The sequence below is a fragment of the Parus major genome, chromosome Z (assembly GCF_001522545.3).
Source record: "Parus major isolate Abel chromosome Z, Parus_major1.1, whole genome shotgun sequence".
In the NCBI taxonomy this organism is placed as follows: Eukaryota; Metazoa; Chordata; class Aves; order Passeriformes; family Paridae; genus Parus; species Parus major.
Window position 1 is genome coordinate 57,153,727 of NC_031799.1, and position 135,870 is coordinate 57,289,596.

Below are 135,870 nucleotides of genomic sequence, written 5' to 3' on the forward strand. Positions count from 1 at the left end.
CAGACACCACAGTCCAGAGGCGGGATGTGGGGGAGTGATGTTTTCCTTAACACACTGTGCGCTTCTTCTTCCCCCTCTCTTGCTCTCAAAGCCAGTCTTAAAGGCGCAAAACTTAATATATAACATAAACCAGACGATTGGGGATACCAGTATCATAAAGTCACCCCAGGACAACCTATTCCTAAAAAACTACATATAACAAATGGAATATAGAGAACTCTGAAAGGAGTGAAGTAATGAAAATAAGAGTAAATATAAATAACTTGTAAAACAGGAGAAGTAACCATAGCTTTCCAGTTCTTTAATTTCAATATTCTTTTGCTAGAGGTAACTTTTAATATTTTTCTAAAACAGCTTGCACAAAGACTTTAAGCGTCTGAGCTGTTACTTTCTGGTGCTTTCCATGGGACAATCAACTTGGTTCTTTATGAAATTACTTGGTGAAAGTGTTTTTTCTTGGAAATTATTCATCTCCTATCAGGACCAAGAAGCAATTTTGAGGAGATAAATTTTCTTGAATATTGGAGATTTGTGTGGTCCCCAGACAGATTCTGTCATCATTCACAGTGCTATCAGACTCAGACTTGGTATTACTGGCAAAAATAAGTTTTGTACAATAAAATTAGTACAATCACAAAGTAGTTGAAAAACAATCAGCTTTGATCACTGATCATTTGGTAAAAGCTGCTAATTGACTCTCTTTCTTTCCACTTCCTTTCTGTAGCTAAATATTTTGATATAGAGACAACACATCTCTACTGTTTCACTATATCACTTCTTAGTCTTAGACTTGATTTCCATATGTCACAGAACAGTCCAGCAATTAGTCATCATTATTTATATGTTAAGGTGTTGCATTACTTGCTATCACTCACATATTGGAAATAGAAACACTTTGAGTACTGTTTATGTTGTTAATGGGAACCAACATTTTCATTTGGTACTTTAAGAATCTGGAGTTTTCAGAAGTAATTTTCTTGATTGCCCAGATATTTTTCATAGCAGTATTTTTCTCACACTCACACATACTCACACGTCTGTCATCATGGTTTTTCTTTGTATAATTAAAAATTATACAATTGTAGAGACCGTTAGAGTAGACCTCCTCACTTAAAGCTAAGTGGGCATCTTTCTAAGTGGTTTGATCTTTCTGCCATATTCACCATGGTAGATGTTTTACCAGTGTGAGCAGGATGTATGAAGCAACAGTAGAAGCTTGTAGTTGATAGTAATCTTTGCTTCCAGTGGAATAGTGAGAATCCAAAACCTCAGAAAACTTGTGGATTCTTTCCTCACATTTTTGTCCTTTGGTGTCATCTATTCCTTCTCTCTGTTTTGCTTTTTGCTAGTGGACAGGAAATCCTTGCATAGAGAGTGGAAGCGCTTCCTGAAGTTTTTTCCTTTTTTGTCTCCAGCTGAGAGGAACTGTTGCTGCAAGACAGATTCTCTACTCATCAGCTACTCTGGGCCAGGAAATAACCATACAGACATTTGTTAGACACATGAAACAGCAGGGAAGATTTTTGAAACAGTAGATTAGTATATGAGCACCAAATAAGGATATTATTTTGTTTTACAAGTAATATTTTTCTTAATGCTTGTGCCTCATTTCTCTCTTGAGGTAGTCTATACAGAAATCCTGGAAAACAGGTATTTCAGATTCTGAGGCTGTACATAATAAAAATGTGACTTGATGGCCATTACTGCTATCAATTACCTGCTGGCCATCACACCATGCTAAACATATGAAAGATAAACAAGAGAATGCTGAAATCTTTCTGTAAAGTGTATTGGCATAGAAGACTGTGAGATGTACTTAGGGTGAAGACTTGTCTTTACTGTGTTGTCATTTTTAGTTTCAAAGTAATGCTGATTCAGAGCAGTTGTCTTAGCTTCCTGAGCTCATTAGACCTCTTTAGGACTAGTACTGAAGAGAAAAATATTTTGACATTTTTTCTTGACAAATTGTCCCTCTTTATTTTGAAGCACATTCCCCAGTTTTAGAGCTCTGCTTCCTATTTTGCCCTTTCGTCTGATTAAAAGTTCCTGCCCAGGAAGCAGTATTTAAAAGACCTGTGCTTAAGGATATTATTTAGTGGTGGAGCTGGCATTGTCAGGTGTATAGTTGGACTCAGTGATACTGTGTCGCTTCCAAACTAAATGACTCTGTAATTTTGTGATTCTAGGTTTTCATTTGGCTGCCTCCATTTTCTTTGTAAATTGGTCAAGCATCATAACTAAGGTTAATCTAAAACTCTGAATATGTATGTATTCCTCTCCTAATTCCTCTCCTCTTATCAATTAATAAGCTGAGCTTCCTGTTGTCTGAATAAACTCTAAAGCATTATACTGAGCAGCCTAGGAATTATTTGCAGGCACTAATAGTCCCATGGTATTGTGGTTTAAAGTATTAAGAGAAGCCATGTCACTGGCAACTGAAACTCCCATTGTTCTTTAACTCAGCCATGCAATTGGGTTTTGTTGAATTTTCTTTCAAAAATGCTGGTCTGTTCAATCTACTGAACAGCAATGAGAAAACTGATTTGACATGGCACTTGAACATTTGCTTGACAGTAAGCATTCAGTAATTCCACTGATTACAATTAAAGGGTTCACATGTTTAAACACATTTTAAGTGCTCCTCTGAGTGAAACATGTTTTAAAGTGATGTCACTCAGCTACCAAGAATATGACAATAGGCCTAGAGATCCTTATAATTAGACTTATTAAAACAAATTACTTAAGCCTATGATTGCCTAGGTGATGTAATTTGCCAGACTGTGTTTCTAATCTTCTTCCCTTCAGTACAATAAAATCAGCATTAGATTTCCCCAGATTTCTCATGACAGCCTTGTAATGTTTTTGGTTTTTTGTATCCACTTTTTGACTTTACAGTGTTCAGGTGCTGCCTACTTTTCTTTCTATAAAAAGCCTTAAGGAATTTAATTAACTTATTTAAATGTGCTTGTTATCTAGACTGAGCAAGGCCTCCTGCTTGTTGCCAAAACATTGGTAATCATTTAAACTTTAGTTTCCAAGTGGTTATACAGGGCATCCTACAGTTGCAGGAACAAGCAGGGACTTCAGTTAAAATAATTCATGTATGCCATGTACTACCTTTACTTGGAACTGCAATTTTTGGTGTGGGGCACTCTGTTTTTTGCTCTTTAATGTCAGCTTCGCCCTCCCCACATAACCTCAAATCCCAGGATGTCTGAAGACATTCCTTCCTCTGTGATACTTATGGAGGAAAATATAGAAGAAATAGGACATATGGCAGATTAATGGAAAAATGTAATATTTTTAAAGTCTATATATGTATTCCAGGTATGTCATAGCTATGCGTACTTCTTGAACCGAATACAATTTTCAGTGTAATACAATTCTTAGTCTTTCATATTTTTTATTTTAGGATGCTACTCAAACTGTAATAATCAGTTTGTAGAAATGTTACATACGAATGTCTATTATTTTTTATTATCTGAACAACAGTTTATTTTCAGACCACTACTTATTACAGCAACCCTTTTCATTTTCATTTAGTGATCACAGAAAAACCTTACAAAAGTCTATATCTAGTTATAAAAACATGCTACCCTTCTCAGCTACCTGCATAATTAATTTGCTGCCATTTGCTTCCTCCAGAGTGTGCTGGGCATGGCTGGAAATTGCAGAGATGAGCTCCAGAAATATCTGCTTATTTTCACTCTCTCCACTTACTTAAAAGAGGTGATGTTTTCTCTCATAACATTCTGCTTTCTTGAGGCCTCTGCAGTTGTGAAATGTGTGCAAGAGGAGAAGCACGTTGAAATTTCCCAGCCCACGAGAGTCACTTTAACAAATGGTCTCCTGGGTGTTGTCTTCTGCTTGGAAGGCTGCAAATGTCACAAGCCTGATGGGTGTTCTGATGAAATTTGATGACTGCTTCTCAGTAAATGAAATCAGGTATCGACTTGGATCATCAAATGTGATCATTGGTTCCAAGTTCATACATTTTAAAGTACCTTCACCATATAAACCTGAAATTTTGCTATTTTTTTTTTAATTAAACCTTCCTCACTGAAAAGGAATCAGAAGCTAAATAATCTAGAGAGGGAAACAAATTATTTTTTTTTCCTTACTTTAAATAAAACACCAAAAATTACAATTATGAAAACTAAGTTGTACATAGCATGTGTTAAAGTGGTTAATTAAAGGTCTTTATGTTGCTGTACCAAGAAAAGCCCACACAAACAATTAGATGTCAATCTACCTTTCCACAAAAAGTGTCTGATATACAATTTCCTATTTTCCTCTTTTCTCCCACATAGCCTTGGCTTAAGGTTGAAAGCATGCAGAGTGGGCAATTTTGTTTTGCGTTGGATGGTGACTTTCAGGTAATTTGCACACTGTAGAGTTGATTAACACATTTAACAAACACTAGCAACCAACAGAAGTTTACAATGAAGCAGTGATAGAAGCCATGTTTTGGAAATTAAGAAAGAAGCTTAATCAGGAAATTAGTCATAGTCAGAGAATTAGGAAGGAAAATTTTATGCATCAAAAGGGTTTTAAAGTTCAGGTGCTTTCAGTGTAGCTTAAAACCCCTCCTACAAAATCACAGTAAGACAAGTATCATAATGTAAATAATTAATTTGGTTGGAAAGAAAACCACTGCTAAATAATTTTAAATCACCTGGAGAAAATGATTCTTGAAATACTCTGAAAGTCACTGGAAATCTATTCTGGCCTATATAAACTCCCCAAAGTCTGATGTCTGATTAAAAGGCTTAAAAGAAAGGTTTCTTTACATAGTCAACACAGCCAGCAATAATTTGTGCAGTTTGATTCAAATTACAGTAATTTTCACAGCTCAGTTGATTTTATGTATATACAAGGATCCTGATCAAAATGGAATTTCTTTCCTATCTTTACTGGGCAATAGCTTGACTTGTTCCTTGCTTGCGCTTTTTCTCACTGTTTTACAGTGTCTGCTGCAGTTACATCTTTTTCTCTTTGTGTTTGTGTTCCTTACGTCTGCTTTCTGCATGTATTTAATTTTTGGGTTTAATTTTAAATTCCTTTTAATTTTTATTTTTTTTTTTAAAGCTGGGTTTCTTAAGGACATGTATTCCCTTGGACTGCTTCAACTTTGACGAACTTCCAGCTTCATCCCCAATACTGGCCTCTTGAAATGCACCATAACCTCCCGTTCTTTTTTTTTTTTTTTCCTTCTTAAATTTTCCTTTCTTCTTCTCATGCTTCATTTCATCATCAGATCATGTAAGCAGTCATGAGGTGGTGAAGGCTCAATTGTGCTGTTCAACCCAGGGAATTTTGTAGGACTGATTTCTTCAGAGCTGGGAGCATGAGCAAGACTGCCACGGTGTTCCACCTGACAGCGTTCACTAGGGCTGCTAGGGGGAAGCAGCAAGCACTAGGTCATTCTGGTTCCCTGATGGTTTCAAAGTGAAATCTTCTCATACCTGTCAGTGACAGCACTGGGGTCTCTCTCAAAGGCACAGAAGCTCCCCCAAAGCCTTACATGAGGGGCTTTGTCTCACTTCCCTTTCCTCCTCCACCTCCTGGACATGAGGATGGTGAAGGGCCTTGGGGGGAAGCCGTGTGAGGAGTGGCTGAGGTCACTTGGTCTGTTCAGCCTGGAGAAGAGGAGACTGAGGGGAGACCTCACTGCAGTGACAGCTTCCTTGGGAGGGGAAGAGGGGGGCAGGTGCACATCTGTTCCCTGTGGTGACAGTGACAGGATGTGATGGAATGGATGGAAGCTGACTCAGGAGAAGTTTAGATTGGATAGTAGGAAAAGTTCTTCATCCAGAGGGTGGCTGGAACGGGCTCCCCAGGGAAGTGATCACAGCACCAAAGTTCCAGAGGCATTTGGACAATGCTCTCAGGCACATGATTCTTGGGGATGGTGCTGTTCAGGGCCAGGAGCTGGGCTTGATAATCCTTGTCAGCCCCTTCCAACTCAGCATATTCTCTGATTCTGTGATAATTTCTGTCAATCCCACATCTTTATTTCCACTTTGTTTGCTAGACACCTATTCAAACTGTGTGTAATAACCCTACTGAATGGGGATCATACTTTCTAAATGTTTTGTAAGAGCTTGAAGCCACCATCAACTGAAGGGCAATTTACAGTAATTTGGTGTAGCAGTAGGGAGGAAACCTTCTCTGTGTGCAATCCATAGAGACAGGTTCTTAACAGGTCTGACTTTCATTTAAAGCAGAATACATCCTGCAGAGAAAATTCTGAACACATTAAGTATTGCTTCTGACAATTTTTTTTAAACTATATTAAACATTAGAAATGAACATTTTCCCATCAGTCTTCTAAAATCACTACTTTTTTAGAAAGAACAGATTATGATTTTCTATGAAAAAAATCATCTGTAAAACCAAAATTTTGTTTACACAGATTGTTTGGTGGAGTTGGAGACTCAGTACTCTGAACTCTCAAAAAAGGTGTAGGTTCACTTCTTACACACAGCTTTCATTGCCTTCCCATTGAAATACTTGCAGGCCTCTGAACAAAATAATCACTGACTTTTTGCATTCTGAAAATTGTAGGCTTCCTTTTTTCCCCTTTTTCCCTGTACAGTCATTATTTTGCAGGGTTGGGTAATAAGTCAAACAATCTTTATTTTTGAATCTTTGCATTAACCAACTTTTAGGGGAATATCACCCTGAATGACAAATAAACAAGACCTATTTTACTTTGAAAAAACCCTATAAATGTTCGTTTATATTTTGCCCTTTAAAATTAAAAGATTGATTTCTAGGGAAAATAAATAGAAAAAAAACAAACAACTTGTAGAAAGTTACAAACATTTCTAAAGTATCTGTAAGAACAAAAAACATAAAGAAGACCAAGATTTTACCTCACAATTTCTCTCTGAAAGAAGAATGAAAATAGCATTCTGAAGCATTTCATATGCTTTTTGGAGTGCAGAACATACATGTTGCAAAATCCTTTTCTCTTGAAAATTTCCTTGAAAACTTGTGTGCTTCCCATATTTTGTAACTCATTTTATATTGATCATGAACATTCCTCCATGCCTGGGAAACAAGACACACATTTTTCATTTCATTCTGTGAATGACCTTTCTTTCTGTTTGAGGAAAGCCAGTAAAGAACAATTACCTGGTTACCATTGCGAAGAACATCCTCTTCATTCTTCAGCACCCTGAACCTAAATCTTCTCTATGCAAAGCAGCTTTGAAGAAATAAGTGAACATTTGATTTTAGTTATACGACTATTTCAATTGCAGTATAAATTGGCTGCAATTTACTGAGCCAAAGTGAAGATATGATTTGTGAGGTAGACTTCAAAAAGACACAACAGGAATTATACCATAGTCACAGATGTTAGTAGTAAATATTTAATTAAGGAAAAAACATATTCTGCTCTCCGCCTTGTATTAAATGACCTCGCTCTAACAAGGGTACCAAACTAGCTCTGAATAAACACTAGTAGAGAAATTTCCAAACACTTAAGGAAGATACCAGTAGATAGATACAATTTTTTCTGTTATATAGTCCTGTCATAACTTTGCAAAAGCAGCAGGCTAGATGACCAGGCTATGGCAATATGAATGTGCCCAGGGACTGAAATTTGTCCCCTGCAAACGTCAAAATGATATGTAGGCCTGTAGCATCCCCAGACAACACCCTCACTGATAAACAACTCAGCTAGAAGTCAAATATATTTTCTAGTATATCTAAATTTGATACTTCCTTGAAAGTTTAATAAAATATCAATAAATAATTTAAATCTATGATTGTATCACAGTGCTTTGAAAATATGATATCTGGAACAAAACTTTCACTGGTAATTGTAGGCATAATATAAACTTCTACCAAGTTATTTCACCAGTCTGAAGCCTTAGGCGAACAGTTCTGAATCTTATGGAGGCTGAAAGATAACAATAAATATGTCACAGCACAGACATGACCTTTCTAGTAGGACATGTCCTCAATGACATCCATAGGAATAGACATAGACTGAACTATATTTCAAATATTATGACATAAACATTGCTGTCCTTATCTCTACCTGTTTTTCAGGTCATCTCTGCAGTGTGAAACCTGGTCAATTATTTGAATCAAAAAATATAACAGTCTTGCTAAAACAACCCCTTATAAAGAAAATTAACCCAAAGTCTAGCAGTCAGACATTACTAATATTTAGGTTGTTAAATGACAGATTTTTCAGTTCAAGCTCATTTCTATTTCTAGAATGCAATCTATGCAATCTAATGACTTGTTGCTCACTGTTGTTCCTTGTGTAAGTGTTACATCTGCTAATGCTAATAAATATTGCATTCACTTACAACAATAAAAGCATCTTAGTGGACTAATTTACTCTCTGTTGGGGTATTTCCAAATTGATGATTCTTACCAACATAAATGAAATTGCTACATGGCATGTGGTGTTCAGGGAGGCCTTGACAAAAATGACAGCCTGAAGTAGTGTGCCCTTTCATCATATAAGTATGTATTTAAATTTAAGATTGCAGCTCAAAGAGCTAACTAAATTAATTATTGCATCTGCAAAATTCAAGAGTTGTACCACTCTCTTTAATTTCTCTGCTACAATCACTACACAAAATTCAGCTTTGCTGGTTTTCTTGGTTCATCATGTTTTTGCATAATAAATTGTATGAAATTAATCTGCCTCTAGTTGCTAAAAACAAATTATAGCAATTTTGAAATGCACAGAAAAATCATCTATGGACAATATGGACATAGCATATAGCAAGTATATACACAGGCATTAAGGCATCAGATTTTTCAGAGAGTTGTATTTAAGTTAACAATAGTGTGTTTTGCTGTACTTCATTGTGTTGTTAGGTTGGGGTTTTTTTAAAAGTTTGCAGTCTTCTGTCATCCAAACATGGCATTCCATAAAAGTCACCAAAGAACTACACTCAGCTAGGAACTGTGGTCTGTGAAGGGTAGGTGTTCTGTGGGTCATTTCCTTTAATAATGCTTTTCTTCTTGATATCCATCCATATACAGAAGTCTTAGCTCTACACATACAAGTGCAGGAATAGCAGTCCCTTGCCTTTACTGAATTTCTGGATGCCTTCAATTGCTGAAAAAGAAGAGTTTATAAAGGTGCTTTTATCTATTGTATGAAATGCCTATGGAAAAACCTTTGAGAGTCATGACAAAGACTCTATTATATTATAATATTATATATATATAATATATATATTATATTATAATATAAGGCTATTATAGATATAATACTAATGAGTTAATAATCATATTGATTTTTTTTTCAAAAATAAAAAAGGACAGCCTTTAATTTCTAAATACCTTTCATACCTCAACAGAAAGGTTTGGACCAAGAATCCTTCTCTTGTACTTTTGTGAGAAATAATATCTGACAGGCCCAAGAAACAATCATGACCTGACATCTGAATAGGGTCTCTGAGCTTCAAGTATCCCTCTAAAATTCTTAGTTTTCTTTAACCAATCTATTGTCTGTATGACTTATTGCTATACACAGTTTAGAGCTGGCACATATTCTTCTCTATGCCATTATTTAATTATGTTTAAGGGTATATAAGCATTTATAGTTTTCCTACAATATTAACATCTTTTGGAAAGAGACCATGGAAGTCCCACAGTCTTTCTGTGTGTGAAAGTAAGTCTTCAAATTTACTGGCTTATGTGCAATGTTGATTTTTGCTGATGAATTGAAATTACCATAAATATTACCATAAGTACTACCCTAAATAAAAACCAAAAAAATCAAGACTTCAGAGATGAAAATCACGTACAAAACCAGAGAATACATTTTGCATGTGTACCTGGCTCTGCAGTTTTTTATCCTGTATTTTGGGATTTTTCCCGAGACTGCATTCCACATGCAGGGTGATGAATAATTATGAGCTATCCCTTGTATGTCTCATACCCTATATCCTTTGTCATTTGATCTAATATTTTAGAATTATATTTTTCTATACTCTTCTAATTTTGTGCCCATTTGTGCAAGCTAAGAAATTCTCAGATAAGCAGATAGAGGAAATCTGGCAATTTTGTCCATGAGAATAGTGAAAAAACCTTATCTTTAAAATTCCTTGGGGCACACATTATTTTTGCACCTATGGTTATTGGTGGCAACTGGGGTGGGATCCCATCCACTGTTGAGTTCCTGTGTAATATTGCAGTTCAAATCAAAAATTACCTAATAAAAGTAGCAGTGTGTAAGAACAACTTTCAAAGTGGATAGGTATGTTACGTAACGTAGGAATTTTCCACTAAAATGATTTTTACACTTCACTGAGGAAGTTTGACATTAGTGAGCAGAGCTCAACCTACTGTATGCATAGCAGAACTATAGCAGAGGATGTGTATGACTTGTGTTATTATCCCAACTGTTCAGCTGCAGTGCACAGAAGCCTACTCAGTGATGTTTGACTGCTGAAACAAAAAGGGGGCATGGAGAATTACCAAAGTTCTAAATTCTTAATTACAAAACCTAGAGAATTTTATTTTAAAGCAAACCTTTTACCCAGTTTTGTGTTAATTTCAATAATTTGCTAGTAAATATAAATTCACTATTTTAATGTATTATCTTTTATAAAACCTTGATAGTTATAATTCATAACTGGTTGTCCTATATATAACTTACTTGAATACCTCTGTATTTTTAGAGTTAACAGGTTGACTCAGCAGTGATTCAGCTGAATGATTCCTTTAGAACAATAATGAAAATATATATATTAGATGTTTAATGTGCTTTTTTTAATGATACATTTACACTAAAAAAACCCCAAACCACAACTATATGCTGGGGATAGATGTGTTGCACTTTATAATTTCTCCATAAAATGAAACATTGTTACTATTTGATCTCTGAGAAAAATTGTAGACAATTATTCTTTTGTAATTCTTTTCACTAGTGACATCCAGAAAAGAATGCATTGGTATCTAACTATTCACATTATAATGCTAGATTTACTGCAGAACTTCTAGAGTAGTTTAATTGTAAACATGGTTGTGATGGCTTTTCCTGGTCCTAAAATCAGAGCCAGACACAGTGAAGTGTTATGTAAAATGCAGTTACCTTTATAAAGGATCCTTTATGATGCACAACACGCAGAAATACACAATGAAAATGTGCTGAAGATGCACACCATAACATAAAGCAGGCACAACTTTATATGTTTAGTAAATTAGCATAACTGACAAGAATCCCCAGTTAGGGACACAGGTGATGAGGTAATTCCCCTTTGGTTTGACTCTTCTCTAAAACTCACCTTTTAGATACTAAACTAAACTTAGCTTATGAAGAAACATCTTGAGAAGCTGTTTTAACCTTGGTTCCCAGAGGAAGCAAGATTAGTATCGGAGGCTTTAGGAATGTGTTTTTCCTTTCTGTCTAACAGAGTAGGGGAAATTTTAGCAATGAATCTATGTGGTTATACAATAATAGGCTACAGAGCTACAAACATATATAAAAATATATAAGAAAACAAAATAGAAGAAATCAGTTTGGCATCAGTTGGACAGAATCAAATGGTGAATTACAAGATAAAACCTATGCATAATCTGTCCTCCCATGTATCTTCTTAGGAGGTTGTAGTGTAAAAATTAAAATGATACCTGAACACTTAGAAAAAAAAAAATGAAACACCAGAGGAAATGCACCAGAGGCATCCAGTACCAAAAGGACATAAGGTGAGTTCAAGCATAATTTCCTGATCACATAAAGAGGTTCCATTCCCTGTAAAATCTGCCCTTTCCCAGTCATAATGTGCTTGAGACCAAGCAGGATAAGGAACCGAATGTCTCTTCCACAATACTTGCCTGAGAAAGAGTCTAACCGGTGAAAGAATCAGAAAGCGCAGATCCTGTTAGGCCAACAGCATTGTTCTACTGTGATAAGTGTCTAATGTTCACTTGTGCCACCCGACAACATGGACTATTAGATATACATATAACATGGTTTGCTATGTTTGCAGCTGTTAAAGACAAAAGGAACCCTTTTCTTTTAACAGAAATTAAGTGAACCATATCTTTGCCAAATTTGGTGATTTTTTTAGTGTGGTTTTGGTACCTTGTTCAATACAAAGCACAGATGTGACATCTACTTTGTAGCTCAGGTCTGGATTGCTGCAATTAATGCTGTTCTGCTCTTTCTTGGAAGCACAACCTCCATTAGGAGGCTGGGAATCTCACTGATGCCAGCAGAGGGTTTTAATATCCCCTTCAGAGGAAGGCTTAGCTGAAGTGCCTAAGGAGAGAAACATGGATTTGTTTCATAACAGAAAGGATTTATAAGGATCCCTCAGGTGAAAAAGAGAGAAAAAAATGGGATAAGATGAAAGTCAGATGTCTTATAGTTACTACAAGTAGAATAATTCACTGTCCTTGAAGTGAAAAATAGTGATGTGAGATTCAGGGTATCCAAAATCCAAGTGAAACATCAGTGAACAGGTGAAACCACTGTGAACCTTATCTCCTTCAAAGAAAGAGTCCACATATGAAAGCTTTTTAACTTCCTTGAACTGAGTTTTTTACAAAAAGTGAGCAGTAGTTCTATGAAGAACAGTAGGGTATGTCCCCATGACACAGGTATAACCTTTTGAACAGGATTTATTCATGAAACACCTTGAAGCCATTCTCATTTGGGAATTAGAGCAAAACCAGTGCAAACTGTCCATCAGATCATGTCTGTCCAATAGAAGCCATTCAGTAACACCATCCAGGATGGTGTAGCAAAGACTGCAGGCTCTTTCTCACTTCTCATTCAGTCAAGGAGAGTGCTACCTGCACATTCTGCAGCGTTTCACTGGCACAGCAGAGTGAGCACCATGCCTCTGTGTTATCAGCTATGACTTGGCAGGATACAGGCATAACTTAAAGCACTTCCTCTCATCAAGTGCACCGCTAATTGAAATGCCAGTTTTTAACAATATAAGAAAAAGTCTTTGAAAAAATTTGTCAATATCTGGCTCTATCTTTATTTCTTCTCCCCTCTCAATGACAAATTAAGGACAGCAGGGATTTTTCTGCACTAAATATTTTTAATCTCCAGGTAATTTTTAAAGAAATTTTCATTATGAAGATTTTCAGACAATCTTTCTTTAGAACTGAATTTGTTATCATCCACAATGTTGTTTTTAAAGTTTTCTGAGCATAAAGTAATAGGATCAATCTCAAGACCACTTTTTCAATTACAATAAAGTAATGGTTAAGGTGTGCTAAAAGTTAGTTTAAAAATTTATTCTGAGTAAAAAATGTGCAGATTTATTTCCGTTTCTGCATACACAATACACTCTTGGAATTTATTTGTGGTGTCTGACCAGTGGTTATTTTTCAGTTAATTCAAATCAGTCCTCATCAGCTTCTACATGAACACTTACACACTTTGAATATCTATAATTGCACCAGAAATGTATCACCTGTTTACTCTACTCTGATAATTAGAGGACCAAGAAATTACTCAAATTTATCTTTTTTTCACCTTAATTGAACTACTTATTTATCTCTCCCTATATATAAAAGCATATATGTCCCCCTTACCGTGGCCTTAATGGCAAGTGTATTTCTGGTAGAAGGGATGACAGTCAAGCACCTATGTATTCACGTAACTGGTTGCAATCAGAAGAGGCAGAAAGGGCCAGGAAACAGCTGCTCATGAGTGAAAACAATGCTGAGTAAGCTCTAACTAATCACAGAGACTAGACTTTGCTTTGCTCCTTTTCCCACATCAGGAGGGAAAATCAGGGGCAAATGCAAGGATTAGTCAGTGACAGCAATTTTCAGCAATGCATGAATATCTAGAGTCCTACCAATGTACAAAAACAGTTCTGTTTGAGTGAATGGCTAAAATTATAATTAATGCCCTTTATCTATAAAGTGTAAGTGTATCTGTACACTGTAAGTGTAAAGCATGTTTTTACATCTAGAGACAGAGAATTGCTCAGTACAGCTGTTTCACACTAAAGTCTTCTGGATGAGGAAATGACCTCATACACTTCTGTTATGTTGCATTTAGGCCTCTACTATGATACTGTGGAGAAAATAAAATTAATTTCTTATGAAAATTATGCATATTTGAGGTTCAGAACCTTATCTGCCTTATGTCTACTTAAATAATTCTTAACTTCTAGTAGTTGTGGTTAATGGATGTGCTCAATTCTAGAAGCACCTGGTTAAATATCATTAACCTTCACAGCTCTTGGGTTTTCAGTCTCTGAGTGAGATACTTCTCAAACGTTCTGGAAATTTTTTTGTCTCAAGTGGGTGAAAGAACTTTTTTAGGAGTCTATAGTATCTTTATGAAACTGCTCTTTTGATATATTGAATTATTATTTGCATCCTAAGCAGCAAAAGTCTGACAGATGGAAACTTGGTTTAGTCACATCATCTGAGAACAAGGTAGTTAAGAAAAAAATGCCTTTTATTCCCCTGATATTTCAAATTTAAAAGAATAAAAATACCTAATTTTTTAATCTGTTGTCTGAGTAGAAGGTTATGGTTTGTCTCATAAATAAATGTGTGGATGAAGATTTTTGAAAAAATACATTCCAGTGACCTAATAGAGAATAAAACACTTTTTGCTCTTTCCTAGTTATTTACCCTACTAGGGTACATAGGATAATCAAAATATTATGTGCTGTAAGGATAGGAGAGGCTTAGTGTTTGTCTACATAAAAAAATTCTTTAAAGAGGATGTTTGATTAACTCAAGTTTTTCAAGGCTCCCATGCTTGTCCTTGAACCTGCTATAAGAACACAACTATCCTTTGTAATCTAAATACATGTTGGAAATCTTTGTGTTTCTCATTTGAATGCAGAGAATACTGGAGTAGAGGTAAACAGTTTCTGTAGACAGCTGAATATTTTGAGGCATTGCCATTGTGTGTGTAGAGCCTGTGGTCCAAATTTCCAGGTATTGCTGTGCAGTGCCAGCCTGTGCCCCTCAGTCTGCTGAGATGAGTCGCTGTAGGAGACAGAGCTCAGACAGTGGAGCTCATGCTTGAGGTTCAGAAGGCCACTTGAAACTTCAAGTAACAAGTAGCTGTGTACTCAAAATTATCCTTAAAAGCAGTAGAAACAAGATTTGGGGGCTTTCTTTACAAAAATAGTTGTAGATGTGACATAGTTTTGAGGAGGAAATGAAGAAGCTATGCTCTGAATTTCTTTTAAGTACAAAGATAAGCTTTAATGGCAGATTGCTAAAAGACTCCTATCACAGAGGTTCTCACCATGGAAGTGGAATAGTTATTTTCTCAGTAGAAATGACCTCAGGGAAAAAAAATGCTGAAAGATTGTTTATAACATTTAGTCTGCTGTGGAAAATGTATGTGGAATATCTTAGCACCAGTCTTGAAAGACAAGTCTTGTTGGGTATCCAGGAGGGTCTTTCTGAAGTCGGTGTGAGCTCACACATTGACTTTTAGGATAACAATCTCTCTCTAAGTCTTTCCTTTAAAAATGTTGGGGGCATTACTCTTAGCTTTACCTGGGGCTTAAATGGGCATACACTATTTAGTCTCTTTCCAGCATACAAAGCTAAAGTTTCAAATTCACTTACTTCCTTCAGGATGTTACATTTTAAAAAAGAAAAGATTGGTCCTCTGGAAATTTGGTCACGTAACTTAGAATGTAAAATATAATGACTGTTGCCTTTTTCTCTAATGACTTCTTCTTGTGTTAAGGATTTCTTTGAATTCCCTGGTGACATCAAACCAGTAACAGAACACTGGTTATGCAGCAATAGACTTCTTAAGCCTATCCTATTTTTTTCCCAATTTATTGCATGGCCTGTTGAGCACACCAAAGACTAGGCTCTTGAAAAAAACAGATCAAAGGATAATAGTAACTTCATGAGAAAGATTTTAGAAGTCATTTAGTTTATTACCCTGGTAATTTTTTTAGTAGTAGTGCTTAAGTAGTTTAAGTAGTGCTCTGTGCAACCTAAATTTAAATCCCAAGCACAGGATAACACATTCCTCTTTTACTCCTGGGATATACCTGGGATATATCCAACATCTATTTTCACTCCCATGGTCCAATGCTTTATTATATAAAGAAAAATAATAAATAAAGGGATCTCTATCTCCTAGTATTTGAAGGGAAAATTCTGCATATCACTGATATACAGAAGCATGCTAATTTGTACGAAAGTCACCTTGTGCTAGAAGTCAGCTACAGTCATCTCAGTTTCTCAAAATTAGTAGTAGTAGCATGGTATGTCCTGAGGAAGAGACACAATCCTGAATGTCATAGGCTGTGGTTTGGGCTATCTTTTCAGAGATGCTGGGGCCTTGGAGCAGCACAGGACTCTTCTCCATCCTGAATCTTGCAATTTCTGCAGTTCTCAGACCTTCTTTGAGTTTTCTGTATGTGCCTTTCCACATATTCCCTACTCTAAGCAGCTGGATACTTTCCTTTCTACTCATCCCAGACCTGAGCTCTGCTTGACTGCAGCCTTTGGAGGGGCCCAGATTGTTGGCTCACATTGCTCACAACTGGCATGAAGGGACAGAGAGAAGCAAACTACTCTGTGGACAGCTTCAGAGTTTCTAGTAAACAAGGGAAACAAAAGAAAGCTGCAAGATGCTAACCATGAGTGTTTCATACATAGGTCTGCCTGCAACTTGAGAAGTAAGTTGAAAACTGAAATGCTGAAGATGTTGTCAACGGCTAAATTTCTGAGAAGGAGGGGTCTGCATGAATGAGAGAGGATATGGAGGAGAGCAGAGGAACAGGTGACTCAGGCCTGAGCATGTGACTCAACCTGTGGGACAAGATACATGAGGGTTGAGTGTTTCCTCTTTTCTGCCTCTCTGTCGGAGCCCTGAATCCTGAACTCTTCTCTGTAGCATCTGCCAAGGAAATGACAGTGCAGAACAGAAACTTAGGTGCTTCTCAGTTTTGTTACAGCAGTACTCTTTAAAAGAGAGTGGAAGGAAAATGGTAGAGAAAGGCGCTTTTTTTAGCAGCGTGGCTGGTTCTAAACCTGCACCCTGTCTCAATAGCTGTATTATCAGACATAGATATTTCAGGATCAGCAGCTCTTTCTTATTTTGCTGTTAGATCAACTTTGTCCAAAATTCTTGTTAAACCTGTCCTTTTGTTTTTCTTTCTTATGTGCTCCATAGCTCCTATTTCCCCATAAGGGAATATCCTAGAAATAAATGCTCTGTTTCTCATACAGCCATAGTAATTCTTCTTAGTTGAAATTTGTGACTTCCTTTTCCCCTGTAAAGGAAGTGCTACTGTGCTACTCCTTTTATAATAATACTCCTAATTATAATAACCCATGGTCTTGCATGTGCACATATTTGCAATTCACCATTGCTAACAGAATAAAATTTTTAGCTGCTTAACTGCTGAGGTTCTCCTGACTTTTCAACATCCTTTACCTGCATATTATGAAGAAAAGTGTTCTTATTACAAGTAGCAAGACAAACAATTTCAGGCCTATAGTCATTTTATTTTAAGGAATTTCTTCCTCTTCTTCCAATATTTCTTGGGTTCCAGCCTAAGTCTTCCAGAACTATCCAGAAATAGCATTGCTATTTTGGAATTCATATTTTCTGCCTTCCCAGTTTTTACAGATATGTGATTTTACTAAATATATCAAAAAATTGAGACAAACATTAGACTATTTTCTTCATTGATCTGTCTCTAGAACTTTCAATAGTATTTATGTGAGAATGAAGGCCTTACTGTTTTTAAAAAGTAAACAAAATACCTTTATGCCCCATTGTCCTTTTACTCCTTGTTTTTGTGTGGTGAAGACTTGTTAGCACAGTAATTTTGTTCATTTCCCTTTCTTAGAGGTTATATGTTCTCAGAGTTTAATCTTCTTTTTATGTAGCCAAAGGTAAGTATCCTGAAGAGCTTCATGGATATTCATGAGTATTTTCTATTGGTTATGGATTTAAAAAAACTTTAAAGAAATCTTATTCTACAGTAATACCAACAGTGTGAATTGTTTTGTTTCATGAGGAATCTGCTTCTCTATAGCTGTGCTGTCCTACACATTGGTCAAGATATGGAGTCTTTAGGAATCCAGATGGGGAGTTCCAGGAGTTCCAGACATGAACAAAACAACACAAGGTTTTCATAACAAGATGGTGTCCTGGAGTGCCTTTATGATGCCTGTATACCCAATTGTCTGCTCTGTTTATGCTGGATATTGAGTTCTACACCTTTCAGACTGGTTCTGAGAGCAAAGCGTGGAGAGAGGTGTTCAGTTTGTTCTCAGAAACTGCACTCACTGCCCTGCATTCTGCTCCTGCACTGTGCTGTCTGCAGCAAGGACAGACAGTAGGACAGAGCTATCCTGTGCTTTTAGTTAGTTTTTAGCTAGCTGAGGCAGAGAAGTTCCATGGACAGTGGTTTTTCTTTTTCTTGGATCTGTTCAAACCTGCTCTGGACTGAAAACCCAGACAAACACCAGGAGCTCAAACCTGGGGTCCACCGGGGCCAGGACACAGCATTTTCCAGCGCTGGAAATCCCAGTCAAGAGATTGGGAGCCAACCAAAATCAATCAAGAGATTGAGCGAGCCAAGCTACACCACATGAAAAGGAATTTTGGGATTTGCCATCTCTTCCGAACTGTGAGAGGTTTTGTTGTTTAATATTAATTTTTCTATGTTTGTGAATACTTTGCTTGTTAAATGAACAGTTTATTTCCACTTTTCTCCAAGGAAATATTTTCCCAAACCAGCTGGGGGAGGGGCCACTTGAATTTTCTTTTTGGAGGGACCCCATTTGGAGGTTTCTTCCCAAACTTGCCCTAAACCATGACAAATGTGATATTCGATAAGATCAGTATATGAGCTGCTGTGTTGGTAGACAAGGTAAGAGTTACAGAGTTTTATAATAGGACCTTGTGGTAGTTTGTGGGCTGGTGTCATAAAAAAGGAAATACTGACTCACTAGGTCTTCAAGGTAATGCTTCAAAGCATCTCACTGAGGAAGAGTTTCAGTCTACATGTGAAAAAAAGGGGCTGTAAACACGTGGAAAAAACCTGCTAGACTATATGTGAGCACTTCAAATAGCAAGAAAACTTCTTTCTGAGATTTGTGAAATCCATGATGAAAAGTGGTGGAATGGAGTGGAAAGGTGGAAAGTGGAAGAAGGGTGGAAAGAATTATATGTAAATAGAAGTATATCCTTAAAGTAATCAGTTAAACCAGATGACACAGCCAGGGCATGGAAAACCATTTTTTATCACATATGCCCTATGAAACAGCGAATTTAAGGTGAAGAAAAATTTAAGTTAGCATGTTATTCAGCTAGACAGTGTCAGGGTTAGAAAGTGTATGGGGAAGAAGGAAAGCTGAACAAAGAGGAAAGTGTCTTAAAATCAGCTGTAGCTTGAGGAACTGTCACCTCCAGATGGCTGCACTTTATGGCCAATACTAGTCCTTTCAGGAAAGTGTCCAATGCCAAGGAATGGCCAAAGCCCTTCAGGAAAGCACAAGAACAGTTTTTAAGCCTTTAACAGGCTGCAGAGCCATCTCGCAAAAGTGAAGTTCTGAATGAGTTGATCAGCTATAAGCTTAGAAGAGCAGGTGTTGAGAAAGTATCAGTATACCTTTTAAATAAGCATCATGGTCTGTGGGACCATATAGCTCCTGTTCTTCCCTTGCATCTTTGAAGATGTGAATGGAAAAAGAAATATGTTTTTGTTTTGGTTGCTGGCATATTTTTGATATGTTCATCTTATTATGCATAAAGGTCAAGACCACATTTCTCAAATCTTCCTACAATCCCTGTATAACTGTTGAGCCATGAAGATGAGCACCATAATTTCAGCACTTAACTGCTGGGTCCTAAATTTCAGTGCTACTGTTTTCTAACCTGTGCCCTATGTTGAGCTTTAAAGGAAATTCAACTCCTATGTGGATAAAAATAATAGTGTGGTACAAGAAAAATAAAAGAAAAAGGAAAAATGTCTTTTGGTCTGGAGAGTTCTGCTTCACCATCTAGCTTCCTGCCTTCCTGAAGGGAGAGATAGGAAACTAGATACAACTGTTCCACAATTGAGTTGTTTACTGTGATAAAAAAACAGAATAGAAGCCATAGAGGTGCAATAAATTCTGTGCTGGATGCTTTGGAAAAGCTGGTAAATATCACTTTCTGCAGAGCTTAGCTTGCTTTTCAAGCACTGATTAGTCTTGAGACTACTAACTATTCCATGAGAGAGGATCAGTGGTACTGGTGACTTGGTTGCCATGGAAAGAAGAGTAACCCTGTAAGAGATGATAATGAGACATTAGAGAACAGCAAAAAATGTTTAAGCATTGTGAGAAAACTGCTAGAAGCACTAAATGAACACTTATAAGCAAAGAGACCTACTTAAAGGTGAATTATGCTGTGGGATTTGAACGGTGCCCATTTTCAGGCTACGATACTGGAAAAACAGAGACATTTCATGTACTTGAGTTAGTATTTGCCTTCGTGATACCTGCATTTACAGTATGTTGAGTGTCATAACATCCAAAGGTAAATTATCATCAGAGGGGTTAAAAAACTGTTATGAATTATCCATATGCTGAAGGAAAAATCCAGAAATTCAGTGTTCTCTATGAAAGAACTAACTGGAAACCAAGTAATTATTCTTGTCTCCAGGTGACTGTCAGTTTCCAATTAGAGAGGACAAAGTTTTAATGCAAAAATGTTTTGTTATCTCCCTAACTAGAAAAAATTAACTTTACATAGTCTACAACTACTGTTGTAAGTAGTGTGAAATGCTAATTTACTGAGAACTTCTAATAAAAAGAGATAATCTCCCCTGAGAATTCTGGAACAGAGATTAAAAGGAGCAACCGAAGCACACAATCTCAAAGCTGAAAATAGATGAAATAAAATGAGCACCACTGCTTAACTCTGGTGCAAAAGAAAAGATTGAAAAGTCTAGGATATCATCAGGGACCTAGCATTCTTTTAAGAGCCAGGAGCAAGTGTTGAAGGTGTCAAGAAGGTTGGCAGGACTATGCCTTCATCAGCCCACGTACAGACCCATCACAACCTGAAAAAGAGAATGGCATAGGGATGGCCAAGGGATCTGTGGCCACCACAACTGCACCACTGAAGAGGATGGTCCAGGCACAGCCAGGAAGCCAAGTTCAGCAGGTCAAAGTGGCCAGGGTCTGCTGGGCTGTCATGCAGCTCCCAAGCCAGGAAGGAAAACATAGTTCCATTCAATTCCATTTCACCATGGCAGAGATGACCTTGAATGCGGGCATCTAAACACTTGTGGCAGAGGGGGACAGCATTTGAGACATTGATTTTAACAGTGCCAGGCCATGAAGATGTGGTTAGTTTCCCTCAGTATAAATAACAGTCTTGTGTTAACTAATGTTAAAGGAGAAGTGTCGCCCTGAAAACTCAGCTTCTGAGCTTGCTCACATGGTTTTCTAAAGACTTTCCCAGGACAGTAACTCTAAACATAGAGATGTGTACATTCTTTCTGATACGTGTCTTGTGATGGACATCTCTCACGGCCAGTGCGGTTGGGAAAGTGTTATCCTGACCATCCAATCCCTGGCCGTGGTCAGAAACCTATAAATCCTGGGAGAAGAAATAAACTCTTCCTTTCACCACACCTCGAGCTGTGTCCGTGTGATCTATTCATCTCCAGCAGCAACAGAGAAGGCTCAAGAAAAAGGAACTGGTACAGTTACAAAATGAAAAACCATTGAAGAGGCATTTAATAAAGATGGTAGAGTTGTTTATCTCCCAATAACTTTGCACGTGCTACACATGGAACTTAAATTACTTGTAAGATTTGTTGTCTTATAAACCTCTCTTCCATTTTTGACTGCTGCTTCCGCAATCAGAAAACAGGATGGGCATGGTACCAACTCAAGTCACTCATGAATGAAAATCTGAATTAGGCATGGCATGGGACCACAATTCTGTAGAACCTGTCAAATGATGTGGCAAAGAAAATAGAACAGGCTAAATTTTGTCTTTCATTTATTAGCCAGGATAAAACTAACCCGAAGCCTGCTTATGCAAAACTGACATTTTTGTGGGAATGTGATCTACCCACAATGGTTTATACCACAGCAGGACAGTGAACTTCATGGCTGCAACTTCTTCGGGTCCAGCACTGGGACTTCAAGAGCTAAAGGCACTGCGTTCCAAGCATTGTACTGTAAATACCTTTGTTATCCATGGATTCAATGGCACCAGAATCTCATCTAGATCATTTCACTCCAACCTGATGTTCACATACTAATTTTATCCCACCTTGAAAGAGAAAATGTATTGACTTTTCTGCAAATGGGAAACGTATTTAGAAAAGGTGAAATTTTGGTTTCATGCAGTTATAAAGTGGATGGCCTCTAGTTCACTAGTACAAATTTGTTTTTAAAGAATGCATTGCTTTTGTTCTTTACTTTTATTTTAAAATGTTCTCTGAATTATATAAGATTACAAAGCTCTTTGGAACCCTTAGTCTAGAAGGATGATGCAGGATGATTTCCTGTGACCCATAAACCTAACACAACATGTTTGGTCTTTACAATGATGATTGAATCTCAGTGTGAAAAATACCTTGTATTTGAGCTACTTTTACACATTTTATACAAGCAGCAAGAAATGCAGCATGCAATACTAAAGACACCTTTCAGATGGGAGTGGAAATCTGTGCTCATAATCTAAGTAGTCTTCAAGCACAGCAGAGGCTCAGGCCCAGGAAAGACCTGTTAATTTTCATATGTCTGAAGGTAGTGAGCAGGAAATATTCTGCAGTACTAAGTTCATCTGTGCTGGCATTTATATCTCTGTGGTGGTTCATTGTCCCCTCACTTTCCAAGCAATGTGATCTGAGAAACTCTTTTTAGGCCTTGGCCTTGAAAAGAGCACCTGGGCTCAGCTCTTTCTTTCCAAGCTTATCAAAAACACTGTCTATTCCCAGGAATTGCTAACAAGCTCCTATTTCCTTATGATGAGCCTTGGAAAATATTCCTCTGGCCTGAATGGTATTACATTCCTGTTCTTACACTTTCAAAGAGAGTGCCAATCAAAATTATTGCTGCGATGAAATGTGACTAAAGCCCACTCTCTTGTGGCCGTATAAACAGTGACCCAGAATGGAGCCTTTGAGCTCCTTGTGCACAATGAGCCTCAGCCAGCCATCTCCCTCGGAGTGGGACACCTCTCAGAGCCAGCAAACCCTCAGGTTTGCTGCACCTGGAGGATCGCTGAAACTCGACATGTCCTGGGCCTCACTCCTCGAGGCTGGATCCCTTTGTCGGGAGATGGAAAAGCATCCAAAGTGAGAATTTCACTGACCTCTGAGGGAAATTTTTTGCAGGTTACCTTGCTTGCACTGCCTATTTTTGTCTGCACACATGCCCTTGTGTATATGCCACAGCAAATTTGAGAGAAATACTGCTTTCTTAGATGCTCAAGTACCTTGGATATTGAAGTAAGTTAGACCTGTAATTAAAGTTAAGTTATAGTTATAAACTTAATTAAAAGCTGTAAAGTGTTGTTCTTTTTCTAAATTGTTAAACATAAGTATAAGCTAAAGTAAGTGTTGCTAAATGTCCTCCTGTTAAGTTGCTAAGTTCAACATTGAAGTATAACTTTGGTTAAATGCTGTTAAGTGTTATTCCCCTTAGGTTGTTAAGGCTAAGCTATAAATTAAGTTCAAGTTATAAACTGTGTATCAGTTAAGCATTTTTCCTATGTTAAATTGCTAGGCTTAAGATATAAGTTAAGTTAAAGTACTGTTAAGTTTGAAAGTTATTAAGCTTTTAAGGCCTTTTATCCTTACTTGCCCTGTTTTTTGACACACCCACACCCACTGACCCACCCCTAAACACACACACCCCCACACACTCCCCCCTAAACACCTCCCCCCGCCCCCCTCCCCCTTCCCCTTAGATATTTCTCATTTAATTTCTGTTTGTTTGCCTGGATATTGTAGGTTTGTTACTTTCCCTTGTGCCTTAGCTGTCCCATAAGTAGTACAGTGATTCTTGCCAACAATCTTGTCATGCTTTGCCACTTAAATATAACATCTGACTTTTGCTCATACCCTTACTGATGATTTTTTAAGCAATCTCAAACACTCCCATTTGTAACAACATCTAAGCCTAACTCTGCATGTATGCAGTCTAGTATGGGAAAAGACAAATGTTTGAGTATCAAGTCACCTCAGTTTTAACATCTTAATGTCTGGGAGGCCTATAAGCAATTCTAAGCAATTTTTCAGCACAGACTAGAAACTGAACTGGGAAAAGATCAGCACCATTCTCTGCAAAGAGTGAATCTATACCAGACAGTGCAGATCAGGAAACTGTTTATATAGAGGTGTATGGTAAGGACCTAAGCCTTGGGCTTGTTTCCTGTTAAACTGATGAAACTCAGCATGGGGCTTGCTTTTACCTGTCTCCTAGGAGATTTGGTTCTTAAAAGGAAATAGTAGTTTCTGATAGAAATAGCAATAGTAAATTATAATCACAAAGGAAAAGAGTAGTGAGTATGCCAAAAAACAAGCAGAAACTATATATATAAGTATGGAAAAAAATGCATCTGAGTTGTTTTATTTTTTGTTTTACTTTTTCCTATGTTATTTTTTCTGTTTTGTTTTTGGTTTTTTGGGTTTTTTTTCTGCTGGGGAAGGAGATTGATTGTGACAGATTTCAAAGTTAAAGGGTATATATGTTCAAAGAAAAATATATATGTCTATCTTATTTGCATGTAGAAATCCTTTCCCTGCAAGCTTACAGGTGTCTGACTCTTTTTGGCGTGTATTTCCACAGGTATTCTATGTCTGACCAAGAAAACAGGCTCTCAGTGGTGCTGAGACTCTACATAATCCATGAAATCTGTAGAAAGTTATGGAAAAATTCCCCAGTAATTTGCTCTCTGCAACCACAATCTACATTCGGCACTTGAAGAAAAAACAAAACCAAAACCAAACTAAAATACAGAAACAACAACATCAAAACAACACTAAAAAAATCTCTGGCTCTTATCTGTCTCCTTTTTTTAAAAGCATAGGTTAAGGGAGGAAAAAGTAATTTTTAAATGTTTGTTTTCTTCAGACTTTTCATGCTATATTCAACTTTGCTTTATCTGCATGTTGAACAAACTTTATCAGTAGTTTTAATTCTAGATTTTGTCTATTTGTCTTGCCTTTTTAAGAAAGTTTTGGGACTAATTAAAGTGAGGAAAGGTAATGCTTTGATGCAGTAGAGAGATAATATTTTATTTAGTTCTGTAGCCACTCAATTAGCCTTAGATTGCAATAAAGGTTCTCAGAATGAGTTTGAGTAGACTAACAAATGTGTTCAGCAATATTAAAAATCATGATAATTTTCTAGTTGCTGTCTTGGCCTTTTGGGGGATTTGTTTTATGAATCTTATCTTGCATTTCAGAATTTCTATGTGGTTGAAATGTGCAGCCTCAAAAAATCCCCATGACTACTTGGAAACACATTCTAGAAGCTAATTTTTTAACTACGATGGTTTGTGCTAGGAGCAATGCCAAAGACTCTTGCTCTGTAATCACTGTGATGCCTTAAAAACACCTGCAGAGTAACTCTTGCTTATCAAAGAACAATAACTAGAAGGCAGCCATGGTCAATACAGCATTTGGAAGAGCTGATGAAAAACCGGAGGAAAGGTAGATTCAGTTCATTTTTGCAGTAGTGTGGTGGGGCTTTTTAGAGCAATTTGCTGAGAAGGCAGGTCAGTTGGGGCAGAGTATGGAAGTAGATGAGACGGTTTCGTTAAAGGAAAATGGATATGATGGTATGGGAAAGGATACAGAAACTATCAAACTAAGGACAGCTTTTAATAGCAGTGGATAAAGTGCAGTAGTGACAGACCTCAGACTCCAGTGCTGCTGACGGCTGGATTCCTGTCTATATAAATCATACTTTGAAAACAGAATCTTGCCCAAAAGATGAAAAATTCAAAATATATGACAGAATCAGATTGCAACATATGCACTGTTTAAACTACTACAATCCTAACCACTGTTTTTTTTCTGGAATGCAAGTGTGAGTGGCATGTAGACAACTCACTGTTTATACATAAAGAGCTGCGTTGTTCGAAAATTTATCATTGCATGGCAAGAATTTATGTTCCTGATGGAAATTAGAGTAAAATAGAAGGTTTAATTTGAAAGATGAGATAGCTCAGAGTAGCTGCATTTATATGCCAGTAACTTGCAGAAAATTTGTGTATTATAAAATACAGTGCCACATTTTTAATAAGCAAAAAACCGAAATGTTTCCTATGGAAAGTTTTTTGCTACATAGTTCACATGCTAAAATGATGTGATATTATGTATTCGTAAAGATTTTTTTGAGATTGTTTAAATAAATAATTCCCAGGATCTTAATACAGCTGTTGGGTGAAAGAACAGAAATGAGGGTTTTCTATTCCTCCTATTCAGCAAAAAAATTATTTCTTCATATCACAACTAAAGGGCAAAGAATCTGTGTCCCAGAAAAGATTTGATTTTTTTCTTTTGCTATATGAAAGTGAACAGCAAAGCAGCAAATGTCTGATCTAAATCAACAGCACTTGGAAAGTGCTCCAGATTAGCCTAACCCTCCTTCCTAGACAAACCTCAAAAGCTGAAGAAATGAAACGTCCCCAAACTGGAACTTAATTCACTCGAACAATTGCAAGCATTTCTCAGAGAGTGTTTTCAGAGATTTCTGACATGTTCTGAAAACAGAACAGAAATTCCAATAATTTGATGCCTAGGGGCTGCAGTGCAGCAGAGCTAAACAAATATGTAAGGAGTACTCCTTCCCTGAAGCAGATATAATTTGTTAATTATCCTCCAATATGTCCTGGTTTCTGCTTTTTTAGCACCCCTGGGATCCCACGCAGACTTCACGGATGATTGGCATGCAGTTTTACAGGGTGAGTGAGAAGATATATATGCTCTTCATGGATTTCCCCACCTGCCACCCCCACACAAACATGAACAAATTCTGAAGGAATCCATCAGGCTTTCCTGAGTTCTGCCCCTAGTACACTGTCTTAGCCTTGTGAAAAAAAATAGGCAAGGAAGGCAGGAGAGCAGCTGCTCAAGACATTCTGGGGTGGGCATCCCTGAAATAAAGCAGAAAAACAATTGCAGAAGTGGTAGACTCATATATCCTCCAGATAAGTTTGTGATACTAATATTTGATGCACCTCTGGTCCAAAAGTTGTTTCATTTTTAAGACAATTTTTGTCACTGACCAGTCACTGACAAAGGCAGGCAGAGGGAAATGTGTATCTGAATGATGGCTCAAGCAGTGAACAAGGAGCAACACCCTGAGCTTTAATGGATCTCCTGAGCCAAGGGGTGAGTGGTGCTCCAGGAGTCATCACACAGCTCTTTCTCACAACAAAATTGTTAACACAGGGAATTTCACCCCAGCATGTGCTGTGGCAGAGCCAACCAGAGACACAGGCAATTAAGAAGCAGTAGAAGATTGCAGTACCCCCTCCTCACAGGGCCCTGGCATACTACAGCATTTAAAAAAACCCTTTGTCTCAGTTAGTTTTTAAATTTATATAGCTACAGGTTCATAATTTCATGGGTTCTCTTTTATAATCATCTTTCCACGAACTGGACTTTGGACTATGGACCAGGAAAACATACTGCAAATAGCAATGTATCAGCCAGACTATCAAAGTTGAATTCTTTCAAATGTTCAGTTAGAAGCAAGCAGAAAAAACATGTGCTATGAAATCACATTGTCAACAGAACATTACAACTGCAGAAAGTATTAGAAATGGAAAACTCTTAACCTTGTCTTTGCTGACTGCCTTGATCCCAGTGTAACATGCCACCAGTGGAGATCTGTGATTCCCTGTCCCCATTCCTCTTGAGTCTGTTCTCTAGTTCCAAAAATGAATGTGGCAGCCACACAATCTTCCTCTGAAACCTTCCCTTTCATACCTCCTTCTGGCACTACTTATTCTAGCAAACCAAACAACAGAAAGGGATGAAACAGAGCAGCTGCAGTGATGGGGGTGGAGGCTTTATGGGTATATGTGAAAGAGGCAACACTTTCCCTTGGCCCTAGTGCTGTATATCATATTAACTCAGTATGGTACATGTGAGTTTGAGACACCCACATTGGCAGAAAAGTGCAATATTGTGAGAACTGAGTGTGAAATGCTGTGAATTGTTGGGGTGAGACATCTTGTAAATGGAGAAAACACCTCTTAAATTATGCTCATAGGATCTTGACAGTTCCCAAGGGTGAACTCCAATCTTTCCATTTCCTCTCTCCTCCCCTCTCTTTTCAACCTCGTGTAGTACCAAAATGACCAAGAAAGTAGAAAGCTCAGAGTTTAGAAGCATACCACACTCACTCCTCTGAGTTTGTAGGGATGAACTCAGATTTGACTTGAACTAGTAAAAAAAAAAATTAAAAAATCCCTCTTTTCCTTTACAAATGTGCTACCTATATTATTTGATTGTGATTTTTTTTAGCTTTGGGTTCTGTGGTGAAACAAGTCTGGATTCTGACAGACCTGTCTAAACGACATCTTCCCATAAATCCACCCAGGAGCAGATGCAGCTCTCATGTTGGTGACCCTGCCTTGTCCTGTCGTATCTTGTGACAAATGACAGGTGCAAGACTGCCAGCATGGGTGTAGACAGCAGGCCAACCTCTTCTCTGAGGAGTTCTGCAGGTCTAGTTGGTTGCCCTCCTTCTGGATGGAGGGACAAAAAGGCTGGGGAGTTTATGAGAGATGCAGGAAGAGAGCTATGCACCCTCCAAGTGTTTCTGTGCCATCCTCTGCAATCACGAGCTGCAGTTTTAGTTATGAGGTGGAAAAGTGTAAAGGATTAGTGCTAGAGTCATGGAGGCTGTGCAGGCCTACAGCAGTTTGTTCATATTCCTTTAAATGTTATCCTCTTGAACACACCAAATTGCCAATTTGCCCTACCCAAACACAGCTAAACTCAATTTTACAGATTTGTAAACCCACAATTTTAGAGATTTTTACATAAAATTTGTGCAGCACTTTTATGCTCACATGATAATTTTTTTGCTGTGCAAAAATTTGTTGTTTGGGCTAGAAATGGCTTTATTCTTCTGGATTTATTTATTTTTTTTTTTAAATAGGTTATGCAGCTGCACTTGCTCTAGATGTGCCAGTAGTTACAGAAGAGAGAAGTTGTGTCAGATATGCTAGCTACTGTTCAGAATGCAACAGCTGCTCTTGGGTGGCTCTTCCTGAGAGCTGGGTGCATCGTATCTCTGAGGATGTCTTATTAAGGAGTTCTGACCTCCTTTTCTCATTTCTCCAGTTTAGATTTTCAACACTGTTTTATAAAAATGAATTTCTTGCCAGTACTATAATTTAAAAAAAATTGTTAATCACATATCTGAAAACTTCTGAAAAGTAATGTGTGCTGTGATTCTGTGTGAATCTTTTGTGACAGGAATGAGAAAAAAAAAATAAAAAAAAGCTCAGAATCTGGCAATCCTTTTGCCATGTTAATAGTTTCCTGTTTTCAACTCATTGAGGAAAAGCAACATTTGGGGAATTTCTTGACTTTGTTCTCTGTAGCAGAGAGAATGGAATACAAGGTGGTTTAACTTTCATTGTAAGCAACACTAGATTTTTAAAAATAGATCAAGTGTTGTCTCCCTGATAGTTACTGAGTTGGCTGTTTCAGACCCTTACCAGTGAGAGGGATGCTATCAGTGCTTGAAAGTCTGGTGGGTTAGCAAGAAATCAAGAGATAAATGGGGTCTCTGACCCAGAAAGTTTTAAAAATTCCTCTGACCGTTGTATCAAGAGAATCTGCTCTTGAGCTTGGAAAAAGCTCTCTGTGTGGAGCTGGCAGTTTAAAGACACTGAAGCTGAACTCCTCAGGCACAGCTGCTCATTACAGGCTATTTTGTTTCACTGTCTTGCCTCCAATATAGTTCAAGTTTCATGGTGATTTCAACAAGCCCTTACAAACAGCTGCTGCATTTTAACAGAAGACTCCTGCTTTCTTATGCTGCTGAGCTTTCCCTCAGAGCAACTGACAGAATGGCTAATTAAAAAAAAACAACACAACATGGTGTTTCATCATTTCATTTTCAGAACATGAATTTGGGACCAGTCTAAGATAATTGAACTTCCTCCTATGACACTGGGATTGACAGTATTTATAGCAATCTAATTTAAGTTTTCCCTTCCCCAAATGGATATGCTGTTAATGCTATGTTTAAAGAAGTACTTGAATCTCCCACCAGGCTTAGTTTTCTAGTCCAGAAGACTGTTGTAAGTGGTTTACAGGAAGCTATTGGAAGACAACCTTGTGCTCTCAATAATAAATCTGCTCATGTTCAACTGCTCATGGAATTTCAGTCTATTGGCAGAAATTAATGTGTGCTGCAGGACTGTGGATTTGTGAAGCCAAAAGTTATTTTTAGGCGCTTCTCGAGGCTATGATCTGAGTAGCAGGAAAAGTTATTGGACTTTATGATTATGAACATCCCCTCACTATTCATGTCTCCCTCCACCCTCCCCAAATTTCATTAAAAAAGAGTTAGGCTTCCTGGGTATAGGTGTTTTCTGATTCTATGTTTGTGTTCTCAATCCTTTCATTGTGCACAACACAAACCTTGCCTGTAGGTAAAAGAAAAGATAAAACAATACTTGGTCAACAGGATTTCCTATCATAGATAGAAGACAGTTCAGAATATGGTCATGTTATCTGCATTTTGTTAAAGAGCCTCTTCATCTCCCTTCTCTTTTCAACAGCTCTCTTCCTTCCAGCTGTGACCATACTTTCAGAAAAATAAGTCATGTTGACATTTGATGACCTCAATCATAAAACAGGAGATTTTCATGGACTTGTCACAAACCTATAAAAGACCTTCTAGATGGTAAAACAAAATAATTCCAGATTGTTCAGCATTTTGTGTGCAAAAAGACATAATTTTATTTAAGAAATTAAATCTTTTCAACTCCACAGTTTTCTGACCGAAAGTAGCAGTCATGATGTTTTATTCAATTTTCTTGAGTGCTTCCACATTTACAAAGGAGAGTGAAATGGCTGCTATCAATGGTTTAATGATATCTAGCAAAATCTCAATACTCTAGAAAATTTCCACTAACTGTCCAGCCAGATGGTCCTTAATTCTACTTTTGTGGCTTTTGAGGGAAAGGATGCTGAGAGCTGAAGCCAAAACAAAACTTAGAGGTTTTCTCTAAGCTTCATGACATGGCCAAAGGTAAAGGATCAAGATATATTATTCACTCCTGAGATCTGCTATTTAGTTGGTTGTTGCGGCCTGCAACTTCAGGATCTTGTCCAGGGAAGCAACAGGATTCTGGGGACCAGCATCAAACACCAACGAGACGGGCTCTCGTTCATGAAACCATTTATTCAGCATGGGAACAAAGTCAGGTCCAGAACAGAGAGCCCCGAACAGAGGCACAGCAGGGGTTTTTGAAGGACAGAACCCCCGAGGGTCCCCACCTTTGAGGGTGGAGCTCAGGGTCAGGAACCATCAGAAACACAGCAAGGGAGAACCCCCCAGGGACTGAAACCCAATCAGAGCACCTGGGCAGTCCTTCACAAGGGGTTTGGGGTGGGACAATGTAACTCTTTGTCTCCCCTGAGGCCGCTGCCACAGTTGGTTTCTTTGTTTTTGGTGTGAAGGCTTCAGCTTAGATCAGTAGTTCAGGCAGTTCACCCGTGTGGAAGCCATTATGTTCACTACTTAGTAATAATAGTAATATAATAGTAGAACTATTATGTACTACTAGTGTTGATTAGGTAATCCCAGCACCAGAATCTGTGTCACTAACAGGGGTATCTACTGAAATCCCACATCTGTAGAGAACTGCTGCATCTACCGGTGAAGATGCAGATCATTCCAGAAACACTGCTATCATCCCAGACAACAAAATCCAGATACATTCTTCATTTGTCCCTCCCATACACCCAGTTATTGTTGGGCACGTGATTGTAAGGGACACACAATATTCCTGCAGGCTGTTGAACACTCTCTTTATGACAACAATAAGTCTAAACCAAAGCCCTTATTTGCATCAGCCTCTGATCAGATCTTTAAAGCAGCAAGATAAAATTGCATGGGGCTGAGACTATATTTCTGCTTTGTGCTAAGGAAGAATAGACTCAGTATGTGTTTCCTACTCCAGCTGCCTGCTGCAAAGCTGTGAAAGGCTTATCACTTCACAAGGATCCTCCACTATTTAGTGGTACTGGGAAAAAAAAAGGTCTAGTTTATGCCAGAAGACAGTTCCCAAAGGAACTCACTGCCAATGCAGTCAGAAATGAATTTTTATTCCAGTGTAATCATGGCAAGAAATATAATTGCTCAAAAAGTTTAGACTGACTTATTTGTTTAGGAAGATAGAATAGCATTCAGTAATAAGTATATATTTTAAAATATGTAATCTTTGCTCCTGCATAAGAAATACAATATTTCTGACCCATACTTTTTGAAGTGCAGTTTCAAAATCGTAGTGCTATGATGAATCCCTTTTGGTTTTACTCTCCTCCTTTTCCCTACCTCCTCCTTCTCCAGGGCCTCATGTCTGAAAGCACTCAGTTACCTTTTTCTTCATAATCTCATGTAGGACTCACAGAGAAAATGGAAGATCTCCTTAAAAATTGTGGTCTATATCTTTTCTGATGCAGAGTTTAGGAACTGAAAACACAATGTAGTTAATTTTAAATAGGATTCAGTTAAATTTAAAACTAGTTTTTGGTTGAATTCATACAATTTTGAAGAAAGTCTGGAATACCATATTCTGTACTGGTGTCAGGTGCTAAAAACTCAGCACAAGCTGAGTGTTTCCAGAGCTTTGTGATACTGGCTAAAGCTGCCTGTGACACCAATATACCAGGGGCTAGGAGGCCACAAGAGAAACAAGCACAGTTCCATGTTTTGTTTGCCATCACTGGATCTTCACATTAATTCTTGGTTGTAGTCAGCCTTGCATCGTGCTCTCCAGCTCCCAAAGTTACGCTTCAAAAGAGAAGTAGAGGACTGCTATTTACAAGGGAGACTGCAGTTGATGTTTATTTTGCAGTATGATATTTGAATTTGCTTTGCAATAGGACACTTAACATTCTTACTTAGTATGTCCTTAATATGGACTACATATTTTCCTTTTACCATTAACATATTTCAAAAAAAGAACAATTCTACAACACAAATGGAGTTGATTATACGATCTTGACTTTCAATCACATTTGAGAGAAACTCCATTTCACCATCAGAGAATACAATAATTATAGCAGAACTATTTATTTTCATGTCTAATTTCACCTTATCACTAAGGTCTGATTTTTTCCTTTTATTTTCTCTTACTCCTCAGTCAAGTGTTTCTCTCCAAGATTCACTGAAATGACTAGAAGAATTGCTGATCTTTCCCCTTCTTGCAACTAATCTTGGGAGCAGACAGAAGAAAACTCCCATTTCAGGAGATCTTGCAAAAGGATGTCTGTCTTTCTTATCAGTTTTAGTACTAAGCAACCCTGCCTCTTGCAGCGCTGGATGTTCTGGATTTGTTCTGCAGAAAAAAATAACAACAAACCACTATCCACCCTATCTCTTCTAATCTTCTTTACTACATCTCTATGAAATGAGATGCATACATTGCCTCAAGTAAAACGTAACACATTTAAGAGATTGGAGACTCAGGATCTGCAAAAACAGTAGCAGATGATGCAATTACAGTTCAGTTTTAGTTTTTTAGAGGGTGCAGCCAATTATGTTGAAGTTGAAGCTGATCAAATTGGACAATAGTATTTTTGTTTGCACTACTGGCAGCAATTTCACCTGTTCACAAAATGTAGATAATAATTAGTTTAAACAGGCAGTATGTTCAGAATTCAGGAAGGTGTGCTGTTGTTTAGATATGAAAAGCACTTTACAAATATTACAATGTGTTAAGTATCAGGAAATTTGATAAAAGCTAATGCCTTCTCCAAGCTCTAAAACTAAGCTGGTTATTTCTGGTATATGGATTTTGGAGCTATATCTGGAGTCTTTTAAGGCCAACATAAGGAAGTCAGTACTTCTTCTCAAACTTACACCAAGAAATGTGTGACCACAGAACTGTGTACAAAGACTAATACTAAGTCCTGCTAACAACATTAAAACTTTAAAGTTGATTTACTAGGTTTAGGAAAATTAGGGTGCTCTATATATTCACCAATAATTTGATTTATGTATTGTCATCTCTCTACAATTATTTTTCACACAGCATCATCCAGTCAAATTTATATTTTTTTCAATCCGTGCCAAATAAAATCTGGACAGGTGTTCAGGTTTAATGAACTGTACTGTTTAGTAAAAGCTCTTGTGGAAAGAAAGTCCTAAAGAGGAAATTTGATAACTGATGTGCCAAAGTAATATTTAAGAGTTTTATTTCCAGTGAAGAAATAATGCTAACTGCTTTTTGGGAGAAAAATTTTGGTCTGTTTTAGTTCTTGCATATATGAATGTAATGTACATCCTATGGAATGGAGTACATTTTGTGACTAAAAACTGTGGACTTTGCAAAATAGTAAGTCATGGGCATGACTGCCAAGATATGCACAAAAGGTTGAGAATTATTAGTAATATCTGTACCCTCCATTTTTTATTTATGTGTATGTAATAAAATATCTGAATACATAGTTATTGAAGACAAATTGATTGAATATAAGTATCTAGGACTGAATTACTATGGTGTGGCCTTTCTTCTCCTATGAAAGCACAAATTTGGGGTATCTGGTAGAGCAGAGAATAGGAGGAAGGACTTAAAATCTTTGACTTCATTGTTGTCAGGTTAAAGACAACGACATTATTTATATCCCCTTACTAGCCTTCATGTCTTCTGTGATTCTGTGATCTCTAGGCAGGGTGGGTTGAGGTGTCATACCATACCAGTGAACATATACACACTGAAAAACAGAATGGATAGCTAATATCACATTATACAGAGAAGAAATCAATGCATCATGGTAAATGTGGGCTGAGAGGAAAAAGCATGATTCTTTATACTCACATAAACAAATGTTGGTTTGCTTCTGTATTTATGTGTCTAGCTAAAAATTGTACGAATAAAATTAATATACTGACATAGCAACCTTTTTTAACTGAAAAAACCCAATCCCCTCAAAAAACCCCCAAAACAACTAAAAAAACCCAATCTCCCACCCCCCAAAAAAACTAAACCCAAAACCAATCCAAAATGCCTCCCCAAACCCCAAAACAAACAAACAAAAAATAACAAGAAAGAAAGGCAGGAACTGTCATGACAAAAGCTCTGGTTATGTGAGAGTTGTGCACTTCCTTGTTTATCCTGTGTGACCCTGAATGCCAAGGCTATGTGTCAAGGATTTGCAGGCAATGTGTCTGAAAGGTTATGTCTTTTTGAAATATGATATGCAGATTCCACATGCTTAGCAGAGAGCTACCAAGAGATTGCTGGGAGAAATACTGGTAGAGCAGCAGGTGGCCTATGGGCTTAAGCGTCCATTCTAGATTGAAACCTTGAAATTCCATGATAGTTTCATGTGGCAAACTTGGTGGATGGGTTTCCCCCATGCTTTTAAACTTGTATAGACTGAAATGCATTTGAGTGAGAGTAGGAATTGTCTCACTATGTTCAGTGACACCCTAAACACAAGACAACCTCAATCTTTTCTAAGCAGAATAAACTTTTTATGCCTTCTTGTCATTACAGATCATCCACAATACTAGAAATAAAGAAAACAGAGAAGAGTGTATTCCACCTACTGATTTCAAGAGCCTGTTGCTTTATTATGCTGCTTTCTGTTTAATTCTCTGGTAGATGTCACATAGCTTGAGGCAAAGTGATCAAGGGTAGCTGCAAAGATGAACATAGTTGTGTAAACAAATGTGATTTTGTACGCCTCTAACAAAATTCAGAGAAGTACTCTTCTGTTACTGAAGTGAAGGAAAAGAACTAATAATGTATAAATACCTTACATTAAGTAAAGCAAGAATACTTTAAGGGAAAAAAACTAAGTTGTACTTAAATATCAGACTGCAAAACCATAGAACTTGATAGGGCAACTGGTGAAACTGCCCATGTTTAATTCTGGCTCCTTATGGGGTTAATCTCCAAAGTGCAGACTGATCCCATTATTTCTGGAATTTTTTTTTTTTTGTTCATTCTTTCTGTTAGAGAAGAACTTTTAAAGTAATTATATTTTTGCTTCCTCATTTAAAAATGCTGTAGGCTTTTTTTTTTTAAATCTCACCTTTTCTTTCCCACAAAATCACACTGGGGACAGGAAGAAACCAGGACTAACTTCACAAGAGGTAGGTATTTAACAGTGACATTAACTCTCAAACTGTGTCTAGCACTTGCATCATGGACCTGCTCTCAGTCGAGTTGGCTTTCAAAACCCACCAAAAACAGCTTCATGTTTTTTTGGTAATGTTACACTTGCCCAGTGTTGCCTGATTGCCAAAGACCCGACTGACTCACAGAGGTAGAAGCTAAGCACCAAACTGCCCAGGGTTCTTTCCAGACAATAAAACAAGAAAGAGGCTGTAGGAAAGAATGTACTTACTACTTTCTACAGAGATCTGAGCCCAGTTTTCCTGCTTTCTCAGGGAGAGCATCCTGTCTCTGAAATAATGAAGTTGATGAATGAGGTAGCTATTACAGCATGTTCCTGGAAAGGAGCAGGAGAAGAAGTCTACTTGCTGGTGGTTGCTCTAAGTATCTTTATATTTCAATCCTCTGAGGACACAGAGAAAACTAGGCAGCTAAACCTTCCAGAAATGAAAAGTATTTTTTTCCTATGAATGTCATTGCTACCCTGCTTTGGGGTTAATTCAAATGTTCCTCCCCCCTCACCTGCCTGAAAATAAAAGGAAATGTCTATTTACAGGTGTGGGTAATGTACATCCATCCCTGATGGGTTAAAAATCAAATCTCAGTGAAAAGAGTTGGTTTTCCTATAAATTACTTTAGATAAATAACTTCATTGTTGTCAGAGACTTCCATATGAGAGTTATCTAGCAGAAATACCAGGGCTTACAACATAAACAATTTATTTCTATCAAGACTTTCTGACAGTCATCTTTGAAGTAATTTGGAACATGCAGGGAAAATTCTGGCTCTGTATAAGTGAATTAAACAGAGTCATGGGAAAATGTTTCTTCATTCGCAAAAATCAAATCACCACACTCTTGGCTGGGCTCATTTGTGCAGCTGCTTTGTATCCAGCAGTGTTGCTCAGCCTTTTGCATTTGTCTTGCACCCAGCTGAACTGAGCCAGAACTGTTCAAAAAACTGTGAAACTTGAGAAGTATGAGGTGTGCTACTCTGTAGCTCCTTGCAGGGCAAATTGCATGAGTCACCGGGGTTGAACTTCATATCCTGAATTCTGCATTCAAATACCACCAATGAGTTTCTGGCTGTTTCATATATATGTGAAAAATATTTTCTCCAAGTATCTTTTTGTTTTGTTTTTGTTTTTATTTGTTTGTTTGTTTGTTTGGTGTTGTTTTTGGTGTAGTCCTTTTTGAATATTGTATACTACAGCTGCAGATCTGTGAGCAGAAAGCTGATGGGGAAGTAGAGGTTCACATGACTGAAATGCAGGCAACAAAGAGATGCCCTCATACTGCTACCAGACACCAGGCTCTGTTGCACTGTCTGCAGATATGGTCTATTTCCTCTCCATGGACAATGTGGGCACAGCCTTCAAAGGAGAACTCAGATGTATCCATAGCTCGCTAATAGAGGGGCTGAAGATCAAACCCTCTCTGTCCTATTTTTCCCTCTCTGAAATCCATTGCAAAAATTATTTGAAAAGCCTACTTGCTTTTTGCCCATCTCTCTTCTGTTTCCCTTCAACTGAAAAGAGTATCTGCAATTCTGGAAATGCATATATTCATGCTGTTGTATTACAGTAATTGCTTCAAATTGAAAATAAGTACAGCTGAATTACTAAATGCATTTTAAAGGCTGGATAAAACAGGGTAGAAAGGCAGGAAATATAACCCTGAATATATAAGTTCTGTAAAAGCAATCTATTTCTTATGTACAATTTTTGTATTCATTTTTATGCGCCTGATAACTAAAGAAATATGACCTAAATTCCTACCACTGTGCTTTCAACAACTGAATAGCTTCTTCTGTGTGTAGATTGTAACTAAAAAGTCTGAAAGGAAGGAATCTCTTCCAGCTCTTCTTCCATTATTTTTCAAAGAAGCTTGGGAAATCATGAATAACCTTTTTCTCTGCAGACCTGAGTGGGGGTGATGTCCTGAGCTCAGTGGAAGGTGTTGCAGTATGGCTGACCAGGTGAATTCAATGGGCATAGATGTTTTCTGTCATGTCTGTGGAACTGGCTGGGCAGCAGTGCCAGCTGAGCAGCCACAAGTCAGTGCAGGGGTGCTGAGTTCTGCAGCAAAACATGCTTTCAAACATATTGAAACCACCAGAATTGTGATGTGTTTGATTCACCATAACTAGCCACACTGGCTGAAAGCTCTGTTTCAAAGACAGCTAGTGAAACTAGGTGGTTTGCTGACACATTTCAGCCTTGGGAATGTTTTCTGAACTTGCATGGTTCGGAGTCAACCTAGAAGTCTTTTGTCTCATAATTATGCAGCACAGGTGAGACTGAACTCCAGCCAGCACAGTCTGAGTTGACACCTCTTCTTGTGCCATTTTTTTTTCTCTATTTTTAATTTTTTTTAAAAAATTAGATCTAATGTTTAACTACTGAGAAGCCAAGATTCCAAATCTCATTGCCATGCCAGAACACTTTTCTAGGGTTTACTCCCCTTGAATCCTGATAACTGATGCTGGTGGAGTATGGTTGGTTTCTAGGATGAAAACAGGTCTGAAAGAGCCACGCTGAGTGGCACAGCATCATCCTTGCCCACAGTGGAGAAGCAGACCCTGTGCTTTTTTAGCAGCGGTAGCATAGCCTGTCACAGCAAGTGACATCACGTTTCACATATGATAAGAACATTTTTCTATTAGACCACTTAAGAAACAGAAGAATGTAGTGAAACAATGTGGGAGGAAGAATAGAGGTTACAGGCTGCTGCCCTATTGAGAGGCCATGGCCACCCGCAGGTGAGGTGTTGCCCTCTCCTCTCTCCAGTAACAGGCACAGGGCCAGTGGCCTCTCAAGTGCCCCAGGGCCACCTCCTTTCAGATCAGTCTGGGCAGTTTCATGCCACAGATGCTGACAGAGGCAACCACATTTCCCAGTGCCCAGCAGCTGCTGTAGGAATAAGCACAGAGCAGAGGGTTATTAGGGTGCCATACTGTTTGAAACTGCCGGTTATGTTAAAGAGTGGTTCCAAGATAGATTTCATGCTCTCCTACATGCATGTCATGTTCATGTAATTAACATTCTAAGTCCTCCATCAGGAAAACCGATCTGACACATATAATTTTGAGTAGATTTGTGGTACTGAGCACAAGCACAGTGATATTTTGTAAATTCCAAACTATTCCTGAGATACCTTTTTTGTTTGATTTTTGCTTGAAACCACTTGAAACCTCATCTCTTGCAATTTATATAAGCCTATGGAGGCTAGGGGCCTTTCTTTCCAAAGAATAGTCTAGCACAATCTAGCACAATCTTTCAGATAGCATAGTCTTTCAGATCTTCTCTACATTTCTGTTAGAGTTTGAAGTTCTTTGTTAAAAAAAATCCTGCTTTATTTCTGTGTGATGATCAGCCTTCATATTACTCCCATTTTGAGAACTTCCCATATAAGGTGATAAGCTGGTATTAAACACATACAGTGTGTCCCTATAATTCACTGTCAGGAGATATAATTGCACAGTCTTTTACATTTCATTGATCCCCATGAACTTCATATCTGGAGCGAGGCTTCACTTAAACCTTTTCTAAGCTCTGAAGCCTTTAGCTGGTCAATTTGTCTACTTGAACGTTGTCGTGGTTTAAAACCAATAACTAAGAAAATTACTTATTTCTTGCTGTGAGATATGGATTAGAATAAGGGCAAAACAGGCATAAAACTTAAAAGGAATAAAGAAAGTTTATTGACAAACAACAAGAATAAGAACACCAGAATAAACTTCTAGAAAAACCTTTTCATCCCTTATCTATTTACTATTTTCTCGTTCACATGACAACAGAGACAAAAACTTTGGAACTTTGGTGGTTAAAACAGTCTTAATTCTTGCTACAGTCTTTTTACTTGTCTTTGTAGAGAAACAGAAGTTTCTTCCTGTTAATTTATGGAGTTTTTCACACGAAAACTATTTTTTGTTATAGTTTTCCATTGCTCTGGTATCAGCTGCTCAGAGCTGCTGTTATCAGAGCCCACCCCTCCCATTTTCACATCACTCTGAGATGTGTATGGGTCATGATTCGAGGGATAGCATTTTTTAAGGATGAGTATTCAAAGGTAAAAAAAAAAGTCTTCTTCATCTGTTTCTGTGAGCTTCACTAGACAACAGTTTTCTCATTGCCTTTTAAGGCTTCAAATTTCCCAGCACTTCACTATACCATAATTACTCAAGTTTACACTTTGAATACTTTATTCTTCCCTGCATACTTATCATGAATTAAAGGAGTTTTTTCCAGGACTTCATTGTCCATCTCTATAGTTTAACAGAAAGACATTTCAGCTAAATTAAAGCATCTTCTTAATTCTCTACCTTTCTTGAAGTTTCTTTTCTTTCTTGTCACTGGTAGTTTATAAAGTCTCTTTTCATGTTGATCATTCTCCTTTTCTCTCTCTAGATAAAAAAGTTAATCCGCAAGTCTCATCTGGGTAATGAAAGAGTTAAAATCTTGCCTAGGCTGTTGTAGGTAGTTCTGTGGCCTCGGCTGGTGCAGGAACTGGAGCCGTCTGTGATGGAGAGTTCCTCATGGCTGCTCTGGAAAGTGTGGTCACCGTCTCTGCTTGCTGCAGGCTCAGAGCCCCTCTCCTTCTTCACTCGGCAGTTTCTGGTGAATTCCATCACGGCAAAACCTGCAGCCAAGCCAGGAACCGGCCCGGCCCAGACAGGGCTCGGGACAAGCCCCCCGCAGGCCCCATCTCCCAGCCGGGAGATGCAGCAGGCCCGGCCTGGCCCCCGCCCGGCCGCATGGCCGGACAAAAAACCAAAAGCCCGAACCCCGCCAACCTTCAACCCCAAGAAAAAAAGAAGAACTCAGAGAGCTCTGGTTTTACACTTTAAGGTAAGGTTCACAAGTTGATCCCACTTTTCAATGGCCTAAACTGCTGTCAATTCTTGGAAATGACTGATAATTAGTCAGGAAGAAGAACTCCCATCAGCCATCAGCACTTCTAACTTCCCCTCTTTCCTCAGCTTTGCTTTAAAGGTAAAGCTACCCCATGACAAACGTTTAACTCCGTTATTATTCCTGGTAATGATGATGGTTGGTCATTTATCTGGACTGGAGAAGCTTTTTTGTTCAGAGACCTACTTTGCTGTAATCCACATAGGAGAATATGCATGTCCTCTTTAGACTCAAGGTACTTTGAAATTCAGGTTAAAAAGGGAACAGTAGGTCAGAATGGGCATAGTCTTAAAGCAGAAGCTTTTAATCTAAGTAAAAGCTTGTAGCTCGCTTCATGTATAATTGAAAACAGTATAGATTCTCCTAAATATTTGAAGATATTAATGGGTTTAAGTGAATCTGAATGAAAGGGAAGTCAGCACAAAGCTTCAGTTCTCCATCTGATTTTGTTGCCATGTTAGTTTGCAACAGTTAAAGAGTGTGGCTTATGTTTTTCTTTCACTGACACTGTGCTGTATACCCTTCCATGTGCAGAAAAGCTTTGCAATCCTGTGCAGGGGAATCTTCATATAAAAGCCTGAGAATTGTGTATCTAATAGATCTTCAGCAGTATCACTGTAACAAAGTCTAATACATGGCAGTATGGTGATGCTAATTCTGGTAACTGGCTCCATTTTAGGATGTCTACATACCCTAGCCCAGACCATGCTGCACCTGCTCCAACCATGTGCTGTACTGTCCAGCTGCAAGCAATTCTTGGCAGGGAATCGAGTGTCTACATTGGGCTTGATGCTGTGCTAAGCCATAAGTCTTGAGCAGAGTTGCAAAAATTAACACAATGCTCCTCTCCTACTTATTATGATCATCTTGCACACTGGGCTTCTCTTGAGAGACGGGACTTACTTGGTCAGTGCTGTGCTAACTCCCTCTATAGTGAGAGAAACCTGTTCTTTCTGGAGTGTACAAAATCCTGTGGTTTCTGGACCAAAGCTGATGTGCAATGAGGCACTTAAGCAAGTCAGAGCTAATCCTATGCACACCTGACTGCAAACCATCTTCTAAGTGTCTCTTTTTCTTTATTCTCTCAGTCATGGAGAGAGATTAAGATTTTACTGATACCCCTTAAAAGGTTCAGAATATAAAGGCTAATATACATTATAGCTTAGTTTTCTCTGAATTTGTGCCAACAGATATAGGACCACATTTGTAAGCCCTAATTGACAGATGGAGGTTAATTTTACTATGCTCATATAAGGTTCTGTGTACATAAATTTCCACACAAATAAATGGTTGGCTTTGGGTGCATGTAAGCTCCACCTCATAACTGTTCAGGTATGGAAGTGCTCTTCCCGGGCTAGGGCTGGCTCAGACCTGGGTAGCTAAGAGCGCTGGCTAAAATTTGTGTCCATTTCTACCTGAGCGTTTAGATATACTGATGCAGAGGTGGAATTCTGAAAATGACACACAGAAGTGTTTGTTCCTTCATACCTTCCCCTCTATTTCATTGCTTGTCAGCCCTTAATAATTATTTTGTCACCCCTTAATAATTATTAATAAAAGGGCAAAAAGAATTTAAGGACTTTGATTTAAAATAAAGAATGGATGTGAACAAGAAATTTGGAAGATGGAGAGAACACACTTATTAAGGTACACAAAAACCTTCTGTGTTAACCTGTGGACAAATGAGTAAGAATTTTTCATAACTAATAGTTAAGGAAAAAAAAAAATTCAAACAATTTTAATTTTTAGTATTTGTAAGGGTTACAGATTTTATTCTGAATTTTAGACACATTGAACACCTTTTATTCTTTTATGCTTAGATATGCTCTTAATGTGCATATCAATTTGAATGTTTACATATGATATGACATGGAAAGAGTCTTACAATTTGTAAAACAGTATGCTTATCACTTATCTTTGCTCTAATGATGACAGTGATTCCAACTCAGTCTGGGGAGCCGTAGTTTTGAAATAGCTCACAAGGTATGGACCTCCAGAAGGCATTTAGAGCTCCTAAGCTGATGCCAAACTTTCAGATAGTAAATCGTTCCATATTAGATACATCCTTATGGAGCAGCAGGAGGTAAAGAAAAGCTGAGTTGCACAAGTCTGTCTGGAAAGACGTGCAGGCTTAAAATACGTAATGATTTACAGAATCAAGAATTGCAGAGCATTTGCAAGCGTAAAACATATGAATCCATTATTCTGATTCTGCAAAAAACCTAAACGTAAGCAAAAAGTACTAGTTAAATCAATGCATTTAATTTTAAGCATAGTGAACAGGCCTATTTGTGATCTTACATTTCAGTCCTTCCGAGCAAGGTACCTTTGCTCAGTGTCTTGGCAACTAGACTCCCAAGAAACACAAATGGAATCAGTGTCTGGAATGTAGCGAAAAGGTTTAATAGCAACTGAAAGCAGAATTTTCCTACTGGTGAAACTAAGGCAAGAGGTGCATGAAGATTTACAATTGTAATATGGTAAATATGGTAAAGACTCCTTGTCATTTGTAAACAATGATTCCAAGAGAAGTCTACATTTAAATATACAGTTTCCACAATCTGTCATAACGATATGTTTTCCTTTTAGTGATCATATATGTTGACAATGATGGAGCTAAAGTTTTGGAACTAAAATATCATTTGTGGAATTCGTGGTACTACAAAAGTCAGACAAGGGAAGACTAAAAGGAGTTTAGTGTCTGGAGTAAGAAAATCAAACCAAGAGTGCTTTGTGCTCCCCTGAATAAAAGTTTATATCTGTCCTTTTATGTAATATATCCCCATGCAGCACCTTAGTGCTGAAATCAGATAGTACAAGAAAAAATCATATGTGCTGAAAATGCAGATAAAGAATCTGTAGTGAGCTTGAAGGTAAATTAAGATGTAGAACTGGAGTATTACATGGTGACATCATTTTTTTTTGTTTGTTTTAAAAAAAAGAAAGGAATCCAAAATAATTTGGCAGGTTGTTACAAAATGCTACTGATGGAAATAATCCTGATGCATCTCACCATTGCATAAAGCTGTGGCAATAATATTAAGTTCAGGCTTCTGAGTCCTACTGAGTAAAAGAAATGGAGAGGTCAAAGATTGACAGCTGCTCTTTCATATCAGAAATAGCCAGCTCAATACTTATAGCTGGATCTTAATTAAAATTGACATATTGACAAGAATTTTCAAAGTGGAGCTACAGATCTTTAAAAACCCAGTTGTGCAAAAAATGGGTGTTATACACATATTAAAAAGATGTAAACAATGAAAGAGCTAGTTCAAGCTGACAGGAGAAAAAGGAATGTATTCAAGCTACAGAAAGTGTATTTCACATTCAATGTCAAGAGAAGTATTCTAAACTAAATGCAAAAAAGGAGAAAAAAAAGAATTCTTAAACTTGACTATTAAATTCCAATATTACTAATCACTACTGGCCTTATGACCACTCACAATCTCATCTAGTTAAGGACTGCACTAGAAAAGTATTAGGACTTTATAATATCCATCTTTTCCTTTGGAAATTAACTCCATAAAAACAAATGCAGAACTGCAAATACATTGCATACTGCTTGTTATTTCCAGTCACAAAATACCACAGACTGTAAATAAGGCACGCCAAAGGCATGCAACTGTCCTGCTCCAGGGGGAAAAATACTGCAAAGTCACCATCTTTCTCAAGGACATAAAAAGTTGGAGAAATTCTTGACCTTCTAATATGCATGCAGTACCTCTGGATGTCACTTATACATTCATCATTTATACATTCGTAACACCAGAAAAGGAAGATCCTTTAATTTGAATAGGCCTGAAGTGTCTGCTGATTTTCAGATTATGTATTTGGTTTGGGGAATTCTGGTTGCTGGAAAGAACAGTTCTTCTGTCTTGCCCAGAAGGGCTCTGCCCTGACTTCTTGCATTACTCTTTCCTGCCTGTCCTTGCTGACCAGAAGTCACAGTGTTTCATGGAGCAATGTGCATTTCCTTCAACGAGCAAGTTGGTTACCTCTAGGCAGACATAGCATTAGAAACAGTCAGCCATGTCTACTTGTTTAGCTACAGATATCACCCTTGTCTGTAAACTGGGGGAGAGGCAGACTGGACTGGCATATTTCGTAAATAGCAAGTACTAAAAAATGTCTCATAAAGTCAAATAATTTCCTGTTTATAACTAGGAATTGTGAATGCAAGTTGCATGTACTGAACATTTAAACTTACCTAGTTTTGCTACTCCAGAGCATAAACCAGGAGAAATGTCAGTCAAAACCTTTTCACCAGTGCCTACTGGTGACTATGCTTTGTGATTTGTTTGTGGTTTTGGTTTTTTTTTTCTTTTTTTTTTTTTTTTTTTTTTTTTTCTTTAATAAAGTAGGAGACCTTATTTTTATGCATGAAAATAAAGTACTATAGATACCCTACTATTGTAACTCCAGTCTACAGCTGGCTTTTTACAGGAGATTTTGGAAATATTGCTAGTGTTTTGCTAAGCTTGACTGCATAGCAGGAACCATGGGGATTGCCCAAACATAACGTATACAGAACATTGTGCTGCCATCATATAACTGTGTACACTGTAAGTCTGTGTGTCAGTCATTCACTCCAGAAACACAAAGAAAGGAGTGGAGAAAGTAGCAACCTAAAACTTTCAAAACCCAAATAGCATTATTAGGAGACTTCTGGGTGAAAGTGGTGCTTTTGATCTGGACAAACTTACCTGGCATTCTTATGAGACTCTGAATAAGTAAACAGGACTTTGCCTGTGCTTTTTGCATGCCAGTAGCTTTATGAATAGTCAGTTTAAAAGATCATTGCCATGGGCATTGCATAAATAATTCTATATACATAAATACATATGTATATATATATTATCTATGTGTGTTTGTGTGTGTACCAATGCACGTTAAATAAAAGCCCTAACAATATTTTAAAAACCCACAGCTTACTCTGAGACTTATTTTCTAGGACATATTTTGAATTAATCACTTCAGAAATTAAAGCTGTCAGTGACCTTTTAAAATGACTATGCATATACAGCACACTGTTAGATTAATATTGGTTTTTTTCCCCCTCCACTGCAAGCAAAGTTTAGACAGCTTTCATACTGAGAAATAATTATTAAGCTTCAATTTAGTTTCTTAAAAGTTCGTAATTAGTTCTTTTGATTGTGATCTTTTTTTTGGTTGTTAGGTCAAAATAATCAGGTAACTATGTGCAGAAATTAACGTACTTGTTATATTAGATTATGTATTGTAGTAGTAAAGCTTGTTTGAAGTGCATGAATAAAAAGTGAAATTACAGGAAGAACAATCTAATATAGCAATACTAGGTGCATTCACTGTGCATCTGAGAGGAGGAGGGGGGAAAAAAGAAGAGTTTTCACTCATTTTGGCCTAAAATGTGTTCAGGTTTCCAGGATTCTGATATCAGAACCCAGATAACGCTGGCTAGAACCATAGGGCTTTACAATAAAAGCTAAAATATTGACCATATGATGGCAAAAAGTCTTTATTTTGCGGTTAACTTATTCTCTTCTAGCTACTCTCTGATGAAGTTGGTGGTGCTGTGGAGGATGATCTCCTTCTTCTTGACAAAGATCGTGATCGTTCAGCACTGTAGGCAACATGCTTATCGTAATTTTGTATCTGAGCCTCGAGGAATTCCCTCTGTTGCTGGCTGATTGTCTGGCTAATCAGCCCGGGAAGAGCTTGAATGCTACCAATTAAAGTTTCCAGTTTAGTTTCCAGAGTAACAATTCTCTTCTCAAAATCTTCACTTCGTTCATTTAAGTCAGAAATCATGTCATACATGATGTTTTGAGTCTGAAAGTAGAAGGATTTAAGTAAAGGTTTAGAGAGACCTTACAAGTATTGTAACAAGTACATTACAATTACAGTAGACTAAAATTTATATTAGATTTCTTGAGCAGAAATGTAATGCCTTTTAGTACCACTTTACACATCAAAGTCACAATCAATTAAAGACCAGACTTTTTTTTGAAATTTGGGTGCTTGGGGGTGCTCCAGGCTAACCTTTTTGAACAGTCAGTGTAAGCTACCAGGGAACTGAAGGCTGTACTTATGTACTCCATCCTTAACTGTTCTTGATTCTGGTTTTAAATATCTTCACTCTTCTAAGAAAAGCAGAAACATTGTTCTCTAGCTTGCTGCTTAAACTGAGTGGATTTTCTTGAATTGGCAGTAAGATGAGTTGAGTGGATTGTTTTTCTAAAGTAGTGCAAGGAGTAAAAACTGTAAAACAATTGCATGCTTTTCTACTTTTGCACTCTCCAATCTATCTGGCCTGTACAAAACACTGTTTAATTACAGCAAATATATAGAATATACTTTAAAATGACACAATACCCAGTAAAAATGAAATCTGAAACGTGTAATTTCATGGAGACTTAGAATTGGTTAAAAATAATTGCTGAATGTCTGCCTATTATAAACTGAGGCTTCAGATTATTTAAACTAGAGTTAAAACTGGATGTAATTTTTCTACTGTAGCCAGTAGAAAAACTGGCTGAAATTTATGAACCATCCAAAGGAAAGGAAAATTAATTGAATGACTGCCTGAACTGTAAACCACTTCAGTATCAGGTGTGTTATAAACCATTGCTCCGCCTCCTGTTTCACGATGCTAGCATAAGCCTTGAAAGTGAAGTAGTCTGCACAAAACAGTACATTAAAAGACCTTATTAGTTGCAGAAGCATTAGAGTGAATTGCATTTTCACCAGAAGTTACCAGGTGGTTCTGTGAAGCAAGAGGGGAATGAACAGTGTAGAGTTTAATGTTTGCTTTGATGCACTTGAAATTGAGGAGGATTTTGAGGTAAATGAAGAGGTGTACAAGAAACCCTTAGGAAGAGCCCATTAATGCTTCTACTGTAGCCTCAAATTAAGCTCACAGTAACTGTTAAGTATTATGATCTAATGAGAAATCCAAAATGCTACCAGTCAGACCTCTATCTTTCTAGTTATTATATATTTATGAAAAATTCTGGCAACAATAAGCAAGCAGCTCATAACTGAATAGCCTCAACTCAAATTGTTAAAAGAAGATTTTCAAAGCCTTATGATATACTGGTAAAGTAGGCAGCTATTATTCATTATAAAACTTAAATAAATGCAGCTCTAAATTGACTTGTCCAAAGTTACTGCTGCATAAGACAACAGGACCAGGAAAGCAGAACATCTAACTTCAGTCTAGACGCTATTTACTATGGTCCATCATGGCGCAATCACTATCACCACATGGAAAATCTTCTTACTACACAGCACTACACCACTACAGCCCACTCACAGTTCAGCATTTACCACGACCACCGCAGTCACCTCAGGAGCTCTCAGGATCAGCCTCTCAATTGTGAAGTCTTTTTCAAATGTACAGAAAAATAAATAAATATGGCACACTCAAACTTTCATCAGGATGTTTCCTTCAGTAGTTGCTACCACAAAACACAAACGTATTTTCATTTGCTACAAATAACAACCTTGTTAACAATATTTGCACATATAATGCATAACATTCTCACTTAAAAACTCCTGAAACAACAGTAAATGCCTACTAACCTTTGCCAGGTCCACCAAAGTGTTGGCTTGATCATTCAGTTTCCTTTGTTCCATTTTTACACTTCTTAATCTACAAAGTGGAATTTTAAGTCAGATTTTTTTTTTTTTTTGTATGACATCATACTAGGATTTCTAGAGAGCATGCACAAAACTTACGAGAGCAAATAACTGCATGGACAATGCCTTGACTACTTTGTGTAGAGTCAGAATCGGTCATGTGCCTGCTACAATGAGAAGCATGCTTCTTCAACACCGCAAAAAAGGAAAGAGCAGGGAAATGTGATGTCCTTGAGAATACCATTTGCCATGGTCAAAGTTGAATTCAAAAAGGAAGATAACAATTTATCCAGACTACATGAAAGAAAGCCAAAACATTCCCCAAAGCCTCAGTATCGTGACAAGTAGATATAGGAAGAAACATAGAACAACAGCTTTTTGTCATTATTGTTGTAGTAATCAAGAATCTTCCCATGCCTACATGACTAGATACAGGTATTAGCCCTGTTCTGTCGGAAATGGATTGGGTTAGCAGGTGTTGGAACCTGATGAACATACAGTGATAAGTGAGTTTCTCCTTACTTTAAAAAGAACTTCCATCTGTCCAGCAGCTAAATAACCAACATGCTTGCCAATACGTTTGGTTTTCTTAGATAATTTGTGTATCTAAATATGATTACATTTCAAATTTACATCATTCATTTTCAAAGCACTATTTAAACTACAGCATTGGAAAACTATGATAGGAACAGCAAGGGTACATGTTTTTCTTTGACAAATACCTATCTGCATTATTGTTGGTTATGCACATTTTTTGCAAGATGTATGACCCTTCTTATATATTCCCTGAGACAAACCCCATGTTTTCCAGATTAACTACTAGAGGAGTGGTTTGTAGATTTGACTTTCACAAAAAGACAATTTCTTCCTGAAGTATGATTCATTTGTTCAAAATCTCATAACAGATGCATACTTGGACTTTCAATGACTTTTCTGGCTGTTCTAGAGCAGGAAATGGGGTTTTGATACCAAGGTATCAATTTATAAACAATGTGTCATAAGATACTTCAGTCTACCAGAGTGCCACGGGCCAACCAAAATAACAATTTGGTTAGCTGTGCAATAGAATCAAGTTTGGCAGCATTTTGTGATAGGTGGGCTGCTAGTCCCCATTTCTCAGTGATGGTATTAGAAAGCCAGTTTAAAGAAAACCTTAACAAAGGTATTCCCAAACCAGAAAGTTTCTTTCATCTCTTTAGCTCACAAGCATTTCCTTTCATATCTAGGCTAACAGGTATGAGAAAGTAAGTTGTAGAGAGTGAAATGTCATTTAAAAATATCTTTAAAATTTAATTGGAAATAGCTCTGTTAAGGTAGAAATGAACTGATCATATAAAACTGGCATTTCAGGAGCTTGTTACTGAAATGTCATATGGTCTTCTTCCCCTGGAAGCCTCTTTCAGAACACAACATAAACGAAGACTGTAGGAGTGGTGTTTTCAGAAGCTACAAGGTGGAGTTTTTTTAAAGCAAAGAATATGAAGGAATCTCCAAGGTACAGAATTATATCATCACAGTGTCAGAACAGAATAATTATTCAAAGGAAATGATTTCACTGGAGAATGACAGCTCCAGTGTTTTGGTGACCACTCTCTCAAATAATTTGCAGAATTATGTGCTTTCTCCTTTTTTTTTAAGATTCATTGACTCATCTGTTTGACAATCAGTATTTTAAATTTAAAATTCCAGGAAGTTCATTATTATTGTAGTAGTACAAGTACCATTTGACACCAACATGATAATTCTTCACGGTAACCAACCCAACACCTACCACAGGCTGTAAGAATGTACAGATATGGCAAGTCTTTAGCTGCAGCAGCCGGATTTAAAGGAAACCAACAGACTTTCATAGTATAATTCATTAAGATAAAATTTGGATTTTATGAACTTCACTTATCACAAAAAAAGATCATGATTCTGGATCACGTTTCCATGGCAGCAATCAGACCACTGAAGTTCACAAATAAAAATTCTATATTCTGCATGCAGACAGTGGTAAATTCTGCAAGTTTAGAAAGGAACAGCTTATACAACTTACTTCCGAGCTCTATTTTCATTTTGTTGAAAAAAAGACAAAACAAAAGAAAACAAAGTGTAAAATATACTAAAACAACCAAATGGGCACAGTGGGCTCGATTCAGCAGGTAGAAACTCCTAAGGAGTTGCAACTTTTGATCAGTAGCTGCCTCAGAAGGAGTCTAACTCACTTGCATTTGTGATAAAGAATGTGCAATATCTTCAAGCCTTACCATTAACTATTCGCTGTAGATTCTCTTATTTATACAATACATAGCATGCCTTTATATGATTTCACCTTCATCTTCTCTAGTGTGCATGAGAAACAGAACACCCAGACCAGCTGAACACATTTTAGAGCTGCGACCATGACTGCTGTCATGATCTAGTCTGGTTTATTTTATAAAACTGGCCCTGAAATGCCACTCTTTTTATTTTTGTCTCCAATGAAATGGTTTGAAGGTGAAGGAGGGGGACCGAACAAAACTCGAGACTACGGAAAGGTATCCATAAGTCACTTGAGAAAAAGGGCAAAGATGCAAAGGGATGAAAAATTAATTTGCATCCATCAATTCAGCTACAGGAAGAAAGAAAAGTGGTAGTGCAATGTTTTCATCCATGGTGCATTCTTCAGTATATTGAAAGAATTATCATTTGTTTGTTTTCCTGAACACAAAAGTTTTGGACCTGCAGTGCAAAGTGGTAAAAGATAAAGAGAAATGATTAAGATAGCTGTGCAATCTAGATGACACAAATAGAAAAAAATTACTGATGCCACCTTCTTCACCCCACCTGATTAATTAATTTTTAAGAGAGGGGCAGAACACACTTTATATCCTGGAAAGTTCTTCTGAGCTCAAGTGATATAAAAAGCTGGAGATCGAGCCTGCTGTGCTTTTTAGATTCTTTTCTGAACATATGTGCTCATACACACACAGACACACGAACACACACACACAAAATAAATAGTAAAGTTAAAATGTTAATGTTAACCTTTACAATCAAGGATTCAAGTCCAGCAAGGATGCACATGACATGCCATCCTGTCCCCAGACCCCCTGCCACTCCCCTCCACCTCCCAATCCTTTAAGGTAAGCAGGATGGCCAAACTGCTATATAAAAATATACCTTTTATATACACATAAAAACACCTTAACTTCTGTTGTCTTTTTACTCCTCAAAGTGTTTCCACAATGACACAGTAACATTTTATCTTGAAAGTTTGCTAAGTGTAATACAGTAATCAAGGCTTACAGAATATTTCTTAGCTTAAGCTTAGCTACCTACTGCTTTAAAACATTGCTATGAGAGAGAGAATGATTGTTAGTCTAAATTTACTAATAGGAAATGAGTAAACCCAGCCTTTCCTTCCTGTCTCTCCTGCAAGACACTACATAGACATTCTTTTCATCATGGATGCTTCCCTCACATCTCTTCAGTGGTTGTCTCAGGTATAGACCTTCACTCAAAAGTTTTGAAACCATCAGTTTGAAATTAAACTTAATTTATCTACATTTTCCTTGTAACTCATGGGAACTATATTCATCAGCTGTACAAATGGCTCCCTCAGGATGGCTGGGGATAAGAAATAGAACAGACAAGAAGATCCTGACTATTCCTCAAAAGAATTCTGGTTCCTGAGGACAAAACTCTGGGGTTTTTCCTCCCATGGCATTCAAGGAATAGTAACCATTGTGCAATTCTGCTCATTTGGATGTGTTTTATGACAAATACATATTGTAAATTTTAGATAAACACTTGTAGTTTGGTAATACCATGGCACAGCTTAATCCTACTACCAGTTTTAGGTCTCAGGCTTGTTTTCGAACCATCAAGTAAAGGGGAAGAACTCACTTGAATAATGCCAGAGGTGTACAATGGACTCAACTATTGGCACACACTCCCATTTTCTAGAACAGATGGCAGGGGTCATAGCTGACATACCAACATTTGATCTTGTGCACTGAGAATATACAGTGGAAAGAGACAACTAAATGCTGGTGGGCCATGAAATGATATTTGATGAATATTCTTTTCATTAAACACTACATACATACTGTCTTCTGTCACATCATTCTGATTTTAAAATATTAAAGCATCTAATACAAAGAATTATTTTTTTTTAAATTTCCTTCTTCTATTGTAGCTTGCATCTTTCTACCTGGAAGCAAATGCATAAAAACAAAAGATAGTCTCAGTGGCAAAAAACAAAAAAAGTCTTAGACAATTCAAGAAGCGTGAGAAACTTCTGAAAAACATCAACCAGTTTATATGGAATAAACTGCTAGCATACCTTTTTATTTTACTGTAAACATGTAATACAGTAAAACCTTTGTCTTACTCTGAAAGAAAATCAACCTCCAGATTCTATCTTCTATGAAGGGAAGGGAATAGTGGGGGGAGACGAGGGAGGGGGCAGGATGGGACTAAGAGTGACTGAGAGAGAAGGAAACTAACAGCAAAAACACCTTGAGAGGAAAAACAAAGCAAAATAGTACTTACTGATGAATAGCTTGCAAGAATTTGCGTTGATGTTTCCTTACTTTTGCATGGTCAATTTTTTTAACCAGCTTTGTGTTTTTATAAATTAACCATGTTTCCCTGAGTACATTGGCCGCTGCATTTTTCACCTGTTTAATAAAAGAAAAACACCAGGCTGACAAAACTAGTATTATGTTATGTTTTCACTTTTCTGTTATTAACTATTCCTAAAGCTTTTGAAATGCTGTCTTAACTGTGGGAAGTGGGTACCTCATGAAGCTGCAGCACAGAGAAGATAGCAACAACAGGATTAAGGGGACTGCAGAGCAGTTTCCTTTTAACACAGATGTGATGTTTGGATCAAAACTTTCTGCATCCAGAATAATTTTTCCTCTTCAAAAAGTTGGAACTCTTTGGTGTTTATGGCAATATAAATTACAGTGAAAAAATACTAATGCATTATCTGTATGTTAATTAGGGGTATTCAATAGGACCATAACATTTCTTTCTTTCTTGTTCTATGGTTAGCATTACTAAGTTCTTTAAGCAATTTAAGTCTTTTAAACTTCCAGAGCTGTTTGAACACTTTTTCCCTTTAATTTTTTTTCTTTTTTTTTTTTTAATAACATTCTCCAAGAAGATGAAAAAAATATGTTGTCAATTAATGTGGGCAAAGTTCTATTTAAAAAGTACTTTGACTTTTTTTAAATGAGGCTTTACATAAAATGTGAAGTTAAAAGTACCTACAGTTCTCTTACTAAACCCTAAAAAATTTTCAAGAACGCTTAAAAACATATAAATAATTTGAATGCAATGTTGATTAATGGCTGAATGACTAGGTTACTTAGAAAGAAAAATTGTTGTAATTATTCATCTTTATTTTCTCTCCCTCCAGCTTTACATCATGCAGTGTCAGAGCTAAGTAAATGGCTAAGATTGTTGGAGATTGGATTGGCTAAGTGTTGGAGAACCTTGTCCTTTTTTCATTGAAAACACAGCCATGATTTAGCGACCTCCTCACAATCCCTAAGTAGCATTTCCACAAGGTATGACTATCTTCAGGCTGTGAGGAAAGCTCCTCAGCATCTGCAGGATTTGTGATTTGATTTGCATCTCGGATTTGTTTGCTTGATTCACTTTTCACGTGTTTTGAGTTTCAGGAGTCTGAAGCTATGAAAGCACCACGTGGATAAAATATTAGGCTAACATTGAGATTTATATGAAGAAAGGATGAACAAAATAAACTTCAAGAGGCATAAATAAAGACCAGACTCAAAATCTGGCCAATCTCTGAGGCACATTTTGGGCTCAGCTGTCAGATACCCCTAGAAAAGTACCTGCATTAGGAAGGGACAAATTGTTTTCTGTGGTCTAGTATCAACAAGACCTTAACTGACCACAATAGGAATGTAAATCAACAAGCTCAGAAAGATACCTTGTCAGACACCCTTTATACCTATATAAGAACTGTCTTCTCACTCATCTTTAGTCTTTCCTCATTGTGACTCCTTAGAGGAGATACAGGCTGTTAGTGGTGAGCAGCACAGAAATGAGAGCCAGCATAGCCAGGGCAGTGTTCTGAGAAACACAGCACGTGGGGGTAAGACAGGGCTCTCTGCAGCACAGGACCTGTGGCAGTTCAGACTGCACGGGCAGCCAGCCTCCTCCTGACCTGGAGCAGAACTACTGTCTCCATCTCGGGCACTGATATCCCTCTGCACCCTCAGTAAGGAGAAACTCTGCTGAGTTCCCATTGTGATTACAAGGACCTTCGTCTCCACATCGGTTCTTTCCAATAACAAAGACTAAACAAGTTGAGTGGACTGTACAGCTACTACTCATTTTCTTGTTCCCTCAACACTGACCTGTTTGTTTCTGCAAAGGATTTCTATTGCCTTGGTTGCTGCGTTTTCTTTAGTTTAAAGTATTTCTACAAATACCAATGATTTCGATTTTGTAAAAAAAAATAGTCTCTTCTAAAAATAATATCTACAAACATCTTTCAGGGTCCTTCAGTACTGTGTGCTGTTAAATAAAACATTGTGTATGAAAAGCAGTTGGAAAGACTGCCTCACTCACAAATCCTGAATATGTTGTTTACTTAAGAATATCTCTCATAGCTTGAAATTTTTGTTTTTATCTATCATTTAACCTATTTTAGCTACAAAAAGTTTTCATAACTTATACAAAAGCTTTTGGTTTAATACAATAGCCTAGTTTCACAGCATTTAACTGCTGTAAAACTAGACTATTAACTAATTAACACCAAATGCCTTCCAGTTACAAGGACCCTCTATACAATATTCAAATCTTTAAAGTTTGCTGACAACTTGCAGCTGCCCTCAATTTAGAGAACTCAAGGCATTAAATTTCTAATCTTGCAAAATAACACCCATGATAAAGTTCAACAAGGGTACCAAGCAGGAGACTACTTAAAAGCAAACGCAGAAGTAAATTAATATACAGTATTCCTTTTCAGATGTGAATATAAAGTGTGACTTACTCTTTTAGTTAGCTGGGTGTCCATCATGAAATTATGCACATGTTTTTCAGCTTTGGTAAGTTCTAACTTCCTTGCCACCACAGCTACCACCAGTGCAGTGCACCCAGCACCCTGAAAACAATAAAACAAACCCCCAAGATGTTACTACTGCATTTTGCTGAGTTTTTAGACGAAATTTCTCCTTTCCTGTAGAAGTATGGCAGGCATCAGGTGGTTCATCCCAGGTAAACACAGTGAACATGCTACAGCTATTTCATTTCAGAGTATTATGAAAAGTCATCATTTACGGGCTGGTAAACTGTCAAGGCACCAAAATAATTAGTGAATGGCATCATTTAAATATTATGCTCATTTTTTTCCTTCAGGTGTTGAAAATTTGAACACATACCATTTATAATGAATAAACAAAGGGGTTTATAAAAACAACTTTTTAAGCCAAGAATGTTAGTTACAGAGTACCCTGTTCGTAAAAATTTTCTCAAGGTTACAGAAATTGCTGAAGAAGAAATAAGATTGATTAGTATTTAGCACATGCACACAAAAAAGAAAAGTTTCTTAAGATTTTCTGTAGGGCCTAAAAATAATAGTAACATTAATATTTGTTCACTTTAGTATATTTACCTATTGTTCTGAATCTGTCAGTGATCTTTTCCTATATTATTTCTGCTTATCTTATTACCATATAAAATAGAACACATACACAGGACCATGCCTTCAAAACTTGGATGGAGAAAACACCAATTTTCCAATATCACAATATCTAATTTGTGCTGTAGATACGTAAGCACATGCATGTATATACATGAGCATGCAAGTGCACAACTGGCTAAGTCCAGAAGGTGCCTGCCTCTTGGGAATGACAGTGCCTTTATCAGCATCACAAATTTACATGTTTCTTTAAGGGGCAGGTGAAGCAGAAAGGAGGCTAAAATGAGACAGATAATAAGCAGAGTCAATTATACACATCTAGAGGTATAATTTCCTTTAAATTATTTATAAATTCTGCTACCTTAATACTTCGTTTTAACAAACAAATTTTTACAGGTCCTTTATAAAAAAGTATAAATATCTCATTAAATACATGAGGCTACGTTTAACTTGCAGGTTCATTCCAATGTAGTTCTTATGGCACTTGCGTCAGTTCCTCTCAAAAATAAAACAATCTCTCATTGTTTCTCATTGAAGCTTAATACATTTTCTTTCAGAGAGCTTTCTTCTATTAATTCTGTATTTCTTCCATAAATTTATTCTCTATGCCCTTTATCTGTAACTGCCTTACCCTCTCCAGAAAATTTAATAAAATTTTCAAAATACAAAATCCATCAATAAACACATAGAGACTGCAAAACAAATTAACTCACTGGAAACCCCTTTTCCACGTTTCCTTAAAAATCTGGATCTTGTCTCTCTGTGTACTTACTGAAGCACACAATGAATTCTGTGAAAGACTTCAATTAATAATTTCTCCATTTCCCTGGTAAATTGTTCCAAGAAACCCATCCAATTCCTCTCAAGCACCTCATTTTCTGCAATAAGTTCTCATCTTCCATCCTCAACAGTTCTCAGCATTCTTTCAGATGAGTCCCTCATAATTTTGCTGCATTTTCTGCTTCTTTCCTGTCCTCAATACGAAGCCTTTCCCATTCTCTATTCTTCTATTGTCCAGTCTTTGATGATGGAAGTTCATGGGAATTTTCTTGAAGTTTTGCTCTCGCCATGAATCAAAATGGTGCTAAAAGTTCTTATACTTTTCCAGACCCCATTAACAGTTAAAAAAGAAGAATACAGCCCACACAGCTTAAGGCTAAGCACTTCAGAAGCCCATGAGCCTTCTAAAAAGAGCACAAGGCAGAAGATGCTCTAACATGTCCTATCTCCCCAGAAAACAGAAAAAATGCTCTTTAGGTCTTCTTCCTGTCAAGGGAAATGCTAATATGCAGAAGACTTCTCTGTAGGCAAATAAATTACCCCATATAATAGCAAGGAAATGAAGATAAAAGCAGACACTTTTTGGTTCAGTATGTCAGGAAAACCAGAGCCAGATGTTGATTTAATGACATAACCGGAGTTCTGCCTGCTCACAGCAAGAAATCTAGGATGGAAATGAGCTTATTAATATAGACCCCACTGGCACAAAACACCTGTTTAAGCCAATTTACTGGGGGAGAGAAATACTAGAAGCTCTTTCCCAATACCCCTCAAAAAGGCTAGAGGAATGGTGGCAGTGAAAAGAGTTTGGTCTGAGGCAAAATCATTCCAGCTTTGTGATTAAGTCCTTTGCTTTTTCCATGTGGCACATCAGCGGTAAGGGCCAAATGCTGTCATAAGAGGGAGTTTAATGTCTCATATAAAATATACTGCCTGCAGCATTGCAATACTGTCACTGGCAAGCTGTGACAACCACCTCTATGGTGTGTATGTACAGCTATCCTCCTCATCTCCCGAACAGCTTATTGTGATGGAAAGGTACTCTAGATCCAGTTTAAACCTCTTGGTTTTGTGGTATATGATGGGATCTCAGGACATGAACATCAGCTCTTTTAGTATTTCTACAGAAGTAGGAAGTATTATACTACCTGCATGTTTACATTTCACACTACTATGAAGGGGAAAAAAAAAATCGCTCATAGCAGCTTAAGACATAGACTAAAATTCCACTTAAACTATAAGAAACAAATTAATATTTTATGTTGTAGCAACCTGTAGTATTACATGGCTCCCCTAGAGAGCTCAACATCCTTAAAAGTACTAATAAAGTGAGACTGATTCAAAATTACAGAAATTAAATGGAAGCAATATAGTTACTTAAAAAAATGGTGGTGTTGTGTCTCTGATGCTTGCCATGTCATCATCAAATATGCTGATTCACAGAAAAATCAGTAGGTCAGCTTATATTCCCAGTTTGTTATACCAATACTACGTAATGCATCAGCTACTTGCTTATTAAAATTACCCAAACTAAGTAAAAGTACTAATAATTATTTCAACTGCAGGAGGCGTTTTCTGGAGAATAAAATTCTACCAAGTCTTATGTTTGATTACTGCATTTTGTAACTTTCAACATCATTATTTTTATCTAGTTTTGAAGTAAATAATAAATCATTGCTCCAAGCTCTTGTTCAGGAGAATTATATGTAAGATGAAGAAAATGAAAAAGGCAGGAATTTTCAGGTAACAAAGCACATATCAATTCTATCTGGAATTCACACTCCTTAATCAGCTGCCTGGCCATCTCCTGCATTACAGAGCTCTTGCAGTGTGTTTTGGCTTGCTAAGCAGCCTGATTTTAAGGGCACTTAGGACAGAAATTATTACAACACATGCAGTGTAAGCAAATTGATAAGCCAAGGCTAAGGTCTGACTACATTGTTCATTTGCTCCACTTAGTGGAAACAGGTAATAACAGAATTAATCATCCATTAATTTGATGGTGTTCAAGTACACTATGATCAAGCATTTGCCAGCAACCACCCATTTTAAAAGCTGATGTACCTGAATTCTTCTCTTTTCCTGAAACCATGTACAAGCTCAATGAATGAAATTATCTAGTAAAGCATGAGAAGCCCCTAAAGATCACAGATTTAAGAACAGGCAAGATTAGGTGATGAGCTGAGCAATGCCTATTTCCTGTTTGCAAGGATCAGAAGATGAATTTCATCCAGAATGCACAGTATTTCTTGCTTGATATGAAGTGTAGCATATTAGCCTACAGTAAAAGTAAGAAGTCTGAAAATAAACATATCCACAGTCTTTCAGCTGAGCAAATCAACAAACTCTGGACTTCACAGTGGCATCAGATCTCTGATGCTGATGTAGAATTAGCATTTATGAGCAGTACAACCTTTAGCATTAGGCTCACAACCATTTACACAGGACAGAACTCACTTTGATTGACAATCTATTTAGCTGTTATCCCTTATGTAAACAATTTGATGTGACTGCAAGCAACTTAAGGACATTCTTTGTATCTTTAATTCTAAATATGCTGTTCCTGTTAAGGACAAAGAACGACACCTAAAGTTCAAATGCTCGGGCAGGCACACAACAGTCTGTGAAAGCCATTCTCCTCTCTAGTCCTCTTTGATGCCTAGAAAGTGAGTTTCTTTGATAGAAATGTAAGTGGAAGTGTATGTTGGCATTTTACTCATATATGGTTAGGCAGTTGTTAAACACTAGTAGGATTATCATTTTCTCTGTTACATAAGCCTAAATGATGATTGATACTCCTTAAAAAAGTTGAATGGAAGGATGGATTAAATTCAGGAGGGGAAAAATTATGTCATCAGGCATTGATGTCAAGCCTGTGCTATTTGAAAAGGGAAAAAGAAGAAAGATGAAATTAAGTGTATTTTAAATTATACTTTAAATTTAGCAACTGAACAAAATTTTTAAACATGACCCTCAGAAAAAAGAATGACTATTACTTCGTGATGTCTTTGACTTTACTTTCAGGTATCAAAAATTGCAACTTTCCCTATCTTCTGCAAAGTCCCTCCTCTTGGCACTTAGTTCTGAATTATTGCAAGCCTCCTTTCAGCTGCTTTAACAAAGCAAACTATGTCTTAGACACCTCAGAGACTGCTGCAAAGGTTATTTTCTTTGCCTGTCATTCTTAGAATGTTATTCTGCTCTGTGTTGATGTAATCCCTTCTCTATAGCATCATATACAGAACATTTGCCCTCAGTCGCAATATTTTGTGACTCCTCATGGATTTCAGCTCCAATAAGCTCTTTCAGACAAGATCCTTTGCATCATCTATTTACTTAGTAAAAGCTCCCTAGAAACATATAAATCTAATATATAGTTTTATTTTAAAACTTTCTCCTTCTTTGTTTAGGCTTTTACTTACTACAAAGCCTAGCAAAACCAGTGAAGGTACGACAGACTCTGGTAAGCCAAGATCACTTGTTCTGATCCTACATAATTCCTCCTTGTTTTCCATTCTAATTGCTCTATGGGAATGGAAAACTCTTCAGTAATTTAGACTATATATTTCTATTTTCTTTATACAGTACTGGTATCAACAGGATCAGGAGTCCTGAAGGGCTACAGGAATATACATCAAAATTAATAAAGGTGGTAGGTCTGTATTACCCAGTTTTAGTGTGCATATCATATCAGACCTGACTTTGCCTTTTTCTTTCTGGTCAAAGTTATTCATCAATATACTCACTACATACCAGCTGAGATGCCTTTTGCAGTACAATCACAATCCTCTGTCCTCTTCGCTTATGCAATCCAAACTGAGCTTTCTGCTGGTATCAGCAGAATCACCATAGCAAAGCTGACTAACCAAAAGTTACTACAGAGAGTTTTACATTAGAGTAAACTACAGCTGACACAGCCATGGCAGCTGCAGGGAAAAAGCTGGTGTTTTCCACAGCACACAATGAAAATGTGGCTATGGAATCTGGATCAAGACCATGCCTTCACTACTGCTCACGGGTGCTAAGACTGAAGGTTCACAGCACTGCAAACAGTGATTGCCAAACTGAAGGGCTCAGACTTTAAGTGCAATCCAGCATGCACATCTAACGTTCTCATCCAAGACCCAGTTTTACTGATAGCCAGAGAAATGCTTTCAAATCCTCAACCAAGGGTTTATCTAAGGCAAATAAAGCCTGGCTCTGGCTGCTTTTTTTTTTCCAGTTAGAACTGAAAGCAGCATTTGGTCATTAGAGAAACCCTGTAGTCCTCTAAGTAGATGCCTCTGGCATTGTCACTTGGTCCTTTTTTTTTGATAAGGTTTTCAAATACCTTTACAAGACAACAGTGAATTGAGTTGCTCCTGCAACCACCCAGAAGGTGTTACTGGTGAGAAGGGAAGCAACACTATGTATCAATGTCTCTGTTGAAAGTCACCTGGCATCTCTGGTTTACTGGACTGAAAGTGAAGTGCCATCTTTAGTGGTGTAGATGTCACAAAAATGTCCTGCTATACTTGCCTGTAGCTGAAAGGAGGCAGTTGCCACATTTCTCGCTCACTTCCCTTGGGATCCACTGAGGGAGAGAGAAGGTGCGCTTTGCAGACATATGGTTCTGGTGGGAAATTTAGCTCTGCACCAGAAAAGGCACAACATTCCTCCTGCTGCTCTGCATAAAATGAAAATCCTGTAAGAATTTAAACAGGAATTTTGTTCATTTGGCTGTCTCAAAGGTGGACATACATGACCACCAGGGAAAGGGGAAAAAAATTTTAAAAAAATGTTGCTCGAAGTGAAAAAAAAAAATCTCCAAAACAAGACAGAAAGAGGCTAGGGAAATGATGCTGTATAAATGTGGGTTTGCATTTGTCACTGTTTACAGGGAGAGATGCATAACCTTGAAAGACTGAAATTAAATAAGATGAGTAACAGGACAACAACTGTGGTATCTCAGCCAAAAGGGTGATCTAAAATAGCTTTGTATTATTCATACTTTCATGTATTCAATATTTGCCTGTCTACTATTGTCTTCATTGGAGTTTGTCTGCATCACATCTAGAATTTTACTGCAACATTTAAACTTCTGACATATATAAGAGCAGATGAGCAGGTTTGTTTGCTTTTAATTAGCCCATAATGTTTTTAGCAATGTTGCAAAAAAAATTATGAAGGCCATTAAATGCTATATATAAATGTGAAATTGATTAAATACTGTCACACGTAAGAATCAGTAGTCCTAAGTGAGGGTGAGGTAAATTTCTTGAGAAATGAAAGCTGGGTACTAGGAGAGACACCTGGGAAAGCACAGGGCATAATGATTTATTACATGAAGACAATGTCTCTTCTACAGGGAAACCTATAAAAGACTGTAGTGTTAACTGAGAAAAGCCTGACAATTGAATATGCCCTGGTGACTGGGTTTCTGGAAAACCTTTAGTAGTCATAACAGCTAAAACAACCCCGGACAGTTTATCCCAAAATGCATAGAAAACTTTTTGCTGGACAAGGTTTGAAGTCCAATTTCATTAAATGAGCAAGCTTAACAGCCTATAAGGCTGATGGGAAATATCACTTTAATAATTCAGGATGAAAGCTACCAGTGATGTTCTTGTTCTTCACCTGTGTTGTAAATACAAACGTTTCATGAGAATATGTGTAAAAGTATGTGAAAACTGCTGTATTAGCAGTATTCTGTAAGGTTATTGAAATTACAAATGAAATTACATTTTCTCAGAACAAAGAAGTTTTGCTGCAGCAGTCATCATCTCCAGTCACACCTACGTAAACAACGACAGCATGAGACAACGGCTTTGAATTTACTGAAATGCATCCATAACTAGATGTAAGTGGGAAACAGTTACTGTGTCCTCTGACACTTCAAACCTGCACTACTAGTACAAACTAAAGACCTTCTGAAGAAACTTTTTTCTCTTAATTTTTCTAGTTTTGAAAATGGAGTTAGTCACATAGAGTCAAACATCTGCCATTCTCATACCTTTCAGACTGGTGTCCTCTCAAGCATTACTTAAGGGATCATGTTTTGAAGCTTCTCAATTTGTTTTCGATAATTTAGGACTCTTTACTTCAGCTACAAATTTTGTTCCAACAAGCCACAGACATAAAATAATCCCAAACTGCCTTTATTCCCTACAGAAGTTTCCCTTTTTGCAATTTGTTGTGTTGCAACAACAATAGTAGAGGAGCTGGAAAATTTCACAGCGGCCCAACTTTTAAAAGCTTTGTCCCTAAGAATGCAGGCATCATTAACTGTCTTCTCCATATGAAATTTCTGCTCAATACATTGTCTACTTAGGTTGTATTATGCTAGAAGGAACAAACATGATCTTTTCTAAATCCTGACATCACTTATGTTTATTACTGAATTATCAGAATCAACTGAATGATATTCTAGCATATATCTGAGACATGGACACGAGATTATATCAATTCACACGAAAAGCTTTTCATATTTTCTGTACTCCCAGAGAAGTAAAAACTGAGTAGTGTTCTAGATGTTTGAAATATACTCTTACCCATGGAACTATTGACCACAGTGCTCTAAATAGACTTGATTGTACCTTTTCAGATTTTAGAGTGTAATTCAAAGTACATTTCTGTATTTTATAAATGGTTATGTTTCTCCGACACACTACACAATTAAACAGAAGTTTTTATAAAATCACACAATGTTTTAGACATTATTATGCACAATAATTTGTTTTATCTTTTTTGTATTATCCATATGAATTATCCATTATTTATGTATTATCCATATGTATTATCCATTATTTATGTATTATCCATTAAGTTCTATAAAATAATTTTCATATTTGATTAAATCTGATGTTTACCTTATTTTTCTCTTTTTCAGGATTCATCCCCGAAGACATGCAGACAATGTTAATTATGCAGTTAGAATCTACTTGTTCTTCACCTCTTTTTCTTACAATCTAGCAACTATTAAATTTCAAAAATAATACAGTTCGGATTTTGATACCAACAAAAAATAAGACAGTTAGAAACTGCCACTCTAAGTGCCATGTTCCTCTTTTAGTCAGTTCTCTGTATTTGTTGGTTAAGTCCAGGCTGCCTACAATTATCATTTCCACAAACATCACAATTAAGCCTCAGATGAAGAGTCCTTTGTTCTTACAACAGAAACACCACATCCTCACCACTTTGTTAGTGATTCATAGGAAAGAAACTGTGATTGTTTAGAAAAAAATGCAGACATCCAAAGGACATTAAAACCTTCAGCATGAGAAGATTTAAAAGATCTTATTAATTTTTGATTCACCATTGGAACTAATAAAAACTATTGTCCCTAAAGCCAGATTGTACACAACGACTGCACTGCAACCACTCTAATAAGAATACTTCACCTCCATGAGCAGTCTTCAAATACCATAGCTAAAAGATGCCACTTAAAATTTTTTGTAAGGAAGAACTCTAATCTTGTCCACAGCTATTGTATACATTTAAGAAACTTACCATATTTATTTGTTTTTTTTCAAAGGCCTACCAATCTCTTTGAGATTCAACAAGAGAAGCAATTATAATGTAATTTCCACATTAGCAAGGCAGACACTTTGAAATAACATCTATTTCATTTAAAGCAAACTTCATCAAGCTATACACAACCAACTGCATCCTGTGACAGGACAATTGCAATTCATCCATTTTATTTGTAGCAACGTAGGTTTGGCCAACATGTCTGCTTCTAATTGTTGGTGGGTGGCTTTGCAGGAAGATTCTGCATCATAAACTTTGCATCATACAAAAAATGTACCACCTCACTACATAACACTGGATCTAAAAGGAAAAATGTCCTTAAAACTTGTAACAGGTCCTTGAATTTGCAGTCAGAAGAATTGATGGCCATTTTTTATCTTGTGTAACTGCAAAAGCATTCAAAGGTTTGAAAAAAGTCCATAGTTATGCACCTTTCCCCACCTTCTCACACTGCTTCTTATCAACTTCTACTCACCTTTAAATTTTTGCTAACTACAGTATTCTCCTCACAAAGCAAGGAAAATTTTGCAAACCACTCCAAGGCCCTAGCTACAAAAAGTCATTAAGAAAGAGGAAGCACCACCTACACAAGCAGTTCTGCTTAGAAACCATACAAGGAAAGGGTTCCACCTGTAGCTGAGGTCACCTTGCTGATGAGCATCTGAGAGATCTGCTTGGGTGGGCATCCTCAGTAGGCAGAAAACACATGCAAATACAGTACACCAACAAGCTGCATGGCATGGTGAAGCTGCCATAGGTCTCCCTATTTCCTCTCCATCCTGTTCTGAGAATGGCAGCTGTACGTGTATCCATCCATCACACTCTTGCAGACCTACCTAAGGTATACAGGGGGCACAGGATATGTTTGCTATTGATTTACAGTCCACTTGGACCACAGTCTACTACTGCTGCCTAGTAAAGTCTCATTGGAAAAATGACACTTAAAGATCGCTAATTGAGTTGAAGCATCCAGTTCAGTTTCACTTGCTTGACTTTAAAACATCTCTGCACTGATCCCTCTTTTAGCACGCTGTATTTTTATGAAAGTTTCATATGTTTAAGTGCATTACAAGATCAAAATGTAAATTGTTCAAATTTTTCATTGTTTGCCTTTTTTGTTCAGGTTTTTTTGGGGGAATTTTTTTTTGTTTTTTAGTTTCTTTTTCTCAATTTCTCTAACACATTTATCAAATGTCTTTTCTATCTCACTCCCAACAATTCTCAAGGCATTTTTCCTCTTGTTATAACCTGAACATGTGTAAAGATTTTCCCATCTCCCACCAGTGTGCATCTGTAGAGTTTAAAAGATGTCACTTGACACCAGTGACCAAGGCAGCATTTGTTCCAATTTCAATCACCACCACAACTCGGTGCCACCCCCAGACTGCACAAAGTCCACTCCCCAGGCTGGAGTACAAGGCAGAGTTCAGCCTGAGCACTCCCATTTCCACTGCAGTTCCTGAGGCAGAAGTGGGAGAATAAACAGGCACCAGGGCTCTTCCTTCATAGGGATCAAGACACAAAAAGAGGTTACCTTGGGCCACCAGTTCCACAAAGCCAATAAACATACACCCTTCAGTGGTTTATGTAACTACTCTTGTATTCACAGGTATTTCTATTTATTCCCCCTTCCATCCTTTTTAATATGGACCCTACCCAAAAGTGAACACTCAGTGGCATTCGGCATTGATCACACTAATCCAATGCATTTGCTGCTTCAGATGATAGAGAATTACACTTTACCTGTTAAAATTAAATAATACACTTTTATTTTACTACATCCATTCAACAATTACCCTTTTGTGTCTTTTAATTAGATCATCAATTGCTCCCATTGAAAAAAAAATCACTCGGTCTGTTCTTTTAGGATTTTATATTTTCCACAACAAACATTAATTAGTTACTGTACAAATTTCAGAAGAGTAACTGATTTTAAAGAATGATATTCAAGACCTGTAAGCTTTTTGGTATTGCAGGTTAGGCTAGAACAGAGTTCATTATTATATTTACTGTGCCACACTTCATAAGTCTCAGGTCCTTTATAAAAACGAAACAAAACAAAACACAAGCCCCAAAAAACCCAGATTAATTCCAACATCTGACTTTTTCTCATTACTCCATGTTGTTTTTTTTCTCAAAGATTACTTTGATGCAATTAATGGTGAGGCTTTCACTACTGTTTTACCTATCATAACACAGCAACTACCTGGCTTGTTTTTTTGTTAAGAATGCTTTCTGTCTCTGAAGATGTTTACCCCAAATTCATTATCATGACATCCTGATTGGAGCTTTTGTTCTTCCAGAGCAACTACAGAACTTATAATCACTAAAAAAAAACCCAATCAGAGACATGAAGGTGTCATCCATATATTTTACAAGGCTACTAGTTGTAAAAAAGAGATGCCAATGTATGAAAATGGTAAGCATAAATCCACACTTGAGTTTTTCACAGAAGCAGTGGAAGTCGCTTTATACGAGGGTTCTGTCCTCATTCTGCAATCCCTGCACTTCAAGGTGACAACACTGCTTCTCCATCCCTTTTCTTAGTGAATTTATGACTACATTTCATTCTCTCCGGCATCACTATCCAACACAGAAAAAAGTAAAGGCAAACACCCCAGAAGATGGCAGATTTGAGCTCAGCCAACAGCTTTTAAAAAAGCTCTCTGAGCCATTCCTCTGCTTTTAGCCTGTACCTTTCAACTCCACTGCAAACCCTGTATTTAAGGAGATATACATTTCCCACATTTGCAAAATATACTGGAAGTCTTTATCAATCTGTATCAATAAAGGTCCATAAACTGAAACCTATCAGGTTTCTTTAGAATTATTTTTTTTAAGCATTTAAAAAAAATCCTAAAACATTAAAAAAAAACCTCAACCTTTTATACTCCCTGGACATAAAATATACACTTAGTATAAATATTCTATCAACCTGTCTGCTCAAAAGGGGCAATGCTTTGATACCATTTGGTTTCAGCTGTAATCCCAATAAAGCTGTTTTAACAGAGACAGATATTGGAACTGCATTACTTATAATCAATGGCAGAAATTCAGAAGCAATTTTGTATTGTATTGTTGCATACAGTACATATATGACAATCATTCAGCCATTCTCATTCACAGGGACATTTACACAGAAGCTGATACAAATAAGAGAGGCAGAGTCCAGAACTTGTTTACATGTAACTTACTGCAGATATGCGTAAATTTTCCCAGCATTACATTGCCTTACTCCCTGCCCAACTTTGGCCAAATAGTTCAGTACAAAAAATGAAAACTAGACGTCAAATACACTTAATAAATATATATTGAGCATGCATGACCTAACAATTGCTGCATTGTACCAATGGTAGCAAAAGCTCTTACTATGCAAATTGCACAACGTAATTCCACTTAAGGCAATGGACTGCTATGAATAATATGTTATTAGACTTGTAAGAAACAGAGTAGAAAATTATGATCAAACAAAAGCCTTTTAAGAGTTTAGCCACCATTATGTCTCTTTGTGATTAATTTTAAGAAACAAAAGTCAGAACTGAAGATCCATTATTAGCACTGGTCCAATTACAGATGCCCAAATATGATCAAGATGATATGCTATCTTAACATGTAATGAAAGACTTCAATGAGATTTCTGAAGCTATGAATTACGTCAGGGTGCAATTTGTTTCTCTGTATTTCATTACACTGCTACTAAATTTTTGCCTAAAGAAGAAAAGTCCATTTCATTACCAGGAATGAATGACCATGGGAATGGTCTGATTAAGTATACACTATACAAGACAGCAGATAAATATTTATTTATGACTAGCAAAAGTTTTGGGCTTAATTTCAAATTAATTAACAGCAAATGTAATCTCATATCCAATTAAAAAAATCACTCACCATGATTCCAGTAAGTAAACAGACCCCTTTTCCACAGTATGTATTTGGTACCATATCCCCATATCCAATGGATAGAAAAGTTATAGAAATCAACCACATTGCTCCAAGGAAGTTGCTAGTAACATCCTGTTGGTCATGGTATCTGAAAAGAAGAAGAAAATTTCTTTATCATGAAAACATTTGTTAAACTACGTGCTCTCAGAAAAAAAATTCATTAACTGGTCATACAACCATTTTTGTATACAATCTCATTTTAAAAGCACCTGTAAGGAATTAAATATAACTCAAATACAATTACATCAACATTAATGAATCAGAAGGTATAAAAATAGCACCAGTAGTAGAAATGGTTCATAATTCAATACTTGGTTATTATAGTAAAGTAGCAGAAATCATTTTGTTTTCAAAAGAATCTCTTCACCAGGGGTACAAGTCCTGGTAATACTCTGCAGTAGCAGGACACCAGTCTACCATAGTTGCTGCTGTTTGAGGCAAATATGAGAATCAGAAAAGGTTGTGTGCACAACTAGACAGAAGAGTACACCTTCATCTCCTTGTCCTAAATGTAAGTCTATGATCAGAAATCCAATCCTGACCTAACACATAAATGCTGACTTAGACAACCTATGTTCTTCCATCTCCTACAAGTTCAACTTAAATAAAAAGGTATGCCATTGTATTTCTCACCATCAAAAGATGTTTACCTTAAATATAGCAAAAACTCACTTTAGTGTTAAGTCAACTATTACGTGAAATTTCATGATGTGCTATTTGTTGACTTAGTTTCAATATTATAGTAGAATATGTTAATTTTTCCCTTCCAAAAACTCCCAAACTCAGATTAATAATGTTGTCTTCATATGACATATATACCTAATAGAAGGTGAAAATGCATTTTAGGTTTTAAAACCTGTTGTCACCACTCACTCTGTGGTGGGAAAAAAAGATGTTTAATAGCTTAAAGTAGGTGGAATTTTGCTCCCTGAACAGATCAGCTCTGCCATAGAGATTATCTGCAGCAGCCACTGCAGACTCAAGGTTGCAATCACCCCTGCAGCTGCTGTGAAGCCTCAGGTTAACTAAACGCTGTTAGATTCCCCAAGGGTATTATTTTAGCCAGTCCCTAAATCCATGTCTCACAAGGGGTCACAGAGGGCCACTTATTTAATTAGTTCACAAATCCGTAAACAACCTGCTTCCCACAACTGAAATAACTGCTTCTGTTTCCTTTCTTTCCGGACCTCATCTCCGTGACAGACCGAGAATGCAGAGCAAACCCACAGGCACTCAGGAAATTCCCTATTCTCACACTTGTGAGATATTCACCATAAATGTCTGCAAAACACTATTTTCCACTATGCTCTTGATGATTACAGCAACATGAAAGCTCTTTGACTGCCAGAGACCACAGCAATCACTCCAATCAAGTCTGTTTCACACTTTGCCTGTATTTTCCTCTCTCCTGGTGTCAGTGGTGTCTCTCACATACTTTATGCAATTTTTGTGTTTTGCCTAGAACAAAACCTAGAACAATGTACTAAAAGCCCACATTTGGAGGTCCTAAGGACATGAAAAATGATAAGCACAACAGCAAAAAGAGTTAAAAAAAAGAACAGCAGACTAACTCATGACCACAGAGATAAATAGATATATGTGCATATAGCAAAACACAATTTGACATTGTTTTTTTTTTTCTGGACTGCACTAAACATTATGGATTTTAGCCTCCACTTAACAAACATAGCAAGTAGCAACTGTGAAATATATGGATGCAGCTGTCCCATGAAGGAGGCAAGAACAAAACCTGTGTACCTATCATGCTAATCCCTACAGAGTACCAAGTAAGAGATATGGTCCATAGGGTCTGGATAAACTTCACAGAAGGGTACTAAAGACACGAAGGTACTAAAGGTACTAAGTATTTTTGTAAAGGTAGTAAGGTATTAAGGCCTTCTAAGATTAGCAAATCAGGTAAATATGAATAAATGTTCACATAAATATTTATAATACATTTCTTTAATGCCTGTCTTTGGATTTTGAACCTGATCATTTCCACGCTTCATATGTCTGAAAACAGAAGATTCAAAGACAACTCACTAAGTTCCAGAAATAAATAACCCATAAGGAATGTCAAAACTACTTTCTTTAGCCTTGAATGACAATGGGAAACAGATAAAGGGAGCCTTTATGCGCTTATCCTCCTTTACCCACATCAGAAAACATACAAGCCAACCTACTCATAGATTCTTTAGAAAACGTGACATAAATATTAAAAAGCACACCAGAAGTTTTTCAAGTTTCATTGGAGACATGGAGACAATTAAGTTTCCCTAGATGAACTATTCATTAAAGCCATCTACATTAATATTTGTTAGTACAATTCAAGGACCTGTTTAAATGCTTCCATCTTGTTCCTCAAACCTCCTGAATTTCCTACTTGGAGTATTTCATCTAGTTATGATTTTAAGGCTATAGCTCAGCAATCAAATGCTGCATGCTTAACATAAAAATCATCACCAGTACTTATGAATGAATTCAATGTGACTAAGAAACAAAGGCTATTTCATGTCCTCCCTATTGCTGCAACTTCTCAAGCACAGTAAAGCAATACAAATTACCTGATTTACCTAATTTAATATTAAAAAAAAAAAAAAACCAACAGAAAAACTTTGTCTTTTGCAACTGTACATGGAAAGCTGAAGGGCTGCCTTTTCAAGCTAAAAATCTGTAAGTAAAATTATGGCAATATAAGAAGGTATCACACTCATGATAATACTATCATTTCTTTGCCGTATTTTTAAGAAGCTGGTTTAATCTTGTCTCATATTTCTCTTGCAACCTCACTTAAGATTTTTGAATCTCTGTAATCAGCAGTTCTGGTAGATGTCTACATGCTTTGGATATTTGTAAGATTACAGTTGTGTCAGCACTGATTTTCAAGTACTTTACTAAGTCACTAGACACCACTTTCACCTGGGACTCAATCCTGAGCCAGCAAAACCAGGACAGTCTTCTGCTACCCTGTGTCCACAATCAGGTAAAAAAAATATTACATCTGTATCAAAGCAGGAAAAGCAGTATCTTAAGAAAGGAGTACTGCAGAATCTTACTTGTACAGTCAGGGAAATGGCTAAAAATAAATACTACAGGAATTTTAATTGCTTTTTTTTAAGAAGGGGGAAAGAAATCTACCCACTGCCCTTAGACTTGCTTTCAAAGTTATCCCAGCATCAGACTCAACTTCTCCATTTATGCAGGGAATAGTGAAATGGAAACAGCGTTAAACTTTATCATGTTTTTCTATAAATTCAACTCTAAGGTGTGGCACCAGAAGTCACCAGAAGACCTCATAAAAACCATTCCTACAACTGTATCTCTCATTTCACTATTGAGCTGGAGAGCCTTTGGATTTCAGTGGACATATAGAGAGAAGACATTATAGAGAGAAGAAAAGCCAACCACACCAGAACTGGAGCAGAGCTGTCTCACTCTCTGTCAGTCATCATAAGCCACTATAAACATCTCCTCATTCCAGCTGGACTGTGAAAGACAGCTTGGATGTAACACATTCCAGTATTCAACTGTAGTTTTCCTAAAGTATCCATTCACTCTATATTTGAGACTTCTGAAATCTAACAGGAAAACACTTTACCGTGAAAAGCTAGGAACCCTGAAAGCTCAGAATTAAAGAAAAGGAAATTAAGATTTCCTTTCAGTGATCAGTTTCACACAAAGCAAAATCTTGACATTACCCACCAAATTTCAAAATGGAAGATTTTTTGTCATTAATTTTTATTTATATAAAGACTTTTAATTTTATACATATTTTTATTTTTTTGAAATTAGTCACAACAAATATATTCATGTAAATATTTAAAGCCTATTATTCTTAATAAAAATTTGCATAAGAAAGATAGTGAATAACTTGAATATAAGAACTAGTATTTAACTGTATTAAAACCGCCCTTATATAGAGTTTGAATTTCGTGATTACACCCAGGCTCACACAGCCACAGAATAAGGGGTCATTTAGAAAAGCTACGTATTCCTGCAGTGTACAAAAATCATTGGCTGAAGTCACACAGGCGTAAGAATTATTTATCACACTTCTTTCCTAATAAGGGATATGTCAGCAGGCAGGCAGTGCTGCAGCTGGAACACACTATTCACCAGGCAATCATCATCCTGTGAAACACCACTATGCAGTTCTCACCAATCAGCATATATAAGTCTTGACACCACTCTACTTTAAACCGAAAATAGCTAAATGATTATATTTGTGAAAAAATAGCATGGCTCAATTCCTTCTCAAGCCAAACTGAGTGAGGGTTTTACAACTCATCTCAGATAAATATAAATATATTCCTCAGGCAACAATACTGCAGTGGCTTTGTTTGTCAAAAAAATATTTTAAATTCTTTATCAAGCAGTAGTCTCTTTCTTCTGGTTTCACGGCTTTCATGTTGGTACCATGATTTTCAGTACTGCTTCTCTTCCCTGTTTGTAAGCGATGAAGTTCCATTAAATTGGTAGAACATCTGCTTTTTAGCTGCACATAATTATCACACATTCATATCTGTACATCTAAGACACACTCATCATAAAAACAGATTAGTAAGAAGTAATCTAGTATAACATTAAGCTTGACTGCTGGTGCATTAATTCACACTCAGCAGTTTCAATTCAGTTACTCTTGCCTCCATGAACAACCTCTGATAACTCTGCTATCTTTGGTTTTGCCTTCTTGAACAAATCAAGGAAAGAACTAAAAATGATTGAAAAGGTGACCATTTCTGTAGTGAAGAAAATAGCCTGCTTTTACCATAATCATGAAGAAAGTTCTGGCAATGGCAATTCAGGCTGTTTTTTCTTATCAAACCTTAAAATCTTTTAGACTTAACATTAACAGCTGGAAACAGGCTTATCCCATTAAATCAGAAACTTGTCAAGGCTCTGTTGAGAAACTGATTGATCTAACTATCAGAGCTATTAGAGCTCCCCCACAGTATCAGACCATTCAGTTATGGACTGCCTTTTTAGTCTTAGTTAGATGGTTAGTACTGGCAGCATTTTATCTGTGAAGATAACAGAGGCATCTCTGTATTCCTTCTCCCTTCCCTCCTGTTCAAAAGAAAGGAAAGAAGAAATCCATAATGGCACATGGAAGGAACAGTGGGGCTGATTCCAAATCTGATGAAGTCAATGGAAGAAATTTTGCCTGCCTTGATGGGCTTAGGATTAGAAGGGCAGCTTGGAAAAAATATACGCTGCTCCTTATTTTTTTTTCTAACACATCTGTTTATGTCTCCCAAACATTTACGAAGAGAAGCGAAAATGTTCTGGTCACAATAACTGCTTAATGGAAGTACAAAACACCACAACAAATGCCCTCATTTCAAAGACTGACTCACAACAGTAGCAGTTGTGAACTCAATCAAAAGTAATGGGTAAGAGTCAGCTCACTGGATTGCTTCTACCACAGCCAAATATTGTTCATGGTTTTTCTGATAAAAGCATTTTCAGGGTATTTACAGGAAGCTAATAAAACAAAGAATTGTGAAGTATTCTATGTAATTGACATAAGTTATTATGCCAGGTAAGATGAATGAAAAATATAATCTAAAAGAAAACAAAAGGACATAGCAGAGAAAAATGAACACAAAATCAAATGGGTGAGATAGTATGCTTTAAGAAAGTTTATCATTACTTTTTAACTTAAATGATGGTTTAAATATAAGGGTGAAGACATAAAATTACCCCTAGCTGCTGTCGAATACCCACCCATCAATGCTTGGCAACAGATAACCCACAAGTAAAAAAATACGGATTAATTGGCATTTTTACTAAGGGTGCCTAGATTTTATTTGTCCTTCACTGGTGGAGGCCTTGTCTTCAATGGTGCTGTAGAGAGATGATTCTGTGCTAAATCAGTATACCTGCCTGCAGCTGTAGCAGATAGGAAGGTTTTCCATCTTTCCAAGAAAAGCCATGATATTACAAGCAAAAAGGCTGCTGAAGCTCCTTAAAAGTACCTTTCTTTTTTCTTTTCTTTTCGTTTTTTTTTTTTAAACATGCTCTTAATAATGGTGTTAAGTATGTTAAGGAGAATCTGTTGAATCAATTCTGTAAGTATTATGAAATTGGGAAAGCTTTAAATTTGTGATAGACAGCAATCCAGTAGAAATAAGATAGGAGAGCTCAGTATCAATGTATTAAAAAGTAATCCTGCAAGTGAAGTGTTACTGCTCCAGAAGATCTTGACTATGTGAAAATAATAATCCCTTATCAAAGTTTTCAGAGTTTAAGTAAAATTTTTTCTTGCCTCAATTAAGAAACACACCCACCTCTCCTCAAGCCCCAGTTTTGGTACTCATCCCCCAGTACAGGCATATTCATACTCCCACTGTGTTCTTTTCAGCAGCTTCAAGCTATTTTGTTCCTGCAGTGGCATAACTGAAGTTGTGACTTGTTGTGACTCAGCAGAATTATGAATATTCTTAAAGCTCTTGGAAAGCTGTACAAAAAGTCCTAAACAAACTCTTAACTCCTAGAGACCCAAATAAGCTTTGCCTACGGTTGTGTTTTTTAAACATATAATCTGTTTTGAAAAACAATCAGGTTCACTGTGCCTAAACATGGCTCATTTTAATAAAGTTAAATGTGCACAACAGAACAGAGAGTAAAGCATGTAGGAATACCTTTGTGTCTCTCAGAGGGGAAAGCTGGGATTAACAGTAGCAGCTGTCACAAAGGTTCCGTGACCAATTCTTCTCATTTCAAAAAACTTACATTAATTATTCTTTGTACAAAATTCTGCTCAATCTTAAGTATTTGGAATAACATTTTATTATACTCAGATCATCTTCCTTCAAAAAGATCTATCTTCATCATGTTGTAGAGCAGGGTCAGGAATTCAGCTTTCCTCAGCTTAGTTTCTTAACATTTGCTAATATTCTGTCACCAATAAAGAGTTGCATGTTTCAAAGGAGTGCCTTGAGATTTTAAAAACTCATATCTGTAGCCTTTCCAGTTCCTATACACACACCCAGACTCTGCAGAGTATGCTTCATATGAATTAGCATATGAAGCATATGCAGAAGCATGCCTCATATAGCTCAAGCTTTATGAGGCAAAATCAGGCTGTAATGGATGGTATTAATTGCTGGATCAGGAGTAGCAATCAGCACCGAAACAGTATGGTATGAACAAGTATCGTTATTTATGGACTTTGGCACATGTATTACAATGTGTTCCACAATTCCATGATTGTATGTCACGTTTTGGTCCTCACAAAAAACACCCCAGTATTTTTCCCAGTGCAGAGCACAACTGGTCACAGCATAAAATACCTTACTGGCATAGCATTTTTTGCCTCTTCTTTTTGAAAGTGAAATATCGTGTTTTAATTTTTCATAGCTCTCTGACAAGCTCTTTGGATGAAGTTTTTTTGTTACAGCTGATGATTATTTTGGTGGCCTTCACCTTCTGAGCTCTCAGCTCCCAACTTCACAGTTTGATTAGCCAGTATGCCCAAAGTTCTGGCTAGAGCCCAATGAACTTAAGGTCCTCTATAATGACATGAATATTTAAAAATAATTCTCTTAAATTAGACATAACAAAATTGCATTAAGACCAAAATACTTCATTTTGTCAAAAACAGTGGCGTATCCCAAAGAAGCAAAATAGCCTCTTAAATGAATCAATATCCAAACATGAAGTAACATGGAAAAAATTCTTAGTGAACAAGCAATACATCAGACGTTCTACAAAGCACTGGAAAAATAAGTAGTTGATACCCTTTTGTTACTTTAGCAGCTTAATAAGGAGTGCACTGCCCATGGGGAGTGAACTCGTTGTCAGGCTCTTCTTAAGCACAAAGCTGATTTACATCAGCATCTTCATCTTACTGTTCTACCTGTTAGGGTACAGGCTGTAAAAGTATCTAAGGATATGTTTTTGAAGATACTTGAATTTAAAATTAAATTAAAAAATGAGTCTTTAATCCAGTGGAGAGATATACTATCTGAAAAGCTTAAGACAGAGCATGAAAAAAGGAATATGTCTGTAGAAATCCTTGACAAGTCACACTTTGAGTAAACATTAACTCTGCTTTGAAAGCAAAATTCAACAAGTAATCCAGAAAGAACAGTGACTGCAAACACACTGAATATTAGAAATAAATCAGAAACATCCCAGAGCAGCTCCTTCTGTAGCTCTGTGTATCATCTTTATCAGAAGTTGTTCTGTAAAATAAGCTACTGTAAGTATGCAGTTAATGTGATAGTAAAATATATTAAAATGAAAGGAAACTGAAGTGACATAAGCAAGTTTGAGCAAAAATTCCCATTTTTCAGTACCTTTTAATCCAATTTTTAAATATATGCATGCATATCTCCTTACAGCCATACTTTTTACATAATCCAATCATTAATTAGTCAAAATTTGTGAACACAATAAGAACGAATTCTATTTTTAAAGCTTGCTTTTTAAAGTTTTTGAGGTCCACAAAAACACTGGCTAAAGTTGTTTATGATAGAAATATGAATCATTAAAAATCAAAGAGTTTCTTAATGAGCTCTACTGTGAATCATTCATTATATTCACTGGCAACTAATTCTAATCTTTCTAAAATTTTCCCTTATCTTGCATTTTGCATTTTCTCTGGAGATACCCTGTTACTATTTTATACCTAAAGTCCTCTCAGAAGAAGGAGAGATTTTTTTTTTTTAATTGAGATTATCAGAATCAACTGATATCTAAAGATTCTGAATTAGTTTGATGAAGAAAAACTTTAGAAATAGAAGTTTTAGAAAGTAGAAATAGAATTAATCACTCCAGACAGTAGAAATAGAATTAATCACTCCAGACTTTAAATGAAACATACTTTTTTTTTCTTTTTTGTTTCTGACATAAAACAGCAGAAGTAGGTAAAAGTTAGCATTTTATGGGGGGAGAAAACAGCAGAAGGTGAAATTGTATATCAAAGATTATGGTAAATTCTTCGAAAAGACTTTCTGACAATGGAGCACTCTGAAGGCATTGTTCTCTACTGGAACTAATTTATCATCACAAAATTTACTAGTTCTGTAGCTGATGTATTGCCTTATTTAAGAAGGAATGAAGTATAAGCTCATGATCATAAAGCCTGCTGGTTTGGGATATTTTTGTCCAAATTTCATTAGTATATCAACAATTTTACCAACATATGCAAGTTCTCTAACATAATGGACACTGGGAACAGATGATTGAAATGAAATGAAAATGTAAATAAAAATAAAATGAAAATAAAAATGAAATTAAAATAAAAAAGAAATAAAATAAAAAGAAATAAAATAAAAATAAATAATAAAATAATATAAAATATAATAATAATAAAAATAAAATAATAAAGTAAAGTAGAGTAGAGTAGAGTAGAGTAGAGTAAAGTAAAGTAAAGTAAAGTAAAGTAAAATAAAATATTCATGCCTATTCCCTTTCCTTTAGAACAGAAAAACAGAATACTGGATTTATCAAAATGTATGTTCTGGATAATCTGGAGAATAAAACTGGTTCAAATAAGACAGCACCTTACAAGTAAACATTTTTAAAAATAGACAGAATTTACTTAGTTTGGATCAGAGCAGAAGCCTGCAGACAGTGCAAGTTTCATTGAGTTCCTCAGAATTGGGGACACTCTGTATCAGGAACACTGCTGCAGATGTTTGTTTAACTTAAATCAGCCAAATTGAACTTATTGTTGATTATATTTTAATTTCTTTTATAAAAAGGACTGACTGTATTTACAGTTTAGCTTCTGTAAGTCATTGCTTGAAACTAAACAGATTTTAATGAATATTTCTACAGACAATTCCAAACCCAAAGTCTGTGTACCTTTGAGAGTCACCTGAAGGTTGTACCAGATCTCACTAATAGTTCATTAGTGAAGTACGGGGGACTACAATTAATGTTCTGAAACATAAAGTATAAAAACATAACTATGGATTACTGTGTGGGAAAAGAAACAAAAAAAGCACTTGTAACAAATATTTTCCACTTACTTTTTATGTATGAAACTTCAGCATGAGATTGTCAATATTTAAGGAAAAAACCCCCTTGGCTCTCCCTTTTGAAATGTTGTTCTCTTCGTCAAACCAATCAGAAGGCTAGGAAAATACTCTGGAGTAAATTTTTGTGATTAACATAGGGATGTTCATTTACAGGGATTGAGGGAGGTTATCTACACAGAAAACATTCTTGTGACTCCGTTACCGTATGCCTCACAGCAGAGTGAGTTTACACGGCCCAGACACGGAAAGGACTTCTCCAACGAGGTCCTCAAAGTAAATGCAAGTTGAGAGAATAACATAATTTCAGATAGGCTAGGAAAATGAAATAGAGCTACACGTAGTACTTTACTCTGGCGATGGTAATAAAGGAACATCATCCTCATTTGCTTATACAGACCTCTGCAGTGTCACATTTGACGACAGATGTGTTGCCCACCTAAATGCAACCAAAAAGAAAAGGCTTCACCATAATATGTCAAATAGGCTAGATGCAATTATGGTTTCTTTACTTTATTTTAGGCCATGACATGCCACCAAATTCTGTCATACTATCAGAGTATAGAGATTATATGAAGTCTGAACCTTGTACTTTTTTCACACCTTTTGTCATTAAAAAGAGCAAAATCCGACCTTTTTCTTGTCAGGCAAAAAAAGGTTGTATATTCAGTTTGCTTGCCATTTGCTTTCAGGACAGAATAACTTTTGTAGGGATCATTCTCATTTTAATGACAAACATTTACCAAAAATAAAGGATCTTGTATAATTTTCTCTATAGACTATGAACATGACAGAATATTTTCTACAGATATGTTGTTTCTTCTTTTACCAAAACCATTGTGTTGCCTGATATCTTGGCCTTCATTCAAGACTTTCTTACTGCATTTTAACTGCTTTCAATGAAGTACTGAAGGAAGAATGCAATTCTGTGCTCTGAAGGAACTTGAGCAGATGACATATGCAGAAAAAAACACCACATATTTTTGCTCTGTTTTTAATGGAGGGGAGTACTCTAGACAATGTGGCAACAGAACTTACCTTCTGCACTATCTACACTTGAATCACGTGTCTTAAAGTCTGTATGTAGAACATGTTGGAAGAGTCCTTTAGTAAACCAGGAGTTATTTAATGCCTATTGTTTACACCATTTACACCATTCTATGGGAATCATACAGTAAATATGTGAGTTATCTGTGTGACTTTCATGCTTCAACTCAGTTCCTTGGTCAAGATTTATACAGGCAAGCACATAATCAGGAGTCATGCTTAAGTGAGAATGTACTCAATGGGAACATTCAGCTTTGGGACTGCTGGCTGTAACTATACTGGTTTGCTAGGAAAACTAGATTTAATTTTAACTGTTACTAATTATTCATCTTTCAGAGTGTGGAATGCTTCATGAAGGCTGTCAACATAAACTAGCATTAAATTGTAATAACAAGCTGGCAGATAAAGTGTTAAACAAACTTGAAATCTAATTTACAGTGCTCTCTTAGCCCTAGAGATGAGATGAGTTTGCTGATGGGACAAATACAGAGGAAGTGTAATATGTACAAGCAAGTCTAGTTCTAGCAAGAATGGTGCCCTGAGGGAGCTATTAAGCCTCCTCCATTCATTTGTTTGACTTGCAAGACTTTACAAATACAAGAAAAACTAAATTCCGTTAAAAAAAAATCACAAGCATTTTTAAAATCTCCAAATGTGATGGGAGAGCTATAACTTTTCTGGTATTTTAACTGTTTCAGCTGTCCTGCTTCATAAAAAGTATCTGAAATTATAATTTGAACATCACAAAAAGGAGTAAAAAGAGACTATTTATTTGGAAGTCTTTTACCCCCTCATTTTAAATGAGTAATGAAAACTTTCTTTCAGGTCAAAGACACTATAATGCATTAGCAAAAGTCCATGGCATTAAAGAATAAACAGGTCTGAGATCTCAGCATATTTGGTTTGGAAAAGAAAAACTACACACTGAACTGTAGATGTTTGTCTCATTTGCTTAGAGTATGGGCCATGTCATACCTAAGCTGTATCTCTGAAGTTACAATACTTTCATGTTAAAAAAATATGAACAAGCATATGAGACAGATAGACGGATAGACAGATAGACAGATAGATAGGTAGATGTACACATAGAAAAATTTTCCTGTAAGAATTAAACTACATTTAAGTGTTACCTTTCAGAGGACTCAAAAAATGATATGATTAAAAGAAATTTTATCTTTCATGCTTAAAAGAAAAACCCCTTGATTTTCTCTAGATTGCATCCTTTGAGTTCCAAAAAATCAGTTGTGGCTCCCTTAAAGGGGGAGAGGGAAAATAATTCCAACTATATGGATTAAAGACATTGGAATATACATGAGATGCAGAGTCTTTCTTTTCCATGATGTACAGCTTCAGTCAATTTTTTCTCAAGATTCTGGAATCCTGACTGGAGAAGTACATGTGGAGCTGTGGTACAGCTACAAGGACTTCAGCAAGGAATGGCTTATGTATTCTGAATATCTTTCCCAAAAGCATGAGAAATAAAAATGTAAGCAGACAGAATTAACAACGTTTCCTCTATTTTCATACCTCTCACCTGGTTTCTCAGACTGAGTATATCTAGATTGCATCTCTACCTGTACAATAATTTGAAGCAATGTAAAACATCAGCACTGCAATCACACTTGAGTAGAATCCTTTTCCCGCCAAGTTCAAATAAATTTTGTTATTCAAAACAGGGACATCACATCAAGCAGTAACAGTAAACATAATTCTGTGCATGACATAGACACAAAGAGCTTAAATTACTTTGGTCAAGGTCACAACAGAATTGTAGGTTGAATTCTCTAGCTCATGCTATTTTCAATAAACAGAACACCTTCTTTGTCAGTAAATAATGCAGTTTACCACTAAGAAACAAATGTACTGTTTGTTTCTTTTGTGACTTTACTATTTAATTGTATATATTTAGCATATTTTTGTTGATATACTAAAACCTTCACTCCAGTGCTCTGTACTACTAAAAATGCTACTGCTGCTTACCAAAATTAAGAGTGCTAGGGCTGATCCTACTAAAACCATGCTAACATTATTGTAGTCTAAATTTTTATTTTCCTTTTAAAAAAAATGAAAATAAACAGGATATGTAATTCCTGGTACAGATTGTTGTGTCTCCTGTAGATACTAGATCAGGACACAGCATCTGCTTCTTGGCCTATTAGCTGTGCTAGAAGTGATTTTTCTAAAAATCAAGAGAAATCATACTCCACAGCAGCAGGAATACAATCACTGAAGGACAACAGTATCCTGCTGAGGCACACTGACTGCGTTAGCAGGTCTTCTACCTCCAAGCACACAAGGAACAAGGAAGGCAACTGATGTGATCTACCTGTCAGGAGAAAATACCACTCTAAAGCAGTATTATTAAGAATTATCATGCAGCTTTTTTTTTTTTTTTTTTTTTTTTAAATCCTTGTAGGCTTGGGAAAGGAAGAAAATTAGTGCAGAAGGTATTACTGAGAGCTGACAAATATCAAGGTGTTCAATTAACTAAATGGAAAATATAATTTGCCTTTGAACACCTTGGAAAGAATCTACTGCAAAAGACTGCAATTTAACATCAAAGTTTAAACAGTCACGGTTACAATTTTAGAAGCTCATTAGTCTGAAGGTGTATCATGATTTTCTGAAGAGATGAATGATTAAAAACAGAGTTAAAAATGAAATGACATTTGGGCATGAATACTTGATCTGAAATCTCTGTTCAGTTTTAGGGAATGCTGTATCTCTGATTTCAAACTGTGAGAAGCTTCAACAATTACATCCACTGCATTCTTTTTAGTAAAAAATAATAAGAGATCATCTTTAACTCAAGGAATCAGAACATCAAGTATCTCCTTTATGAAATGCAGTGAAAAGATACATTGTTTTTTTAGAAGGCTATTACTTAATGACAAGATTTTGCAAAGTTGTTTTCCAAATATACTATTGCCTGCCCAAAAAATGCAGTGTCTAGCTCCTGAAATGACACTAAGGTCATATACATATTCTGGACAATTCTCAGGTCAAGCCAATTAAACTAGAGTGTCTACAAAGTGTTAAATTCAGGTAATTCAATAACAACAAAGAATGCAGTGACCGAAGAACAAGGAATAAAGATTAATGTCATCCTTCTGTAGCAAGCCTGGAGCTTGATGGCTGCACTTCCAGACAGCACGTGCTCCAGAGGACACTCCACATTCTCCAACCCCACTGCAAGCCCAGCAGTTGGTGAGGCATGTGTTACAAACCCATGGCCAAGTTTCTCCCTCTGGTGTACTGTAGACAACTGCTGAATTCAAAACAAAGTAACTGACCCTGCTGGCACGACTGATTATGACCAAAATACCTTCCATGCTCTGCCGTACTTTTTGCCAGAGCTGACCACAGGAACAGATTCTCTCCTTTAGAACTCATGTCCTACATCCACCCTGGATGTACCAGAGAGGTGACAGCCAAAAAAAAAAGAAAACATGCTCAGCCAAAATCCTCTTCTCCCCTCCAGCTGTACTAAGTCACAATGGGACTAAAATATTATTTCTTCCTTCTACATAAAATTCTTCAATTTAACTTTTATACAGCAGCTGAGGAAACAATGTATCTTCACTCTCTGATGCTTTGTTTCATGAAGAAAAATATCCAGACCATATAGGACAGCTAAAACACAGACTGGCTCATGGTTCTTTCTGTAAATAAGACAAGATACTCCTGCTAGGTGTCTCTTGTGTCTATTAGAAAGATAATAGATTTACAGATAATGATCAGGCAGTGGTTAACATCTTAAAAAAAAAATGACACTTTCATATCACAAAACTGTTAACTCCTAAATAATTTATCGAGAGTTGTTCAATCACCACCCCTTCCTGAACATGAATCTTTCATGGCAGAAGTTAACAACTTAGGAGATAACCAGGTTACAGGTTAAACCGTATAGGTTTTGACACCTGAGTCCCAAACCTTTAATGTTTTTTAGTCACATTTCTGTTTAACTGTGCAATTACTAGAAGCTCATTACTTTAAAACCTTGTCCTTTGTATCTTTTCTAGTGTGCTGCTGGGTGTTTCCTATGAAAGAAACACCCGACCAAAGATAAAAGGAGTTAAAGATAAAAGAAATAGAATCAAAGTTCAGCTGCTGTGCTCAAGCAGCAAGTCCTAAGTGTTTCATCATATTCTAAAATGGATATGCACATGGTAGCAATGACTGGGGTAATAATCACTAATTTTTTGCTTTAGCTAAAAGGAACTATATCTGCTCTTGAGAGGTATGGTCTATAACTCAAGGATTCAAGGTCATTCCCAATGTGGAAAGGTAAAGTCCTAAAGAAAATAAATAAATAAATAAATAAAATAGAGGGCCTGTCAAGCTTGTTGGCTTCACTGAAGGCTGGGAGGATCACCCATCCACGACTGGAGAAATCATATCTGGATAAACACCATAGGAGCATGCCAAGAGGAGGGAATACAGCATCACAAAGGGAGCTGTGGAGAATAAACCTTTACTGCCTAGCTCATTTCTCCATGGCCAGCAAAAGCTCTTTTGGTGTCTTACTGGGCTAGTCAGTGTCCTAATGTTTATTCTACTAGTCCACTAAATTCCAGCTAAAGATTTAGGATATTTTACTTACTATTTTTAATTTTAATATTTTACTTAATGTTTTTACTTTTACTAGTAAGTAAAAGTTGTAGGGTCTCTTTGCACCTGTTGGAGAAGCTTCAATAACCTGCTGCAAAAGAGGGATCACAGCACTATAGGCAAGAAAACTGAAGAACAGGTCCAGTAAGTGAAAACCCTTGGATTGCAGTACTGCTTGTGGAAAAACAAAGTTTTAGCACTCCTGCCTTATAGAAAAGCCTGATCTTTGAAAAATTAAGCTCAACTGATCAAAAATTTATCCAGTCCTACACAGAATTTTCAAGTCCCATGTTTTTAAATCTTTCTGTCTCACACTCCAAAACTGCCTACAACTCAAGATATTTTTAATGCAGCCAGTCTAATGAGACAAAACCAATGCTATGGACCTACATTTGTATCTACTCAAGTTTATAAGTATTAAGTTGTCTTTAACATGAACAATGGCCTAATTTACAATGTCAGCAAACAAAATAAGCACGGGTGAACAATGTTTCATTGCACTCCCAAGCCTGGGAAACACAATCTTGAAGTCTGGCATATCCCCAATATGAATCCCATTCACTTCATGTTGAGTGAATACTTTTTCTACACTTTCATCTGACCATGTTTATCATAGAAGACTACATTAACACTAATATTAATAAAAATCTTCTGTTCAGCAGTTAAAGATTTAATAATTATTGTTTATGCTTTAGAATAGGTTTTATTGTTTTAAAGACAGCATACACTGTTTTTTACTGATATTTTCATATTTTAAGTAGTCCTTTGCAAGTCAAAGTTATTTGTAAATATTTAATGAATTCATTGTTTTTAAAAAAATTATTAAATAATTAATAATTTTTTAAAAAACAATAACCCACTAACAAAAAATAACCCACTAACAAAATTGCAAAACATTGCAAAACTGATTTTCAGGCCTTTATATAATTCCTGATACTTAAGTTTGTACCCAAGGCTCATGCCAACAATTTGACATGACTTGCATGATTACACAGGCAGATGCAGTCATTTCAGCCCCATCATCAAAGGTCTTTAAGCTAATGCAAGCCCGCTGGCTTCCACAGATTCTGCACCAGGTTTCAAACCAGGTTGCAGTCCCACAGCACTGACACCCTCTATTTCTGTGTGTTCTTATCCTATTTAGGTACCTGCTAATCTTGAACATTTGGAGCACTTTTTACCTTCATTGCACCTTCCCAGTGGTTAGGGACTGGTCTCTTTTGCTGTCAAGCTTGGCAACAGAAGATACACTTAAGCCCTGTGTCACAAGCAGCGTACACGAAGTGCAGTACAGAGATCATGTTCAGTGCCAGGCTGTTCCAATGCAGCCTGAGGTGAGACTGCAGCACAGCGCTGAGCAAGGGGCCCGCACACCTGGCAGGAGCACAGCTTCACTGACCTTACCAGATCTGCAGGTCCCACCACCAAACAGACACAAACATGCATTTTCCTCTGCAAGTGAGACCATAGAAGCTCTTACCTCAGCCTAACAGGGAAAACCAGTTAGCAGGGAGTAATTCCTGCCTGGGCAGTGTTCTTAGCACAAGCAGTCAGCACAGTCAGCATTCGTCAAAACTGAACAGTTTGGCTTAAACTGCTCTATCAACACATGAAGGCATCATCTTCATCTGAACACCGCTAGCCTTCAGAAGGGTTTAGCTCCCTTTTCTCCTCACTAGAAATTACTACATTTATTAGTACTGCAGTATTATATGTGTAAGTGCTATTCTTGGACACCACTGTGCTGAGCAGTGTGCAAACACAGCTCAAAGACAACCCCTGACTCAGAAGTTTGCAACCTAAACAATCCAAGATACTTGCCCAACTCACACTGCATTGATGCCTTCAATACTCAATTAATGTACTTCAATTCAGTGAACCACTCTTGTGGAAAGCCACAGGAATTTTGTCAGCGGATTTCATTCATCACAGAACAAGGCTTAAAAAGCAATACTGGATATCAATCTGGTTTAGAGAAAAAATTACTGCAAGTAGACTCATCTTATATTTCCTCAATCAGAAATGTTCTAGATTGATCAGCCCGAGCTCTGATCTAGCATAATATCACTATTTTGGGGAACACAAGTGTAAATGATGACACACACCAATACTTACTACTTCTAAGTGATGTTGCAAATCACTGTCTCCAGAACAGCTGTAGTAAAAGCCATAGCTGATTTTGAAGGTTTTAAGGAAAAAAACCCAGAAGCTATCCAAGCAAGAAAAATCTGCTATTGAGACAACAAATTAAAAGGGCAAAATCACAGAAAAGGAAAATAAATATAAATTACTGGAAAAGAACCTCCTCATGTGTCCTGCCATAAAACCACTAATTCCCCTGAACTGCACAATTCCAAAACACTATTTATATTCTCATATTGACCTCATAAATCTGAATTTTAGGACTGAACTGTAAATTTCCAATAGAAGCCATTCTTCAATATCTAAGGCTAGAGTTCAGTTGTTATATTGGAAGCTTATTCAAAGTGAAGCTATAACCATGCTCTATACTTCTCACTTTGTCCAAGAAGCAAAAGAAAACAAGTAGAAAAGCTTAAATTCACACTTCAGGGTGCACTTTTTGAAGATATTAAACTATTGGAGCAACAAATTCTATTTTGAAGTGACAAGACATTGATTTTTGCTTCAGTATGGTCCTATTTTATAAGGATTGCTTTTGGTGTACTATGGCAAATAGTTTTTACTCATTTTGAAGCAAAATATTCTGAATAGTTTAAAATGCTGGCCAAAAGAGGGAGGAAAAATTCAATTATCACATCTAAATATATGAGGATCAGAATATGTAACTTCGGATCCAGTAATGAAACAATGATAAAAAAAGAATCCATAAATTGCTTTCTTATTTGAAATAATTTGGAGAGCATACAACCATTCTTGCTGATCAGAGACTCTTGTCTTAATTATGTTTTATAGATCCAAGATTAATTAAAAAAAAAACCCTTTTTGTCCTTGAAAGCAGGTAAGTACTGCCCTGTATTTTCATTCTTTTCACACTTTCCTGTTAGAGTAATAGTTTTCACTTTGCTCACCATTTTTTAACTATACATGAGCTTTTCCACTTCATTCTATTCTACAACTGATATACATTCAAGTCCATTGAAAATAAAAGGGAATTTAACCTAAGAAAAGTTTTCTTGTTCTAGTTAATCTGAAAGTCAGGTACTTTTTCCTTTTATTAAGCAAGTAGATTTTTTTTTTCTTGTTTTTAAACTTTTTGTCTTTTGCTGTCCCTTCCTCAAAGTGGGGTCTGCTATTTTTGTTCTACAGAAGTACTGATCTCCTTTGGCTTGATACATTTTTGTGAAGGAATGACTACACCCAGTGAAACTTCATCAGTTATTGCTACTTTCCGTATTTATAAGGATAATTCTAATAACTTGAACAAACTGAAGAGTATTCTTACTTAATTCCCAAAGTTCTTTTGCTGAGAATATGCAAACGGCATTTTCAAAGGGAAGGAAAATATGAATTTAAAAGAACAGCAAACTCTACATGCACTAGAACAGGTGCACCTGCTTCCCCCTTTAAATATACATAACTGTTTTGTTTTCAAGCAGCAAAAGAACATATTATTTAGCTATTAATCCTTTTGAATGCACCTAGAAAAGGAATACTTCATTTAGATCAATGTCTCTTTTTTTGGATCTGGGTTATGCATGTCAGACATTCACCAATGTACGTCTGTGAATAGATTCCCTTGTTGCCTTCATTGTATGATAAAATAATGGATCTGATGGTCTGTTTATAAATTTCGCAGCAAAAATGCAATTGGTTGCATGTGATTTTAGTTATTAATTGCTTTGAGATGTGAATGTTATAAAACAGTAACCTAATACTTAAAGTTATGCTACACTCAGTGTGAAAAACCAGGAATTAAGACTACTAGGCAGAGAACCATTCATTCACAGTACAGGTGCAAGGATGATGACAGGTCATCATTGCTTATTGTTGTTTTGAATATTTAACATTTAACGTTTGCCACCACTGAAGAAACATGACTACCAGGAGCACATTCTAGTTCCAGTGAGATGTGAGCCAAGGGAAGGTAAAGAACCATGATAAACAGCCAGCACTGTCCATACACAAACACTATTTAATCTGTTGACAGTCATGAGACTGAAAAAAATAAAAATCATATGTCATTGCTTCTGACCTTCTGAGCCTAAAAATAGTCTAAAAATTAAGTATACAGGCTTGGTTTGTTGTTGGCAGATTTGTTTCCTTGTTTGTTGGGGTTTTTTTTTGGGGGGGGGTTGATTGCTTTTTTTTAAACTAAGAACAAGAATATTCACACTGGCACTGCAGAGAAAGCAAAAAACAATTTCCATTAAAAGGTGGCCTTGTAAATATGCATGCAATGTACAACATCAGATAAGGTCTTCAAGACAAGCAAAGAACTGAAATACATACTGAGAGGAAATTAGATAGCTAAGAAACATTTTTTCCTTCATGAATTACAACTGAAAGTGTCAGTGTATCCACTAGCTTGTATCAAATGAATCCTTAACATTTGCCTCCCAGTTGTCATGTGGGAGCTGCTTACTGGAAACTTTGTAATGGTATCATATTTCTCAGAAATAAGACAGACATTTATTTGTAGAAAACATGAATGAGAAGAAAGCAGAAAAAGATTTCACCATCACACACAGATGGGATTTTGCATATGTGTGTGGTTTTTGTTTGAGTTTGTTTCTGCTAAAGCAAGGAAAGAATACAGAGCAGAAACTGACAAAAGGAAGAAATGCTGACTAAAACAAACTGCTCAAACTGAACTGAATTCATTGCCAGAAGTTAGAGACGAACAAATAGAACAACAAAGAGTGCCAAAAGTGTTCTCTCTGCGGAAGAAGAAAATCCAGTTCTGTTCTCAGTTCTCCTCTGCAAATCCATAGAAATGCCAGGCATATGATGTGATCTGGACATACAACAGCACAGTGTGGGCATTTGTAGTTCATACTGCTTGGTACATGGGCACATTATATCCATGTGTGTATTCAGAAGACAATATTGTCTCTTCCTTTCCCAAAAACAAACCAAAGCAAACCAGATCATGAAGAGTGACTGCCTTCCACACAACCTAGAAAAGCAGCCCACTTCTCACAGAAGAGTAGAAGCAAACTTGCCAGATTCTTCAATAACTTACTGTTAAACATAGTCACTTTCTTTTTCCTGAGAAACCAAACTATTATAACTGATATAAACAACTGATATCCATTCACAAATCTATTCTCAGTAACAACATATGTATGGGAAACTGCAAAAATTAATCTGCTTGTAGGGTTCATAATTCAGATATGAAAGTAACATACTCATAAGTGTTCTAGATCATGTGCCTCAGAGATGTTATAAACACAAAAATCTTTTCAGACCTAATAAAAAAATTAGATTTTTATTATGAAGCTTACAGATGACAAACAGCAATATATACTGCTACTGTCAATGAGAAAGCAGATGTTGAAACCTATGCAATGCAATCTTCCCATCAAAACAGACATTATGTATATAGCAACACTTCATGCTTTCCCCACCTCACCTCCCAAATTCCCTCATCTAGATTACTCTGCAGCCCCAGCAGTCCATTTATACTCAGCTGGCTGTCCACCACCATTTTCTGTACCACATTTTGTCCTCATACATGACCTTAAACTGCAATCATGGAAAATACCTTTCTCACCAACCCAAAGTGTCACTTGCTATAATTAGCATTCTGGGAGCTAACTATACAGTCATTAAGGCAGTGAGAAAGACACATGTCCTGCCTTAGTTCAGTGTGTATCAAGTGATCAGTCAGATGCCCATTAATGCAGTGAAGCCTTTATTCAGACAGTCAACTTGCCCGGCTCAACCCATGACCTGTCTCCACAGGTTATCTTTCAAGAGATGGATAATGATGCTCTTTCATGTTGCCTTCCTCACTATAAAATGTGAGGCGTCCAATCTCCCTTCCTATTCCCAGGATCATCTGCAACAATAAAAACCTAACTTTGAATAGAGAAACAATCTGAACTTGAACAGGCTGTCATTCAGCAGCAACAGCTCTTGCTGAGCACACATAATTATACAATAAAGGACACAGCCTCCTGTGACTTCTCACTGAGAACATGGAACAGAATGAGAATCTTTCCTATCTGCTCCAAAATCTTTATATTTTAATTTATTATATCTTACCACCATCATCTTGGTTCCAATTTGGATGATCATTTAAATGATTTAAAACACCAAAGAAATACTGCTAATGCTAACTTTTATGTAATGCTACTATGTAACAGAATTAGAGCCTGCAAAGTGCTAGAGTCCTGCAAAGAAACAGTCAACACCATCAAATTTTTTAAAATATAAATCACCCCAAAACAAACCAAAGCTATGAGGCTGCTGCCTAATTCCTAATTTCTGTTTGATGTATCAAAGTTCATCATGTTTTCATCTATAGTGTCAAGTGGAATAGAAAACACTCCTACTGACAGAATTTATTTTCAGGATCATTTTATGTACATAAAATAGTCTAAAAAAAAATAAAAAATTCCCCTGAGTTAAAACTAAGAAAAAAATCAACAGCAGTTGGGAAAAAATGTACCTTATTTGTGCAAACTAAACTTTCAACACCTAAGCAATACAAAGCCATAAAGACCTTGGGAGACATCTTTTGAGGACTATGATTTTTACACAGAACAGAAATTATTCGGTGGCCATATTTGTCCTTTCTCATGATAAATGACTAATGTATCTGCCTCCAACTATGCAAAAAAGGGATCTTTAACTTGAGAAGGCAGAATATTAAGAGCATTACAATGCATGGGGTTTTGAGGTTTTCTTCTGAGAACTTTTTCTTAGCACATACTTCTACATTGGCTATGGATCGAAATGGTTTTGATGGGCTGACTAGTAACTGGAATCAGCATCATTTGTTTGGCAAAATACTGACATATTCCTACAAGGGAAAGCTGGGGACAAAACCCAGAAAACTGGCTGTGCAACTAGCATGAATGCCATAAGTATCTAATTCCAAAATCCAAAAGGTATTCCTTTTCATATTTCTGAAACATAAAATTAACTTTTTTCCTTTTTTAAAATATGAATCTTGGACTGAGATCCAGCAACAGAAGACAATTATGCTAGAGATACATTAGCCTAGCACTCCTATATTTATCTTGCTCTTAGTTGCATTGTGTTGTGTTTCAGCTTTAGAGGACTCTGTGGCTATTCAGCCTACTGGCCACACTACTACAGTCAATTCAAGGACAGCAACTGCAAATTTAAATGTGGGAAATCCATTACTAACTTAGCAGAGAGTTGAAGAAAATTCATCTTATGGCAACCCTGACTTCAGTGTACCTAACCAAATAATCTTCCCAGGACAACAGTGATGAAGAGGTGTGTCACTTTCTATACATAAATAAGCAAAGTAAGAAAATCAAAACTTTGTCAGAGTGTGGTCTTCACTCCCCCGGACTGGAAAATGGGTGAGGTGGTCTTTATTTCTTTTATTTTTAGTATTACTTATACATTATACATTCTTATCTGGCAATCTGTATAACAAATAAATATGTTTTAAACACATGTATCAGACAGTAGCAAATATCTTTCAGTAATCTTCACTGAGTAGTACCAGATTATTTTGAATGCATGTGTATAAAAAAAGTTAATAAAAAATTATTATTTCACCACTGTCATCATCACCATCGTCATCACCATCATCAACCAGATACATGTAATGATGATAGCAATGGATGCTGAAGTTATTCAGAGCCACTTCACAACCAACAGTTTGAGAAATGCCTGACTAGATACTCAAAAATTCCTCAGCAGCAATTGTATTGAAAGAAAACTGGTGGGAAGAGAAGTGAAGAATATGAGATCAAGAGGAGAGAGTTTGAAGAAGTCAGTTACATCTGAAATAAGAACATGGTAATGAAAATACAGCTACTATAAATTGAGTAAAAATCTAGGGTACTCCTCCACTGCCACTATGGGGAATAGTCTGAAACTGTAATATGTCATTCTTAGCACAGTATTTTCAGAATATTCTTAAACTATTAGTCTAGCTGTAATATACGGAAACGATATTGATGCAAAGCAATTTTAACAATAAAACTACAAAAACATGATTTCTACAGTCATTTTACAGGACTGGATATTTTTCCTTATACAAGTTGAAAAGAAAGGAATGCAAGGAGAAACTTTAAAAAGCATAATGGTGTTCGATTTAACTGCTGACTTGAATCATCTAGCTGTCACAAGTAACTCCCCTAAATTCATTCTAAAATGAACAGACATGGAAAGGAATAAGAAAAACGAAATGGTCAACAAACAGTGGGAGAAATGCCTTAAATATGTTGATGATTTTCCAGCTTAAGGAAGGAAAAACCACTTCCAGAATCTAAGAGCTGTCCGAGGCATTAAATCTTTTATAGAGAATTATTCTAATTGTCTTCTTAGAGTTAACCTATCTCATATCCCTGAGCAATCCTATCCAATTAGAAGCCCATTTATTTTTTTTTTTGTTAAAGCTGTATTTGAGAAATTAAATTTCAAGTTGTCAGCATGGATAACCATTTATTCTGCACCTACACTGAAGTCTGTGGTAAAGGGAGGCTGGAAAACCGGCTGAAATTAAAAGTCTGACTCTCAAATGCACTTCTGATTTTCACTGGAAAAAAGAAAGAGTTATATGACTGTAAGTGCTCCTTCTGCTCCCTTTTACAGATCTTGCCAACTCCTCGACTGCATTTTGCATTCTATTTTTTTTTTTCAGCACAATAAAACTCAAATTACACATCCTCCACTCATTTTCACTGGCTATTTTTTTCTACCTTATCTTCACTACATTTATCTTACAAAGAAAATAAATGAAAATTGGTGTAAATGCAGGATATTAACAACTGCTCTTAAAGGCATTTTGTAGTATTTGTCCACTGTGTTAAATATATCTACACACTGAAATCAAATTGTAGTGCTACAGTAAACAGTAGGGCGCAGATCTCTTTGCAGAAGTCCTTCAGATTGAGAGGCCAATCACCTGACAAGGTCTGTCACAGAATACAGACCAAGCAGCACTCAAATTATCAAGGACTAGGGAGCCCCATTCTAACAAAAGTCTAAGAGACAAAACAGGAGTGAAAAATAGAAAGACAAATAGAAAGAACTGAACAAAAAAACAACCTTACCTTTCACAAGCTCGGACAGTCCATGCAGCAATTATCCATAATGAGATACTAAATACCAACAGTACAGTTCCTGGACATATTGTCATTAGAGTCTTCATAACAAAACGGGTATTGAAGTTTATCTTATTTAATGCTCCAATGCTTCTAGATGAGGCATCAGTGAAAAGTTTGCTATGCAAAAGCATAACTCTGGCAATAAGATATAGTCTTAAGAACATTGGTATAGATAAAATAATATCCACATCAGCTGTTGTTGTGGATGGAGCGTAAGAAAAGGCGAGCCGGGCTGTCCATGTGAATGTATAATTCCCAGGTATGGGATGTATAGCACACACCAGTATTTCCAAGCAGATAAAGAAAATACGCTCATAAGTCATGGCTATTCTCCAGTCATCTGCTCCATTGTCCACCATGAACAACTGAAATAATAAAATATAAGGTTAACTTTAGTACATGATTAAAAAAATTGTTATAATTCTATTTTAAATTACCATCGTTTTCTATGCTGCCAAGGATGACTAAATAACAACAAAACAAAAAAAGCCATCTCAGAAAACAACATTATTACATCACCATGGAAGAAAACATAACTCTAGCCAAGACAAAAAGAATTTTTTAATATACTGTTTTTAAAACTGCACATGAAACTGATTTTTCATTCATTATTAACCAAGAATTCCTCATTTTTTTATTTTTAATTGTAATATTTTATTCAAAAAAAAGTTTGGACCCATTAAGCCTTGTCCATTGAAAATCAATCTTTAAGTTTATAAAATTGAGAAGTATTTAACTTCTTTCTGAATAGAGAAGTAAATTAAAAATTAAAAGTATTTCTTAAGATTACTGTTAAGCTTCAGCCAAGGTGTTATTATAGCTTCTGTAGGAGTATCCAAGCTTTCTTCAAGGCATCAATACTGATCAATGTAAGATATAAAAATACATGAGAAAGTGCACAAAGACTCAAGATGATATCTCACGGTGAAAATGAGAAAAATAATAGCCACCAAATATCAGAATAGCCCAGGCAGCCAGCTGATGTCCACTAGCAGCTGAAAATTAAATGCACATGTTGGCTGCTGTACAATCAAGGCCTTCAGCTTGTCACCCAGGAACAAAGGTATTAAAACATTTCAAACTGTTTAGCAAATTATGCCTGATGATTTAATAAATAGCTAATCAAGCAGTACTTGTCACTAGTTGAGAGCAGAGATATGCAAGACCTTGCAAACATGCTTTTTTAAAGAGGAACAAAACCCATATGCACAAAGAAGATACAATTTCAGACAGAAGACCTTCCCATCACTTCAACTATAGTTTGAACCTAAACAAGGCTGTTCAGTAAACAGGTAAGAGATAAAAAATAAACTTTTACAGAATTTTTAAAATTAGATTATTCAAAAATAATGGGTGAGAAGGTAAAGTACATCATGCATTCCCTAATGTAAGAAAGGTATTTTCAGCATACTAAACACTATATACACACCAAAAACCCATTCATCTGCACTGCTCTTTGCCCCTTTCCTTCTTTTATGTTTATATATACAAACTTGATTTCCCTCTATGTGTTTTTTAGTGATCAAAAAACCACCCTACATCCTCTTCACAATATCTTCAGTTTGTCTTTCATAAAAGAGCTCTTCTGAAACTGTTTAGAGAAGTGATAATCACAAATTAACTTCACTGTAGTTGAACTGATATTAAAAGAATAAAGTTAACCACAGTAAGGAACACAACAAACCAAAATAAATTTCTGTCTTCGTGGACCTGCTTTTTATCCTTTATGTTCTTTCCCTCCATCTTATTACACCGGGTGCTGGTGACGAAGTTTTGGCTCTAGGGATGGCTGCAGGGATGGTGTCAGCAAGAAGCGGTCAGGGTTGCTCTGCAATGTACCCACTGCAGACACAGCTCAGTTCACCAGTAAAGCAGGTGGTGATTCAGTAAAAGCATAGTTAAGACAGGGCAAAACATGGCCCAGGCAGTGAGGGGTAAGAGGAAAAAAAAGTGCGAAAGAACACTGGAAATTCTAAGGTCAGAGAAGGAGGAAGAGGGAGGAGGCGCTCCAGGCACAGAACAGAGAGGAACCCATGGAGAGGAAGGACCATAATAAAGGAAGCAACTCCCTGAATCCCATGGAGGTGATCACTCCAGAGCAAGCTGGATATTTGTTGAAGAAATGCTCGCTTGCGGAGAGCTAACACAGCAGCAGATTCTCCTTAGAAGAATTAATGCACACCTAAGTCCCATGTTGGAGCAGATTTACCCCGAAGGGCTGCAGACCATGGAGAGGACCCACATGGAAGCACAAAAAGTGTGAGGAGAAAGGAGTAACTGGGAGGAATGTTGTGGCAGACTGCCATTCCCCATGCCCCCTGCAGCACTCATGCAGGAGTTGGGAATGAAGAAGTTGAGCCTGAGGACAGGAGGGTAGGGCAGTATATTGACTGCCATCCTATTATTTTAAATGTCAATAAAGTAGATTAATTTTCTTCAAGTTGCGCCTGTTTTGCCAGTGCCAGTAACTGGCAAGGGATCTCCCCCATCTTTATTTCAACTCACAAACTTTTTCATCTTATTTTCTCTCCTTGTGCTGTTGAAGAGGGAGAGCAGAAGCATGGCTGGGTGGGGGTCTGGCAGCTGGTCAAGATCAATTCACCATGTTTGCATATAGTTCTTATCTCTATTGCAATGTTATTGAAGACATACAAATTGAGTCATACAAAGTCATTGAATGAAGGGGAATAAACACTTGTGAATTCAATGTATACACCATGAGCACAGACAGTTTCTTTTACCTATGAGTCCCTCTGCAACCTACAGATACTAGATGTATGAATTGATACTGGAAGGCCAATTTATGTCTGTCTGTATGTCTGTCTTACCAAAACAGTGCAGATTTGGACTTAGCAAATGCACTATTTGGTATGAAGGGCCAAACTTTCAAAGTACTGTAAATGCTGTCAGATCATAGAAGTGCTACATCAGTTATGAAGAAATCTAGACATTTAGAACACTTAGAACATGGATTAATAGTAACCAGCGTGACTGAAAGAAAGTATAGATAATATCAGATCTCTTGAATGCTGTGTGGGTTTACAAAGAAAGGAATAAATTTACAATAGTTTTAATATTTCAATTGTAAGATACATATCAAATACATGTCAAAATGGCAGTGCTACAAAGTTTCAAAATCTGCTGAAAAAAGCAATGGTCTTTTCTCCTCCCTTTTTACATATGCTTTTCATAGATTTCAAAAAGAATTCTATATTCTATATTATAATTATTCTATAATTGAAAGTCAATTCAAGAAAAATTATACCTTCAATACTGATTCAATTTAAAAGATGAGAACAGAAGAATGTTGAGTTAAACACGGGCATTAAAATTTGATCTTGTCATTTTCATAACAGATAATGTTATTTAATGACTGAATATTTTAAACAAGTTGAGACGTCATTATGGAATACATACTTGATGACATAGTCACTGTCAGTATAAGAAATCCTAACAAACAACATAAGAAATCCTAACATGCATCATAGAGAGAAATTTCTCTGCAATTCTCAGTGGAATGGGTTATGCTTATGGATACAGAAGATCCTTCTCAACCGCCCTTATTAACCTTAGCTATTTCTTCTATGAAAACTAATATTTTAAAGCAATAATATCCTAAGCTGTCACATAATGATACTTAGGAGGTAAAAAAATGAAAGGCAGAAATTACCAGAAGTTACAAAGACACAGATCTAGTAAAAACATTTGTTTTTCTAACAATATTAACATTTCAGAATCACATTTATGACAACGACCTCATTGCAGTCCTTTGCCTAGGTTTAAATCTGTATATCATACCATATCTATACATGGATATGTATATCACCATATCCATGATGGATATCAAATGCTCCAGAACACAAACAGGCCTCGACCACATGCTGTGAATAACAATTAAATTTGGACATAAAAAATCACACAGAAATTAGTAGAGGATTTGATGTACATTTTATATACTTGCAATTATGCAATCTACTAAATGCAAGCTTCACTTCTAATTTGGAAGACACGGAAGTATTGGTGCATGCCTGTGTGCTTGGCATTTCCACTCCAGAAAGTAATGAACATAAATGAAGGGAGAAGAGAAAGGACAGATGAACAGTGCAATTCAAAGTGCACACTCTTGGCTGATTTCAGTCAATCTGGCTGTAACAACCACGTATTAATTTCGAGATACTAATCCTCATCTGAATGGAGAATTACGATACCAATAAAAAGAGAATGTAATAAAAGAGTGAAAACACCTTCCTGTAATTTGAGTCCTGCACTTCACAAAGAAGGACAAACTTCAGTCAAGGTCACATATGTTATGCCTATTCATAATTTTCAAATTTTTTGTAATTATTCAGAGTTAAAATTTAATGCAAGAACTTAATCAGTGTACTGCACGTTTATACAAGCACAGAGCTCTCATATACTTTTACTACGTCTCCATTTTGTGTGTAAAATTCTGAAATTATTTTCACCTGGAATTAAATAATGTATTTCTAGCATGTTGTATGTATTCACATACAATGTAAGACATACAATCAAATCTTTAAATTCAAATAAACTTGATATTTGTAATTCTTCACTTTAAAAGCATAAAAATAAATATGATGGATATGTATATAGATAGGTATGCATATATTTACATAACACTTGTGTGTTACAAAGTTACATTCATATAACACCAGAAGAAAAAAAACAGAAAGTCATTCTAAACAGACAGATTGCACACAATGGGAAATTGGATCAGAGACTCCCTGAAGGAGAGAAACAAAAGGAGAGAAGTTAATTTTCTAAATGTAGGTGATTGCAAAGAAAAAATAAACTAGTCATGTTTTAAAAATACCTTTACCGGCAAAAGAACAATTCTGAGAACTGTATCACTATTCTGCTGTACTGTGGGGATATATTAATACAGGTGTAAAAGGGAAGCAATAAACAGTGATAAAGTGGCATTAGCTGTAGTGCTGGAAGCATTCCTTGGAGAAAAGAAATCAACTTTACTTACAAGCAAATTGTTGCAATTGTTTAATTTAAGAACCCAAATTAAATACTGGAGTCACTTAAATCTTACAAAAGAACTGACAGAACAATGATTTAGAGTAGCAAAATATAGGGTCTGGGACTGACAACTTAGCAGATTTTTTTTATTTTACCAATATTTTTCTGTAGTGTGTAGTATACAAAATATAATTCACACAATCAAAAAAAGAAAAACATTATGGTAGACGAAGAAGATACTCTTTTTGTCTGACTACTCCAAAAAGCCAAATTACTGCCCCACAGCACCTCATTAAGTAAAAATTATTTAAAATAATTTTCAAGTTGTGATGGGAGATTGATATCTTAAGCCTTTAGCACAGTTGCCTCTAACCAGAGATGGAAATTACTTTCTTACATCATTGGAAGGCATGTAATCAAATGGTGTGTAAGTTACCCAAATGCCTATTGACCTTGGAGAGCCTACAGGAGTTCCTGGAAGTTGCTGTACTCCTCATCCTAAGCACAATGCCCCTGATCAGATATGTTAGTGGGTTTAACACATACATGAGGCATCAAACTGCTTCTGCAAATACAAAGCACTGAAGGCAAATAACATGTTTTTCCACAAAATGACATGAGGGATTTGCTATCTTATATTTGCCAGAATGTTTCCCACATCCAGAATTAAAACCAAACTACCTAGTAGGTCACTAGAAATTGATCCACAAGGTCTAGCTATCCACCAAATAAAACATGCTTAGTTCATTCAAATGAGGAAGCCAGACTGCTCTGTTACTTATACATGTACATGTGCATACACACACATATTCCCCTCCCGACTGCAAACATCCCAATTTAAACAGAAGATTTTAAAAGTCTGGTACTTAGTTTCAGCACAAGTATTATTATTTGCATAGCAGTATTAAATTTGACGTCTCTGTGTAAAATTAGTTTTCTATAATGATTAATATTTTGCTATTAATAAAGCATGTATGTAAAGCAAACTTCATGTTCATGTGTCCTGGTGGCTAAACAGGCCCAAAATACTTCTCTCAAATACTGCATAATGTTATCAGTTTGGGAAGGGATGTGGAAAAGAGGCTCAGGACATTTATAGTCTTTGTGACTTTTCTTTTCAGAAATGCAGTACCAAAAATTTTACATAAAAATACCTCTGCACAGTACATCTTGGTTACTCTGACAGGTCACAAGTAACCACAGCCGTTTCAAAAAACAAATGTGCATTAAACAATGTTTTTACCAGGTTTGTGTCTTTTGTTTAATATCTATTCCTCAGATCATTACTAAAATTGAAGATTTTTTGGAAAGAAAGTAACTTAGAATCAATGGGTTTAACATAGGGTTAAATTCTGCATCAGCACACACAGCTGAATTCCACCTACCCTTATTTCCCTTCTGGTTTAACCCACATGCTGACAGTATTCTTTTTAGCTTTCTCTCTCTAAAGATATTCAGAAGCATTCCTCTATATTCTTAAATGGTACTGTACAGATTTTCAGCTGTACTCTTCATCCCAAACTGTAAAATAGCTCGACACCCCCTCCTCCCCCTCAACAGCCTACAATACCAACAGACCATTATAGCTCTAGCAATTGCTGGGATGTACAAAATTTCTTTTCATATGGGTCACTCCACGTACATATATGTGATTTAGGCACCCAAAGAAGACACTCCTGATAATGCCACAATTTTCTATGCAGGTAATAGTATTAAGAATAGAAATCCAAGCACTATAAAATAATAAAAAAGTAGAAAACACATTCCAAGATACCAGGATTCTTTCCCAATGATAAAGAGAAAAACCCCCTGAGAAAAGCATAATTATGGATGGAGCTAAGAAGTCATCAAGAGCTTATAAATAAATTTTAAAAAATCAAAGTAGTTAGATAATGAGCTTACTATTAATAATAGATTGTAGATAAAATTAATAGAAAACCATTTTTTTAACTTTCATTATTAAACAGATATTTCACAAGAAAATTTCTGAGTATAATTCTGTTTGAAATCTTGCTGGAACAATCACAGCTGAGTTTCCACAGATCTGTAATCAACAGAGAGATATTTAGTTAAATTAATTTTTATGAACCTTTGAACAAATAATGCCTCCATAAATAAAAGTCCACCACTCAGGGTGACTATATTCATTTGAGCTATTCAGCAGAATAAGCCACTATGTGACTCAATTGAATTGACTGAAACAGAAGTTTCTACTTGTCAATGTCTATGAAAGGTATTCCTTCATTTTAACAATATTCTTAATTTAATGGCTATTTCATTATGTCAACGTTTCAGATCCTACCCCTTGTGCTGCTTAAAACTATCAAAATAAGCTCCTTAAGTTACCACACGTAGAAGGCTTCCATCCAGCATCAGAAGTTTACAAAAACTCTTGTGCCTGGCTTTGGCAATCAGTAATGTCCTCCAGGCAGATACAGAAGCAGCATGATTTAACAAAGCTCTGAGCATCACCGAAGTGCAAGAATAATAACAGAGAAGGAACAAAACTGGGGGAGTGGCTGATACCCCTGAAGGCTGTGCTGCCATTCAGTCAGACCTTGATAGGCTGGAGAGCTGGCTAGAGGAAGTTAATGAGGCAAGTGTAGGGTGTTGCACCTGGGGAGGAATGACCCCAGTTACCAGCACAGGTCGAGGGCTGACCTAGTGGAGAGCAGCTCCATAGAGAAGGATCTGGGAGTCTCGGTGGATGAGAAGCTGACCATGAGCTGGCAGTGATACTCACCCATTGTCATTTAAATAAAAATGTAATTCCTTGTGGGCAGGAGGGTCAGCAGTGTTGTGGGGTGCATAGTGTGGCCAGCAAGTTGACAGGGAGGTGATCCTGCCCCTCTAAGCAGTCCTAGGGAGGCCACATCTGGAGTGCTGTGTCCAGTTCTAGGCCCCTCAGTACAACAGAGACAAGCAGCTACTGGAGAAGGTCCAGAGGAGGCCAAAAAGTGCTGAGGGGTCTGGAGCATCTCTAAGGACTGAGCAATGTTATTTGGACATAGCCAAACCCTTAAGAAACCTACCAGTAACCTAACCTAGCCACATCACACCTTGTTCTGAGCTTCCATCAGCTGCCAACCTGCACTGCCCTGTGATTTTGCTGGCATGCTCTGGTGCACTCTCCCTGCTGAAAGAGTGCACAAAAACTGTGCCAGCTTTTTTACAACTAAAAGGGAAAGTTGCAAAGTAAATGGATTGCTTAGGTCTACTTTCACAAATATAAAAAAATGACCACACTGAACAAATAACCATGCTAATAAAATAATCTCTAACAACAAAAATACTCTTCAAAAATTTCTTCTGGTCTTTTAGGACTGTTTTAACTACTACACTGAACTTGGTAGTAAGAGGATGGAAACAGTGATAATCAAAGTATGGGGTGATTTTAGCTTTGCACTGGAGCAGCAGTTCCAAAACTTTGTATATGAAGAACACAGCGTGTCGTCCTACAAACTAACTGCTATTTGCAGAACTAAGTTTTAGAATGTATGTATCAAGAAACATAGTTTCTGTGCTAGTCTGTGCTGTTTCTTCTCCATTTTGAGTACCTGAGAAATAAAGTAATTCTAATTCTACATTCTTGCAGATGCAAAAGTCACTGGGAAGAAATCTACATTTCAACCTATTTATGTTATTAATTTTAAATAATTATTTTACAATTCTTCATTTAGGATTTGTTTTTCTTAATTCAGTATGAAAAATAATTTGTTCTACGGATCACTGCACGAAGAAAATACCAGCTCCCAAATCCTCTGCCATCTGCCACTGTGAGAGAAGCCTCACTCTCTTCAGGGATGATCAGCTTCATTACTACTAGTAAAACTGAAACCAATGAAAAAAAAAAAGGATGTATTTCCTGAAGAAACTGGCAGTATTTTTGCAGAGGAGACAGAAGTTAAAGGAAGAAAACACTGAATCTGAGGCTAAATAAGATGACCTAACTCTTTCACTTTGGCAAAGGAGCACGACAGTGACTCTAAAACAGGAAATTGTTTTTTTGGAAATAATGGGTATCAACACATCATAAAGACAAGGATCTGTCTTCTCATTTCATCCTCTAGTGTTTACTTAGTACATAAATAGCTCAGGTATGTGAGAAAGTTTGAATGCTGGGGGTTTTTAAACTGATTACATTTTTATTTAAATGACAATGGGTGAGTATCACAGCAATCATGAAGTCCCTGTAAGTGTTTTTACTATCCTGGAAACACAGTTTAACCCACAACTTCATTCAAATGCGTGTTCAAAACAGCTACAAATATAGAAATATAAAATCCAAGTATTGTCCTAAAGCGTGACTACTAAAATAAGGGAAAGTATATTGTTTAAAAGGAAAAGCAGAATGGCGTTAAAAGTACTTGTGTATTTAAAATTCCTAATATAGTTACACACTAACTCCAAGTGTTTAGAGGCATTTGGTCTTTTGCAAATGTCTATGTAATTCATCCTGGCAAGTAAAATTTTGAGAGGGAGCAATAAAAAGGTATGTACTTAATATCTTTTCCTCTTGAAAGCCTAAAGTGGGCTTCTGGATAAACCATATAGCAGCTGAAGTCTTCAAATTGCTTCAAAGATCAACTTAAAATACCTTTATGTAGGAAAGTTTTCAGCATCAGTTTAAATAAACATAGGCACAAGTTTCTTTACAGGTATCTACTTGTATTTCTTAATAGGTAAAATACTGTTATACTTGACTGCTGTTAATTGAGTGCCCCTGCTTCCTCAGAGAAAACAACTGCCTTAGCCTACTTCTTAGTACACAAAGTGTTTTTTTGCTGCCCAATAATTATTTGAATGTTATAGCTTCATCAAATCTGTCTGGTTTATAGAAGCACTCAGGTAAAAGATGTTCTGTTCTCAAAGCAACTTGTTTTTTTAATATCTCTGAAAACCAAATACATCAAACATGTTTGCATGTTATTAACTGATTGCAGTTATTGTCCACAATTTAAACATAAAATTGCTGTTCAAAATGTTTCAGAAAGCTTTATTTTCACAGCCCTTATGCTCAATGGGACATACCAGAGCAGCAAAAATTACGTCCAGCAGTTAGCACAGCAGCCACAACATAAATACAAAAGGCACAGGTGAAATGCAAGGACTATTAATTTTGGATTAGCTGACATCTCTAGTCACAAGCTGTATATAAAACAAAACTCTGTCCCCTCTTTTCCTTCCCACTGCCAAATGACGGGGGAGAAGAATGGCCTGCCAGCTGACAGCCAGTCTGTTAAAATTCACATCTGACTCCACTGCATCCCATGCTGTTGCTGGGAGATAGACAAATGTCTATTCATATATGGCTGTTGATAAAGAGAACCAAACATTTTCCTATCTAACAACTGAATTTGAAAATCAGGCTGGCCATGGGCAGTCTTATATCAATATCTTTTTGAAACATTGTGAAATTAAACGGCCTTAAAACTACACTGAAACAGAATTGGCAATACAGGTCTAGCACTTGTCTATGATACCACATAAAGTTTTAATTATTCTAAACTATCATATTGCAAAAATTACAACAGAATGCAAATTATTTGCTTTATCATTAAGGCTAATCTTGAATAAGGGCAAAAGAATGGGGTTGTCTTACTCTGCACCCACCTTACCCAAGACACAATTCAGATAAGGATCATGTTCTGTAGCAGCTGCCATAGGCTACCTTTTCTGTTATACTTGAATTTGGATGGATGGGAATCTCTGCTGTATCAGCCCAAGTCTTATGTAGAGCCCAAGAAAAATTCATGGGTAGTATACTACAAGGGAATTTTCAAAAAAAAGCTAGTACAATCTAGCTATAGTAGCTGCTGAATTCTATTGCTACTGCAGAGAAATGGCCAAGGGGAAGTGGGTTAAGAGAACATTAGCTTATTCATAAATTAGTGTCTGTTCAAGAGTTTTCAAATCCTCCTGAAAAAATATTTTAATGATAACAAAGGTATTGAGGATCAAATCATTAACACATAATAAGGATGCTCTAAAGTGAGATGCTTTAAAGATCACACTAATTTAGATACTCCCAAATACAGATCCTCTTCTGAAGTCAACTGTGCGTGACTGGTATAAAATGGTAACTAATACTGTATCAGAAACACGAGAATAATTTTGATGAAAATGTCATTAAACTTAGATGCCATTAATGAATGCTCAGGATCATTATTTTCTAATACTTTTTATTATTTCTTAAGGTAGGAGCTAATTTATTTTGTGCTGTCAAGCCACACCTGGACATTCAGTCTTCTCCATGTTCCCAGACTGAATTCAGATTTCTCATGTATGTGGACTTTATTTGTATTTATTTATTTACATTGTGGATGCAATGATGCAGACTTAATCAAAGTTATGGTGCCATTTTTAATTAAATTAAATTTAAATTAAATTAAATTTATTCTCTGGCTGCAACAGATTATATTCTTAAAAGTGTAGCAAATGTCACAAAACAAGAAATACCATTCACCAACTAGAATGAATCTTTGCTTTGTTAAGTGATTGAAAATGAAGCATTGCTTCATAATGTATTACTCTAGTGAAAGACAGTACCATAAGAGGTCAGTTATAGGGCAGGTGTGAATGTGTACACTTGTAGTAATGCCACAGAACTTACAGAGCTATGAAAGATGGAATAAAAACTTTTAATAGGAATAAAATGCTTCATAAATAATAGTATCTCATTAGAACATATTGTGGACCACTGCATTAATTTTATACTGCAGTTTTGGGGACTGCAAAAAGCCTGCTGAAGTAGGCATATAATTCTTGAAAATTATAGGCATAGATGGATGGCAATTACAATGTCTTATTTACATGACAAATGACTGATCTGAGCAAGACTAAAAGATAGGCAAGCCTGAGCTTCAAGCCTAGCTTGAAGCCATTCCCAGATTACTTCCACAGCACTTGAACTCTTAGTCTCAGTGCTTCCTTTCATCAAAAAAAATCCTTTATGTGTAAAAAAGAAAAAAAAAAGAAAAAAAAAAGAAATGAATTGTGGAATTGTCCAGGTAGTTGTTGTTTACAATTATATAATTTTACAATATAAATATTTGCTATAAAAGGTTTTCCTTTTTTTCAGACTATTTTACACCTACTCATTAAACCACAGAACTGATGTATAACTGTTTATGGAAGACACACAGTTATATTATTTTTTGCAGAATACAGATAAGAAAGATCACAAAGCTCTTTAGCCACAGGTGAAAATAAAATCTATAGATATGAGCCCATGTATATTTATTTATCAATTATTTTTTTATTTCAAATATACCCTTTTAAAAGCATGGGTTTTGAAGACAAACTATAGAGTTACACCTATACCTATTACACCATACCTATATAACAGAGACTCTTACCTCTCTGTTATTGACTTTCATGGCTCCTGCAGCTCTCAGTAACTTTGTGATTGTATTCAATTAGAAGTCCATAAACAGTTCTGTTGGTCAGACATCTAACAGAGAACCCCGTTCTCCCCTATACATCAAGATAACTCTATAGTATCAGTATAGATAAAAGTTTAGAATCTGCCACTTTGACACAAGGTTTTGTTTAATATGTTTCTGTAGGGAAAATAAAAACAAACCCAGAGCACACTCTTAACAGGACGAAGAGCATGACTTTATGTTTTAAAGTTATTTGAGGCTTAGCCTTTTGCTTTACTTGATATGGAACACAAAAGAGTCTTTCCATCCATCATGAAAAAATTTAGAATTTCCTCAAAAGGAATTTAATTCCAAAAGATCAATCTGTCTCCAACAAAAAACAAGATAAGGAAGCACCTTAGAAGATACATACATTGCTCTTCATAACCCATTCCTCTGACTCCTTCACGGAATGTATACCAATCACACCCTTTTATAAACTGTCAATATAAAACTGTCCTTAGTAACTACTGTTTTCACACAGATGAAGGGCACAATTGCAGGGACAATTCAAGCAGGAAGAAGTGAATGAATCAGTAAGTTACAAATGTGTGATACTCTGCAACTAAGAAAATATTTAGGCATGATATTTACTGAACACTTTTGCTGGCAAAACCTGGGCTCAGACACACCAGTTTAAAATATAAAATGTTCATATTTGACTGCAGCCTTTATAAAATGATTATTTCTAAGCTGTAAAGTGTGTTCTCATGGCAATTTCATTTGATCTTCTGACAGATGAATGAAGAAATTTCTTAATGTGGCTTTCATTAAAATAATGGGACAAGGTCAATTTACACAATTAAATCAAAAATACATTGTGATATTTCTCTGTGAAGAATAATCACACTAAGGGATCTATATTTGTGAATATCTAAATTAACTGGATCTTTAAAGCATTTCAATTTAGAGCACTCATTATGTGTTAAGGATTTGATCCTCAACTATTTCACTATGTATTTCTCATATCACATCTATTGAACAGAAGTTTTTCCATTCATGTTTTTCAATGTAATGTCGTTCAAGTTATCAAAAAAAAGGCATAACAAAAATTAAATTATATTTGTGTGTGTACATGTTATCATGATATGCAACTTTTTTCTTTTCCATAGAACAAAGATTGTGAAAACTTCCTCACAAAATTCCTGAAAACTTCTAAAAACCCTACAAATTCCAGAAACATCCCACAAAATTCCTGAAAACTTCATAGTTTATTCTCAGTTAATAAAATTAATTTTTTTACAGTGATCAATATTTCCAGCATACCTGAAGGCTAGTTACAAGACCAATTACAGCCTCCTCTCTTAGTAGTAATTTACATCTTAAAGGAGCTTCATAGGCTCAGAGCAGTATTTTGTCCTCTGCTAAGGGAAGGTGACAACTTTCATCAATGGTGAAAACAGCTGATTGAAAGAGAACCTTTTAATTCTCCAAAGTCTTAAACAGCAGCCATTCCTGTTCTGATCTTCACTCAAAACAGATGTCAAATACATCTCAATACAAACTCAAAAGCCCAAGATACTACATTTAGTAGATCACATACAAACCAGAACCAAAACAAACAAAAGCATTAATGTACACTCGTCAGTTCTGGCACACTTTCACTTATAATCAGGTGAAAAAGAGCTGCAGTCAAGTACCTGATGGAATTTCCTAATTTGAAGGTACCACAGTTGAAAGATCTGACATGTACAATAGTTTCACATTAAGATGGATATGCAGAATGCCTCTAACACTGCAGACAAGAGTATGTGTTCATTTCAGCTAAGCTACACAATTTACACAAATCTAGAATCTGATCTCTGGTTACAAACGTTCTCTATGATCTCTCTCCTCCACCAGGGGCAATGACATAACTTCTCATACCTTACAACGCATTGCTATGTCTTGAAAAACTTCTAACAGCCTCATTAAAAAGTGGTCACAAAAACACCAGACATAAATAGATAACTCTAAATATGGCCAGACCAATCACTCAGTGACACTGACCACCAGTTACCACCTCCTTCTACTATGTAATAAAGCCTGATGGAAATGGAGGCATAATATATGTTTAATTTTATTGCCCCTTCCAAGGCTGATCATCATTAAAGGATTTTTGAGTCTGCCTTCCATGCCATATGCATTGCACTGCTGTATTTCAGAGACAATGGCCACCTGCAGTGTTTGCTGCATCAACAGGATCTGCACAATCAAAAATGTACTGAACAGAATTGAAACTGTTTTCATAAAAATACTCTACACTGTTAACTTGACAGATATGCTGTTAATTTGTCAAATACAGTGTCCTTGGATTCCTGTGTGATTTTCTCCTGTTCATTACAGAAGGGAAATGTGTATTAAATTTAATTGGTAGAGGGGAATTTTTGAATCTGCACATGAAGTTACCATATCCTTGATCAACTGCCACACAATGAGTTTTGCTGTTGCTTGACTCAAAATCTGTTAGAATAATTAGAAAAAAATCACTAATTCTCAAGAGATTTCAGGTCAGCCTAAATAACACTCTGAGTTTATTTCTTGATTTTCAACAGTTCTTCATCAGACTTGCTCTCTGTGCTCTCTGTCTAACTCATTAATTTCTTAAGCTGAAGATTTAGTCTCTATGAGCAATTCCTGATGCTTCAATACACTAAAGCAAAGACAATCTGAACTCCACATGAAGTGAAAAGATTGCCAGCAAGCCAATAAAATGCACATGTACCACTCCAGTGAAGGCAAAATGATGACATGGATAGAAACAACTAAATAACAGATAAATAAAAAATAAGTAAGTTGGTCTGTAGAATAAGTATTACTTATGATAAGAAACTGTAAGGGAGCTTAACTGCTCACAAGCACACAATTTTTAACACAAAACTTTCCACCAATGCCAGTAAAATAATGAAACTCCCATAAACTGTGTTTATTATCATTGTGCATTATGGGATGTATTTTCACAATAAACAGGTATTATATATTTGCTACCACTCTTTCCTGCTACCTGATAATGCTTGTTCCATTTTTTCAAGTTTTCGGGCACAGGGAAAAGGAGATTCTTGATTCTTCAGCAAGATATTTGGGCTCTTGGCTGTGGTAATTTTAAAGAAAGGTAACGAAGACTGAAAATGTTTCATTCTAAATTTATGAGGAGCATGTTATTTTGCCACATGTTATTTTCCCACCACTTCAGAACCATTGGGATTGATGGTACTTTTTCCCTGCAGCAGTGTGAGGCTCTGCTATGCATGCAACAGCTTAACCTTAACCTTAACCTTGGTGTTTGCAAGCCTTTCCACAGGTGTTCTATCAAAATATGAACTAGCAATACATTTTAAAAGTAGTTAAAAACCTCAGCTGATACACACTCTCTCACACACATACACACATGATTTCTATGTGCATTAACAATTACCAACAACTTTCGTGTTTCTGCAGGAATGACAGCATCTGTATCAGGGAAAAGGAAAAGAGGCTCAGATGCTGTCCAAGACTGCCCAGGTTATCAATACTCAGGTTACTATTATTCAGGACAGGCAGTATGTTTATTTACAGAAAGGATACATTAAGCAATCCAGCATTAAAGAAGCCTTCCAGTGGATATATTTTTCCACTGACCGCCATCTCTCAAAGAATATTAGACTGTGGTGGAATGCCCACCAAAGCACATTAAAGACCTCTGAATGGCAGTCTCACAGAATCTTTTTGCTCTTAGCAGTACAAGAAAGCATCAGTAGCAGTTCAGGGTGCAGGTAAAAAGAATTTATACCTCTAACCATACTAGAGATTGGCAGAGAGGTCCATTTTTAAATAAAGCTTTACTATGTAAACTGCCACTTAAAACCTTCTTAAATTCCATTTTACTTATGGATCGAATTACACTGAAGAAATGTGGAATAGAACAGTAAGTTCTAAAGAATACAATTTCAATTATGTTACATATTGCCTCTGCTTTAATTATGTAAAATAGTATTAAGTAACAAACTGTTTATGCATGAAGTGAATAATTAATACATCAAAAATTATTATGGTAAGTGGGTAATGCTGTCTTTTTAGCTCTTCCCTCCTTCAACTCTTTAAACTCTCAACTGGAGTAACAGTCAGAGAAATACCTGCTCTTGGCTGGGATAATGATGAATTACATTTTTCCCATTGATCTTTCAAACACAAAGCACTTGTTCTGAAGAACTGAATCAACAACCACACAGGCCTGGAGAGACAGCAATGTATATTTCATTATCTCCCAAGTGTAATGTTTTTAGTAGTGTTACAGGCATGGCAAACATGGAATAAAAAGTGAACACACATTTTAGGCTTATCACTAGCCTCAACTCCAACTCTGTTACTGTTGTTCATTAGGATTTTTTTTGAGAAGAGGGAAGGATTGAAGAAAACTTGCTTGCAATTTTTATCTTCTTTTCTGGAAATGATAAAGTAAGCTACAAATTAACATTTGAACCCAACCATTTTCAACTGAATTTCATTGTATTCTTAACAGTAACTCACATTTATTAAAATTCATAACAGCTCACATTTTTACTCCTAGAGTCATACAGAATAAATAATACAGTGCCATTACTGAAAACGTATTTGTGGAACATATTTGAACAGTATTTCACAAAGACTACCCAGCATCCCTACAGCTAGCCGTGTCTAAACACTGCAGTTGGTCTGCCAGGTGCAGAGCTATGCGTAAGCTCTTGGGGAGCCCCGGACAAAGCTGCGCAGGTACCAGGTTTCGATGGCCCGGCGGGATGCGCCGCCCGAGCCGGGCGCTCCGCGCGGAGCTGTCCGCGGTGCTGAACCACCCTGCCCCAGGCACCGCAGCTCCCCGCCGCACACCCACCGCGGTCCGACCGCGGGAAAAGACCAAAAGAAAACTCATTTGTCTGACGCAGCTGCATCACTTCTCGGCTTGGAAAGAATCTTGGCAAACCTTTATAAACTTCCCTTCCAACTCCCTTAAAAAAAGCAGCAAGTCTGGGATAGGCAAACTCTAGAGACTGGTTTGACTGGCTGACTGTTTTCAAAATAAAACATACAAGCAGTGTCACTTCAATAGAAGACTAAAGCCACCTGCTATATAGCATGCTAGGCACTGTTCCGTGGACATCCTTGCAGCATGGCTGTTTGATCTTCCTACCAATAAATCAAGGTCAAAGACTACTGAAAAGAATGAAAAAGCTGATTTCTACTCACCAGCATTTTAGGTCATGGGGAGTTTCTCAGTCAGTATTCATCCTGCCATCAGTAATAATTACTAAACTGTCAGCTCCTTATTTCCCAACATTTTTTTGCCTCATGCTTTGTTGAAAAATCTACTTATGCTTAGGTTGGTTTGCTCCCACCAGAGTGTGAAAAGCACCACAGATGCAAGCTGAATACAGACACCTTCTTCTGCTCTATGGAACAAATTTCCCTCTCAATGAATTCCTGCTTATTTAAACTATAACAAATATTTAAGTATGTTTCAGATATTAATCAGAAAAGAATGTTTCAACAGGAAAAGGACTGACAAATATCTGGTGCAAAAAGTCCTCCAGGACACAACCAGACATCTGCGGGCACTGTTCTACAGACCTTATTCATTCTTCTACACAGAGCAGAACGTTTGTTTGAATTAATGGCACGTCTGCCTTCAGAAAACAGTCTGTTTTAACGGTTATTTAAAAAACATTACATTATCAGGGTTACACAGTATCTTCTTTAGCCTGGAGAACATTATGCACATTATGTACTTAGCCAAGGGATTTTAAAGATACTTTTTTTTCCCAGGTGTCTAGTGCAACAAAAATTTTATTATCATGGAATTGACATAGCATTTGCCCTGCACTTTCATTATCTTATTTTTTATAAGTCAAGTGTGTACGTAAAAACATACTATGCTGAAATTTGAAAGTGAGCAGATGTTATCTGATAGCTATGGAGGGTACTACATCCTTTCCTTCTAACTCCTTGAAGCAGAGAACTTTTCATTTTTAATGTGAATGACAGAACCCCTTGAAGCTGCAGCTCCTCCAGGCACTGTCATGACTACTGCAGTTTCTGGTGTTTCTCATTCAATAACATGGGGTATTGCTGTTTTACAGGCAGCTATACTTTTGCTCTGTCAGGCAGCACTGAAAACTACATTAACAGTGATTAAGTCATATGATTGCACAGTTCCTTCCATGTAGTTGCGTATATGAGGAAAATCTTTAAAACAATCAATTAAAAAAACAACCAAATGGAATGACAATTTTTTAAATTTTTTTTTTCTGATCCATAAGGGATCTGATTCCTAAGACAATGAAAATTTATAAATCTTTACCTGAAAAAACTCAACAAACAATTGAATCTCAGAGTAACTCAGTATAAGCTGGGAGACCTGTATGGACCTACAGCTATTTCATTATCTTCCACAAAATTTTCCATTAAAAGGTTCTGAAAAATGCATACAATATTTTAAACATTTAGACACGACCTGTTCTCAGCTTTGCTATTCATGCCTGAAGAAACATTTGTGGGAAGATACACCAGAGAAGGCTCCCACACTGCAGTACTGATACTTATTTATTTTTATACTGATAAAGAAACCTGTTCATCAGTACTCCTGTTGTTTATAAATTTGCTCTCTCTTCAGAACACCTTGTATTTACTCAATACAATGGCATTAAACAATATCTCTGACATTAATTCAGAAAAACTGGGTTCTGAGCCAGGAAAAGAAGTTTTGCATGTGCAAAGACTGTACAAAAGGACCCAATTTGGCAAAAAGTCTTCAGAGACATAATACTTTTCAATACTTTCAATAGTTTCTCCTACCCTAAGTAGGAGACTATGTAGAATTTCATGTTGAAACTACAGCATTCTTTTGCGCAGAAGAACTGTACTATACAACTTTATTTAACTGACTGGTACCAGTGGAAAAGTCTTCATTGCCCTTGAAACCTGACATTTCAGTCTTCCGCTCAACGAGTCTCTAATCTGAAAAAACAAGAGCACTGTATCTATGAGCAAGGTATTTTTCCCTTTGAAACTTTGAATTCTGTCTGTTGTACAGTTCAGTTAAGCTGAAATGCCACATTTAATTTCTTGGTCAAAAAAAATTACAACTGAAATTAGGGCTAAGTCACCTGGACAGAACTTGTGACAGTATCTGTGAGATTTATTCTATAGCTTTGACCATTATGTTCCTCTTACCTTTAGCCCTATCCTTCCTGACACTTTTCTCTGGTCACATTCCTAGACACTGCAGCATTAAATAAAACAAATCAAACATCAATCTCCCCCCTCCTTTTAAACACTCTTCTCAAGTATACTTGTATCTCAGACAGCTCACTGAAGATTACATACCTTGCACGATGAAGACAATTAACCTTGCTGTCAAGAGAAAACGCACAGCATGAAATTTAGGCAATGGGAAATAAAAGTCTATTGCTGTACATCTGCTACAGGAGATGACAGACGCATCACCTAGAAAGCATGTTATAACCCGAGGGCTAAGCGATCCTATAGCATAACCGTAGGCAACAGCCCCTAGCAGGCAGAACTTCCTGGCTCCTCTCTGCCCGTCGTTTGGTGCCCGTCTCCACGGCTGAGGTCCATTCACCAACTTCGGCAGGCTTGCAGAGACCACGTTTGTTTTCTGAAGAGGCAGGACGTGTCCAGTACTTACCACCAAGGCTCCCCTGGAAAAACCACCTCGCACCCCCGCACCTAAACCAGGAATGCTCCCCGACCCACAGAAGGAAACGTTACCTGGATTTCTCTTGCGTGGTACACGATGATGAGCCCGAGCAGGATAATCGTGGAGAGGCTAATAAGGCATTTCAGAGCGAGGGAATACAGAGACTCCTGCAAGAGAAAGACACCGCCGTTCCTCAGAGACCCGTGCGCGGGGGCCGCTCCTCCCCACCGCCACCCCGGCCCGAGGAGGCGGCCGGCGGCACCGCGCTACCGGACCGTGGGGACACCGCGGGACGGGGACGGGGCGGGGGCCGCGGGCGCCGGGACCGGCTGCCGCCCGAGCTGGTACCTTGGTGTAGGCGCCCCAGGAGAGTTCGGTCTCGATGACCATGACGACGATGCCGAACATGCCGAAGATGAGCGCGTAGTCGCTGAGGCGCTTACGCTTCTCGAAGAGAGCACGGCGGTGTCCCAGCTTGTAGCCGATGTTCTGGTTCTTCTTCTTGCTGGACTTGCCCCCGCCGTTGTTGGTGCTGCCCGTGCCGGGGCCGGGGCCGGCGGAGCTGTACAGCGCCAGGTTGTTGGAGTTGTTGTGCTCGGGCTTGGAGACCACGATCTCCGGGGCGGCGGGGCTGGCGGCGGCGGGGGCAGAGCCGGCGCCGGCGGCGGCAGCGGGGCTGGCGAGCGGCGCCTGGAGCGGCTGCGACTCGGAGTCCAGGTCGTGCAGGTTCCTGCGGGACGAGCTCAGGTTGCTGAGCGGCCGCATGACGCCGCCGTTGTACCTGCAGCTGCTCATGGCTATTTCGGTGAAGGGGTTGCTCTCCCGGCGCTGCTGCTGCTGGTGGTGGTGATGGTGATGGTGATGATGATGGTGATGGTGAGTGCTGCTGCTGCTGACACTGCTGCTGGGACTGGCTGCCTGCTGCTGCTGCAGGCTATGGCACTGGTGGTACTGGGAATATTGGTGAGGCTGTCTGGACGCGCCAGCATGGCTGGACGGGGTGAACTCGCTGACGTTCAGCTGGCTGCCGTGCCGGGAGGAGGCGGCGGAAGACAGCGGCGAGGAGTGCGTCCGAAAGGCGCCCGAAAGCGGCGAGGAGGCGCGGAGCAGCAGGGGCAGGTTATCCCCCGCGGCTGCCGCAGCAGCCCCGTAGTAGGCGCAGTTGTTGCACTGGAGGCACGGGCTCTGCTGCTGCTGCTGCTGGAGAAGGCTCTGCTTGTCCTGGCCGTGCTGCTGGCAGTGCGGCGGCGCCGGCGGGCGCTGCTGCTGCTGCTGCTGCTGCTGTTGCTGCTGTTGCTGCTGTTGCTGCTGTTGCTGCTGTTGCTGCTGCTGCTGCTCGGGGCCGAAGCCCGCCGGGAAGTGGCGCGGCGGGTCCATGCCGGGGCCGTTAAAGCCGCAGGAGGACCGGGCGGTGGTGCACCCTGCGCAATGCGTGACGGTCGGCAGGGGAGCGTCCTGCTGCCGCCACGACGGGCCCATCCCGGCTCCCGTAGAATCCAGCCGCCGCGTCCGATTGGTCGGGCGCACCAAAACAACGGGCATCACGTCACCTGGCGGGGGCGGAGCGGCCGGGCCGTCAGCGGGAGGCGCGGGGCCCCCGCCCGCGGGGATCCCGCCTCCCGCCCCCCGCAGGTGAGGGCTGCCCTCGCCCCCCGCCCGCGCCGCGGAAACCCGGGGCTTCCCGGGGGCGGGGAGCGCGCTCGCTCCCGGGATCGCCCTCGCCTGTCGGCGAAGGGGCTCCGCCGCGGCTCTCCCAGGCGGCTCTCCCCGGCTCCCCACTCACATCTGCGCCGTCTCCGGAACATGGGCGCCGCGTCGCGCTCCGGAGCTGTCCAGCAGCGCCTCCGCCGCCGCCGCCCTGCAAAACACAGCGTCGGGCTCGCTCGCCGCCCGCCGCCCCGGGCCGCAGGGAGCTGGAAGGGGCCGCGGCCGCGGCGCGGGGCGGGGAGCCCTCCCCGGCACATCCCGGGCCTGTCACGAAGGACGGGTGGGGGGACGAACGGCGTCTGCCGGCTGCTCCTTCTTCCCTCAGCCGGAGGAGGGAGAGGCGCAGCCGGGGCGTGAGGCCAGCGGTAGCAGGGGTTGGTTCGGGGGCTGGAGACCTGCTCCGCCGGGTCGGCAGGAGCTGTACGGTGGAACGGGACCGGTGTCACTGAGTAGCTCCCCTACGACTCTGGCTCCCTGCCGTGTGCTGCCGGCACAGTCCTGAAGCTGGTTGTCTGCTGCCATTTTGCCTTTTCCCCTTTCTTTGCCTCCCAAGCCCCCACTGAGTAATCCGCTCTGGTAGCTCCATTAGGCAGAGCAATGCCTGCACCAGGTAAATTCTCCTTTCTGCTTTTGTTTAAGGAAAGAATTATGAAAACGGGAAGTAATTTACCTTGTTACAGATGTGTCTTTCCTATCAACTAGGGAAGACTATAAAAAGGGGGTTTCTTCTTATATTTTTTCTTTCCCTTTTTTTTTTTTTCTTTTTTTTTTTTTTCCTCCAGTCAATATTTGATTGCGTGGAAGATTTCCTTACATCTTTAATTTCTCAGCAATGTTAAAGACAAAATCCACCAAGTCTTTCTAGGATAAAAGCCTGCATCCTTGTAATTTCTGTGTCTCCTGTGATGTTCAATTTCCTTTGAAACCTTTACTTAAAGTGTAGGTTGGAAAGATGAGTGAGGCAGTTTCATTAACAAAGGTTTTAAATATGCTCTGTTGTAAAATTTTTAATTGTTAATGTAACAATTGTTAATTGTTAATTTTAAAGCAAGCACATGTATAACCCACACAATTAAACAACCCTCACTAAAATAGTAAATAACATGGTTTACAATATAGATAAATTATTTAGAGACAGACCAAAATTTAATTATGTATACATAGCTTGGTATTTTGAAAAAGCACTCATAAGTGGGAATATATATGAAACACAAAATTATAATGTCTTGTGATAAATAAAAATTTGTCTTAAAACCAAGTTTGGGTTTTTTTTGTTTTGTTTTTTGAATAAACATCCATACATACTTCATTGTATAAATGATAAAATACTTTAGTTTTTAAGTTACACGAAAGTGTATCAGGATGTTCAATATTGCACTAATTTCCCTGAGTACCAATGGCCAAGATAAAAAGTGCTTTTATTTTTAAGAATGAACAGGCTGTTTAGCACAGCTTCATATATTCCATTTTCTTTGAAAAAACATGGTGCTGTAATTCTGTTTTACTGGTCCCATTTTGCCTGTGTTTTGAAACACACATGAATTTCAGGAATCTTTTAAAATTAAAAACCCAGGGAACCTGGGCTTCTACTATTCTATCAATAAAAGTCTTGCTGCAACATGCTTTAAAAATACATGTTTTTTTAACTAGTTAAAGATTAGATAGGCAAGGTTTCATCTTTTCTTTTCAGTTCATGCCGTGTCCTTAATTTTGCTTAAAGGTACTTTCTTCTAAGCTTTCATTTTACCAGGAGATAAATTCTCATGACCTAGTTAACCTTGAAAAGCCTTTTAAGAAATTTGTAAATCTCCATGTTTTATTCAGAAGTCACCAAGATTCTGTCCTGTAACTTCATCTACTCTGATCGTGGAAGCTTGTATTAGAATTGTGAAGAAGAAAAAATATGTATTTTTAAAGTCCTCTTATACTAAAATATCTGATATCTTTATTCCGTGTTGGGAAATTATTGCATTTATTTTTCTAATTCATATATAGATGTTGCAAGTCTCAAATGTTATACCTCTACTCCTGCTATCTTGTTTATTTGTTGAAATATAAAGATAGTGCTGTTACAAGCTTTTAGATATTTTGTCTACTTGCTTGGTTGCTTCATTGTGTGAATAAAAAAATGAATATTCCCATGTCTAACACAAGAGGTCATACTCATCACACAGCTTGTTAGAAAACTGATTAAACAGGGTTTCACTTCAATTTCATTGTGCTGTCTGGGATATCACAATTTCAAGGTATAAACTAAGAATTTTGGAGGGCTTGCCTTTAAAGAGCTAAATAAGGTAAACTTTCATCTCTACAGAATGATTATAAAGAAAGAACAGAAATAAGCTCTTTTTTCTATCTTCCATTGTTAAATAATTTTGAAGTTCATTTTCAAGAATGAGTGAATTTGTTTTCAGAAAAAAAAAAATATTCTTTATGCAAACTGAATTGTTACATTCTTTTGTGCCACCCACTTATTAGTGTGGCAGCTCAGAACTGCTAAATCATGCTAACATGGTGGCAGTGAATGCTTATGAAAGAAATATTATCTGTTTGGAATAAAGCTTTGGGGTTTTTCGTACCTTTTCATTGTATACTGGGTGGAACTGCTCTTACTGATTGTCATAGGGCCTGTTTCTGCTGTACCAAAAAGGTTGATGTTACAGGAGTGTGTCTACACGCATGTGCATGCAGACCTTAATATAAAGTAAGAGAGAAACAGTTTCTGCGGATCTCACTTGATAAATATGATTAATGGAGATATTAAAAAAAAACAATTTTTTTTTCCTAACCTCTCTAATTGCAAGAACAAGATAAATAGTGCTGAGCAGTATTGAGCAAAACTGTATTAATAACAGGACAGGAAATAGAACAGACACAAGAAAAATTAGATCTTTGAGAGGCTAAAAGCCACTCTGAAGTATTTGAAATGACATGTATTGTCTGGTCATTTGAAAAGTTCACATAGCAACATGCAACAGAGATTCAACACCTACAGACTACAATAAAGGATACTAGAAAGCTACTTTGGCTGTTACCTTATTGCCCCCACTAATGCCTAACTCCTGTTAAAAGAACTGAGAATTCACATTCATAATAAGGTCAAAAATATAGAAAGACAGTAAATAAAAGGAGACAAAATAGAAAAAAAAAAAAAAAAAGCCTATGAAATTCTATTCTCAGACCATATTCTTCACAGCACTTAGGGGTTTTCAGAAAGTGGAAAAAGCCTTGTCCAATTAAAAAAAAGAAACAACAACAAACAAGCATTGCAGAGCTCAGTATTACACTGTAAGGTGCCATTCAGTGAAAGCAGAATCACATTAATAAAAATTAATAAAAACAGAGGTGATGCCAGCAGGAACAGGGTAATTAATATAGGATCATTCAAAGGTATCTGTAGAAAAGTAAAAATGCTTCTGAGACTATACCAAATGACTGCAGTATAGCTGCTGAGATGATGGGCATGGGAACTAACTATGAACCACTTTTCATGGTGTAAATTACCTTTTCCATACCATCTGTCAGGGCTTTTACCCACCAGACACCTCTAACATTCACCCCAGCAATGTCTGGTGTCATGTAGTTATATACCCTAACTGGAATACCACCTCTGCTGTACCTATGCTTATTTCAAAGACCTTTTGATAATGTTCCACATTAATGGGACAAGGAAAATACTATGACTCCATACAGATAATACAATTATGTATTAGGAGGGTGCATGCTTTGCTGTTTCTACTTTTGATTTTATACAATTTGAATAATCTGCATTTTCTTCAGCTTCTCCAGCAACACCACCAATAAAAATGCATGTTCACTCTAGTTTAAAACAATAATTTGTAATCTGGGATATGTAGGATATGGCGCATAAGGACATTGGATTAACAACAGGTCTAAAGCAGTAACAAAAGTTTTCAAGAGAGGGGATGTCTTCATTCGTAGGGATGTAGCTTAAGAAATATCTAGAATTGCTATGTGCCCTTCCTCCAGTTAAGGGGCATTAAGGGATGGGGGATTTTTTTTTTTTTTTACTAAAAACATTTCTTATTTTTATTATAAATATTTGAAATATTGAATGTGCTCAAAAAATACCTGGTAAAATTATTTCCTCACTTAATTCACTTTCCTATCTTTTCTGGATATTTTTATAGTACTTGAAGGTCACAGTGAAAAGCAAAGTCTTACACATGATAATCCCATGCACACTAAAAGTCACTGTGCTCTTGCATAGGCTGAAATAGAAAAAAACTGCATTAAGTTAGCATTTCAGTAATTGCACTGAGTTATCTGACTTCTATTATAAAACTGCACCAATGTGTGAGAATAATAAAAGGCAGTCTGATTAAACATAATTTAAGAGTCACCTGCTAAGGACCTGTATCAGCTGGCTAAAACAGTATTAATGTTGATGCATTTAGCTAGCTAAGAAATTCTTTAAAGGTGGCAGTATCCCTTGATAATGACAAAAAAGCAGAGGCAAAAAAGGAAGTCACTTTTCACTGTGAAGAATGTAGTTTTTGTAGCATTTTGACCTGTCAAATGCAGTGAGACAGCAGTTACATCTAAATATAAGATTATACCTTGCAGAGGTGGATGTTAGCCATGCTTTTTCTCTCAATAAAATATGTCATTTGTGGTTCATGTAGCCATTGGTTCTAAATAATTAAATTTGTCCATGTTTTAAAAATAAGGTTTGAGGTGTTTTTTCCATAGGTAGTTTATCATCAGTGCTCTGTTTAGCTTTAAAAACAGAATTGCTATAGATTTGCATTGTCTTTGTTCTATATGGAAGGTTTCTTCAAGGTTACTTAGTAACAGATTCCCTTATTAGGCTGTAAACTGTGCAAGATGGACGTTGCTTTTATCAGGTGTGTAATAGTGCTTTCAGATCTTTAATGGTAGGTTCTTCAAGTCAGTAGCCCTCCCAGTTCAAAACACATATAAAATATAAGGTTGCTTCTTTGTGTTTACTGGAAGATTTTTTTTTATTTGTTTCCTCAATCCTGATACCCTGAAACACTGCAATTTCTGCAGCATATTCAAATCTCTTGTCACAGAAGTCTGTTTATTTATTGCTGTCATCATCATACCTAAGGTTTTTTGGATGTGATCATAGTACACAAAAATATCAATGTAGATTGTGGTCCTGCTCACAGAAATAATTTCTTTAACAGGTCTGGAAAGTTTATGCACTTGCTGAACTAATGGAAGCAGGGAAAAGATGAAAGCAAGTGTTCGATTTTATGTTACCTGCAGTTACCCTTCCTACTCAATATACACTTGATTATGTGCTTGTTTTTTCTAATTTGTGAGATGGCTGGTTTGAGAAGTGAGTTTGGGAATAGGAGCAGGGCATTTGCTGAGGAAGAGCACCTCCTTCCTTCCTAGCTATCTGTGTCTGCAGCACTTTCTTTTCTCCCCTATTCTACTTTTCACATTACCCCTCCTTCTCACCCTTCCCTGCTGCAGAGGAAACAGGACACTTACGTTACTTGAAAGCACTTCTGGGTGAGATGGTAGAAGACAGGGAAACATTTATCAAAGCAGGGAGTTACTCAAACAGCCTCTGCTTCAAGCTAGTTCTGGCTAGATAAGCTGTGCAACTAAAACAACTATTTGATATGATACTCCAGAACTTGATGGGAAGTTTTATAAAATTTGCATTCCCTGAAGGAATGCAATTCTTTTCATTGTCCTTTATTTCAATATTAATCAGCCAAAAGTTTGCTATGTTTTTGAAGAAAAGACTAGACAGTTTTAGTTAAAGAAAAAAATTTTACAGTGAAAAGGCTTAAGATTTTTGTGCTAGTTTCAGCTGGGGAAGAGTTAATTTTCTTCATAGTGTCTGTGTTTTGGACCTGTGCTGAACACAGGGTTGATAACACAGAGATGTTTTTGTTATTGCTGAGCAGGGCTTACACAGAGCCAAGGCCTTCTCTGCTGTTTGTACTTCCATGCTGGGGAGGAAGTTGGGGGTGCCTGAGAGGCTGGGAGGAGACACAGCTGGGACAGGGGACCCCAAGGGATCAACGGGATAGTCCAGACTATGTGACATCATGCTCAGTACATAAAAGTGGGGGAAGAAGAAGAAAGGGAGGAACATTTGAATTGATGGCATTTGTCTTCCCAAGCAAGTGTTATACGTGATGGGGCCCTGCTTTTCTGGAGATGGCTGAACACCTGCCTGCCCATGGGGAGCAGTGAAATAATTCCCTATCTTGCTTTGCTTGAGTGCATGGATTTTTTTTCCGTACTAAACTGTCTATCTCAACCCAGGAGTTTCCTAGCTTCTACCCTTCCCATTCTCTTCCTGATCTCTCTGGTGGGTTACTGAGCACACAGCTGCCTGGGACTTGTTGGCTGGCTGGGGTTAAACCACAGCAACTTTTCAAATGAAATCCTACCCTATTCAGAAAATAGAATTTCTATAGAATTAAAATTAATTCCTTCCAGATGGGTAAAAGATATCTCTGCAACGCAATATATGAGATTAGTATCTCCTGTGTTAGCAAAATGACATTTAAAAATATGTCAAACAAGTAGACTGCTTAAAAAAGTTTGGATAACCAGATGACTTCTCAACAGAAAAATACTTTTAAAAAATTATTATTTTATACATCTTCATACATTCAATATATATTCTGCATTAGAGTAGTCTGATGCAAAAAGTCGAAATATATGGACAGTGTGGTTTCTTCACCCTGACCAGTATGTTAGATTCTTTATCTTTTCAGAAGATCAAAAACAAGTTCAAAGTGGAAAAGATCTGTTTTAATTATGAAATCTCTGCTGTTACTCTTACAATGTATGACCTGAAAGTTATTTCTCAGAAAATTTTACTAATATTGGAAATTTATCAGTGTTCAAGCTGGTCTGAGTAAAACTAGCTTTTGTGTTCACTTCTTAAATGAAAGGTATATCTGGGTGTTCTTTGCTTAAACACAGTTGGGAAGAAAAAGTTATTTTCTTTTATGCCAGCCTGGATGAACTCCATCTCAGAGAGCAGGTCCTAAAAATCAAGCTGTATTGTGAGGGAAGAAGCAACCAATCTCCTCCCATGACAATTGTCTACTCATGAAATTCGAGATGATTCATTGGGTCACTGAGCAGGAAAGTACACAAGACACATGTCTAGACAAAAATCAGTCACTCTCATCAGAATAGGAACAGGAACAACATCCCCCCCTCCAGCACCAGGCAGTGCAGAGAGGCCCTTTAACAGGCACCTCTCGAAAAGCAGTGTGCATATACTCACCAAACCACAGCAACATCTAGTGCTGTTCACTTTGGAGGAGCCACAGGAGCCAGGTGGCCATTTCCAGACTTTCTCATGATCAAGCTTCTTTGTCTGCCTCAGTGCAATATCAGTATTTGAATGCTCAGGGAAGCACACAACCCTTTTAACCCTAGATCCTAAAAGTAATTTCAGAATTGCCATGAAATTTTGGGGCTTGAGGCTTATTTGCTATCAATTACTGACAATGTCTGGGAGTTTAATCTGACATTCAAGGATTGCTTATGCTTTAAAACATGCCAACGTGTAGTCACTGTTTTTCTCGCCTATTAAATTCAGCATTCCATCTCTCCTTTTAGGTATGTGGGAAAAGGAGCATTCACTACAAGCTAATGCCATCAAATTCATTTGTCATTCAGCTAATATACATATGTCAGTTTGGATGAGTTTTTGCCCTGCTGCCCTTCTCATGCACATGCTACATAAATGACAAGACAATTTTTCCAAGAAGTGGAGCTTCTAGTTTAAAATAATTTTAAGTCTCTTTTACACATGCTTTACTTACTCTGAAAAGCCACTTCAGCTTTGGCAATTTCTTTTCAACAACACCAGGATTTTCATGAACTGTGCTTTTTGAGCATGTTTTGCATAACAGAAAATGAAAGAAATACTTAATATTTGACTCAAATATCCTCAAATTTTATTTGTGATATGATTTTATTTTAATGTGAAATGTGACATTAATGAAAAAGACGCACATGATAAAAAGTTTGTCTGTGTTTATTCACAAAAAAAAAATAAATAAAGCCCATCTCCACTTTCTCAAACAATCAGCTGTTAAGCAGTGCTTCCATGTCATGCCCTTTTCATGTCTCCTTCTGTGCATGAGGGGATTAGAACAGAAGGTTTTGCATATCCCCTTATGAGGCTGTTAAATTTAATGTTAAACAAGAAGAATGATAGAATGCATTCAGGCCTTTGAGGTCTGGCAGCTAAGACTTGCAGGTGAATACTGTGCTTTCTGCTCCTGCAGGGATGAATACCTATCTATCCAATGTGCAAAAATACTAAAAGGGTGGCACAGGAATGTCTCTGCTCAGACCATTTTGTGCTGCCCTGTGGGGCTGGATCTGGATGCAGAAGTTTGCAAGGTCATAGGTGGCTTAGTCTAGCAGTAGGATTACTGAATAAAGAGAATAATGGCACCTACTATGAAATTATGTGTTTATCTATTTTCTTTTATTTGCAACCACAAAACCTCTTCCAGTTTCTGGTTTCATCAGGGATTAAAAAGAATTCCTAAACCTCTTTTGATGTGAACCTAAATTACCTAATTGCTCTGTGGAAAATAAGCTATTCAGTTTTACTCCTTCAGTCTAGTTCAACTGTTTTGAGTGTAATGCTTTCATATCTACAAGCAAGTATTTGCACAGTCCAAACATATATGCTGGCTAACATTTGCTCATGTCTTTCTACAGAAGTGTCTCTTTGCACAAGTAAACATATATTTTGTATGCATAGTTCAAAGACTTGCTTTTGAAAACTGTCCTAAAAGACAGTGGCAAATGTAGTTGCAGATTCTAGGTGAGGATGATAGACCTACAGCAAATGAAATATGGGAGGCATTAATAAAAAGACGTACAATTATAGATGTCATTTTCTAATGAAATTCAGTGATTTACGTTTGCAGAAGGGTGGCTGCTTTTGGTAGGCACAAACTCTGCCAACATGTTTGTATCTCTATGTGTACTTATGTAATAATAGTAATAACTTCTCAGGCAGGCTGGGAAGTTGGGTGCTAAAGCACTGGAAGTGATTGCACAGTCACACACTGGAAGGGAGAGTGTAATTTCTATTTATTATGATGCAAAGTGTGAAATTGCATGAAAATGCCCCCTAGTATGCTCACAAACAATTTCTTTTTAAGCAAGTAAAGCCATTCAAGTAGAGCAGTATTGCTTACTGGTGTCTGATCTGTAGTATAAAAGTGACTTACGGCAGCAAAGCTGTAAATAAAAACAAGACAGCAGTCACTGTGAAGGAATAGTGGAACTATAGAGATGAACTATGTGAGGTGGAAAAATGGTAATGAGGGATAAAAAAATCTGAAATTCCTAAATAGATGTGACAGCAGATGTTTAAAAAAAATATCTGAGACACAGGGCTTGAAAAATGTGGTTAAAAGAAGGAGAGGTGATGTTTTGGCCAGAAATACAATATGTATACAAATTGTCTTGATTTGAGCGTCACCATATCTGAATTTCTTAAAATGCAAGAATATCAGTAATTAAATGCCAGTGTTAAATTCTGGGAATACATTTTATCTAAGTAGAATAAAAATACCATTTCAGCTTAACTCCTGAGCAGTGAAAACTGTCTTACTGGTGGAAAGTACTTGCTCTTTTAAGAGTAGTCCTACTAGTGAAAGTATCTTGTCATTTTTACAAGCTTGATCTAGGTCCTCAGCAAATCCTGGTGATGTCCTTCCTCTCAGCTACAGAAAGCAGATAAGGCCTGTGAGCACCAGGACTGCCCCTCTTTGTAATCTGTGAAGAGAAGGCAGAGCCCAGATCCCAAGTTTAGGGGAGTATCCTATCCCTGATGATGATATCCTCATCAGATATTTGGTATATGGATAGAGCTTAGGACTTGGCAGTAGATAAGGGGACAATCCATTCCCCTTGCTAGGGGATGTGTTCAGCCTGACCTTAAATGTTGTGGGTGACAGAAGCCTGGTGGCTGATGTGTCTGGATCAGTCAATGTAGAGCAAGAAAGCAGCTCTGCTTCCGGTAGGAGCCCCTTTCCAGTGCATCTCCAGTATGCAGCAGGCTGACAGGGTGCACAGATCTGTCTGGTCTCAGATGTGCCCTGTAGCAGTTTTGGAAGTGATTTATATGAGATAATAGGTTGGATCCCTCTTCCAAGGTCTCTTATTTGAAGCACTAGTTATAAATTTAAATTGATGCCCCATCCACTTTCTAATCTCTCTGACGTTAGAGATCAGACTCACCAAGATAGTAAAGACTCACGTTATAAATTTTGAATAATCTTGTTTCTAATATTTCATTTACTTGCTGCTAACTTTTCTGATAAGAGAAAGAAGGCACAGGTCTTAGTCCTTTTGTTCTTGTTGCATTTTATTTTTAGGCCTTTTTATTTAAAAAAAAAAACCTACTCTTATAACATTGTGTTTTACAAGAGAAGGCCACTCAAAAAAGTTAAGAACTGAAAAGTCCATGTAATTTTTTGTTCAAAAGTGTTTTCTATACCTGGTCAATGGAAATTATCCATTTCTTAGCCCCTTTAGAACTGAAACACCCTTCTTAAGAAGGAATGTCCAGAACAGCATTTCAGAACAGAACACTGCTGCAGTGTCTTCGGAGTTATTAAACTATTCTTGTTATTCTTCATCTTATTATTTTTATATACATCTTTATCAATGACAGCATACTGAAGCTGTTTACTGAGTTACCCACAGTGATGTCTAATATTCCTACCTCAAGTGACTTTGTAAAAGAATATTAAAAGTTCCTCATTTATTGCTGCATTAAAGCAGTAGTTTCCTAAGGTTCCTAGCTTTATGTCTTTGGTTGCAACCAAGCTTATCTCCAAAGTTCAAGCATAGAGCACAGGATTAGAAATGATGAGCTCACTCTTAACATCCTCTATCCTGTTAAGGCATGAGCAAAGATTAACCCAGTTTACTTTTCAGGAGGCTTGTGAATGTTCACGTTTTTTTAAAAGTACTTGTCACAGAGCACTGCAGTCTAGGATGCAGTCTTGGTTCTGTTATACCTGTGAAGAATATGACTCAGGTACTCTGCAACCTATGTCATACTCTTGGAGATGGTGTGACAGCTATTTTGGAACTTCTTTATTGATGTATTTTGCCAAATCAACAATTATATCAAGTGCTTAGGAATTCTGAAAGCGAAGCGAATTACTATTGTGTTAGCAGATTTGGTTTTCTTTCTTATTTCTAGTACAAGACTTTATTTTTTAATACAAGGCAGAAGTATTCCAGGCCTGAAGAAAACAGTGTCACAGTGCCAATGCAAGTTCAGGTGATTCCCCTGTGTGAAACACTTTTTCTAAAATAATATCAATAGGATACATTAAAAGCAGATTACTGGAATTAGACTAATTCGGAAAGAAAGAAAATATACGAAAACAGGCATTTAATAAAGAAATCAGATGCCCTGGAAAACTGGAGAGTTCTTTCTCAGTAACAATATCACAGTGGATACAAATAAGCTATGCTAGATGAGAAGAACTTTTAAGGAGTAATTTGAATAACTCTGCACAATATTACTGTGTTTGTCCAGCTGCTGTAGTACCCTTGTATTTCTGTGTAAAAAGATTGCATGAATGTATTTATTTTGTGAACATTTTCATGAATGAAACAGGCAAGGAGATTTAAAGCATAAGACTATGTCTACTTCTTACGGGAAAACAATCCTTGGTTTTGGTTTGTATACATGCCTGACACAACAGAGCTTTCTAGGAATCTCCAGGAATAGAATTACCTTATAACAATTTTGTGTTCTAGAAATGTTCTAGAAATGTCTTATGCCAAAGTCATACCTTTAAATCTATTTTGCTAAAGAAATCCTACGAATTTTGACAAACTGAAAGAATATGAAAAAATGAGATCACTGATGAATATCAGAATATGAAGGAATGAGATCACAAGATGAAAAACAAGAACAGGCATTTAACTTTAAATAAGCAGTTAACAAATAAACATGAATAAACTGTTTTCATTTTTTCCCCACAGCTCCTGCATGTAGGAATAATATTTATCGCAGTAGTGTTTCCAGTTGATTGTGGAGGTAAAGGTCCACATTTTACAATTATATAAGTAAAATTATTCTTGTTTGGCAAGGAGAATATCAGCATTTTTATAACTTGATCCTTTTGCATTGTATTCATTTTGTCTGAATCCCTGCGTGCTTGGATTATCTCAAGAGTGATGTGTTTAAGGGGTGAATTTCAGCCACTAAATTGCCTGTGTCCTCTTAGTCTTTTTCAGTGAGCCAAAGGAGAACTAATGTATGACCAAACTGGGGTAAAGATGTAATAATAATCCAGGTACTTGAGAAATGATAAAAGATCAGTGAAGCACACAAGACCACTGGCAAAATAAGGAACTATTATAAAAGAATCCAAATTAGGAATAGTTTGCCATCTAACATTTGTACTGCATTTTCTTAATTTTAGAATTTAATTTGAAAAGGTGCTTATTTAAGGTAGGCAAGTATTACATATCCTAGAACACATTTGTCATTTTGAATAACTGCTCATTAGCTTGCATACTGTAAGTTTCTGCTTCCAGAAAATTTCCTAGTAGATGGATTTCTTAATCATGGTTTACACTGTCTCTCACCTACCATATTGTATGTCTTGACAATAATTTCATAAAATTATGAACTATATTATTCTAGGACATAAATGATACATACTTAAAATCGTTAATCAGTGAAACTCCTCACTCGTGAATACAGACCTTGCTCTACAGGGCATCACTTACCTCTGCGACCTGAGAGGTTCAAAAACTGTGCACCATATCACCAGTAGCTGTAAATGCTGTATTTCTCAACATTATAACTTTTCTTGGGTGTCTAGCTGCTAATATAATAGGGACTCTTTACCTGCTGATTACAACTTTATATTTATAAAACAACTTTATATTTATATTTACATAATATACTTGAAGAGTTAATCACCTAACTGTACAATAGAGAACCAACACCTGAACCTAAGCTAGCCAGGAGGCAACTGCTCTGTGAGGGATGCTGGCACTTCAGGGAAGTGAGATGCTACCACACAGTACCCAAGTTAGATGCCACATCCAAATTTTTCCTGGGGCAAAGAATTCACCACCACTCCCTACAAAAATGGAGAGGAGATGAAGAAAGGATAAACAGGATGCAGGAGTGCCTGTGCAATGTTTCACCTGCTCAGCACATGCCCAGGTTTCAGAAAAAATAGGGTCAATATCTCCTTCTGCTTGATAAGTTTTAATGTGCATGTCCTAGCTCTATGCTTTAGCCACTAACTTAAAGGGTTTTCTGAAATAAAACACTTAATAGAATGAACTTTAAACACTCATTAGTACAGGGATTGGAATAAAAGTTTCCAAGTCCCAAATGACTTCCTCAGCCATTAGTCTGAAGAGCTTTGCAGTGGCTATTTAATTATTCTGTTCAACAGTAAGAGTAATTGAAAAAACCTTACCCTATATTCTGGCAATTAGCGATCCTGCTCAGCGGGTTTTAAAATTTCATCACACAGAAGAGATCTATGCATGGTCTCTCACATGCTGGGGACACTTCTGTCTCCCAAGATTATTAAATAAGTGAATTTGTGGAAACAGGTAGTAACACTTCTGTTCTGAAGAGAGCGGTGAGGGAAGGAGAGAAATTATATAGCAAGTTGTAAAGATGTCCAGTGGAGTTGGCCATGATGGTGAGACAGAGGTACAAAAATACTTAAAATCAGTTCTAGGCTGATACAGACATGAGCTGGGTGCTTAGTTGATCATTATATGAAAGATTTTAGTCCTGGGCATTCCCAAAAACAAGTGACATGAGAATTTGGCTACTAGAAGGGACAACATCTATATAAACAAGTAGTAGATATGATCAATACCTCAAAGCCTTGAGTCCTGATTTTTCACCAAATACACCAAAAAGAAGAAAAAGATGGACAGTTTGAATACATGTCCTATATTGTTTTTGCAGTAAAAGAGGATATAGTAAAAACAAATAAAGGAAGAAATATCAGCCAGTATTTATAAATGCATTTAAGGATAAAGTAGCTGAACTGCTAACTGCAGAATATATGACCTCTTGCTATAGACTACATCAACACCAGATATCTGGCAAAAGGCTAATAATACAGTGTAAAGGTTTCTGGGAAGATAAATGACACTACAGACCAGTAAACCTGAGGTTGGAACTGCAAAAATGAGTAAGAACTATATTACAGTAGTAATATATACATATATACATTACAGTAAATACAGTAGTAACATATACATAATTGATACAAGTTTGGTAAAATATAAAATATTTTTTCTTCCCCTTCAGCAGATGTCCTATCTAAAAATTCAATTATTTCCTTGATGAAGTCAACACAATGGTGTTAACAGGGGACAACCATTTAAAACATTTGGATTTTCAAAATCTTTAGCGGACTCTGAAATAAAGTTGTCTTTTCAGTAAATAACCACTACCATTTCTACCCAATCATAAAATTCTATTTAAATGTTAAAATAGACTAATTTTGTTGCAAGAGCACAAAACTAAAATTTACATAATCATTTAGTGAAGCAAAATAACAAATAATTTCATCAAAGCATTTCAAACTCATTGATTTCAACAGTTGGTTTTTTTTCTATGTAAAAAGATGTTCAGAATTTATCTGTAGGTACTAAAAGGGTGCATAGCACCCCTGACAATCTTACTGTTGTTCTATCAAGGCTCTACTGTAAATAAATAAAACAAAGGGAAATGGCAGCTGAATATGAAAAAAATACACTAAAATACAGCATATTTTTCTTTTTCCTGTTTTGAGGATGTGAGCCATGTGTCAGGAATACTGCTGCTAAAGTGGCTAGTTCATTAGTCAGTGGGCAGAGAGACTCCTCCAGCAAACCATCCAGGTAAATAAATACTGAAAAATTTTTTTTTGCTTGGGTTTTATAGGAAGACTTTCCTCATGACTGAATTAGCTGGATAATTCTGTTTTGAAATGAAACAGATATAGATTTTTATCAAAATGATAGAATCATCAAGGGTGAGACACATAATGGTTTCTCCTCCTCTTTGTATAACTTTACTCAAGCTATAATAGTAGCTTGAGTCCTATATCTAACTATATGCAATTGCAGACTGATTTAATTTAAAAAACCCAAAGCAATGGCGGTCAGAAGGACTAGGTTCCTTGAATCACGTTTTAACTGACAGCTGGTCAATAATTTTATGCAACATTTTTCTTCACCTTTCCAAAAGGAATCTTATGCCCAACATTCATTTGTCATGGGGAGAAAAAAAAATAAATAAAATTTTAGGATTTAATTACTATTCTACTGCCTTCTATCACTCCTCTTCATTGAACAGAATTTAGGAAGCAGTTTTAGCTGATAATATTAATTTCAGTTATATGAAGGGGAACAATACAGTAGGATTATTGAAAGAGAAAGAACAGCATTGAGAAATGCTGATGTTACAAAAAGAGAAGCACCTCAGTAGGGAAGATACTCAGTTAATGGAAGAAGTCAAATATTTTTTGTATATTAATTTATCCTTTGAATTCTCTGTCTTTCATCTAACAGGAGCAGCATTAGCAATCTACATAAAAATAATGTTGCTTATCTCATAGCCTTTTTAGAAAAGTAGAAGAACTTTAGAAACTGAACTTCAACATTTACAGCTGGACTATATATAGCCAGTCTATAAATATATAGGACATTGTTTAGTACTCACTTTGTTTTTTTGTACTTCCTAACATGGCTAAGCCAAATAGAAAAAAAAAAAAATCTATTTTAGATGTAGTTACAGCTTTTGCAGCATACAGTATTGTGAAAAAGGTGTATTTTTACTTCAAAATTGCTTCCCACAATATTTGTACTTTGCAGATGAGTTACAAGGGATTTCATTTTAACTTAGGGGAAAGTGCTTGAAAAATACTGAGGCACCAAAGAACTGAATAATTCTTCTAGCTCTCTTCTTCATAAATTAAATTGGGATCTGGATAACACAATATGGTGAGTGGGGGTTTATCCCATCATATCTATATGAATATCTCATGTTAATTTGCTTAATTCATCAGTGTGTTTCCTCATAAGTGCTTTGCTGAAGAATGTAATTTTTCTATATCTCTTGAAATAATTCATTTCTTTCTTTCAAAAATGAGTTTAAAAGTCGGTTCTATTAGTTCTTGGCAGATATACTTGACACTTCAAACAGTGTCTTGGTCTTCAGAAGTTGCTGAAAATCCAAGTATCACACCTTGAAAATATTTGAAATCACCAAAAGCAGTGTTTCCAAAGTCATTGCAGGACTGTGAAATTCTTGGACTTTTACCTGCTCTATGTAACTACTGCTGATGCAAGGAGAAATATCAGTCCCTGTATAAAATCTCTAACATAACTAAGTTTGAGACTTCCTTTTAGCTCTCTGTTTTCTGAAGTATGTAAGACAAATTCCTCACCTGAAAATCAAATATTCAGTAGGATCAAATGCCTATAAGAGTAAGTAAAAGGATATTAATTTCAACAGATGCTGAATCAACCCTCTCTTAGAGTGGTATTAGTGTTCTCTACTCTCTGTCACATTTAGTATGTGATGTCATGAAGCCAGTCTGGTGTCACAGTTCTGAGCATTGCAAAAACTTTGCTTTGAGGTAGGGGAATTAGCCTTGAGCACCTAGGCTTTCTTGGGCAGATACTGTTTCCCGAGGAGGACCTATAAGAGCTAGCTAATAGATAAACACAAGTGTAAAAAATATACATGTGTCTTGTTCCCCAGGTTATTAAGCAGAGACAAATATCTCTTTCCAGTTAAGAACCCAAAACCTCTCCTGCACGTCAATGTAGAAGACAGCCAGAAACAGAATCAGCATCTTACCTTCTGCATCATAGCCTTGGAATGAGAAATTCATCTCATATCTTTTGGAAACCCTCCCAGAATAATATTTTACTGTCTGTATGTCTCTCCTGCCAAATCATTGAATAAAGTCTTTGGGAAAGAAAAAGGTAAGAAGCATACAGCCTATAGTATTTAGTGGGACAGGGATTCCTGTTGTCTAAGACTTTGGTATTTGTCCTATACTAGTCCAGAGCATCACCTCCATTACCTCTTCCAGCTGTGGTTGGAAGACAGCAATGTCTGTGGTTATTACATTTCATGAAAACTGCAGTCCTCTAGATTTTGTGCAATGTGTGCACTATGAAAGCCTACCAGATCACTGCCTCAAAGGGGTTGATGTAGTAACATCTAATTTCTGTTCTGAAGTGAGATTATGTGTTAGCTGTACAACAAAGGTATGGCAGTGTTTTCTGGTGCAGGAAACTTTTAGAGGAGGAAGCTAAAATAATTGTGGATTAGGTCCTGTAGGTTAGAGTTAAACAGACCCTAAAAGGCCTCCCAGATGAATGTTTGTGAATACTTATCACACTTTCATTATTGCTTTCACGTGGGCAATGAGAAGAGGGGATATAAAAAATCTCCCTCATCTTGTGTGCCTATGTATCATGTGTATCAACACAGCAACAAAGCACAGCTGCAATCTTGGGCTCCCCTATGTTACCATTCTTGGGCATGCCCACATTGTTCTAGTGATTCAGAGTCTGCCTACATTTTCCTTGTGACTGATCTCTAATAAGAAAGAAAACACAAAATATCTATGGTTCACTTGAGGTATCTTGTCTGTAATTCATTAACAAAAGCTTTAGGGTTTTGTAAAATGTGTTTATTGGACTGAGGCGAGATGGCTAACAGCAAAATAGATTCTGTCTTTTTTATGTAATATTCCCTGGGTTGAATTTTGATTATTTGTATGTTTTTGATTATATTCAGACTCCCCCCCTCTTTTTTTTTCTCACTAGAGTTATGTATCTGTTGATTTGATAGATAAAAATTGAGAAAGTGAAATTGTTGAGAGCATATTACTTTGACCTAGACAGAACAAATTTTTTATCCAGTCAGCTCAGGAATGTCCCATGGTCTGGTTTCTTGTACTTATGATCTCAAGGTGAGTGGCAGAAAAAAACAAGCCCAAGGCTGTCTTACCCTATGAGTGCTAAAATGCCCAGAGTCTCAATGCTCTCCAAGGCTTCTGTCTGAGTCAAGCATTGTCTTCCAGTCATGATAATTAGGGCACAATTTGTAAAGAAAACAAAATTCACTGGACCCACAATAAGCTGAGAATTTGGATAGGGAAGGGGGGGGTGTTGGTATTGGTTTTTTTTTTTTCTTTTTTTGAATAGACAATTACAGCAAAACCATTTTAAATTTTCAGTAAATAAGTAATATTAGCTTGAATACATATGTTAGCAATTATTGAGATTGACTATATGCATACACTATGTTATCAGCTCTAGAAATTACTTTTCATTTTGGTAAAATAATTGAACCTTATTATCATCACCAAATTGATAAAGAATATTTCCTGTTTTCTTTTCTATAAATGTTTGGTGTCTTCTGATGTTTAGCCACAGGTGTGCCACTTCTACAGGCAGATGTGACTAGCTATAAATATGTGAAAGCCAAAGAAATTTTACTTCACTATAAGTTTACTTAATGAAACTCTATGAAGAGAGCAAAATATGTGAAAAGTTAGGACATCATTCATCAGAATAATTTATTTGTGTGGTGCTTTGGATGAAACAAGGTTCAGCGCAGGTTAATAGACCTGCATAACAAAGGATATAAATGTAGACACTTTCAATGCATGGAAATGATTGTTACAGCAGAGACTTGCACAGCATTGAAGTTATTCAGCTAGAGAAATTTGGTAAATTTTGGGACAGACACTGATGATGTGAATTTATGTTTCTTTATCCTGTGATATTTCAGCACTCCTCAATGTGATAAGCCTCTTAGAGAAACTTGTCTCAACACACAGCCAGAACACAAGATGTGTACTGGATGTGCCCTAACCACTGACCCTCCCCTGGAATTTCACACAGAAATACACTTTTCTTCTCAGCCATGTTCCCCAGTCAATTAATGAAAATACATGTGTTTTTACATCATCTACAAAGATGTAATTCCCATTTTTCCTTTAACTGCAGTAGCACAGCCAGACATTTTTCTGCCTTTGAGCCAGTCCCATCTCACCTTCCTGTAACATTTTTGTTTACAGTCTGTAAACTGCAAAAGCAGTGCAGTTACACTGTTCTTGTCTCAAGACCTGGGCAGCTTGTCCCTAGTGCCACATACAATCTTTGCACATGAGCAAACAGAGCTTGGCTACGCCCCTGTGTGAACAGTCCACTCTGTCTTCTTCACTTTCTCTAAGATCACTAGAACAGCAAACTGCCTGGAGGTCAGGAAGACATTGTTCAGCCTGGAAAGATCCTGGAATTTTTTATTTTTTTTCATTACCATTAGTGCATATTTTGCTACATTAACAAAGATGTTACAATTCAAATTCTGCCTGATTAATCACATAATGAGATAAGCCTTGAGATGGGCTGAACACTTGAAAGTATGATTCATTGCATCTTGTTAAAATCAGTGTTTGTAGTATTCATTGATTTAGATGATAGAGTTCAGTACCTTTCATGAATAAAGCAGGATTTGACCCAAGATATTTGCACCTAAAAATAAAGTCAAACATAAACAGATTAAACTAAGTATCATCCAAGCTGTAGAGCCCAAGATAGATAAATATTCAAAGGTATAAATTACAATTTTGTTCAACCATTCCCCCAAACCATTACAATGTGATAAAAGTTAAACATTTTTGCCCCCAATTAATTCTTCCAAAGTGAAAATAAACTAAAACAGTTTTGAATTTAATTTGATAACATAATGTAAATAATAAATATTTGTATAAACAGAGAAACACAGGCCTCAACCACCATTATTCCAACATAATTACACTGCTTTTGATTAGAAGCAAAATGTCAGATTTTGCTTCTAATTAGCAAAATCTAATTTTTTCCAATTTTGCTAAGAACTTCCTTACTTAGCAAGCTCCCCTCTGCAAGCAGATAGACTCATACAAAGCTTTCATACCATCCCTGACTTGCTGGGTGCATTTTTTACAATTAAAGACTTCATTCTTTTAGCCATAGCATTCTGATGTCTCAAATGCCTCTTGCTTTTGCATTTATATTACATAGGTCTCTGATTTCATTATTTATTATGCTACAATCATTAGTCTTCTATTCAGGTATATAAAGCATTACATGCTAGTACACATGAAGGGAGCTGTGACAAGCTTGGAAGCTAAGAAAGTCTTTGCATTATCTGTTGATATATAAATGAGATAAGTATTTACCCTGGCATGGAACTATGAACATACTCAACAACCTTCTTATATGACTGTATGGTAGCAATTCTAGGAGGAGGATTCAAATCATCATACATGTACTGCACTTTAATGATATTTTGAGAATTTTTTCAAGTAGGTGCACTTTAAAAAGTATAGTAGGTAATGAAAGAAAGAAAAGAAAAGAAAAGAAAAGAAAAGAAAAGAAAAGAAAAGAAAAGAAAAGAAAAGAAAAGAAAAGAAAAGAAAAGAAAAGAAAAG

At 37.0% G+C, this 135,870-nt stretch overlaps 1 protein-coding gene and 1 long non-coding RNA gene across 3 annotated transcripts; one reads left to right on the plus strand and one right to left on the minus strand.

Moving 5' to 3' along the window:
- Positions 1 to 41,115: 41,115 nt before the first annotated feature.
- On the plus strand, positions 41,116 to 66,276 carry LOC107198222. Its single transcript, XR_004500489.1, has 4 exons — positions 41,116 to 41,156; positions 54,229 to 54,379; positions 62,996 to 63,103; positions 64,133 to 66,276. It is a non-coding gene; the product is annotated as an uncharacterized LOC107198222 (long non-coding RNA).
- KCNN2 (potassium calcium-activated channel subfamily N member 2) lies at positions 45,524 to 115,204 on the minus strand. Of its 2 annotated transcripts, XM_015615037.1 has the most exons (9): positions 114,011 to 115,204; positions 113,734 to 113,829; positions 93,548 to 93,966; positions 68,662 to 68,803; positions 55,837 to 55,947; positions 53,355 to 53,482; positions 50,875 to 50,883; positions 48,780 to 48,849; positions 45,524 to 47,027 (listed from the first exon to the last, which is right to left on the minus strand). In XM_015615037.1, the coding sequence occupies exons 1-9, from the start codon at positions 115,202 to 115,204 to the stop codon at positions 46,740 to 46,742; spliced, it is 2,457 nt and encodes an 818-aa protein (XP_015470523.1). In that variant the 3' UTR covers positions 45,524 to 46,739. The 2 variants fall into 2 exon arrangements, with proteins under 2 accessions (XP_015470523.1, XP_015470524.1); XM_015615038.1 differs by lacking the exon at positions 50,875 to 50,883.
- Between the last annotated feature and the right edge of the window lie 20,666 nt (positions 115,205 to 135,870).

Excerpts from the sequence above, each read along its gene's own strand:
- KCNN2 (XM_015615037.1), bottom strand. The coding sequence starts at position 115,204 with ATGCCCGTTGTTTTGGTGCGCCCGACCAATCGGACGCGGCGGCTGGAT. Across the intron at positions 113,830-114,010 it reads CCTGGGGCGCCTACACCAAG|GAGTCTCTGTATTCCCTCGC; the intron begins GTACCAGCTCGG and ends TTTCTCTTGCAG. Across the intron at positions 53,483-55,836 it reads ACACCCAGCTAACTAAAAGA|GTGAAAAATGCAGCGGCCAA; the intron begins GTAAGTCACACT and ends TTTATTAAACAG.